The sequence below is a fragment of the Phodopus roborovskii genome, unplaced genomic scaffold (genome assembly GCF_943737965.1).
Source record: "Phodopus roborovskii unplaced genomic scaffold, PHOROB, whole genome shotgun sequence".
Lineage (NCBI taxonomy): Eukaryota > Metazoa > Chordata > Mammalia > Rodentia > Cricetidae > Phodopus > Phodopus roborovskii.
Genome location: NW_026126571.1, coordinates 20,047,621 through 20,191,799, shown reverse-complemented (window position 1 = coordinate 20,191,799; position 144,179 = coordinate 20,047,621). Strand labels below are relative to the sequence as shown.

General features: G+C 41.7%; 2 protein-coding genes across 4 annotated transcripts in view; one reads left to right on the top strand and one right to left on the bottom strand.

Annotated features, from left to right (window-relative positions):
* The first annotated feature begins 35,523 nt into the window (after window positions 1-35,523).
* Znrf2 (zinc and ring finger 2) lies at window positions 35,524-104,550 on the top strand. The gene is made up of 5 exons (XM_051203272.1): window positions 35,524-35,989; window positions 73,994-74,089; window positions 88,638-88,743; window positions 95,822-95,901; window positions 99,508-104,550. Exons 1-4 carry the CDS (start codon window positions 35,524-35,526, stop codon window positions 95,877-95,879), a joined length of 726 nt encoding a protein of 241 aa, XP_051059229.1. The 3' UTR covers window positions 95,880-95,901; window positions 99,508-104,550.
* A 32,092-nt stretch (window positions 104,551-136,642) lies between these two features.
* Window positions 136,643-144,179, bottom strand: part of Nod1 (nucleotide binding oligomerization domain containing 1) — a 25,692-nt gene continuing 18,155 nt past the window's right edge. For all 3 annotated transcript variants that reach the window (XM_051202804.1, XM_051202805.1, XM_051202807.1), the window contains 2 exons: window positions 139,902-139,985; window positions 136,643-137,722 (listed from right to left, as the gene is read on the bottom strand). In XM_051202804.1, the coding sequence (XP_051058761.1) occupies window positions 137,650-137,722; window positions 139,902-139,985 (157 nt within the window). In that variant the 3' untranslated portion in view covers window positions 136,643-137,649. The remainder of the gene's footprint in view (window positions 137,723-139,901; window positions 139,986-144,179) is intronic.

The window sequence follows — 144,179 nt, the reverse complement described above, 5'->3', positions numbered from 1 at the left end:
TGAAGCCTGGCTCTGCTCTTCTGAGAGAGATCTCAGCTTTTACTGCTGACTCTTGCAGGGAGGGGCTAGTGAATCTGGTCAGTTTCAGGGACTTCCTGAAGCTATTTTGTTTACCTTCTTGCTTAAGAAGCTTCCTGCAGGATGACATGTTGCAATCTAGGAGGAAACTGTTGTACAACAGGGCTTCAGCACAGCCAGGGGATACCATGTAGCTATGGCACCATGCAGTGCTCTGGCTTGAACCCAGGCTTCCTGCATGCTAGGCAAGCTTTCTACTACTAGGATACATACCGAGCCTCCAGTTTGCACTTTTAAGTAGGCTGGGAGGAGGGCTCTTGCCTAGAAGATGGCATCAGATGCTAAAGAGGAAGGGAAGGAGGGAAGTAATGGTGCCAACATACAGGGAAGACTGTTGCAAGCAGAGGAAACAGATATGTTCAAGTAACGGCAAGGGAGCTGGGCATGGTGGCTCTAGGCCTTGCCTTTCTCCCTGTTCCCTCGGCTAGAGCCTTGTTCATCATGCTTGAGCTGGCCAGAGTCCCTTTAAAAACAGATGGCAGAGTTGTTCCATGACCTGTGCACGCACACATACACACGTGCTCACACAAACAAGATTTTAGATGCACATGTTATTTATTATATATAGCATTGTGGTGGTTTGAAGGAAAATGGCCCCCCAAAGGGAGTAGCACTAATGGGAGGTGTGGCCTTGTTGAAGTAGGTGTGGCCTTGTTGAAGTAGGTGTGGCCTTGTTGAAGTAGGTGTGGCCTTGTTGAAGTAGGTGTGGCCTTGTTGGAGAAAGTATGTCACTGTGGGGACAGGCTTTGAGGTCTCATGTATGCTCGCTATTCCTTCCCACCTTCCTTCCTCCCTTCCTTCCTTTATTTCAAGCAGGGATTCTATGTGGGTAGCCCCAGCTGTGCTGGAACTTTCTCTGTGTAGACCAGATTGGCCTCTAATTCAGAGATCTGCCTCTGCCTCACTAGTGCCGGGACTACGGGGTACACCACCACTGTCTGCTGATTTTCTGGTTTTAAATTGTACAGCCTACATCGGACTTTGAGTTAAGAAGACAAATGACAAGCGTTTCCTATGAGAAAACCACCATAGACAACTGTCTAAGTGTGTTTCTTTCATAGACAGTGTACATAGACGGTGGAGGCATGCTAATTAGATAGAATCCCTATTTCTGGACAGTCTAGACACTAAGAGGCAAAAAAAAGTAAGAAAAAAAGAAATACCCAATCTTATAATTATTTGCAAGAATTAAAACCAGGTGTAGAATTTCTGAGAGTTCATGGTCAGCTTTAACCACATAATGAGTCGCACAAAGATCAAGCCGCCAAAGTAATAAAATTATGATAATAATAATAATAATATTTTTAAAAGAATTATTAGAAACAATATGGAGCCATCAGTAGAAATCATTTTCTGTCATCCCCAGTGAGGAGAACCTCAGGAGTTAACTTGCTCACTAACAGCCAAAAGGAAGGGAAACATTTGGGAGCCCCATGATTAAAAATGGAGACCTAAAACCTTTGTTCCTCTATCCTTCTGCTGCCCCTGAAGAAGGCAGATGCTATAAACCAAAGACTTGCTACTGAAACAACCTTGGGTGTCTGGTTAACTTTTTCACATTTAAAGAAATTATACAGGGTCACATATGCCCATTTTCACCCAGTTGTATAATATACTTTGATCATATCCCCCTATACCCATTTCTCTTTCCCATTCTGTGTGTGTGTGTGTGTGTGTGTGTGTGTGTGTGTGTGTGAGTGTGCACACTGATGTATAGGTCAGAGGTCAATTTTAGGCAGCTTCTTCACCTTATTTTTTTGAGACAAGGTATCACTGAGCTTGAAATTTAACAATTTGGCTAAAATGGCTAGCCAGCAACTTCTGGGGAATCTTTCTGTCTCCACTTTCATAGTGCTGGGATTACACACACACACACACACACACACACACACACACACACTGCTGTGGAATATTATTTTAAGATGTATTACATTTGTTTATGTTGTGGAACATCTGTTTAACGGCGCAAAGATGTGTTGCATTCTTTTATGTTGCATTTGTTTAACTGTGAAGCTGTGTTACTTTGCCTGTCTAAAACAGCCGACTGATCTAATAAAGAGCTGAAGGGCCAATAGTGAGGCAGGAGAGAGAAATAAGTGGGACTGCCAGGCAGAGAGAATAAATAGGAGGAGAAGCCTAGGCTTGAGAGAGAAAGAGTGAGGAGTGAGAGACAGAGAGCAGGACTCCAGTGGTCAGCCACCCAGCCACCCAGCCCAGCTTTGGAGTAAAGAAAGACACAGAGAATAAAGTAAGATGTATAAAATAAAGAAAGGTAAAAAGCCCAGAGGCAAAATGTAAAGATTGGCTAGAAATAAGTCAAACTAAGGCTGGGCATTCATAGTAAGAACGAGTCTGCATGTATTTATTTGGGAGTTGGATGACAGGCCCTCAAAGAGTTAACAAACAAACAAACAAACAAAAAAATCAGCTCACATGGCATTTTTACTCTGGTGCTAGGAATTCAACGTAAGTGCACAGCAACCACTTTACCCATCAGCCTCCCTTTCAGACTCCTCGTGGGTTCTTTATCTTCCTTTACATTGCTGGTTCTACTGCAACTCCGCACTGATTAGTGATAACATTTTAATAAGGAAAGAACCTAAGAGTTTGTTGGGGGCAGTTATGGTAATGAAGGTCCTCAAAGCTTTGAGAAGCCCCTAGGGACCAGTGGACGACTGAGGTTGTGGAAGGCTGGATTTGGAGCAATGATGTTATGTGAGAAAATGTGCCCAAACCATTTGAGGTACACGACAGGTCCAACGTGGGAGTGTGGCTGGAAGAGGCAGGGATGATTGCTTGAGTTCATCCAAAAGGAGATGAGAATAATTTTTCCTTTGAGTTCAAAATATCTCCCTCACAGCTTTCAGTACATGGATCTTTATAAGTATGTCTAAATGTAACAAGATTGCTTCATAGTGAGCCCCTTCCACATTGCCATGGAAACAGCACAGTGCTCATATGACAGGTGTGAGCATGTATATGCACACACAGCATGCTAATATATTCTCATGTCTTTCACGCTTTCCCCTTCTGGTGGTTCTTTATGCTTCTAAAAATTATATGCTTGAGATAAAAAAAAATTGCTAACTCCTATTGTGCAATTGTTGCCTATAATCTCTCTTTTCATTTGACTTCAGGAGTTATTGACTGGGTACTTTTCTTCAGCATAGTCATTCCAGGTGCAAATCATCTGTTGTCACTCCTTTGGGTGATTCCAGTTTTTCTCCTATCCCTTAAGTGAACAGAGTCTCAATACCTATAGCTCAATTTTTAGAATATTACTTATTTATTATTTATACAGTGTTCTGTCTGCATGCATGTAGGCTGCCATGTGATTACTAGGATTGAACTCAGGTCCTTGGGAAGAATAAATAACCAGTGCTCCCAATCCCTGAGCTATCTGTCAAGTTTAAAAGGAACCAGAGGCTAGGGGTATCAGCCCAGCATGCATGAGGCCTTGGAGTCTACATCCAGCACTGCCAAAGTAAACAAATAAATCCAATTTTAGATTCCATTTGATTCCTTTGGTAGGCATAACGACATAGTTTATGTACTTCATGTCCTTAAATATTCTTAATCTGAAATATCGCTTTCAAGTGAAAAGATGGCAGTTTCTTGAGAGTGTTGATAAATCACAAGCTCATGAATCTATGCAAATTTGAGAAGAAACTAAAGGAAACTCATGCAGATAAAACACAGATTTCAACAAATAATTCCTGGGCACCTACTATTTGGCCATTGCCCTTGAGAACTGATTTTACATGCCTGCAGAAGGTTGTGATTGCTGTTAAGGTGTTCCAGAGCCTAAGACTCAGGGAGCCAGTTTAGGAGTTCACCACCATCAGCACTGAGCTTTACCTCTGCTGTAATATGTGAGCAACTTGGACCAGATGGTCTCCCTGGTCCCTTCAACCCCAAGATGCCAGGGTTGCATTCCTGCTTCATCACCAGGTTCAGCTGATGTGGGATTAGGGAGCCTTAGTTAAATACCACCTTCCTGGAAGTGACTCAGCCACTTCTGAGTGTGGTCTGATACCCAACCAGAGTCTTCAGCCCCGTGTCATCAGCCTCTACCAAATGCCTTGACACTCAAGGTCCATGCCATGTCCCCATCTGCCTTTTTTCCATTTGTCCTTGGTCACTCTTAGACAGACCAGTCAACTTGGTATGGTCCTTAATGCCAAATTACCTAGGGGCTGCACCTGCCAAACTCAAGACTATTTGCTACTTAGCCCAGCCCAGACTGGCCTTGAACTTCAGATTCCCTTGCCTCAGCTTTCCCACTAGTGGGTGTGTACCACAATACACAGCTTTCAAAGTAACATTCTTGAATTGTAAAGTTACATTTTTGGAGCTTCCAATCCTCCTTTTTGTTGCCTACCACTACCCTTCCTGCACTTTGCCTTTGCCTCAAGGGCAATTCCTGGAACTCACCAGCTCAGGACAGGATCCATCTGAGCGGATGGCTTGTGGTGCTGCTACCACCAGGAAGATCTTCCCCTCACCACTCTCCTTCCCCTTACTCAGTCCTCTGCTACTTGCTGTCTTCCACATCTTACCAGAAAGCACACGTCTTCTGATTGTCTTCTATCCACCTCCCCGAGGAGATTATACACTTCCTGAGGACATCATGTCACAGTATATCCAGTGCCCAGCTTGCAATAGGGGCTCAGGGAATTACTACTAAACTAATGAAGAAAGGCGCTGTCCTAACCCAAACACAAGAGTGAGAACAGCAACCCCACTGCCCCTGATGGTAGAGAGAATTGCGTTATGCTTTCTTTTTTTAAGACTGCTTCTCCTATGTAGCTCAGGCTGATCATAAGTTCAAGGAAGTCCTCCTGTCTCAGTTTCTCAAGTATGCATCACTTTGCCCAGCTGGGAAGTAGGTTTTTTTTTTTTTTTTTTTTTTTTTTTTTAAACAAATAAAACTTCTCTCTCCTGGCTACTTATAATGCTCATATGACTTTAAATTTGATGTTTAAATCTAGTACACAAAGGGATAGGGTTTGTTTTTGGTTTTGATTTTTTTTGAATTTTCATGCACACATATCATTGTACTATGTTCTCGCTCACTCCCCTCCCTCATTTCCTTCTCTCATTCCCACCCCCCTGCTTCTGGCCCCTTTCCTCGCTCTACATTGTCCCCCTCCTGCTTTTATGTTACATGTGCTCCATTACCCTCTCTTCCCGCCTCCTAAGAGTATTCCCTCCCCTCTCATGGCCTTCTCTTTCCAATACAAACAGGAAGACAGGCAGACAGACAGACAGACAGACACAGTGCACATTATGAAAAAAATGCGGTATTTGGCTTTCGAATCTGACTTATATCACTTAGCGTAATTGTCTTCAGATCCACTGATTCCCCCCCCCCAATATCATGATTCTATTTTCTTCATGGGTGAAGACTTCTGTTGTGTATATGTGCCACATTTTCTTCATCCACTTTTCTGCAGATGGACATGCAGTTTGTCTCTATTTCTGGGCTTTTGTGAACAGTGCAGAAATAAGCGTGGATGTGCCAGTTACCTCCATGCTGGGTTGACCTAGAGCAGGCACATACCCAGGAAGGGTATAGTCGAGTCACGTGGCCATCCAACTTTAGTTCCATGTGTATTGGGGTATATTCCTTTGTCCTATGTGAAGATGTGTCACTGTGATTGGTGTGGGACCTCTGGATAGAGAGCTCTGGGAAGAATTAAAAAGGGAGTCGCCAGCCAGATACAGAGGGAGCAAGGCAAGTAGGAGGAGTGGTAAAAGCCTCAAGTCATGTGGCAACAAGTAGATGAATAAAAACAGGTTAACTTAAGCTATAAGAGCTAGTGAGACTAGCCTAAGCTATAGGCTTTTTATGTTATGATAATATTACATATTATAATATGCTATGAAATTGTGCTTCATAATTAATAAGTCTGTGTGTCATTTTTCTGTGAACTGATGACCCAAAGAAAACTAGTGCTACACATGTGACTTTTGAAGGACAGATGCCGGCAGCAGGAAACCTTGCTGTTCCTAACTAAATGGCTTGACAGAATTGTTGGTTAGCAGTAGGGCTTTGACTCACTATGAATCTCTCTTTACATGAATTAAGTCATTGTACTTTGCACGTTAGTGACAGTAGTCCTGAGAATATGAAACCCAATGGTTGAGATAGTAAAAAAATTTTTTTCTTTTTCTTTTCATGAATAAAATTCTAAATTCTGCTTGGAAACGGTGAGCTGAAGGACAGCCCTGTGGTTTCCAGATCTTCTGTGACCTGCTTTTGTCAGTCAATGATTAACTGACTTTGGTTAGCAGAGATAGTGCAAAGCTTTGGAAATTTACCTGGCTTTTGGCAGTAGGACTCCGGTCTTGATCGAGGGAGTCCATCCTGTGTGCCTAAGTAAATAGATGGGGTTTCCATATCCATGGCTGAACTAAGTCCTCTTGGGAGCTGTATGATATTGGAAACATTGTGGCTATTTAACATAGGAAGTCAGACACTGGATCAGGATCCCCAGAGGTCAACCAGAAAGTTCATGTTTGAACTAAGGTTCATGGTCTTTTAGCTGTATTAGACTGGTTCTCAAACTGCAATGCATGAATACTTTCTGCTGCCAGGAGAAAGCCATTTGGGGTGGCATTTTAATATTTGTCATTAAGATAGAGCCTTACTGTGTATTCCCCGTTAGATTTGAATTTGTGACCCTCCTGTCTCCTCCTCCTAGGTACTAGGGTTGTGGGTTTGTGTCACCATGCCCAGTGGGAGCTGGCTACTCCTGATGCTAACAAGGAAACCCTGGAAGGCTTCAGAGCATGGGGTTGCCCTAGAAGAATTCTAGGCTGAGTGGGACTTAGACCTAGGACCATCTGCTCAGTTTGTAAAGTCCTAAGGGACACTAGGGACCAATCTATGAGTCACATCATGCCCCCAAGTTCCTTGGTATCATTTACCATGAATTATTTTGCCATCTATGGGGATCAACCATATTGACTGGATGGGAAAGACAGAAACAAATGAATCATTTGTCCTGCAGGTCTATACCTACTAAATAACCTGGTGTACAGTGATGTGTGGGCCAGTGTTTATTTCTATGTGTTATACCTGCTTTCTGAGACTAAATTCTACTGTGAAGGTGACTAAGAAAGGTCAATGCCAGAATGTTCAAGACTTCACTATTAGGACACAAGGGGCTAAAGAAATGGTCCAGGGGCTATCACTTATTGTTCTTGCAGAGCTGGGTTCAGTTCCCAGCATCCACATGATGGCTCACAAGCATCCATAGCTACAGTTTCAGGGGATCCAGTGGTTTCATGGACACCAAGCACACACATGGTGCACATTCATGCCTGCAGGCAAACCCCTCCTACACATATAATAAATAAAGAAGTCTTAAAAAAGAAATCAGTTTAGGGGTATAACTGAAGTCAGGGTTATAACAAATAATCAGAGAGACTTGTACAGGCAAAAAGACCCATGGAGTGCACACTGGAAAAAAAGTCCCCTTTTACAGATAATACGACACATGAAGTCCACATTACACATAACTACTTCTTGCCAGATGGAGGCATTCTCTTTATTATTTTCCTTCCCAACCGACAGAGGTAAGAGCATTTTTGTTTGTTTGTTTTTTGACCCTGTATGCTAGGAGGGAGCTGTAGAGGTCTCCAAATAGCCATTCCTTTTCATAGATGTATTAACATAAAATGGGCCACAGAAGAAAATCCTCAGCTGTGGGGGGATCTAGACAGATCCAAGGGAATGATGATAACCAAAGGATCCTAAAGGGCCCCCTCTCCTGCCCTGATGCCCTTGTAAATGCTCTCTACGGGCAAGGAGTGTGTCATGAACCTAGACACAGCAGTCTCCAGATGGTTCTGTTTTTATCAACTGTACAAGTCAGCAGATCTTTCAAATGCTACCTGAAAATGCCTCCTGTCTGGCTGGCTGCCACACTTCTCTAAGGGAAGGCACACCATGCATGGGCAGAGCTGTCTATGGCTGCCTATGGACAGAAACATATTCTGGGGGACCACCCAACGCTAAATATACTGAACATCATTACTGATGTAACCAGAGCTGCCCAGGCGAGCTTTCCATGGAGAAACATGAAAAGCAGAGGGTGTGAGGATGCTGTGGGGATGGAGATCTGGAGCTGAGGTCAAGTGGCAGAGGGAAGAATAATGGCTCTAGCTAAAACTGTTTACTGTGGTGTCTCCAACAGATTGGGGGAACTCCAACTAATGGTAGTCAAGTATCAGTTGGAGAATCACATCCGAAGGATGGTGTGTGGTCATACTGTGGTCGATTACTGATTTTGCTAACTGCTCAGGAATGGGTATATGTAGCACGTGTGTCAGTCCTGCTCATGTTGGCATGCGATTGTATGTTAAACTGTGAACATTTACTGATCTTTCCTTTAAAAAAAGGCAGCCTTTGCCACCTTCTCATGAACACACACAGGTATCTGCCTGCTGCTCAGGTAAGACTTATTGGAGTTTGAGCAAAAATTTCCAAGGTATCTCAGCTAATGAGCAGTAAACTCCACTTAACATATGTCTCCAAACTCTATAAATGGAAATCCCTACAAATTGGCTTTCTCTTTTCCTTTGCAACAGATGTTCAACACATCAGGCTCCCCCATGCCTTAGCACCAACTGCCACTCTCAGATCTCCCAGAGCTGATCACGGGCTAGGGTAGCATCTATGACATCTGCCACTTGGCCTCTCACAGGAGGCACAGTCGGGGGATATGAATTATGACTGTGTAGCCACCAACAATTCTGTCACAACCAACTCTTCAGAAGCACTGTATCCTAATACTGTTTTCAGTTATACCCTACTGGGTGAAACACAGTACAGATAGCTCATTCACTGCTTCTTTATTGTTACAATTTTATAAAATCAACATTTTCTTTAAATATTGAAAAGTCTTGTGTTCAGAGACCCTCCCTCTTAGTGTGCTTTGGCTGCCCTGATGAAGTGCCCTAGATTGAGTAACTTCAACAACAGGTATTTTCTTCTCAAAGTTCTGGAAGCCAAGGTAAGCTCAAGGTACCTGCTGGCGTGTTGTGTCAGGGGCTGGCTTCCTGGTCTGAAGATAGTCTCGGTACTGTGACCTCACGGTGTAGGAGATACTGCTCCTTCCTTACCTTAACAAAGACAGTAGTCCCATCAAGAGCCCTACCCTGTGATCTCATCTAAACTGATCTGCTGCCCAGAGACCCACCCTCAAATAGACTCACATTGGGGGTTATAGCATCAGTATACACATCCCACAGTGTTTCCATATCTGTAAGGGGTATTTCTGAGACATCTTATTGCCACTTACCTCAAGCTGCCTTAAATTCAAGATCCTCGTGTCTCAGCCACCCAAGAGCTGGGATTTTAGGTCTGAGATTTTGTTTGCAAACAAACTTCCTAACACTGAAGAGTTTTGATGTGCCTTTTGATCTGAGTTTGTGCTTGGAGGAGGCAACTGGTGGTACAGGGAGAACAGAATTTTAAAAACCTTGAGATTTAGAAAGGGCATGGCACACATACTGGTAGTCTCAGCAGTTAGGAGGCAGAGGAAGGAGGACCTTGGTTTGAGGCCAGTCTGTGCTCCTTAGTGAGAGCATCTCAAACAGATTTTTAACCTTTTTTCAGGTTTGAAGGGAGCAGTGGGTGATTGAGTTACTATTACTAATAGCAGAGAGATGCCCCAGTGAACTGTGTGGGTGAACACAGGATCCAGCAACGGGATGGGAATTGGACTGTTTAGGCTGTTTCCTGAGAAGTGAATCAACAGTTCTGCTTGTTGAGCTGTTGATACAATGCTGAACCTCAAAGTGTGAGGATTTCAATGCATCGCTCTCCCATGTAGGAGCGCCATGACCTTGAGCTAGTTGTTCAGTCTCTCTAAGCTTCAGTTGTGTCCCTTCTAAAGAAAGAAAAATAATCATTTGCTGTGGAATGGAATATTTGTTTAATTATATAAAGATGTATTACATTTGTTTATGTTGCAGAATAATTGTTTAACTATGTAAAGATGTGTTGCTGTTTTACCTTGCCTGCCTAAGCCATCTGAAGGGTCTAACAAAGAGCTGGATGGTCAGTAGTCAGGCAGGAGAGGAATAGGCAGGATTGGTGGGCAGAGAGAAAAGGGGCCAGCCAGCTGAGGGTCAGCCAGACAGACATGGAGCAAGCAGGAAAGCAGGATGGATGGTAGGTAGATGAGGTAAACAAGCCTCAGGGCAGCACATAGATTAATAGAAATGGATTAATTTAAGTACTTTAAAAAAGCTAGCTAGACAGAAGCCTAAGCTATGGCCCAGAATTCATAATTAATAAGTCTCTATGTCATGATCTAGGGGCTGGTGGTCCAAGAGAAAGCCTGTTATAATCACTCCTTTTTTATTATGCTCACTGAGCAAGACATCCCATGAGAACGCATGCAGAGTACTTCAGGAATCTGTCAAGATCATGCTAAGTTCTCAGTGCTTATAATAGCACGCGACAAGGATGTAACACTAAGAAACAGAGTCCTTCCCTCTTTGCTGACATCAGTTAACAATCACAGCAATCAACACTTTACTATACCAGGCCCTTGATGCGCATCAATCTGCATCCCTCTGTGGGCAGCAGCAGCAGCAGCAGCAGCAGCAGCAGGAGCATCAACCCTAAGTTATAACGGAGGAAACACACTCACAAAGATTAAGTAACTTGCCTAGAATCACAAAGCAAATGACCAAGAGGACCAGGAGGCGAACATCTGCAGTTTAGTACTTGTCTGCAGAGCCAGTGTGCTGAAGTTATCATGATACTAGGCTGTAGGGTTAAGACCTTGGGTGGAAGTAATGGACGGTCCCAGTAATTCACTAGGATTCCCCATGTCTGAGTGCCTTTGAATGTCCTTGATTTGAAGCCTATAGTTGTGTTGCATATTTAAAACATAATACTGCAGAATATGTGGTGTATTCAGGGACCAGAACTCAGTGGATGTACATTTGAGGCTAAACTGTGCTACATAGGGAAACTGCCCCTCCCCCTCAGAAACAAAAACAAAAGCCTACAGTTACTTTCATACATTTACTCGATGCTCAAATGGTACAAAAATCAAAAACGAAAGGCAAAATTATCTCAAGTCTCTTCTTGCTCCATCATTCAACCATTTAGTTCACTCCAAGATCTGTACAAGCAGACACTAAAGGCTGGGGTAGAATTATCAACTGCATGACCTGGTGTTACAAATGGCCTCTGTGTGAAGACTGAAGACACTGGGTCCTGGTGTATCTAATAGTCACATGGCTACTAGGCTAACGAAGCAGGGACTCCAGTGGCCAAACAAGAATACATGCTTTACAGAATATTTTTTACAGAGCAGGAAATTAATGAGCAACAAATAGCAACAATAACAACCCTGGGGACAGGTGATCATTTAATTTCCATAGTTAACACTTTAAATCAGCTTGAGGTATCCATGGATTTTGCATACAGCCAAGTGCAATTATTAAGTAGAGGGAGGGTTAGAGAGCATGTGTGTGTGACAGTAGACTAGAGAAGGTCAGAGGCCAGTTTGCATGCCTTGCTTCTCCCAGGAATGCAATTCTGGCCTTCAGACTTAGTGATGAGCTCCTTTTACCTGCTAAGCTATCTAACCAGTCCCCCAGACAAGTGTTTGGTTGGTTGGTTTGCATCCATGTTGAATATTCACAGGGTTTTCTTCTTGTCAGTGTTCCCTAGACAATACAGTTTAACAATGGTTTATACAGAATTTGCATTGTACTAGGGATCATCAACTGTCTAGAGATGGCTTAAAGCATCAGAGGAGATTAGAGTTGTAGCTCAGGTGGAGTGCTTTATTTGCATATGTGAGGTCTTGGCTTCAATGTCTGGCAGTACAAAGAATACACACATAAAATCAAAGTAAATATGAACAAGCAGAGTGGGCTCTATCCAAAGACCAGGCAATTTGTTACTATAATTAAATGTCCTTAAAGTAACCAAACACTGGGGAGACATAAGTTGTTTGAAGGAATCAAATTTGAGTCAAAGGTGGCTGTGACAAATATAGACAGACCACATAGGAGAATTCATGACACACAAGGATTCTATAGGAGAAGAATGGGTTGATTGAAAAGCTTAGTGAGGGGCAGGCCCTCGTCATGGGGAGCATTTCTTTTCCTCCTCAGTGGCTGTATCACTGAAGTAGACTTCGAACCTCCTGCAGCTGGTTAACTAAAACCTGGTGGAGGGCTTCTGCATACCAAAATGGGTTAGGGATGACTGGTGGCAAAGGGCAGAGGTAGCAAAGGATAGTTCAAAAGTTCCCCAACAATAATTTTATATAAGGCAACTTCACATGGACTTTGGAATCTGGAGGCAATTCCAGAACCAACTCCCCAAGGGACAACTTGATGTAATTTTAGATGTCCATGTTTCAGCCAAAAATCATAGGGCATTAAAAGAAAAAAAAAAAAAAAAAAAAAAAAAAAAAAGATAGGGTTGGGAAAGTAGCTTAGTCCATAATGGACTTGCCATACAAGCAGAAGGACCTTAGTTTGTTTGAAGACCCAGACCCAGAAAAAATAAACAAACAAGATGAGTGTAACAGTGTATATGTAATCACAGAGCTGGGATGGTAGAGAACATTTAGCAGCCAGTCTAGTCAATCCACAAGCTGCTGGTTCAGTGAGAGTCTCTACCTCAAAACACAAAGAGAGATCAATTGAGGAAGATACCGGTATAAATTTCTAACCTCCACAGATGCATACATGTGGGGGGGGAGGGGGGAATGCTATGACAGACAGAGGAGATGGCAATTAATGAAACAGAACTGTGAAGAAGTCAAGAACTATGTGACTAAATAGAGCGAATTCTATGACTCAGACTGATACACACCTTAAAACATATTCACTGGGCCTGGCAGTGCAAGACTCGAGTGGCAGTCCTCGCCACTCGAGAAACTGAGGCAGGAGAATCACAAGATCAAGACTGGTCTGGGCTGCAAAGAAAGTTCAAGATAAACCTTGGCAACTTAAGTGAAAATCTCAAAAGAGGGCTGGCATTGAGTCTAGTGGTAGAACACTTGCCTAGCCAGGCTAGCACAGAGTGTGGGGATTAGGTTACACCTCAAAGGGGCCTTCGGGCCTCCGGTCTGGGCTTATGCACAGTCTGCACAAAGGTGGTTTTCTACTTTCCCAGGAATAGACAGCAGCTTTGTAAAGTGCCTTTAAAGATCTGTAACTCTTCTCCAAGTGTTTGGTCAGTCTCTCCTTTCATGGCTGCTGTGTCCTATTTCAAGGCACTCTTTTAAATTAAACATTACTTTCAGATATTTCCAACAAATCTCCCTGGAGAAAAGGAGTTTTTACTGGGTGATTACAAAATCAAGTGAAATAAAGACTGTGTTTCCATTGAGTTGTTGGAAGGGCTACCAGACAAGCCCTTATGGTTGACCAGGAGAGAGACTTTGAATGTCTTCTCACCACTGAGTTATGTACTGGGGCCTTCTATGGCTACCCAAGATCTGGGAGAGCTGGATAATTGGCCAGAGGCAGATAAGCTCACCGCTCTTTGTAGCGAGAGAGCTATGCCGCCAGTGTAGACTGACACACTCATGCCTTTCCAGCGTCAGGATCCACTGAGTATCACTAGCAAGCTACATGAGTAAAACCAGCTTTACTTCACAAAATACTTCTGGCTTGAAATGCACTCATAACTTTGATGATTCCAAGTTCTTTATCTATCCCAATCTTACTGATACCTATGACACTCAAGTCATACATACCATCACACAATTATATACAGGTTAGAGAAAGGCTGAAAGAATGAGGCTATTGGCTCAAAAGAGACATGGCAGATCCAATGCAAAGAGACAACATAGAGACTCAACACAGCTTCAAGAGGAAAAGTTATTTGGCTTAGAGGTTGCGATCTGTCATTGAGGGACATCAAGGCAGGAATTCAGTGCAGGAATTGAAGTAGAGACCATGGAAGAAATGAGGATCACTGCTTACTGGCTTGCTTCTCGGGGTTTGTTATTGTTTGTGTACAGCTAAGTCCTACCTGCCTAAGAGTGGCACCGCCCACTGTAGACTAGGCCCTCCTAGATCAATCATTAGTAATTAAGAAAATTGGCCTCATAGACATGGCCACAAGTCAGTCCCCTCTGAGCAATTCCCTCTTCCCAGATTCGTCAAGTTGACAACCAAAATCATCCATCACACCCAGCATTTCACATGGGTTTAGAAGATGTTATTCACAAGGCAAGAGGTTTACTAAATGACCCTGCTGCTCAGCATTTGTTTTGTTTTTGAGACACTGTCTAGTTTGGCAAGAGGTCTGTGTTAGTGCAAGCAGTCTACAAGGACCAGGATGATGGGTCTTTACAAGATCATTGCTGGAACGCCTGGAGAATGGAAGTACATCAGCCCACCTTGTGCTCTTAAGACCAAATAACTGAGAGGCTGAGCACTCAGATTGATCTTGCTTATGCACCTGGCAGCTGGAGGCTGTAAACAGTATGATGCTGGCATCCTGGCAAGATGGTCCTGCAGTATCACAGGATGGTGGGGGAGTGGGGGGAAGGCAGCAGGCTGCAGGACAAGGGTTTGGGCTGCCTGGGGAAGGGCAGGCTTGCTCTTTTCCTAGCAACTTGCTTCCGAGAGAGCTGACCCACTCCTACCAATCCTCACAATTTAACCCCCACACAATGAACCCCTGTGACCTAGTCACTTCCCACTTAGCTGAGCTCTGTTGTTCTTTTATTTATTCTTTAGTCTTTGGGGCTCTTTTCTCTTTTGGGGTCCCACCACCCAGCTCCCAAATAAATCATACCTGGAGGCTTATTAATACTTACAAATGCCTGGACTTAGCTTGGCTTGTTTCTCGCCAGCTTTTCTTGACTTATCTCGACTACCTTTTGCCCCAGGGTCTTTTCCTTTCCTTACTTCTGCATATCTTACTTTCACTCTTGCTCTGTGGCTGGCTGTGTGGCTGGCCCCTGACATCCTCCTCTTCTTGTTCTACCTTACCCTCCTTCTTTTCCAGATTCCTCTTTCTGTTTATACTCTATGCCTGCCAGCTTCGCCTAACCGAACTCCTGCCTTGCTATTGCCTCTTCAGCACTTTATTAGAATATCAGGTGTTTTAGACAGGCAAAGAATCACAGCTTCGCAGAGTTAAACAAAAGCAGCATAAACACAAGCAACACATCTTTACATCATCAAATAGATATTCTAGAGCATAAACAAATGTAACACACCTTAAAATAATACTCTACAACAGAACTCTCGCAGGTTAATACCTTAGTGCTGGGAAATAGGCTTGTAGCCCGGGAACCTTGGTGAGACCGACCCTACTAACCTGCAGGACCTCAGAAGCAAGGCTCGCATTGCACTTGCTTTTAGGAAGTGGCTCCTTTCTGTAGGTTCTGAAGAAACCAAGTCAATCATTTGGAAACTTTTGCAGGGAAGCATAAATAGTCATCGTGTCAACCTCTTTTTATTAGTTCTTTTCATACAATATGTACTGCTCATACTTCTCCCTTTCCCCTACTCCTTGCAAAGATCCTCTTCACCTCGCACCCACTCAGCTCCACACCCTTTCTTCCTCTCCTTAAAAAATGAAATTTAAATAAAAAAGAAACCAAGAGCACTCTCTCACACACACACAAGCAAAAAAAAAAAAAAAAAAAAAAAAAAAAAAAGGAAACTCACAAAACAGAAACCAAAATATGCAAGCAAAAAAACCAAGCAAGGCCAGTCAATTAAGGTCATTGGAGACAAGAAGTTTACAGAACTACCATTGAGCTCATTTTGTGCTGGGCTCCTACTGCTTGACATGTAGCCTGAAGTACGAACAATATCCCTAATGAGAATCCATTGGAGAAAACTAAGTTTTTTCTTTTGCAAGCTGGTATCAGTTGCAGGTAAGTTCTTGGCTGAGGGTCAGATTCTGTGGCCACTTCCCCTTTCCAGCACTGGGACTTCATCTAGCTTGAACCTGTGCATGCCCTGTGACTTTGTATGTGTAGCAGTCGGCTGGTAGCATGCAGAGCACTTTCCAGTACCATAAATGCTAGTCAGTGGAGGTGAATGCCCTGTTTAGGTACCAGCCCAACTTAGCCATGTTCAATGAGTTATGTATGTAGTCTTCAGACTTACTATCAGCTTATGGAGAAGACAATAGCCTGGAACTATTGGAGGTTTCCTTGGTGTCCTCTTGGGCATCTCCTGTAGTAGGTGTTTTCTTTGGGGCAACCAACCAGCTCCTAAATCCTGACACAGAGACTTATTATTAGTTTTAAATCTGTTTCTCTTTATCTATGATTTGCTTTGGGATTTTTACTTCTCTCTCTCTCTCTCTCTCTCTCTCTTCTTTCTTTCTGTCCTACTTTCCTGCTCCTTCTGTCTGTCTGTCTGGCATATTTCCCCCTTCCCCATCTCTTTTTCTCTCTCTCCATATAATCCTCTCACTCCAATCTATCTCCATCTTTTCATAACAATATACAACATTTCCCCTTGCTTAGGAAATCCTCTTCTCCCACCTAGTCCCTTACTAGGTATCTAACCTCTGTCATACATACTAGCACTCATTGAAGGTTTAAAAGCTAATATCCGCAAATAAGAAAGAAAAAACATACAGCATTTGTCTTTTTTGAGTCTGGGTTGCCTCGCTCATGACGATGGTTTCTAGCCCCATCCATTTACCTGCAAATTCCATAATGTTTTTAGCAGCTGAATGACATTCAATTGTACAATGGTGATACATTGTCACTATTCTTTTTTCAAGTAATGACCATTGAGGCTGTTTCCAATTTCTGGATATTATGAACAAATGTGGGTGAGGCCTCTGAGTATGTGCCTGTGGTAGTTTGAATGTAATTGGCCCCATACTTTCATAGGAAGTGGCACTATTAGGAGATGTGGCTATGCTAGAGTGGATATGGCCTTGTTGGAGGAAGTGTGTCACTTTGGGGATAGGCTTTGAGGTTTCCTGTGCTCGGGATACTGCCCCGTGTCTCAGTTGGCTTCCTGTCACCTATAAGATATAGGATTCTCAGCTACTTCTCCAGCTCTATGTCTGCCTGCACACTGTCACGCTCCCAGACTGAACCTCTGAAACTGTAAGCAAGCTACCCCAGTTATGTTTTCATTTATACGAGTTGTCATGGTCGTGGTGTTTCTTCAATGTAATAAAAGCCCTAACTGAGACAGTGCTCAAGAGTGATACAGCTGGATCTTGAGGTGGATTGATTCCCAGCTTTCTGAGGAACACTGATTTCCATAGTGGCTCTACAAGTTTTCACTCTCACCAGCAATGGCTAAGTGTTCCCCTTAATCTTCATCCTTGCCAGCATGAGCAGCCATTTGTTTTATGGATCTTGGCCATTCCCATTTGTATTAGATGAAACCTCAAAAAGCTTTAATTTGCACTTCCCTGGTGACTAAGGATGTTGAACATTTCTTTAAGGGGTTCTCAGCCATTTGTCTTTCATCTTTTAGAGCTCTCTGTTTAGGTCTGTATCCCATTTTAAATTTTGGTTGTTTGTTTTCTTGGTGTCAAGTTTTTTTTTTTAGTTCTTCATAAATCTGTCTGGTCTAGGACTTTTTTGAACGGAATATTTTTTAATTACAGCTTCTACTTCACCAGGGCTTATGAGTCTGATTAAATTTTATATCTGACCTTGATATAACTTTTATATATATATATATCCATTTATATTTTTTCCAATTAGGTGGAATGCAGGTTGATTCTCTGGCTTTCCTGGTGTTTGTTGTAATGTCTCCATTTATTATCATTATTAAATGGGTCTGTTCTTTCTGTATTTTTATTAATTTGGATGAGGGTTTGTTTGTCAATCTTGTTAATATTCTCAAAGCACAAAATCTTTTTTTCATTGATTCTTTTGTTTGTCTCTATTCAGTTTATGTCAGCCCTGAGTTTGATTAATTCTTGTTGTTTACTCGTTTTGGGTATCATTTCTTCGTGTTGCACTAGAGCTGTCAGGTGTGCCTTTAAATTGCAAATGTGGCCAGGTGGTGATGATGGAGGTGTTGCTGTGCACCTGTAACCCCAGCACTAGGGAGGCAGAGGCAGATGGATCCCTGAGTTTGAGGCCTACAGAGGTAGTTCCAGGACAGGCTCCAAAGCTACACAGAGAAACCCTGTCTTGAAAAACAAACAAACAAATAAATATATAAGATCTCTCCTATGTGTTCTTATATATGCATACTAAGTAATTTACATATATAGATATGTATATGCATGTTTATGTATATGCACTTAGTACTACGAACTTGCCTCTTAGAACCGCCTTCATTGTGTCCCACAGGTTTGAGTATGTTGTATTTTCATTTTCATTCAATTCTTAAAAATATTTAAATTTCCTGCTTGATTTCTGTCTTAACTCATTTTTCATTCACTAGGAAGTTGTTCAGTTTCCGTAAATCTGTAAAGTTTCTTTTGTCTCTGCTATTGTTGATAGCCAGCTTTAATCCATGGTGACCAGACAGAATGCAGGGGGCTGTCTATCGGTGAGACTGGGGTACTGAAGTCACCCACTGTATTGGTCAGGTTTCTCTAGAGAAATTCCAACATATGTATGGAACTTATGAGATGGCTTGCAGGTTTTGATTGCATTATTTCAACAATGGCTGTCTCCTGATAATGAAGAGTCTAAGAATCTAGAAGTTGTTCAGCCCACAAGGCTAGATTTTCAGCTGGTCTTCAGTAAATGCCAGAATCTTGAAGTAGGATCTAATACTAGTGAAGGAATGAACTTCTCAGGGAGAGTGAGGGTAAAAAAGCAAAGAGGAAGCATCTCATTTCTTTCCTGTCATTCATACAGGTTGCTACAAGAAGGTGTGACCCAGACATAGAAGATCAAGTAACATATAAAAGTACACTTACTAGAATAGCACCTGACTTCTCAATGGAGACCCTGAAGGCCAGCAGGGCCTGGATGGATGTTCTACAAACTCTAAGAGATCACAGATGCATACCCAAAGTACTATACCCAGCAAAACTATCAATCACAATTGCCAGAGAAGGAAAATATTTCATGATAAAACCAAATTTAAGGTGGATCTTCATGCCTCAAAAGGTCTGAATTTAGCATCTTAAGTCTTCCCACTTCAAAAGATTTGATGAAGAAAATTTCTCACCTCAGGAGGCAGAGACAGGCAGATCTCTGCGAATTTGAGGCCAACCTGGTCCACAGAGCTAGTTCCAGGACAGGCTCCAAAGCAATACATAGAAACCCTGTCTTTAAAAAAACCACACACACACACACACACACACACACACACACACACACACACACACACACAAGAAAGAAAGAAAGAAAGAAAGAAAGAAAAGAAAAGAAAATTCCTCACATGTGCACCTAGCTTCTTACGCTTTAGTTAATTCCAGATGAAGTCAAGCTGACAACCCAAAGTAACAATCACACCCACTATCATGGTGTAAGGACCAATATTCAATTTTAGTTATAGTAATATTTCTTTTATTAGCTTTGTGGTCCTTGTGTTTGGTGCATAAATGCTAAGAACTGCAATATCCTCTTGGTGGATTTTTCCTTTGATGAGTATGTAATCTCTTTCCATACCCCTTTTGATTATATTTAGTTTGAAGTCTATGTCCTCAGATATTAAAATGGCTAAACTTGCTTGTCACTTGAGTCCATTTGCTTGGAAAACCTTTTTCTATCCTTTTATACTGTGTGTGTGCAAAAGGTGTGCTTTCTATCCTTTAAGATGACATGCAAAAGAAAGATGGAAACTCTTTTTAAAAATCCAATCTGTTAGTCTGTGTCTTTTTATAGAGAGTTATCAAGGCGCAGAAGCAGTGTTTATTGATTCTTGTTATTTTATTGTTGTTGGGTGGACTTTGACCCACTTTTGATTTATTGTTAGGGGATTATTTGTTCCTTGAGTCTTTTGGGTGTGGTTGGCCTCTTCTTACTGAAGTTTTCCTTCTAGTGCCTCCTGAAGAGCTGAATTGGTAGCTAGCTATTGCTTAAATTTGGGAGACTCCCCCCCCCCTCTGGCAACTGTGATTGACAGTTTTTCTGAATGAGCTGGTATCTGTGATCTCTTAGTGTTTGTAGAATATCCACTTAGGCCCTTCTGGCTCTTAGGACCTCCATTGAGAGGCAGGTGTTATTCTAATAAGATTACTTATATACATTACTTGATCTTTGCCCCTTGAAGCTTTTAAAATTCTTTCTTTGCTCTGTACATTTAGTGTCTTGATTATTATATGTAATGGGGAATTCCTTTTCTGGTCCTGTCTATTTGTTTCGTATGCTTCTTGTTCCTTGATAGGCACCTCCATTCTAGGTTAGGGAAATTTTCTTCTACAGTTTTGTTAAAAATATTTCCTGTGCCTCTGACCTGGGTTTCTTCTCCTTCCTCTAGTCCTATTCTTCATAGATTTAGTCTTTTCATTGTGTTCAAGATTTCCTGGGTGTTTTGTGCCTTTTTTTTTTTATGTAACATTTTCTTTGACGGAGGTATCTATTTCTTCTACTTTGTCTTCAATACCTGAGATTCTTCTCTTTCGTGTCTTTTTTAACTTGTTGGTGAGGCTTGCCTCTGAGGTTTTCTTTTGACATCCTAAATTTTTCACTGTCATTTTAAACTTTGGTTTTTCATTTTAATTTCAGTTAATGATTTTGTTTGCTAAACTCTACTTTCGTGTCTTGAATTGTTTCATTATTTCATCCTACTGTTTCTTTATCTTTTCAGTCTTCATTAAGAAATTTATTCATACTGGGCAGTGGTGGCATACATCCTTAAATATATTCTTAATTGCTATTTTTAAGTCCTTGTCTTGTGCTTCAGCTATCTTGTATTTTCAGGGCCTGCTGTAGTAGGGTTACTGGGCTCTGGTGGAGGCAATTTTGGCGGTTTGTGTTTTTGCACTGGGTTCTAGGCATCTGGATGACTGAGGTGTTCATGGACGTTGATATTTGGTCTTGCCTTTGCTGGGTGGATGTTCCGTTCTTTGGTTGCTTTTGCTCTCTCAGGATCTTAGGCAAGTGTGCTAACTGTGGGGTTCCTGGTAGGGTACTTATGCAGGTTGGTGGGTGGGATAGGAACAGAGATGGGCTATGGAGTAAAGGGTGTGAGGGGCTGTGAGAAAGAGTGAGGGGAATCAGTCCACACTGAGAGGCAGTGGAGATGTGGTGTAGGAGGGACTCCTGACGCAGGCTCAAGTAGGATAAAAAATATTTCTGGGGAGACAGAGATGACAGGGCTGGGGTATCCCTGGGTCTGTACCGTGGCGGAGTCGCCAGTGAGTGGAGCTGGCGTGGGAGGAAAGGTACCTGCAAGCAGGTCAGGCTGGAAGGGTTGTAATGAAGGACAGGGAGGATGTGAAGATCGTCTACCTGAGTCCCAGTGAGGCCACTGGGATTTCCTAGTAAAAAAGTGTTTCTGATCTGATTATTGACACCAGCTGATACAAAGGAATGGAGATGGGCTGGGGGGGGCGCATCTGAGAGGGTTCATAGAAGAGAGTTAAGCTGGGTCTGCAGAGTCCCCTGGATTTAACATTCTTTTTCCCTTCCTTCCTTCCTTCCTTCCTTCCTCCCTCCCTCCCTCTTTCCCTTCCTTCCTTTTCTTTTTCATGGCAGGGTTTCACTGTGTAGTTCTGGCTTTCTTAGAACTCACTTTGTAGTCCAGACTAGCTTCAAACTCACAAAGACCCACCTGTCTCAGCCTCCTGAGCGTTGGGATTCAGTGTATGCCACGATACCTTGCTGTGTAAAATTCTTTTAATTGATCTTTCAGAACGTATAATAGCAACAAGAGAGCGCTCGCAACATTAATATGCAGAAAGCATTATATATTTGTGGTGTTTGAATGAGATGGCCCTCATAGGCTCATATGTTTGAATACCTGCTCCCCAGGTGGTGGAACTATATAGGAAGGGTTAGGAGGTATGACCCTGTTGCCAGAGGTGTGGATGTCACTGTGGGCCAGCTTGCTTTGAGGTTTTAAAAGACTTGTGCTGCTTCTGGCTAGCTCCCTCTGCTTCCTGATTACTCTCATCTGCTGCTTAGCATCACGCCTTTCTGCCTGCCACCATGCTCCCCACCATAACAGGAATGGACTCCTGTTCCTCTGAACTGAAAGTCACAAATACACTTTTCCTTCCACAAGTTGCTTCGGTGGTGTTTTATCACAGCAACAGAAAAGCAATGAGTGCAAGATTCAAGTGTTTTAATTGGACCACTGTCAGGTTGTATGTGATAGCAAATCAAGACATCCGGATTGAGGGCTTGAAACGACTTCCCACTGGCCCGGGAATAGTGACTCTGAAAAGTGCTTCAGGTTGAGCCCTCGGAACTGTAAAAGAGACCCGAGGGACCTGGGGCAGATTCTGCTGCCTTAAATTTCTGACTGTGTGCTCATACAAGACAAAAGCAAACAGCATGAGCAAAATGAAGTGGAGAAAGCATGCATCTCCATTGAGCTTTGGAAACTGCCTCCCCTGGGTATCGTTGTGGCCCTCTGAAAAGACTTAATTGCCATCTCTCACACATGCCCCTGCTGCAGGCTCTTACCTCTGCCACCTGGGGAAAGAGTGACACATGGCCTCCTCTGCCTGGTTTTGCCTGGTTTTGCCGCTCGCCAGCATTCACTGTTCTGCACCCTTTGGCTGCCTTTGACAGTGCTGAATGAATGAACTTCATTCCTAAAACGCCCTTCTGCCATTGCCTTCTGGGAATACTCCCTCTTAGTTGAACTCCTATAATGCTGAAGTCCTCCTACACTTCTGAATGTTCTCCCTTCTCCAGTGGTGATTTCTGCACCATCTGTCCAGCAGCAGCTGGCCTAATCTGTGTCTCTGGTCTCCGCTGATGACCCTAGTTCTGACCCCTGCCCCCCAGTTCTGAGTTTCATGCTTGTGATTATAACTGCCTACTGATACCAGCATGGATATTTAGCAGTATCTCTAATCAAACATGCCCCAAATTGCATAAATTGTTTCCCACGAGAGCGGTTTCTCCTCTTTTCTTTCCAGCCTGGAGATACTGAGTGGTCATTTGATATCTGTAGTGGTGTGAATGATAATGACCCCACAGGCTCATATATTTGAATACTTCATCTCCACTTGGTGGAACTGTTTGGGAAGGGTTATTAGATGTGGTCTATGTTGGAGGAATTGTGTCACTGAGTGTGTGCTTTGATGTCTCACAGGCCCACACTATCCCCAGTTACACACACTTTCTCTGCTTCGTGCTTATGGATCAGATGTAAGCCCTCAGCTACTGCTCAAGAGCCTTGCCTGCCCACCCCTACCAGGCTCCTCACAATGGTGGTAGTGAACTCACCCTCTGCAACTATAAGACCCTTTCCCCAATAATCTCTTCTACAGTTTACATAAAGCGTGGTGTCTCTTCACAGCAAGAGAAAAGTAGCTAAGAAACTATCCCACTCCAGTCTACCTCCATGTTCACTCAATCCTGCTGCTGACAGAGCCATTTCCTGTATATTCTTCCCCTCCATTACCGGCCTTCTTAGCTACCTCTGGGACAGTGGGCATCCCTACTCCCTTTATAACTGAAAATGATGCCAGAATCCCCTCTATAAAACATAGATCTGTTCAGGGGCTGCTCTTGGAAGTCTCCAAAAACCCATGGTCCCTTCTGACCTTTGATGCATTTTTCTGTGAGATGCCTTATTCTGGCAGGCATACCCATTCATCCTCCATAGTGGCCTGTGTAAATGATGAATTATGTGGTTGTGCTGGTTGCTTTTGTCAATGTGACACAAACCTAGACATAATTGGAGAAGAGAAGCTTGAAATAAGATGATTTCCCCCATTAGATTACCTGGAGACAAGTTGCTAATTGCAACTGATGTGGGTCCAGTTCACTGCAGGTAGGGCCACCTCTGGGCAGATGGCCCTGTGTGATCTGAGACATCAGGCCATGCAAACCACGAGGAACAAACTGGTAAGCAGCCTTTCCCCATGGCTTCGGCTCCAGTTCCCACTTCTTGATTCCTGCCTGTCCTTACCTTAACTCCTTTCAGAGATGGAGTCCAACCTGAGCACTGCAAGCCAAAATAGATATTTTTTTTCTCCCCCAGGCTGCTTTTGGTCATGGCCTTTATCTCAATAATAAAAACCCAGGGCAGTGGTCATCCTCTCCTGGCTGGCAGGGTACAATCCAAAGACTGACTTGTCAAGTTGACTCCAGCTCCATGTTTATCCTCTCTGCCACCCTCACGGTCCACACTGCTCCCTCATCCTCAAGGCTTTCTGCCATTCCCCACTTGTCAAAGTCCAGCAGCCCCTCTTCTGGGGAACAGCAGCCCCCATGCATCTGTATGGAGGCTCGAACCCCTCTCCCCCGGGGTCCTGTAGCAGTTTGTCCAAACCTCTGTCACATCTCCCAGTGTGAATCTGGCACAACACCTGGCACACTGCATGTCCTCAAAGCGTTTTTGAAAGAGGGGCTTGAAGGAAGCAGGAAGTCAAGATTGTGTTCAGCTGGCTCTGATTAGAACTAAATGCTTTTCTCTTCCATGTGGAATTTGCTTGAGAAAATCTAACATGTCAGAGCCAAATCTATTTCTTCTTCATCTGTGAACTAATAAGGTGAATAACTGCTGCCGCCCAAACCTGCCCACGTGAACTCAATGGAGTATAAAATCAAACCCTGATGTTGGAATGGAGCATGCTAAAGTAAGAATGAGGTACCTGTTCCACCCCTTGTCATCTGTCTTCACAGCCCAGGCCTGTGTGGAGTGAAAGAGACAGAAGATCCTGGGACCTGACAGATGGCCAGATACAGCTGTTGTTTGCTTGCTTCCTTCCCTTGTTCCTCTTGAATGTGTCAGCTGCAAGTTGTATAAGCACCGCTGCCTGGGTGATGGGCAAACGATGGCTATATCGTAAGTACCAAGTACAGCACTGTCTCAAGCTGGGCATCCAAGAGGCAACCTGACACCCAGTCTGCTTGAGGAATCAAGGCAGATTGTTTGGAGGACGCTAGGCTGGATGGCAGGTTAAAGGACAAAGAGGCACTCTTAGACCTGTCCAGGGAGACGCTGAACGATTGGGCTAAAGAAAGAATTCTATGTTCATTAAATAAAGTTGTTAGAGTCATGGCGGCACAAACCTGTAGTCACAGAATGCAGGAGGTTGATGCAGGAGGGTCACAGACCACAGACTAGTTTGAGCAACAAAGTGAGATCCATAGTGAGAACTCAGAATTTGGAGCTGTAAGGCATTATAGAGATCATCTTATGCCTCCGGAGGGCTGGGGAGGTATCTCAGGGGCAAAACGTTTGCCTAACATGACCTTGGGTTCAATCCCAACAAACTCATGAACTCACAACTGTCAGGAATCTTCAAACTTCTGCAGATTCTAATTCACATTGGGAGAAATATTCTGTCTTGAAATATATACTATTTATGGAACAATATCTCTATCAAATATCCTCACAGTACTTTTTATACTGTCGAGTGTTTCAAAACTATTCTTTTTCATTAGCACACATACACAGAGTACCATATATATATGTATATATATATATATATATATATATATATATATATACTGACCATGCACACACACAATAAAGATATAGAGAGTACCGTGTGTGTGTGTGTGTGTATCAGTCATGCACACACACATAGAGAAAGAGAAGTCACACCATATATAATATATATATACATATATATATATATTATATATATATATATATATACTGGTCATGCTTGACCTGATGTTTTTCCTAAATCACTAATGGGTGTAACTTTTAGTTTGAAAGAATTTGACCTCTCTCCTTTGATTTACTGATTTGTTTGTTTGTTTGTTTGTTTGTTTTTCCTTTCTGGAACCAGTGACCCAAGATAATAAGATGACTAGGCCTAGAAGAGCAAAGAGACATTTAAATTCTAGATTGAAGGATTGGTGTTAGAGATAAAGAATCTGTATGCTGTGTCCGTGGTTTACACATATGATCCTAACACTTGGGAAGCTGAGGCAGGAGGATTAGTAGAAGAATGAGGCCCGCTAGGGCTACATAGCAAAGTTCTGTCTCAAAACACAGACTCCATTGATCACTGGGTAATTTTGGACTTGCCTTTAACTGAAGTCCCTCTGTTTAGGAAGGTACAGCACAGTCCTGGAGGGAGGACAAGATGGAGAATTAATAAGAGAGGGAGGGATTCAGGGCATTTCTAGCTCCATTAAAGCAGGCTGGATGCCTGGACACTTCTGAGTGAGAATTCTTAGCTTGGCTTGGGTATGGGTGACGCTGCCTGTGGGGAGGAAAAGGCCTGTTAGAACTGTACGGTTTTGGTCTGACAGGGACTCCCAACCATTCTGCTAAGCTAACCCTTTTGGGAGCCACTGTTGCAGCTGAGAAGTTGCATGGGGCTCTGGCTGATGGGGTGCAGCCTAATACTGCAGCATGTTACAGTAAAGGAAACCAAAGGCAGGGAATATCGGCCTCCTGAATAACAGCTTCCTATTGTATTTAATAAGTCAGTATACATTAGAAAATGGTTTAGAAAATAATATTAGATTGTCAGTATTTCTTTGTCCCAAATAAGGGAACACTTAAATAGGGAGGAGGAGAAAGAAGTGGTTGTGTATGGGGGGGATCACCAACACCCCCACCCAATCTATTGCCAATCATGAAACTAGAAAAGATGTCATCTTGGATGAAAGATAATTTCAAACACTGACTACATATAGCTTTTCATATATCACCACTACTATGTCGTCCTCATTTCTCTGTGAACACACTTCATTACAGATGCGCTGGTGTGTAAACCAGACCCTGGAATTACTGTCCAGATAGATATAAACTCCTTCCTGGGGCTATTCACCCTCAAATGAGGAAATCTGGATGCTTTATGCTTTGCTTGATGTGAAGAATAATTATTAAGTCGTAAAAATAAAACATTAAGTGGTTTGGAAAATCACATACAAGTCATTAGTCAGATTATACTAAATATGAAAAACAAGACAGCTCCTATTATCTAGTTTATCAAGCCATTGCCGTTTGTCTGCTAATTACTACCATTCTAGAATTGGTTACTAAAGGCAGTAGATACTGCAGAAGGACACTGGAGGCAGTGGCCCGGCTCCCCCAAATCCTTTCTTTCTCTGAAGGCCCTATGTGTCAAGCTACAGCCATTGTATGCACGCTAGGGCTTTGTGTTTTATTTAGTTAGCTTTGAGGTGGTGGTGGTGGGGTGTCTCTCTGCTGTCAGCAATGACCTTGAGCTCCAGCCTCAGCCTCAGCCCTGTCAGCAGCTGGCATCACAGATGCATTCTACCATTTCTAGCTTCTATTTGACTTCGCTAGGTATAGAACCTGTTTCTCTGTGAGCTCCAAAAAGACACTTGTGCCACCGAAATGTATGAGTTATTATCAGAAAAGAATACAGTTGCATTTAATACAGTATAAAATGGAATCCCAATTGTAGCTGTCATTCTCATAACCACTACTGGTCTTACCAATCATTATGATTTTGGGAGTTGGGTGGGAGGGAGAGTATGAAGAAACAGAAAGATGTGTTAGTCTGCATCTGTTACAATCAACTTGAGAAACTGGGTAGATGCACATCTAAACCTTTTTTTGAAACTCTATCTTTTACCAAAAATATTCCAGATGTCATCTGATGCCTTCTTGCGAATTCAATGCATCACCGTTAGATTTTTTTTTTTTTTTTTTTTTTTTTTTTTTTTTTTGCCAGCTATAAGAAATCAAAGACACCATTTTGAAACCTTCCCACCTGCTGTTTGCACAGGTCAAGTCTGATGCTGCTTCCTAAATGGCATTTGGGTTTGTCCTTTTCTCCAGTTTTACAGAAGCAACCATATTCTGGAAGTGTTTGTACTTCTCCCCTACATTCTTGACAGTCAAAACTGATTCAGACTGGCTGAGGAGCTGCCTTACTGGTTAAGCCTTTACCTTGACAAGTGTGAGGACCAAAGGTCCATGTAAATGCTGGGTGGGCTCAGTGGACCACCTTTAATTCCAGCCTGGAAGGCTGAGACAGAGCCTCCTAAGAACCCCACAGGAAGCTGCCAAATGAGACCAGCCATGTTAGTGAGCTCTGGGTTTGACTGAAAGACCCCATTCCTGACACCAATTTTGGGCCTCTGCATATATGCAAACATATATGCAACCACATAAGTGTTCCCACACATTTGCAAATACACACACACACACACACACACACACACACAGTTTTTTTTAGAAGTAAAATCTTTAGCTTTAAAATATGCAGAAAAAGTGATGGCTTTGTAAGTCCTGTGGATTGCCCTACACCTATGCAACACTGACAGTGCTAAGTGTATTCAGTGAGTTAAACACACACACACACACACACACACACACACACACACACAAAGTTGGGAGGGAAGTGTCAAACATGGGAAGTTAGAGGGGAGAGAGTTGGGAGTGGATTTGATCAAAACACATACTTGTATTTAAGATTGTCCAACACATTTTTAAGTTTTAAATTTAAAGAGATAGGACTTTCATACAGTCAGTCCTTGCACAGAAGCACACTAACACAGGAAAGGGAGATCTGCCTCAGCCAAAGCAGAAGAAGGCTGTTCAACACTGAGTCTACATCCAGAGCAGACCTCTGGTCCCACAGGAGATGCCTGGAGGGAGGGATACATAGATGCCAACAGTTTGTCCTGAAGCCCTTGGCAGTGCAACTCTGTATCACTAGATGTCAGTGTGGATTTTTCCAGCCATCACATTGTCACCTTTGCATGTAGCAGACAGTAGTACTTAGGACCTTTCCTCAACCCAGGGCTGGCTTCAGAACCGCATTTCACCAAGCATTTTGTCTATTCTAAGAGTTTGATTTTTCAGCATCTTTAAAAATGCAAACAGACACTCTGAATTAAAGGTTGCTCTTTTAAACACCGCAATTTTCTATTCTCAATGCTTGCATTAGGAAGGCAGCCTGTAAGGACTCCCCAAAGCAGGTAATGGAAAGTTCCACTTAGGGTTTTTAAAGTAGCAAGGTAAGTCATGACGTGTAGGCCCAGCCTCAGGAAGCCACAGCATCCTACCCTGCCATCATTGTTCACAAAGGAGGCTGTGGGTATGAGCAGGAAGCTGCCACAAAGTGTTTATGATCAACCACAGGAGGTACAGTGGCCTTGTTTACCAGTTTGGGGGGGTTCAGCTGTCCTTAGTTTTTTCAGAGACAGTTTGTATTCAGGAGATTTCTATAACCTAGAGGAAAAGTCACTGAACTAGTTTGCTGTCCCTGACACAGACATCTCAGGAACTGGGTAGCTTAGACCAGAGCAAACTCACAGCTTCTGAAGGTTCCTGGGTTCAAATCAAGGTGCAGGCAGAGAGCTGTTTGCTCCCAGATCCCTGAAGATCCATCTCCATGCCTTTTTGGCAGCTCTTAGGAGCCACTGCATTCCTTGGCTTGCTTCTCAGCCCCTACCCCCACCCCTCTCTGTCTCCAAAGCCAACAATGATCAGTCTCTGTCCCCCCTGCAGGAGCCAGTAGAACCTAGGGACTTCATGTGAGCTAGGTAAACATTCTTGCTTCTAAGCTACATGCCCAACCTTCAAATAAAACAAAACAAAACAACACCTCACAGCTTTCTAGTTTGAAGCACCAGCTCACTGACTAGCGCAGGCCAGGTTTGAACTTGTGATCCTCTTGTCTCAGCCTCTATAGCAGCTGGGATTACAGATATGTGCTGGCAAGCTTGGGTCTGTCTTGTCTTTCTTGACATCACTCTGCCCTGCCTCTCCAGTCTGCCTCTTATGCTTATGAAGAAAGTGGGCCAACCCAGGTCATTCAGTATAAACTTGCTATCTCAAGACCCTTCTACCTGCAAAGGCCATCTTGCCATATAAGGAATGAATATATGGAGAATTGTGGGCTGCTGCTGGTGGTGGTGGGGCATATATCTAGCATAGTAATTAATTTAAAAACAACATACGATGCAATTCCCAGTGCCATTGAGTAGTGCTTTTTTTTTTTTTTTTAATATGGCAGACTGTATCACAAAATTATAAGGCCTGAATTGGCTTAGCTCACAGAATATCAATAATGAAAAAAATTGTTATACCTCTTATTAATATTCAGCCGGGCTGCACTAACTGTACTGGCCCCAGTGACCCCTGCTTCCAGGATGACATGCACCCACAGCGCTGAGGCCTGTGCTGGGGTGACAAACTCAGACAGGCCTCTGCACATCCCATCCACAGTCAACAAACGGGCTGGGTATCACTCAGCAGGGGACTGATGGTGTAGAATGTTCTGGTTTCAGCCTTTCAACACAGCAAACAACAATATGAACACCCAGCTTAAACCCACTCACTGCATACAAAGCCTGCTTCCTTTTGTCCCTGTATAGCTGAGCTCAGTTCCTCTTCCCAGGTGATCTTTACCTACACATTCACACCCAGTACTGGTTCAGGTCCTCTCCCCAAGTGTTCTTCCCCTCCTGTTCACACCCTGCACTGGCCAGAAAAACGCATGCACCCTCTCCTCCTCTTCCTTCTTTCAGCCTTCAGAGCCCCCTACTCCAGTTTCTGCTCTTGCCTGTGTGCCTGCATCAGCTCCTAAAGGGTGTACTTTCTTGTCTCCCATCACTCCATTCTCCAAAATGCTGCCCGAGGCAACCTATCCTTTCAAAAATCTAAATATGACCATGCTACACTGCCTAGGCCAGCAGTCCTCTTTTGCCTTTTGGATCCTTGCCCAGCAGGCCAAGCCAGCTGGACTCTGTCCCAGCCCACTCTTCCAGCTGGTTCTCAGACTTCTGTGTCTCCTCCTCTTCATTTCAGCAAGTGAAATGCTTGTAGTTCTTCGGATACTCAAACCTCTCCTTTGCTTCATCCAGGCTCCTGCAGCCTAGGATATCTACAGATGTGTGTAAGGCAACTGTCTCAAGATTTGGGATTGCATCTTTGTTCTTCGCCTAACTTCTGTCCCATCCTTTGGCTCCAGTGTGCCATTACTCGGTACTTGAACCATCTCTTTCTGTCTAGGCATGGTGGCTGCAGGCCATACGGTTTTGAGAGCAGGGTTCTTGGTTAACTTTGTGTCTCTAGTGCTAACATTATACATGTGGAGGCAATGCCGGTTAAGAATGAAGACATCCTCCATAGGGGTCCAGATGTTTCTGTGTACCAGGGATGAGCCTGCTTAGGGCTGTGTTCCAAAACCTATTGGTTCAGACTTGGATCCCTAGAGTTCAGCCAAAGAGCATCTGGCTTCTGGGAAGCAGAGGGTGTGGTAGGTTGACCAGTAGCTCTCACCACCCAGTTTGCCTTCTTATTCCCAGCAAAAGGTAACCCTGCATTTCTGACCTTAATTTTTCCCAACTCCCTAACTTGGGGCCAAGATCATTCAGATATTACCCCAAGGGAACTGACTACTTAAAATATAGACTTCTTTGGCAGTAAAACATAGAAGGCGGCAAACTTGGCATGGCATTAACAGCTAGCTAAGTCAGGGGTAATCTAGGGTGTCCATTCATTATTGCTGCCCACCGTTATGATCCACATCAGGCTCTGAAAGCCTCCTAGCTGCAAACTGTCTCAGAGCTCTGGAGAAGCATTCATTGCAGAGAGTTAAAAGATGCAGTAAGCTAGAGCCCCTGTACTTAGGAGATAATTCATGCCTAAAACACAGGGCTTGCCTCTACTGAGGCTTTTGGCTACCCTTGAGGGAGGAGGTGGTACAGGGCAGTGTCTTATGCTACTTTTTAATCATTCATGCATTACCACAGGGATTTGTGAAAGTGGTAGGAGACTAGATGGTGCATATGCACTGGAGGAAAGAACACATGCATTATGTAGCAGAGAGCTACTTCTTTTTCCCTCCAATTTCCTTTCCACTTCTTAGTCTGGGAAATCCCCTTGGCACTGAGCCCACGACATTCTTTCCACTTAAGTTTTTTATCTTTGCAACAGTATGGCCCCAGTAAAGCCTCTTACAATACTATGGAATCTAAGAGGTTTCCTTAGAATACAGGAAAAACATCATAGGCTATGCTTGTTTTGTGCTAAGGAGTTTGAAATAAAGGGTGTGCATATGTATGCTTGTTCATATATGTGTGCATATGTCTGTGCATACATGTGGAAACCAGAGATCAATCTTGGCTGTCATTCCTTAGAATCGAGCCCTCCACATTATTTATTTATTTAGGGCCAGGGGTCTCTTTACTGAGTCCTAGAGCTCCCTGATTAGGGTAGGATGGCTGTGAGCCACAGGAATTCTCCTATGTCCATCTCCTTGGATCTAGGATCACAAGTCACACTACCATGCATATCTTTTTACACAGCACTGGAATCTGTACAGGCTGAACTCTGGTCCACATGTTTATGTGGCAGAGTGTATAGACTAAGCTCAAGAGGTCTGTTTTGTTAATTAAAAGATTGTTTGCAAGCCAAAGTGAATTGAAAGTAGAATATAATACATATATTTAATCTCTTATTAATAACTTTATACTAGTTTGATAAGTAAAAATCAAATCATTTTTTATAAGCACAATGCTGACATTGTGTCTCAGCTGTTTTCAGAAAAGAAAGTGATTCTAAAATCCATGTTAAATATAACACAGGGTTCTGCTTACCAGCTCATTAACATGAAGCATTTCTTGAAGCCTATTTAGGACACCAAAGACTGTTCAAAGTTTTAACTACCCTATGAAATAAAGAAAAGTTCATAAAAACATTTAAATATCGAATATTTTAAATAAACCTCTGGTCTTTCTGTATATGGTTATCCAGTGAAGACATTATGGCGATGTGTATACAGTAATGACTACTAATCAATTATTAATGATTCTTTAAGTGTTAACAATGTAGTTCAGGTGTACACAAGAGTGAAATCAAGTCCACCAAGTTTTAGCATATTCTAAACTGTACAGTGTCACAATCTGCTACAGACAATATGCATAGTATTATTCCATGATAGGTAGAACAACGAATTTCAAAATACTTTCAAGCAGACATTGGATCTTTTGAGAGTCCCAGCTACTCCGAGACTGGTACTATGATCATGGACACTACACATTTTACAGGAAACAGGTTTAGCTGGGGCAGGAGCCTTGGCTTGCTCCCAGTTCCAAAGCCAGCATTAAGTAGAAGCAAGGCCTATCCCTGATTTGAATGTACTTACTCTGTGGCGTGTGCTCATAACCCTGTCCTGATTGGCTCCTGCCCGTTGCTTCTCACTGAAGAACCAATGGAGGCACGCAGAAGGAAGAACTCGGTTACTAAAGAAATGTGAAGCTGCAGATCTTTTATTGCTTGGCAATAAAACACAGTCATGAGGGTTTCTATTTGGAGAGAGACGAGAAGGCCAAAGAAAGAAGAGGACCACAGAAAGAACAGAGAAGAGCCCCTCCATACTGGTGCCGTCAAAGAGTAATAGTGTAAGCTCAGGAGTGACTTTGGAGAATCATTTTAGGACCCATGACGTGGCTTAAGCAAGTAAAGGCACTAAACCAGAACCCACATGGTGGAAAGAAAGAACTAACTCCTGCAAGTGTGCCTCTGTCACGCAAGTATGTCATACAAATGCCATAGCACCAGTGCACCACATACAATGTAAAAACATTTTTCTTTAAAAAGAATCATTTTAGCATGGTTGGAAAATATGAATACACTCATTCACTGAAAAGCACTATACTGGCGAGTGTCTAATAAAAAGTTTAATACCATGAGCAGAGTATGAAGGGGTTATTACACAGCATTGTCTTTAGGCCTGGGAATGGGGTGGCTGGTAACGTGCAGGGAAAGACATTTAACTAAATGATGACTTAACACAGGATATTTTATATAAAAGCTCAGAATAGCTACACACACACACACACACACACACACACACACACACACACACACACACACTTCTTGTTGTTCCTCCCTTCCTCCTCCCTCTTTTCTTCTTTTTATTGAGAATGGTTTTTTGCTGTTTCTCAGGCTGACCTTGAATTCTAAGGCTCCAGTGTATCAATCTGTCCAGAAGCTGGGAGCTACAAGCAAGTCTGCTCATAGGGTTTCATTTCTCTTTTTTAAAAACCCAATTTGAGGTTGAAGCGATGGCTCAGGGGTTAAGAACCTGGCTGCTTTTGCAGAGGAACTGGGTTTGATTCCCAGCACCCTACGAGGCGGCTAACTAACCACAATTCCAGTTCTAAATGCCCTCTTCCCATCTCCACGATGGGCACCCGGCACACCTCTGGCAAACATACATACAACCAAAACATTTACACACACACACACACACACACACACACACACACACACTCAGTTTCCATACCTTTTAAAAGAATGACTAAAATCACTACGTGAGTAACCCACTGCAAACACAAAAGGGGAAAAGACGTGACAACGCATTCATTTCTGCAGTTTGTACAAACCCACTTGCTGTTTTTCCACACAGACAATGCTTCAGGCATCCTCCAAATGGGAGGGTCAGAACCGGCCGGCCCAAGCAGCACACACAGGAAGGCACTGAGGATTCTGTTAAATTCCATTTAGAGAAACCACAAGATTTTAAAGCTGCCATTGCCCTGGAGATTTAATTCAAACATTAAGGGCAAGGAAGCTAAAATCCAAAAAGGTAAAATGATTTACAGTTTGCATAAATTGGCTCAGCGTCGGGGCTGAAGGCCGGGTTTCAGGGAGCAGATAGTCTCTGCACCTCAGCTTTTGCTCTATTCTTGAAGGTCAAGCTGGATTATCATTCCTTCTTCCAATTTTGTGCTCCCCACCCTAGGATAACTTAGATCAAGTTGGCTTCAGCCTCCCTGTTTTGTTCTGTCCTTTGCCCTGTACCTTTTTTTTTGTTGTTGTTTGTTTGTTTTAAATCGTCCTCATTGCTGAGACTGAACTGTTTGTTTAATCAGTGTACACAAAATCACGCTCCAGACACAGGGCACCGCCACGAATGCCCCAGCCAGGAAAAGGTGCACTTGTTCTTATCCAGCGTCCACAGGCCACGTGCGGGAGGAGGGGCCGCCTTCTGATTGGTGCCCCGTGCATGGCCTGGAGGGCGGGGCCACCGGTCTGTCCATCACCACGAGCTGGGCGGGGCAAACCCGGCTTGGGGCCGAGCAGGCCGGCGGGACCCAATCTGTACGCTGCGCCTCAGCTGGGCCGCGGCTTCCCCTGTGCGGGCCGCAAGGCGACGGTTGCTGTGGGGCGCGCGCCGCCCGTTCCTCTTTCCCGTTGCGAGCGGCAGGCGCGCAGGGAGGCGGCCCCCAGTCCAGCCGGGCACCTCCCACTCTCCGAGCCGCCGGGGAGCCGGAGGATGGCGGCGGTGGCGGCGGCCGCCCGGGAGGAGGCGGTGCGGAGGCCGCGGAGCGCGGCAGCGAGCGGTAGCGGCCCGTCGCGGCGGCCCGGCAGCGACCGCGTCCGCACGGCCACCTGAGCACCAGCCGCGAGCTGCGTCCCGCCCGCCTCGCCCGCTCGCTCGCGGCCCGGGGCGGCGCGGACATGGGCGCCAAGCAGAGCGGCCCCGCCGCCAACGGCCGCACCCGCGCCTACTCGGGCTCGGACCTGCCCTCCGGCAGCGGCGGCGGCGGCGGGGCGGACGGCGCTCGGGCGGCCCGGTTCGCGGCCCCGGTGCCCGGCGCGCAGCAGCCCAGCGCCTCGGCCGGCGCGGCGGCAGCGGCGGCAGCAGCCTCGGCCCCGACAGCGCCCCGCAGCCGCTCGCTCGGAGGGGCGGTGGGTAGCGCGGCGGGCGGCCGCGCGGCGCAGTCGGCCTTCAGCATCCCCGGCGGCGGCGGTGGCGGCGGCGGCGGTGGCCCGTACGGCTCGCAGGACTCGGTGCACAGTAGCCCGGAGGACGGCGGCGGCGGCGGCGCTAGGGACCGGGACCGGCCAGCGGGCGGGGGCCCTGGAGGGCCGCGCCTGGTGATCGGCTCGCTACCGGCCCACCTTTCCCCGCACTTGTTTGGAGGTACGGTCCCCTGCCCCGGCCGCAGCTCCCCAGCTGGGGGGGGGGGCGCTCCCCAGCCCTCCCTCCGCCCCCGCCACGAGGTGAATGGAAAGAGAATTGTTCTAAAACAAACTGACGAAACAGCCTCGTGGTTTGTAGTTTTTAGCACCAGGAAGTTAAGGGGTGAACGGTGGTGGGGTGTAGTTCTCTGCTCGGGAGCTGAAGGGCGAGCAATTTTAAAGGCCCAAAGCCAGAAGGGACTCACGTGGGTGTTTGTTTGGAAAAAATAAAAGGAAGTTAATCTCTCCTTTGGATCGACTCCTAACAAAGGTGCAATCCTTGAGCGTCTGTAAATAGCTCTGCGTACATGTTATTTGGGAGTAGGTGTTAACGCAAGGTGTTGCATTACCCCCCATTCCCCGCCCCCAGGAAACTGCTACTTTACATGTGGCTGATGGCAATACTGCTTAGTTTGAAGCTGAGTGTGGAAATGTTCAAAAACAGTTATTTAAGTTACAGTTATTACAACTCTGCCTACAGAGGCAGTAAAATTGGTCAGGGTCTTTTGAAGAGTGGACTAGAGTTAAGGAAAAATTTAGAGGTCACAGATGTGCTTTCCTGCTGTTTGAAACAGGAGAAAAGTTGCACTTAATTGTGAAAACGTGAACCTAGACCGCACATCCCCGCCTCCTTGCGTTATGTGTCCGGCAGTATACATTCATACTTGAGCACAGAATGATGCAGACTTCATCCCTTCTGTTGTTTTAAGTACCTTTTGATTCATCTGTTTGTACATGTAAGACAATCGGTTAAGTGGAGTGGTCACTGATCTGTGTTCTAGAGCAGTCAGACTTTAGTGTTAGTTCATAAGAATGTCATGCTTAGTTTCCACCATCTTAATGATATTTTGCTCGTTTGGTATGAAAGCACTTAGCTTTTAGCTGCTACTACTACCACTATTATTATTGTTATTATTATTTTGTTTTATCGAGACAGGGTTTCTCTGTGTAGTAGCCCTGGTTGCCCTGGAACTCACTCTGTAGACCAGGCTGGCCTTGAACTCACAGAGCTCCACTTGCCTCTGCCTCCCAAGTGCTGGGATTTAAGGCCCTTTATTATTTTTTAAAGTGCTTGTTTGTTTGTTTGTGAGGTTCTGGGACTCTAAGTTAATTGAGCTTGTTAGGCAAGCTCTTTACCACTGAACTGAATACGTTGCCTGTCACTTAACTAACTTGTTTATGGTAAGTCTTGCAGTGCCAATAATTAATTATAACAATGTTTCCTAAAATTGAGGCATCTTAAAATAAATCTTGGTTTTGGAGAAAAGAACTAATCATGTCCTTACTTAATTTGAGGCACTGTACTTTGCTGAGAATTGGAGAGTAACGCTACATTTTAAGAATACACATCTTTTTAAAATGAAGTTTTCATTAAGCAGTTATAATCATCAAGAGTAGGGACAAGAAAAGGGAATAGAAATTCTCCTTAAGTTAATATTTAATGTCCTGACTATCACTTTGATTCAGTTTCTCCCAGGGCTGATGATTGCTGTTGACAAGAGTCAGTGTACCTCTGTATTTTGTTAAAGTAACTAACTGTCCAGAGCTGGGCAGATAGCTGGCCTTCCTGCTATGAATTCCTAATAAAGTGGAAAGACCTATTTGCCAAGAGTTGAAATCTAAGCTTTTTTTTTTTTTTTAACTTAATTCTTAGGTTTGTTCAGCTAGTATGTAGTCCTTTAGTAGTCCTATTTAGTTAGGAAGATGGTGGTTTGGTAGCAGGACCGTTCGAGGAGCCTGGGGTAGGTTTTCACATCCCGATCTCTTTTGAGGTTGAGTGCTAGGAAGTCGTAAGTCACCAATTGTGTGGAATGATTTTAACTTTTTCCTTCAGTTCATTATAAGCCATTATAGATATGTATCATTCTTGAGACATTTGAGAAAAATAGTCACTCAGTTTTCTGTGTTTCCTGGTGCATGTGAGAAACTTAGTTGGCAAAGGCCTAAGGGGATCAGAAATGACCTGTTCTCATGTGAAAGGAAGGAAAAGTGCAGGGACTTTGAAATCCTTGTTGAGAGAAACAATGGAGTTTGTCCTTAGTGGCTTTGCCTAGTGAGACTTGTCCCAGTATGTCAGTGAGCAGGGTCATGAGAAGTCATTCTGAGGTGGAGGGAGCTAGACGTGGTTCTTTATATTGATTTTATTTTTATTATGTTTCCTACCAGTGTGTTTATTCAGTTACAGTTGTTAAAGGTTGGACACATGCAATGATTCAGTTTTGAATCATTAGGGGTACATAATGGACTCCATCTGCAAATTAAGAAAAAAGCATTTCTAAATTAATGGAAAGTACTTATTGTAGCTATATAAAGCATTGATGTTTGTATGTTTCCTAACAAGAAAATAGGGATGTAAAAATACTCAGATAACATTCCTTTGTAGACTTTCAATGTTATGTATTGAAAGAAAATCTGAACTATTGTTCTTTAAATTGCTTTAGGAGTGTGGCAAGTAGATTTGTAGTTGCTCTATCGCAATGAGTTGCCAAATTGAATGAGCTTTTCTGTGGTGGCTTTTGAGTTTTGCTTTCTTTGGGATGTATATTTTGGCTGCACACTTTTCTTTTTCTTTTTATTTATTTTTCTTTTTCTTTCTTTCTTTTTTTTTTTTTTTTTTTAAGTTTTTCAAGACAGTTTCTCTGTAGACCAGGCTGGCCTGTGTACATTCTCATTTCTCTCTAGAGAATTAAATAACTAGACGGGAAATGAATAACTCAGATATTTCAGCTTGTAGGCATTGAGTTGTCAGTGAGATCACGATATGGTTAGAATCTGGATGGAGTTCTTAGAGGAAGTAGGGCTTGTTTGTTTGTATATATGGTGAACAAGTTCTCTCTTGATTACTGATAATATTCTGGTCCCATTTGTTTTAAAACTGGTCTCCAAGGGCATCATCTAACATTTGAAAGCCCTGGTATCTTAGAGAGGATTTGTTTGACTTTCCTTTATGCCTGCATTTCCTCACGAAGTCACTGATGGTCATACAAGCTGTCAGTAGAAGTGGTAAAATAGCCTTCCCTGATGCAGCTGTCAAAAGAGGTGAATTAGACTCTTAAAATAACCCCCAATGAATGAGGATTATGAACTTCAGTAATGTATCTGTGTGTCTGGTAGTGAGATTGTGAAGTGAATTAACTTAAGACATCGAACCAACAGTTCTCTGCTGCTTAATTGTCTTGAGCTTGTTTGGGTGTGGCTTGCCTGTGAGTAAGTACTTCAGTAGCCTGTAATTCAGGTGTCTCCTGTTACATTGAAAAAGCGTGGGCCATCATTTCAAATTGAGTATGTTAAATAAGGTTTGTATTCCTAGGAAGGTTTATTTAAATTTTCAGCCCAAATGTGAGGTTTTATGGAGTTGTTTTCAGTTATCACAATAGGTGCCAAGAATGCTTGAATTTGGGAAATTACAGTTAATCTGCTCTACATTCTTGCACTTTCTTTTCTACAGTTGAGGATTTCTTTCTTTTCTACAGTTGATGATGTTCTTGGGGAGGGGCAGAAGAGATGCTTGCTGCTGTGTAGGGGAAGCCATACTTGTGGCTACCACTCCTGCCATCACTTCCAAGGGACTTGGATGGTTAATGTTTCTCACTTGTGTGCTCATCTATCTTTAAAGACCACAGGTGATGCCTTGTGTTGCCTTCGAAGTGTGGCCTCTGTTCTGGACCATCCTGCTTTGGGAACGGTTAATCTTGAGGTTGGAGGAGGAGTGGGATGAGTTGCTCAGGTCGGCTCTTTGAGAACTGCATAACTGGGCTGGTGAGCTCTCTGTTGTGTGCTAGCACCAGTAAGCCTGCCCTACTCCCTTCTGCTTGGTTGCTTTGCCTGTTGACCAGTAAGTAGTTCTTATTGCTGGCTGTCCACCTGTCTCCTACTCATCTTGTGCGTAATTATATGGAGAATTGCCTTAATGTTCTACTTATCAGATTCACACTATACATGCAATTCAGGATATTGGTAAATAGGCTAAGAGAAAAGTGCAGGAACTGTTTTAGTAACAAAGTAACTAAGATTTACTTTCCCATGAAAATATTCCTAAGCATTTTTAAATGGCAGTTTACATTTTTGTAGGTTCTGAACTGTTTGACATCGATGTGTTTAGACATTGGGGAAACGGTTGTACGTTGTGTGAATAAGCAGTTCAGAAAAAAAAAAACTTGTGTGTTGTAGTATTTGTTTTCTGTGCTGCTCTTTAATAGCATGTTACAAATAGCTGTGTGCTGTAGTACACATTTGTCAGTGTTGTGGGTCAAGAGTCTGGGCACAGCTCAGTGGGCTGGGGTGTTGGTAGAGGCATTGCCACTAATGCTTGTTCTCACCTGAGGAGGAGGATCTGCACAAACTCTCTCAGATGGGTTGTCATAATTCATTTCCTTATTCCACTCCTCCCTCCTAATTCTTAGTATGGAGTCAATATACTGAATAAATGGGTTTTGTTGTGGCATTTTCTTTCTTTGTTTTTCCTTTTTTTGGTTGTTTGTTTTTTTTTTTTTTTTTTTTTTTGTTTTTGTTTTTTTGTTTTTGTTTTTTTTTGCAACAGAGTTTCTCTGTGTGGCCCTGGCTGTCCTGGAACTTGCTCTGTATACCAGGCTGGCCTTGAACTCAGAGAGAGCTGCTTGCCTCTGCCTCCCAAGTGCTGGGATTAAAGGCCTGCACCACCACCGACCAGCTTGTGAGGTTTTCATACATTTATACTGTGTGCTTTGGTCATATTCACTCCACCATTAACCCCTTTTGTTTCCTTATCCTTCTTCTTCCCAAGTAGTTTCTCTTTTAGTTTCATTCTCTTTTTAAACCTAGATTTCAAAAACATGAAGTATTTGTGTTTGAGTCTGATTTTCCACTTAACAACACTTTCCATTTCTGTCCATCTTTCTGCAAAGGACATGTCATTTTAAAAGATTTTATTTTCTGTATGTGTTTTTACTGCATGTATGTATATGTACCACACTTGTGCTTGCTGCATAAGGAATTGAAAAGCTGTCAGATCCCCTGAAATTCAAAGTTGTGAGCCAGATGTTGTAAGCTACCAAACCATGTGGAACAAGTGTTCTTAACCACTGACTCATCTCTCCAGCTCCTTAATTTCATCCTTTATGACCGAATAGAACTCCACTGTTAGTGCATATACCACATTTTATTCATTTGTTGAAGGAGACCTAGACCAATTTTATAACATAGTAATTTTGAACAGTGTCACTGTGAACATGTATGTTCAGATATCTCTGTTATTACTGACTTAGATTTGTTCCAATATATTCCCAAGAGTAGTGTTGCTGGCTCATTGGTAGTTCTATTTTTAGTTTTCTGAAGAGCTGTCCTACTGATTTCCATAGTGGCTTGTTAGCTTTGGTGCCATCTTGTGTGTAATTATATGGAGGCCACATCTGTTCCATCTTAGGCTCAGCTCATAGCCTTTGCCACTTTTCCTTGGTTAGATGATGCATATAGGCCTGGTCCACACTCAGAGGGGAAGGTTTAAACCCTAGAAAGTGGGAGTCAAAGGTGGTCACCCTAAAATTTATTTACCACATTGAGTATAGGATTAGGTTGATCTGGTTAACATATAACTTAATTTAAATAAACCTCTTTTTTATTTACTCTCTAAACGCTGTGGTTATTTATGTGGCAGGTGTAATATTAGTGGTCTTGACTGCTAGTTCCTTTAAGAGCAGTGCATGTAGTGTCAAGGGTAAAACATGAGGCTGCTCTTGCATAGTTCTTCCTGGACTCAGAGAAGAATTACTGGTGGCTGTTGTGTGCCACGTAACAAGTCTCATAATAGGACTTTAAGCAAAGTATATTGGGGAGAATGCCTCAGAGAGGAAGGAATATATGAATTGTTTCTGAAGGATAGAGAATTTTGGGTTAGGGAAGGCATATAAAACACTACAGAAGCTTGAAGTTTGGTAGGGTATGTTTGGATTGTGGAGTCGGAGGAATGAATGATGAGCATAGTAAGCTAAGAGTAGAGCATTGGACTGGTTGTTAAAGTATGGTGAGGTTGTGGGGTAGGGACCTGTCTATGGTTTCTCTTTCAGATGGGGCTTTAGGAATGCCCTGGTGACATTCCAGCAGAAATTGAGATGAGCAAGCCTTGAGACTGGGACAGAGCACACTTAAGTCCAGGAACAGAAGCTAGAAAGGCCCTGAAGTGTGGCTGTTCTGTATCCTGGTAACCCAGGTAGTTGGAGTCCAGAAGGCTGTAGAAGAGAGCAAAGATGTGGGTTGGGTGAGCACAAGAGTGGAAATACCTTGTGGTGATGCTCTAGATTCTTGTTGGCTTTGCTCTAAAGAGTGGTGCAGAGGTCTGGAATGGTTTTGAACAGAGAACTGGTGGAAACTGCTGGGGTTTAAAAGATGACTGTGGCCCTTGTGTAGGAGTAGAAAAAAGTCCAAGTTAAAGATTACTATAGACTAGGAGTATCATCACAGGTAGTAAGAGGTGGCATGATTCAGATGGTTTTTTAAAAATAGAGCCAAGGTGATGTAGAGGAGAAAGAAACAAGGATTTTTTTTTTTTTTTTAAATAGTCAAGTGCTTAAGTTTGTAGCTTGTGCTGTTATACAGCACATATTGTTAACATCCTGCCAAACCAAACTTCACATTTCTCCTGTTCTTGGAAATTCATTGGAGATGGAATTACTAGAACTCAAGATCTGCATTTGGTCAAGGTGTATATAAATGCAGAATATTAAACACATCTTGAATATGTTTTTCAAAATAATAAAGCTATGAAATATATGTGAAGCTAAGTGTAATAATTCAAGTTCTGCTGTAATCAATCCTTACTGTAACTTGAATAATTATGATTAGCCTTAACAGTTTACTAATTTATCTTATTTGTGTATATATAAACAGAGTGGGGCATAAATACAATATTGGGTTACTACATGTCATTTGTTCCTTAATGTCCCTGATTTGAACAATACATTCTGTTTTTATTGATTTTTGTTTCACTAGCTTTATTCTTGTCTTTATTGCTTTCTTCCTCATTTTAGAGTTAAATTTGTTTTTGTGGCCGCTTTATTTTTCACATATTTTCTAGTGCTAAAAACATAATTAGTCTTTAATTACTCTTAGTACATCTAACCCCCTCCCATAGCTTTTGGATGCTTCATAGTTTCTTTGTCACACACTCATTGTTTTTTTTTTAAAAAAAAAAAAAACTCTTGAGGAATACTTTTCTTAGCTACGTAGTTTGCCAGTTTGCATCTGGGAGCTATTTTAAAGTGTTGCTTTAACATTTGTAGATGGCAGATTTATCATTGTTTTGGTACCTTTTTGTTAACAGAAGTAACACTATATAGTGTTACCTAGAATTGGGTTGCATTGTGGTTAGAAAATCTTAAGAGCCTGTAAATGGTAGAAACGTAGCTCAAAATAGCAATAACCAGAAAAAAAAAAATCATCTGTTTAGGGTGGGTTCCAATCTACCTTCTTATCTAATCTGTGCCTCAACACCTTTTTTTCCCCATTACCATTTGTGTGTATGTGTGTGGGGTCATGTGCATGTTGGGTGTTGGATGGCTCTCTTGATTGCTTTTCCACTATATTGTGTGTGAGGTATGCCTGCATAGCAGGGTGGATGGGTACCTTGCGTATATGTGAGTATGCATACAAATGGAAGCTAGAGGTTGACATTGGGTGTCTTTCTCTGTCACTGTCCACTGTTATTTGAATGTGGAGCTTTCTGTTTCTATTGTACTAACTGGCCAGCACTCCAGAGTTTGCCTATAAGCACTGGGCTAACAGAAGTATATCTGACAGTTCTGTGTGCTAGAGAGCTGGACTCACACCATCCTCCCAGCTTATTTTTAGAGGCAGTTTTTCACTGGACCTGGAGCTCACCAGTTGGCTAGACTGGCTGCCAGCAAGCTCTAGGGATCTAGACTCAAGTTTTCATGTTTGTGCAACAGCCACTGTATTGACTGACCTATCATCTCTCTAGTTCCTACTTTTTATGTGTTTTAAATTTCTTCAAAATTCTCTTCAAACTATTGAATTATGCTTCATAGAGTGCTTACTGTGCCAGGCTTGTGGTAAAAACTTTCTAAACATTGATTGATTTCCTAAGATGTATTATATTTTAAAACAAGATTATTGGTCACCAAAACTGTGGTTATATTTAAAGCTACAAGAATGTATTGCTCTACAAAAAGGCAGTGTGTTGTTTGTAAATATGTTACCTTGACTTTTTGAACAATGAAAGTAGATATTTGAGCTCTACAGATGACACGGTCGTAGAGTTACCTTAGAAGGAAAGTAAAATACATTATGCTTACCACTTGTTTTTTGTTTTCTAACCATTTGAATTTGTCACTGAATATTCTTAGGCTATCTGGACATGTGAGTGTTTTGAGAGTGGCAAGGAGATGCTTCTTACCAGTCCTTCAAGTTTGTGGTTCTGTAGCATAGAACATGAAAGACTGAGTTTGGATCTCTGGCTGCACACATGGGCAAATGCTCCACCGCTGAGTACATTCTGGCCCAAGCATAGCATCGGAGTCATGAGGTCGTGCACTCAGGCAGCTGGAACAGCCTGACATTCAGTAATGCTTCTCCCCAGGGTTACAGGTTTTCATTGTTACTAACACATGTGATGGATTTAGTTTTATTCATTGTGTAGCATATGTGGTAGGCTCTCTCAGTTCATTGATTGCTTTTGTTTTTCAAGACAGGATTTCTCTGTGCATCTTTGGAATCTGTCCTGGAACTCACAGAAATCGGATTACCTGTGCCTCCAAGTGTTGGGAATCATATATATATATATAACTATGTATATATATATATAGTTATATATATAACTATATATATATATATAGTGTTCATGTATGTGTGTGTGTGTGTGTGTGTTTGCACATGCTAGTGTGCACCATGGCTAGAGTGTGGAGGTTAGGGGATTACTTTGTGGTGGATCTCTCCTTTCATCAGCATGGGACCCAGGGATTAAACTCAGGTTGTCAAGTTTGGTGACAGGGCTTACATGCTGAGCCATCTCTATACCCATATCCCTGCTATTTGTTCTTTTTTGGGGGAGGGGTTCTGAAAAAAAAATATAACTTGTGTTTTGACTTTTATGTCTTTAATTTTTAATTGATTTTAATTTTTTTGTTGTGAGATATGGTGTTTTTCTTTGAGGCTACCAATGATGTACTTACATTGTGTTTATATATGTATATTTTATATAAATATGTATGATACATGTGTATATGCCTTCTCCCTTCATGATTATTTAGTTTCTAGTTTTTTCTGTTTAGTTCTTTTAGTCTTTTGGGGTGTTTTCCTCAAATGTTTGGTGATTTTGACTGGTCATGTCAACACTAAATTGGTATATTTGTATGTTAATTGGAAGCTTTCTGTACTTTCAGTCATCTTATGAGCCCTAAGGAAAGGTAGGTTTTTTTTGGGGGGGGGCTTGGTCATATTTTCCAGAAATGGATTTTCTTAAATGTAAGAAGGTCATCACCACCTCCCATCCCCCCCATCCCCGGCCAACTGTAAAGACAGCATCTAAACTGGCCAAACTTGTAATTAATACTCTTGTCTGAGCCTCCTGGGTGCTGGAATTACAAGTGTGTGCTGCCATGCCTAGCTTTGAAGACTTTAAAAAAAAATTTTTTTTTTTAAAGATAGGTTTATTTTATGTGTATGTTTGTTTGTGTCTAGGTGACTATATGCAAGTGGGTGGTGGGTGTGTAGGTGTGTGCAATCCCTCAGAGCTGTGTCCCTCATGATCTGAGTAGGTGCTCTTAACCCCAGAGCTCTCCCTAGCTGTGGAAGGCATATTTTATATATGTTTTAAAGAGTTACCTTTAATTTTATGTGTCTGAATGGCTTGCTTGCATGAATGAAAGTGTACTGCATGCATGCCTGGTGCCTGCTGAAGCCAGAGGAGAGTTTTGGATCCCTTGGAACTGGAGTTGGGGGAGGCTGTGGATTTCCTGCACCAAACCCAAGGTCCTCTGCAACAGCAGTAAGCCATATCTCCAGCCTCAAGACAACTTTTTTATCCCAGTTACAGGAGTTGAGTGAGAAAGATTTGGAGTCTTTAAAAAAGACTGTTACTTTTGTTCAGATTCGGTATCAGAGTTATCTCTGTTTTTGGCTCTTCTGTTGTCTAGTCCAGAAAGACACCTCTGAACACAAAACCCCCAATAGGATTGGGGTTTCCTGGCCATTCAAAGACAGGGAAAACACCTGGGGCAGCTAACAGCTTTTTGCCTGGCCCAGCAGCCACCGTTGCCCTTTGGGCCTGCCTTCGCTCCAGCAAGGCCAAGTGTGGTGTAACTCAGGTTGGGTTTCTGTTTTTCTAATTTTATATGAGAATTACTCATTTATATGCTTTCCAAAGACTGGGCACTTTTTTTTTCATTGTGTCATTACATTCATTTTATAATTCTATGTATTTTATTCCTTGGGCTGTTGAGATGGGTAAGAGCACTTGCCAAACCTGATACCAGAGTTTGGGTCCCAGAGCCCACAGGTAGAAGGAGAGAACTGTCAGAGAGCTCACTCTCTGCTCTCCTCCCTCCAGACTGTAAGCAAGGCCACAATTAAATTCTTTCTTTTATGAGTTGTCTTGCTCATGGTGTCTCTTCACAGCAATACAATGTTTAATTGGCAAGAATGCCGTCATACTGTTGTAAAACCTGCTTTTCTGTTTCAAGTGTTTAGGGGATTTTCTGTGAGAGAACATATAAACCCAACTCTTGTTTTTAGCTAGTGTGTGTTTATATTTCCACGATACTAATGCACTGTAGTTCTAGCTTTTGTGGTGTTACAGATCAAATAGGACCTTGCTTAAGCTAGTCAAGAGTTCTACTGCTGAGCTCCTGGCTCTTTCCAGTGTTTAGTAAGTATCACTGAATGTCATTACACTTGCACAAACTTCCCTACTGTGGATACTATTTTGACAGCAGTAGGTCTAATATAGTGTGGTACTAATCAAGATTGTCATTAGGCTCAGATATAAGGGCAACGTCTCAAAAAAGTTGCACACATACGCAGGCTATGCTTCAGGGCTTCCCAGAACTTCTACAAGGCCTCCCATCTGACTACAGACTTTGGGGAAAGGCCATGACCTCTCAGGGTTTTGTTTTTGATTATTTTCCAGTACTGGCCTTGAGTCCAAGGTCTCCTGCATGCTAGGCAAGTGCTCCACCACTGGGCTGGAGCCCCAGCTCTCCTTTCTGTTTGTGATAAGAGATCACTAAGTTGCCTAGGCCTCAGACTTGTGATCCTCCAGTTCCAGCTCCCAGAGTAGCCCATGCCACCACACCAAACTTCTGGGGTTTAGTAAGTCACTATTGTGACTTACTTAGCTAGAAGCTCAGGAGAACACTCCAGTTATCATTGCAGCTTTATTATAAAGGTCAGAGCTAAATGGAGCCCTCTATGGGGCAAGATCCCTCAGAGCTAGAAACAGAGTTGGCCTCGCTCCCTTCCCTGTGAGATCCTGCTGCTGTGGGATCTATCAGGCTGTGGCTCCAGCGGCTCCAGCGTTGCTCATGTTCTGTGTTCATGAACCAGAGAGTTCTTCCAAGTGTTGTAGCCATACTACTTTTTTGGATTTCATTATGTCAACATGATTAAGTGGAACTTTGCCAGCTGACTCTAAGCTGGCTGCACCCAGCCTCCGTGGAGTTTGGGGTTGACTGATCACTCCATCCTCCAATCTAAGGAATTCTTTCTAGCTCCCATTCTGAATGTGAATGTCTCTTCAGCATAAAGCCACGTGTGATCCAATCACTTGGGCAACTGGGGCGGGGGGGGGGGCAGACAAGTTCTTTGTTATACAACAGTTACCAAGAAATAAGTTTTTCTAGTTGAACAGAGTGCACATTGTAATTTTTCAGTAGACATCGACCTCCCTAAAAGCACACTAATTCATGCTGTGCACTAGTACAATTCTGCTAACTTTGCTGTTAGATGTTTTTCTTCTTTTTAGGTAACATCTACTTTTCCTCTGTTTTGCTGATAACTTTTTCACTTGCTTTTTTTTTCACTACAAGTAAAAATGAGCAATTTCCATGTGCTTATTGTTAGCCATGTGTATTCGTTTTTGATTTGCTTGTTCATTAGCTTTGCCCATTTTTTAGCAGATGTGTTTATATTGCTTTGTGATTCATTATATAATGCAAATATATAGTGTTTTTTTGTGTATACATATTTTTAACTATTTTTTCTTGTACCCCATTGGCTTATAAAATAAGGTTTTATGAATGAGACTCACTGCATTGGTCTTTAATGATACAGGATTATGAATTTAAATTAAATTGACATTTATAAATCTGTTCTTATAATTGAAGAAGAAAATATCTTCACTTTTTTTCCCTCATCCCCTTTTTCTTAGACAGGGGCTCACTGAATAACAAGTAGCCTTAGCTGGCCTGGAACTTGATGTGTAGACCAGCTTGGCTTGATGTCATGGAGGTTTGTTTGTTTGGCTATTCTGGGGAAGGCTTTTATTTTTTGTTTTGTTTCCTTATTTACTACAACTTCGGATGTATAATGTTGAATTTCATAGAAACTTAAATTATATGGAGCTAGTATGTCTCATTTTTTGGACATTTGTGTTGAAGAGTGAGGAAGAGTTGAAAAGCAAGAAGAGAATTTGTGGTATTGTGTGAGAAATCAAAGCTAATAAACTACCATAATCTGTGGCTAGTATTTCTATAAGTAGCTATATAGTATAGTGTATTTTGTATAGAAATATATGTTAAAAGACTGAATTCTTACCAATAAAACTGGTAGTTGAGGGCTGGAGAGATAGCCCAGCGGTTAAGTATGGGTTCTTTTCTTGCAGATGACCTGTGTACAGCTCCCAGCACCTACATGGGGTGGCTCACAGCTGCACATAATTCCAGTCCACAAGTAGTTGTGCTCACCTGCACATACCCACACACAGAGTTAATAAAAATATAAAATCTGTCAATTCCTAATGAATTTTCTACACATTAAAAGACAAATATTTTGGTATAAAGCTGAGATATATGTAGTAGAAAGACCTTCAGTAACACTACTAGCAGGATTTTGTTTTCATGACTCTGTTTCATAATACCTTAATCTGTTTTTATGAGTATTGTTTATATCTGTAGATACTTCAGTTATCAAATGATATGAGATTAAAGCTTTTTTTAAGAGTAATTTAAGTAAATTTTACTATTAAACATCAAGGCCCTTTATATAAAATCTAAGTTTTTTTGTTTTGTTTTGTTTTTTTTTTTAAGATTTTATCTGAAACAGCATTATTATTTTAACTTCGGCACAGTGGCTGATGCCTTAATTTACCATTTCAGCCAGCAATTGTGATCCCACAGTTACTGGTCTTCTGCCACCCAGGCTGCAGCGTGGAGGGTGTTTCGCTCCCACAGACAATGTCTCTTGCTGCTGCTAAAGGTAGCTTTAACTAAATTTCTGTTGTTTTATTGATACCTAAGACTCAGGATTCAAAGGCTGGGGTGAAAACCTGCTAGCTCCGGGAGGCTGGGCCACACACAACTAGCTGACCTTTTCTCCTAGCTGGCGTCACCCAAAGAAGTAGTGTTCTACTCCCTGGAACAAAACAGCTGCCACACCTCTCCCTACTACTTGTGGTGTCCCCAGCTCTCCCTGATGCCCTGTGGTGCTCTGTGATTACTTTCTGTCATCTAGTCATGGCCCCCTGAACCAACCTTAGTTTTATCTGATGCAAATGCAAACTTGGAGTTCACAATGTGATTGAATGTCCTCCATCACACACTGGGGCAAAAAAGAATGTATATTTTGATTTTAACCTGAACAATCCAAAGCAGACTTGTCATCTTAGTTTTATTCATATTAAATAAAATGCTCAATTTGTATCTGATTATTAAAAAGGTTTTTTTAGAGTACCGTGACTATGTAGAACTTCATGGGCCATGAAATGTGATATACAATATTTTGTGATTTACACTGACTTTTAATAGAATAGGTAGTTTTCATCAGATTTTAAAAGGGAATCTATGGCCCTAACTTGATTTACAACATGGATCTAAGATTAATTTTGTTGCTAATTATTGTTTTTAACTTTGGCATTGAATGTGCAAGAGTCCCGAAGAAGCTGTGCAGTGGAAGGCAGAAGGCAGAAGACAGCCTTGGTGTTGGTCCTGGCCTCCACTTTGTTTGCCTCAGGGTCTCATTTGCGGCTGCAGATAGCAGGCTGGCTTGCAGAGATTGAGATTCTCGTGTCCTCCTCTGTGCTCTGTAGGAGCTGAGACACAGGCTCTGGGGCTCTGAACTCACATCCACACCTGTGCAGCAAGTCTCTACCTGCTGAGTCATCTCTTAGTCTTGTCATATTCTGATGTCTTTATGTGATTTTATATTTGAAAAGTTATCGTTTCTAAGTGCTAGATTGGCAGTAGCACACAATCTGTATTTATAGAGCTTCATGATTGTCAAATTTTCTTGTAAACTTTATTTTAAAACTTTCTAAATGCTTTCTTCCTGAACATTTTCTACTTTTATTGGGTCTGCTGAGCTCTATAGTACACAAGCCACTGGAGCTTTTGTTTTTCAAGGGAGGGTTCATGCTCATACAAAGATTCTACATGTAAGATTTGAAGAGTTTGATACATACACTGTATCATGAATGCGTCATTCACACTGGGAGTCATTTTTCTGCCCTTCTGAGAGGCTTCTTAATACTTCCTGTTTTTGTTACCATAAACTAGTCATACGACATGTCCTCACTGATTTTTGTCTACATGGGAAGTAGAACGGTTAGGATGGAGTCGTTGGGAATGGCCGTGAACCTCCTTTCCTTCTCGATACACTGTGACATTGTACTGTGGTTTGTGGACCCAAGGAGAATTCTCGGGGTGATAGACACTTAGACGGGTCTATGGATTTCTGTTGTAAGAGAGCAGTCAAATCTCACAACTGATGATAGACACTTAGACGGGTCTATGGATTTCTGTTGTAAGAGAGCAATCAAATCTCACATTCAGTTGTTTCCATTTCAGCCGTTCTTTAGTTTCCAGTTATTGGTTAAAGTTTAGGTTTTCATTAAATTTTTAGATAATTCACTGCAACAGCGGGATATAGTGGTTGGCTTGCTTTCAGATTGTAGACCACCACAAATGCAAGGTTCAGGGAACTTTATCTTTAGGATCGCTGTTTCAAAGTGTGAGAAATTCCACTTGTTGAAGGAATATGGAGGCAACATAGAGAACAAAGATTTGCATGCTAGGCATTTATGGTTTTAGTTTGATCTCTTCTTAAAAATCAGGTATAGGTGGGTTTTTTTGTAGTCTTTTTTTGTATTTGTATAGGAGTTGATGAAATATAAACGAATCAAGTATAATGTTTTGTGTTTAATTCAGCTGGTTTGAAACAACAGCTAGGACTAAAGGAGGCTTCAGCCTTATATGAGAAGAAGCAGAAAAGGCAGCTTTAGAGCCTGTGAGGGTAGGGCTAGTGCCTGATGGGAGCAGTGGCTGGGGTGGGAAGGGTGCTCTGCAAAGGCTAGCATGGGTCTTGGCTTCAGGGAATCCTTGTTTTGTGACAGGGTCTTGCTGATTAGCTCTGCCTGGCCTAGAACTCACCAGGCCAGCCTCAAACTTGGAGCAGTCCTGCTTCTGTCTGCCTCCTAAATGGGCCACCATGTGCTACTTGTATTCATTTTTGACGTAACTACTTTTTAAAACATAAGGAGCATCATTCTACTTTGAAGTCAGTCTCAATTTTGTGAGTTTCTGTTCCCTATGTGGCCTGTTTTTAAAATTCCATGTCCTTGTTTTGGTTGTTGTAATGACCTAGTGCCATCAGAATTCTTGTGGAGCAGTTCCAGAAGGTGGTGGGATGCACTGTGTGCCTGCTGGGAAAGTGTCCCTGTGGGCAGTGTGCCCGAAGGACACTTGTGCAACTGGGTCTCTGCTACTTGTCAGGAAGGGGAGGGCGAGTTTCACCTCCTTTTTCTTGAAAGCAGAGCTAGTTCTGTCCCCTTTGTTCCTCAGTGGGAGGAAAGTAGTTTTCCTTGCTTAAGAGTTGAAGTCCTAGAACAGCGGTTCTCAACCTGTAGGTTGTGACCCCCTTAGGAATCAAAGGACTCTTTCACAGGGGTCACATATCTGATATCCTGAATATCAGTGTTTGCACAATTACTATTACAAAGTAGCAACGAAAGTAATTTATTGTTGGAGCAGTTGCTTCTAGAACTGTTTATACTCACATCTGCTGTGTCTGATTCCATCTGTGTGCCCTGAACTCTATGGAAGGAAGGCACCACCAAAAACAGTCTGTAGCAGACTGGCCTCTTAAAATTTTCTGGAAAAATGAATTCTGTAGCCACACACATCTGTAGCTTACTAAAGTTCTTCAGTAAAGAAATCTAGTTATTTTAAGCCACTATTTCCCAAATTAATTCTATAGTTATTTTATATTTACTTATTTATTTAATTCTGTGACTCTCAAACTCTCATGATGGTGGAGAATCAGAGCTGGGCTCCATTCCCAGTTGCTGTTTGAGTAGATTTGGGGTGCACTGAGAGTTTGCATTTCTGACAAGTTTGCTTTTACCTCATGTTCCCTTGAACTGTGATAGACCATCTTACTATTTTCCTGCTTAAAGAAGGTACCTGTGATGTTGATGAACAAGAATAGCTCCCTGTAAACTCTTATATTTGAACACTGGTCCCCATTTGGTGGAACTGTTTGGGAAGGATTGGGAGGTGGGATCTTGTTGGAGGGGGTGGGGTCTTGTTGGAGGGGGTGGGGTCTTGTTGGAGGGGATGGGTGGGGTCTTGTGTGTCATTGGAGGTGGACTTGTAGGTTTCAAAAGATTATTCCCAGGTACTCTCTCTGCTTCCTGTTGTTGGTTCAACATGTTAATCTGTCAGCTACTGCTGCATTGCCATACCTGCCTGCTGCCATGCTCCCCATCATGATGGTCATGGACTCCAGCCCTCTGCACCTGTGAGCCCCCATATTAAATGCTTTCTTTTATAACTTGCTTTGGTCATGGTGTTTTGTTACAGCAATAGAATAGTAACTGAGATAGTACCTTAAAATTTGGAAAGCTAGGCGTAGCCACATAGGCCTGTAATCAGAGAACTGGACAGGCTTGGACAGGAGGATTAAGTTCAAAGCCAACCTGGGTTGATGCATTTCAAGACCCTGACTCATAAACACAAAAATGGGAAATAATTGTTTTTTTTTTTTTTCTTTTTTTAATGTACAGGGCCTAGGGCAAGTGGTTTTAATTAACATAATTCCCCTAGGTAGCATTATTTTCCTTTTGACTAGTCTTTGCTAGCCCTGTAACCTTCATTTTAGTTCCTCTTTCTGTAGAAGTGATGAAACCTGTTTGGAAAAGCTTGTAGTTAAGGATTGAATGATGATTCCCCACAGTATAGGATGCATCACATGACAGTTCCACCTTTAATAATCAAATGGCAAGTCGGGGTCAGATGGCATTCTTAAGTTAGAGACTCAGCAGAAATATGGACTCTCAGGCCATACTCGAGACTCACTGCTCCAAGTCTGCACTGGAGAGATTCGTGTGTACATTGCCTTGGGAAGAGCACCAATGTAGCTTACATATTGGGGAAAAAGCAACTCATGGTTAGAGCAGTCTGTAACTCACTTTGATCCCTTTTATAAACTGGCTGGCTTCCCATGTCTATATTGAATGTTGTCCATTAGAATAGGTACTATTTATTCTAGAACCCAAAATACATTGACAGTGTCTTTCTTGGTGTTACTAACTATAAAACAGTACATGCTAGTTAAGTCTTGAAATAATGCATAAAGGTGAAAAGTGCCTGAAAGATAAATTACCAGTAAAACTGTGACAACTCTTTAGTATATTGTAATCATGAAATACTTCAGAAAAACAAGTTCCATCATTTTGGCCAAATTTAAGCAAGTTTTTACTTAAATTTTAAATACTAACCAAGATGGAATTTGGTCAGGACCACTATCTGGAAACTTGTGTTGGCAGGGTTTATATTGACCAAACCCATAGGTCACTGTACTTTCCCATGAGGCTTTGTTGTTATTTTCTAAGAACTATAACTCCCAGAACCCCAGGAAGTTAACCTGGTCCTTTGGCAAGTAGAGCTTACAGGTCAATTTAGGGTCTAACAATCTCTCTCTGTCTCTCCCCCCTCTCTCGCCTCCTCTCTCCTCTCCCCCCCCTCCTCCCCACCTGCCAGATGCTTGCTTGGTCATTGTGCAGTGTGCAGATGGATTTAATAATTACAAATACATAGAGCAATTTTGTGGTCCTTATTTTCCAGAAATGGGATTGTGTTGTAGACTCTCATCAGTATCTTATTTGTTTCACTTTATCTATTCCAAGTTCACTTAAAGCCTTTTGCTTACTTTATGTGCATATGTTTGTGCTGCTTTGTTTGTATGTGTAACACATGCAGTCAGTACTCTCTCAGAGGTTAGATTTGGAGTTATAGACAATTGTGAGCCACCCAGTGTCCTCTACTAGAGCACAAATGTTCCTAGTGGTATCTTCAGCCCTTTAAGTTCATTTTTAATAACTGCATGATATTCTATGGGGATGGACACATTTAACAATTTTTTATTGGTGGTCAGTTGTTCACATACTGTTGGCTAACATCTCTATAGGACTTCTGGATAGGACAGTTTTTGGAGTTGCTCATATTACAAAATAGATTTTGCATATAGGAAAGATATATCAATCTGTCCACTGATAGACAGATAATGAAATGAACCCTCAAATAGCAGCTAACATTCCTTTGGTGTGTTTCCTGTGCTCCTGTGGTAAGCACAGTTTTCCTGAAGTTTATAGTTTCATTGCTCACTGGTGCATCCCAGCACAGACATCCGCCAGGAGACTTTGGTTTTAAATGCAGTGTCCCTGTTACCTTTAAGTAGTTTGATCATTTTCATATTGATATGTTGCATTGAGTGAATGTGCCACAGTTGGTAGTTGACCAAGTTTTGCATTATAAATAGTGCTGTGGGAACATTTAGAGACATGGTTTTGGGGGTGTGTGTGCTCCCTAGTAGTCATTTTCACATTTTAAATTCTCAAAGTAAGTTTTAATCCTACCCTTTTGGGCTGGGCTTGTGGTCAGCGATAGATGCCTGCATTCAGTCCACAGCCCTGAGTCAAGGCAACAAAACCCAACTGCTTTGCACTGTTCACATTCCATTTTTTGTCATAATCGAACATTTCAGTAGATAAAATTTTAGGTCAATTACAAATACTGATCTTTAAGAAGTATCCTTTTAAATGTATCCAACTATAAATATAAATATTACTTATCTACATGATTTCATGTATTTTAAATTTCATTAAGTTTTTCATTGTCATCAGGTTCCACATAGTAAACATTAATTGCTACTTTAGTAATAGTACACAGTTAAGTAAAAGTAAAATTGAAATTGTTCAAAATTTAAGGATTTTTTGGAGATGGCTTTCTTTACAAAATGGGAAAAGAGCAAATGGAATGGGAACTGGATGGGACCTGGATCACTTCCTTGCTCTTAAGCCAGGTACGAAGAAAGCCTATATAAGATGTATGATTTTTAATTGGTAGCCTGAAGTTTTTAGATCCTCCCCGCTGTAATATGCCCCTTTATGTTATGGAATTAATATATTAATTTACAATGCTATTAGCAGTGAATAAGCTACCCAGCCATTCATTCCATACTTTCATTGTATTTTTGCTTTTGTTAAGTTTTCTAATCTTTTAGTGGTATTCTAACTAGCTTTCTGTTACTGTAATACAAAACTAACCGAAAGCAACTTGGGCAGAAAAGGGTTTATTTGGATTTCCAGGTTACAGTCCATCCTTGAAGTCAGGTCAAGAACTCAAGGCAGGGGCTTGAAGAACCACAGAGGGGTACAGCCTGAATAGCACCCAGGACCACTTGCCCAAGGGTGGCACCGTCCACAGTGGGTTTGACCTGCCCACATCAATTCACAGTCAAGACAGTGTCCCACAGACACGCTCGTAGCCCAGCCTGGTGGAGGCAGTCCCCCGTGCTCGTAGCCCAGTCTGATGGAAGCAGTCCCCCATGCTCGTAGCCCAGCCTGGTGGAGGCAGTCCCCCATGCTCGTAGCCCAGCCTGGTGGAGGCAGTCCCCCAGTTGAAATTCCCTTATATAATGCTGAAGCTAACTGAACAGTGGAAAGGTATGCTATTTCATATTCATATTTCTTCTCCTTCTTTTCTCTCTGAACATTATTTCATAATGTATCCTAGACTGGCTTTGAACCTATGATCCTCCTGTCTGAGCTTCTTGAGCCTGTTTTAAATGCTTAACATCATGGCTGGTTGATTATAGTTTTTTTTTTTCCATGATTCCATGTTCTTCTTTCAAAGGCCCATGTCATGCTTACTTTTCTGCTAGATTATTAGTATTTTACTGAGTGATTCACATGTTTCTGAATGCAGTCTGTGGTCTTTTTTGTTACGACGTTCCAAATATCTCTGAGTTTAATTTGTTTTTCAAAGGAAAAATAAACACAAAGCTTCAGAAAAACAGTATTACAAAACCCCTATCACATTCAACATTCATGAATAATAGTTAGTTACCTATTCCAACCCTCACCTCACCCCCAAACAAGTCCCAGACGTGCCATTTCCAATATGGACATAGTCATTTATTTAATGTTAGTTGCCTTTCCCTGCTCTTTAGATGTCTGCCTTCTCCTCAGTCTTTGTGACTAAAATGAAAGCATGGCACTTTCGCCTTTCATGTGCAGACTTTACTCTCCTGGGATTGCATTGTATAAGATGCAAGGTAGAGTTTAATCTTTTTAAAACTTTGTCGGCATTTGGTTTTTGTGTTGTTGTTACACAGGGTTCTCTGTGTAACAGTCCTGTCTGTCCTGGAATTCACTTTGTAGACCAGGCTAGCCTCAGACTCACTGAGATCTGCCTGCCTGTGCCTCCCAAGTGCTGGGATTCAAGTTAAGCACCACCACCGCCTGGCCTTTGTCTGCATTTGTTTACCCATTTGTCCTAGCTCATTTGTCAATCATCTGCAGTGCTGCCTTTTCATGAAATAAATGTCTTCTTTTTCTGAAGCTCTTGGCAATTGGAGCACTTGACTTCAGTGGTTCTGGCAGTGTGTAACCTATAGACCAGCAGGGTCAGCATCACCTGGCTGTTAATGCAGATTATTGTCCCCACACACTGCAAACATTGTAGGACAGGACAGTGTCAGCATCACCTGGGTTGTGGTAACAATGAAGGCAAAACCCTTTGAGTGCAAAGCAGAAAGACTGTTGCTTTCTCTGACTCTGTTTCCATCTTGTTTTCTGGCCAGTGAATGTGTTACAGCACTTGCCAGCTCATTTGAGATTCTTGATTTGTTGTTTTGTTTTTTATTAAATTTTGGTTATTGAATTAGTTTTTATCAGAAGGATAGGTGCAGGTCCTTATTCCACTATATTTCATATTAAACTTAGGTGAAATCTTTTTAAGAGATTGAGGACAATTACAAAGTTGTTTCTTGCAAACTCAAAAGTATAGGAAGATGAGGGAAATAAGCAAAAGGCATCCATTGTCAATGTCCCCAGAGCTCTTCATTACAGGTGAGCTAGCACACTTGTACAGCTTTTATGTGGATGTTGGGGATCCAGACTCCTGGCTTCATGCCTTATCCACTGAGTAGCCAGCCTAGCCTTTAATCTTTGGTCCTTCAGCTTCTACCTATCCAAGTGCTGGGATTACTAGTGTGCACGCCTCCCCGACTCTTATTTGTGTTTCAAACAAGTAAGTATATAAAACATCTAACCTGAATGTAACTTTGTATAGCCATTTTAGCTTATTTCATTTTGACTATGACCTGATATGAGGATTTTGGATTACTTTGGTTTGGTTTTAAGAAGCAGGGTATTACAATCCAGTTGCAATATAACGGAGGCTTGTCTTGAGCTCCTAATCCCCCTGTTTCTGCTTGCTAAGTGCCAAATTGCAGGCACTTGACACATTTTGGATTTTGAAGTAAGGATGCTCAGTTTGTATCTGTTCTTGGGGTGTTTGTCACTGTGTGTGTGTTGTGGGGATACTGTATGAAAATGTAGTACTGTACTACCTGTCTCCTCGAGGCTGTACAGCAACTGTTTGGCTGGCAGCTCTTACTCCAATGCATTAGAGCAGCTGGTCAGTATCTACCAGAATATTAGTATAGCACCTTGGTTTCTAGATATCATTTATCTACCATGCCAGCAAATGTGCTTAGGCAATTCCATGATAATGTGAAACTATTTTAATTTTCCTCAAATATTTCAAAAGATACTTAAAATTAGAGGGGATACATCTTGTTTCATTTTTGCTAATTTCTTCCAGTCTTTTGTACTGTTAATGGAACCTAGGGCTTTTAGCATGATGGCAAGTGCTTAACCACTGAGCTTTGTGTATCTCTAGCCCTTGGTCTTTTGAGACAGTGTCTCATTCTGTGCGTAGGCTCACTTTGAAATTGAAATGTTCCTGCCACTGTCTCCCACATGCAGGAATTAGGAGTGTGCACTACTACAATACCTAATCTTTATACCTTTGTTGTTGTTGTTCATGCTGGGGATTGAACTCATTGACTGTTAATAACATGCTAGTTAAGTCTTCTATCCACAGCTCCTTAGTCTTTAAAACATTTGTTATTTAAAGGAATCTTTGAAAAAAAATCTTTCTTTACAACAAATATCCACTCACAATTTACCTTTCTTATAAATCATTAGAGTTCATTGTAACAAGAAGGAATATACTTTTTTAAAAATATGGACATATTGTACGTGTGCTTTAAATGATTTGAACTTTGTAAGCCTCTGTCATCTCAGTAATAATAATAGTAAAGTTAGACAAAATAGAGTAGCATTTAGCAAAATGTTTGGCTCGAAGTGAAATCTCTTTCAAATGATAGCTAACATCCTTATTATCAAATGTGTTATTCTCTGTCAACAGTTTGCTTTAAGTACCATGTGTGAAAGGTGGCAAGGAGTTAGAGGCTCAGTGTAACAAAAGTTCCTGGAGCAGTCTTCTGCAGCATGAGATACAGACACATGAATGGATTAAGAATTGTGACCATTCACTTTATTTTTCAGGATAGTGGTTGGTTATCAACCACACCAGTAAATAATAAAGCTATTTGTTTTGCTCAGTGAAATGTTGAACAGCCCTTTGAGCTGTGTGAATCCATTGTGGATAGTGTTGACTTTCCTGAAATACAGGACATAGAAGTGAGGCAACAAGATGCTGCTTGGTTCCTTTGAGTATCATGGTTGCACATACTTTGTTAGGACAACCAACCGGCTTTCCTTTCCAAATCTGTTACCTGGGATAACTAAGCTGTATTTCCAAACAAGTGAAGTTAGGACTCAGAAGTAAAGAGGGGTACTGCTTCTTCTCTGTCTTACAGAAATCAGGCTGCCTGCCTCATAGTCTTTATTTTCTATGTTATTTTGGGTGCCTAAATTTGATGCTATTGAGCTGTCACTTTTTTATCTTTAGTATTGATTGGGTTTTCCCTCTTTTTTTCTACTCTGCTACCCCTAGTCCTTCTGGAACCAGTAGTGTAATGGTGAGTATTTAAATAAAACTTACAAAGTTTTTGACCTGGTGAGGATTTTTTTTTACCCTCACACATCTTGGTGAAAACTTTGTAGACTGCAGCTGGTCTCTGTGGTTTTGCAGGTTTCATTGTTGCCTTGTTTGTGTGTAGGCCGATCAAACTTGTTTTAAGGTATCCTGTCCTTGCATGCTTTGTCAGATGGCATCCATTGTTTGTGTGCCATAGTATGTTTTTCTTGGAGCTTGCATTTTTTTGTGTTTCTGTTGGGGGGGCGTCAGTCGGTGAGGGCTGGGAAAGGCTGTACTGGCGCCCTCACTATTTTTTGCTGCAGTCTAGGTCTCTGTTGAGTGGGTGATGGAAAGCAGAATAGCCATTGGCTTTTTGAGCTTAAGATTCAGTCTAAGTCTGCTAACCATACTTTCGTTTTGTTCTGGTTTTGTTTTTTTGTTTTGTTTTGTTTTTGAGACAGGGTTTCCCTGTGTAATCCTGGCTGTTTTGGAACTGGCTCTGTAGACCAGGCTGTCCTCAAACTCAGAAATACACCTGCCTCTGAGTGCTGGGATTAAAGGCGTGTGTCCCCTCTCCTTGTGACTAGTGATACTTTTTGAAAGTCATTGACTCTGGTATATTCTCTGTCAAATTCTATGTTGTGTTATAACTACCTCAGATGTCAAGATATCAATCAGGTGCTGTTCAATATTTTTTAAAGGTACATACACGTGTTTAGGACTTAGACCATAGTATGCAGCTTGTTACACAGTTACCTCAGAACTTGATAAAATAAAAATTTATGTTTACAACCAGGTCAGATCTTTTAAATTTATTATTATGATATATAATTGGAAAGAAATTAAGAGTACTAGGTTTGACTAGAGTACTAAACTTTTAAGTAGTGAATTTTGGGAAAGAACTTTGATAGAATTCTGTCATCAAACAAAATGTCTAGTTTTGGTGAAATATACTTAAGCAAAATTAGTAAAAGAATACAGTTACACACCAAATACCCAGATGTCACTGTGTACAGATGGAGACTACCCATACCTAGACATGCTCACCCGTGCCATCTGATATCAAGCTCCATTTTTTCTTAGCATTATTGTAAGCCTTGCTTCATGATCATCATGTCTTTGCCTTCGTCTTTCATTATTTGTGTATTTCTGAGTAACATTGGCCAACTGAGTGCAAATGCAGATATACTCCTGTTTTGGATTTTGCTTCTTTCCCCCCAATATTACATTTATAAGACTTATTTATATTGAATATAGCTTTCATAGAGTCTATACTATTCCCTTATATGAATATACCAGAATTTATTTTCTAAGAAAAAAAAGAAAAACTTTAATGAGTACTAAGAAAACAAACATGACCCAGTAAACTATGAAACAAGAATGCTTGTCATCAGGTGCTTTTTACATTTACAATTTCTTTCCATGGTTGTTTTTCATTGTTTGTTTTTAAACACCACTTCTGGTCATTGGAATTAATCAGACAGTGTTTTGGGATGATGAAAATACCAGATTTTACCAGATCATTTAATAATTGGGCATTTGTCTCATTTGCTATTAAGAAAACTATTCATGGGTTCCTATTTTGTTAGCATGTATTGTGGTGCATGCATGCATATACTTTAGGACAGACAATATCACTCAGGGTATCTTCATCATTTTAGAAATGCAGATTCATTGCCCCTCCCCCCACCTTCAGTCCAAGTCTCTGTGGATAAGTCCAGGAAATTAAGGTAGGCTCTCAGAATGCATCTCCACACAGTAAAACTTGGGAAACTGCCGCCCTGGGACACCTATCTAGAATTGGATCTCTGAGCTACAGCTGTGTGCACTTGAAGATTGGAGATTTAATTTTCCATGAAGGTTGTATCAAATTCACTTAGGTTTGGGGGTGCTTGGGCCCCTGTACCTCTGCAACCTGTAATGGGAATTAATTTTAAACTTGGAATTTTGTAAATAAAATTTGAATGGTTTGAGTTCATTTTTAACTGCAGTTGAATTTTGATTTTTTTCAGATTTCCTGAAACAACTTACTTATATTTACTGAGGACTTTCCAGAAGTATTATAAGAAAAGCTCTCAAACATGCTGAAGTATGTTTGAGTATACTTCATGTCATGCATACCCTGAGGTTCATTGTATTGTCTTACATTTGCTTCATTGCTTACCTTTGAGTTGTTTCAAGCCAGTTTTCTGATATGATGTCATTTCACCCTGCATGCTCAAACATGGATATCTAAAACAATGAGCCATTTTTAGTATGTAAAGATGATGTCTTACATACTAAGGGGGAATTTTTACCTTGAGTTAGCATAAGAACATCCTAACATATATGAAAATTCTGAAACAATGATACAGTTTCTATTGTTTGAATACTTAAAGCTAGAGGCTTTGAATTAAAATTATTCTTTCAAAAAGTTTTGCCCTTAATAAATTTGGTTAGTCATATGATCAAACTGAATGTTGTCTGTTTCATCAACAGTGAGAATTCTAGGCTTCTTGAAATAATTAAATAAGGTAATTACCTTTGCAACCTTGTTATAAAGGAAGTATATTCTTATTTTGGGCCACCCCCACAATTCTTTTAAGAACAATAAAGTGTTTCAGTGCTTCTGTAGTTTAGAGAACAAAATGGTACCCTTTTCGGAGAAGCAGTTCCTGGAAAGCCCAGACAGATGCCCTTCAAACCTGCTGCTGGCTTGCTTTTCAATTGTTCATAGAGTCACTGTTTAGAGAACCCATGGAGTGGGTAGTTAGGGGTTTGTTTTCATTCACCATGGGGTCATTGAGAGAGGGGGAGGGAAAAAGGGGGGGAGAAAGAAAGAAGAGAGGAGGGAGAGACTCTTATAATAGGGTGTCAAAAATTATGTTATTAAGCAATTCAGATTGTTAGTAATTTTCTTGAATTTACAGTGGTTGAATTAAATACTAAGTCACATTGGCTACAAAATGGCTATCATAGTGTATATATGTTTAACATGTAAATGTGTTGGGCTGGAGAAATGGCTCAACAGTTAAGAGCACTGGTTGCTCTTCCGGAGAACCCTAGTTCAATTCGCAGTAACCACTCACAGCTCACAACTGTCTGTACCTTCAGTTCCAGGGGATCTGATACCCTCACACAGACATACAGGCAGGCAAATCACTAATACACATAAAATAAAAATAAAATCATTTAAAAATACATAAATGTGGATATGGTTGAAGGAGAAATGAACAGAGTTGAAAAGGAGTAAATGGACAAAGGAAGTCTTTGTACAATGGGTTAAAGCGTGTGTGTGTGTGTGTGTGTGTGTGTGTGTGTGTGTGTGTGTGTGTGTGTGATACAGGGGAGAGAATAGAACAATTAGTGGGTGAGGAGAGCAGGCACAGGTAGCAGATACCGGTTGTAGTGGTAGTTGGGTGGATAGCAGACGCCTGTAGTCGTAGTCCAGCGGACAATTATGGCTAAATTTAGGGTGGTGGTGGCTGTCAGGAGAAGTGGTTAGGTTTGACGTGCTTAGGAGGTCAGGCCCATCATGGTGAAGAGGTGCTTGCTTGAGCAAGGACAGTGGCCATGGAAAGCACATGTGTCACAGGCCTGTTACACTCCTTGCCCTCTACTCTTCCTGAGACTGGGGAACCTTTTGGTCACATTCACTCACTGATAACTTAGAGTCATGTCATAAGCAAGCCTTTTTTGAAGGGATTTTCCTGGTTTCCCCTTTGGAAACAGATACTCTGAGCAGTTAATAATTTCTACGAGGAGGAACAGACTTGCAAGAGAGTGCTACAGAGCAAGTGTTCTAGGTGATCTCCTCTCTCTGTGATAAGTGAGGCATAGAAATGAATAAATGAAAGAGGAAAATTACCAGTATGTACTGAAGTGGAGATTTCCTATAGTTTTAATGTGTTACATTATTCTGATGATTTTTACATTGTATTAAACCATTTACAAATGTAAAGGTTGCCCTTGACATAATTGTTGTACAAAACCAAGTTGTTATTCCAAGTGCATTTCCCTTACAAGAAATTTTGAGGTAGAAAGAGTAAGGGGACTGAGATGCTGATTCCATTCATCCCTAAGGGTCATATGTTTGGTGCCCCAAGAGGCCAAACCATATACAAACAAGGAGCCACCAGCCAGCACAGAAGGGGAAGTCCCAGAAGAGCAGTGTCTCTAGGAAGGTAATTAACATATTACTAACTTGTAGTAGCTTCCAGAGGTCAGGCCTCATGGGACAGAAGCTAACAGGTTTTGTCAGACTTAAGTACATACATGTTAGGAAGTGGGGTTGGGGATTCTGATAGTGGTGATAACCCTCTGAGAATATACGTAAAGGTGTCCTATGTTGTTTCCATTTTGATAAAGACATGATTCATACTGCAAGCATTTATCAAAAGAATGTTTGCCTCATTATGTTGCTTTCTGAAGACCTCATGTTCCTGTAGGTGAGTGGGATATGAAATCATTTAGTACATGGCCATTAGCTATTGTCCACCAAGTAACTAGTTAACATTTACATTAAGAAAGTATAAATAAGGCTTGGAATTTCTCTGTGCGCCCCTGCAATGTCTATCTTCCTGCCTTCCTCCTGCTTGCTAGAAATGTATGTTGTATTTTGTTGCTTCTGATTCAGGATGTGTCTTGATTCTGTACAGCATGTTAAAATCTCCATCTTGGGGGAGGGAATGTATGATGAACAGTGCATGGTATTTAAAATGTCAGTAGCTGTCCAAAACTGCTTTTGTTAATGTGAACACTACATTGTCTCTCAGTCTGGGCCAGATGGAAGGGTATTGTGGAGAGAGTGCCCGTTTGTTAATTCAGTAATACTGAACCTCTTGCTTTGGTGTAGCTTTATGAAGAAAATGGGTATTTTGCTGTAAAACACAAAATATGCTTTTAAATCATTGTCTTAATTAGAATTACTTAATATTTTATATTTGAAGTCTTTTTGGTTTTTCTAGACAGGGTTTGTCTGTGGAGTTTTGTAGACCAGTCTTGAACTCACAGGGATCTACCTGCCTTTGCCTCTTGAGTGTTGGGATTAAAGGCATGAGCCACATTGCACAGCATTGTATTTGAAGTCTTAAGGACATTTGCTTGGTTGGTTTAAATAAGACTGTAATTGTGCCTCCGCTTCTTGATAAAATTTAAGTCTATTGAATTTATTAGCTGGTCACATTATGTTAAAAGCAGTAGAGTTTATTTTTTATATTTTTAAAAGACTTAAAATTTGGGATACTTTCAGCAGACTCTTCAGCAGATTTTTTTTTGTAATAGCCAAAAGATGGGAAGACAACAAATATTTGATAGGGATATGATAGTTATGGGAGTTTTTCAGACAGAAACTAAAACAGGCGAGAACACTTCCAGGCCAGTTTTCTGTACTCAGGTTGATATCTGAGTCTGGACTTTATGTCTGTGCTCACATACTTCCTGAAACTGAAAGGAATTGGCAGTTTTTATGTTTAGAAGCAAATTATTCGGAGACATTAAGCTTTAAAAAATGGAGAGATTTAGCCATGGCTGGTACAGATTTAGCGTTGTTTAGGCCAAAGAGTATAGTGATGGCAGTGGTTAGTATTCTGTCTAGTAATTACATTAATCCTATACATGGTCTGACTTCTGTCTCTGTCATGTGACCTCTTTTGCATATGTTCTTGTTGTCTTAGTTCTCTGACAGAAAAGCATGTGGCTGAGAACATTTTAAAGAAAAGGAAAGTTTTGTTTAGCCAGAAGTTAGGAGAAATGGAAATCCAAGACTATGCAGCCCCATCTGTCTGGCCCTGTTGAAGGTCTCATGGTGGATGTGGCACAGTGGGAGGAGCCTGTCCTATATAGAAGACATCCAAGGCAAGGCACAATACAGGTCGAGAAACAGTTAGGTGACTATTAGAAGTGAGGTTGAGGAAAGTGAAAGAATTGTATGTTAAAATAATATGAATTGTAAATAAGCAAAGGGCAGATGTTTTCACAGTCTTATCTAAGATTGTAAGTGTATCACATGTAAGAATTGAAGCATGTATTGTATGTGCTTTACTTTATGACTTAAACAATGGCTGTAGAACATCATTTTACAGAAGGAATTACTGGTGTTCAAATGTTTAATCTTCCTCATTCCTCAGTAGTTTCTCAAATACATGAAGTACCTTTGTGAAAATGTCTAGAATTTGATTCCACTATGGCTTTTTTCTTTTTTAATTTGTGGTACGTACTTCATGCTCTCAACCTCAGCCATTCATTTTGTTTGTTTTGTTTTTTAAGTTTTACCATTCTACAAGGAATATCACCTCTTCTTGAAAACAGTTGTAAAATAGACCCCTGTGATGGTAGCATGCTTCTATGTAAAGTTTTGTAAAGTACTGGTTGATTTTGTTTAGAAGAGATAAGTGGACTGGGAAGTGTAATAGCTTCCTATTTGTCTTAGTTAGGACTGCTATTGCTATGATGAAGCACCATGGTCAAAAGGGTTTATTTCACTCACAGCTCCCTGGCGTCAAACTCCATGAGAGCAGAAACTCAGCAAGGGCAGGAGCTGATGCAGACAGGCTTGCTCAGCTTGCTTTCTTGGAGAACCAAGAGCCACACGACAGGGGTAGCACCGTGCTCAATGGGCTGATCACTCCCCATCAATTACTAATAAAGACAATTCCCTACAGGCTTTTCTATAGCCAGATTCTATGGAGGCATTTTCTTAATTGGAGTTCCCCCTTCAGATGACTTTAGCTGTGCCCAGGTGACAGGAAACTGCAGCACACTGTTTCTAGCCCTAGTGGTGAGTAGTTTTCTGACTCGGTGAGAATTCTTAGCTCACTGTCTTGAGTAGGACCCCTGTGCATTCTCAGAACCTTGAGCCATGCAGTGGGAGTGACTGAGGGGCAGCACTGAGAGCATGAGGTGCACAGTAGAAAGCCAGAGAATGTCCCGTCACTGCTTTGTTCTCAGGAAGGAGGACTGTCTGGGTTTCCATATTTGTTAAGCTGAACAGAAAACTCTGGAAGACTTGTTTTTAAGAAGTGATTGCAAGACATTTAGTGAATCAGGATCCTCAAATCTAAACAACCAGCAGTTCTTGGGATGACCTTTCACTCTGATATTTGAATGCTACTACTGTGTGTCAAAAAGTAGTATTAATGCCATTTGGACTATGCAAAATAGGTCACCTAAACTTTGCTTTATTCATTTCCTGTTTCCATTATCCTCAACAGTAATGGTTTATAAAAACTGCCTGAAGAAGGATGAACAAAGAATTGCTACACATAGACAGACAATAGAAAGCATTGACTTTTTTTTCCCCCTGTGATGCAGTCTTATCCACTGACATGCATTATGTGTGCTCTTCCAGGGCTGCTTTGGACAATTCATTAGAGAATCTCATCTTTAGACAGGTAAAGCAATTGCTGAACGAGGTTAAAATGTAACAAGTGACCTGGTTTTGCAATGTATTTTGCTACATGGTGGAGTTGGCTTTCACTGGACTGCCATTTTCATTTTGTTAGACATTTGAGCAGTTTCCAGAGCTGAGGATTTCATTTGCTGTTTTCTCCTTTGGCCTCTTGAGCCTCCTTTTCCCTGGTAGTTATACCTGTTAGAAAACTGGTAGTTTATTTAGAAAGAAAATAGGTAATCTGCATTGTGTCCTGGCGTTTAAGTTATTTATTAGCTTAGATTTTTGAGAGAATTTTTTCTTAGCAGATAATCCTACACATGACTACCACTAATCAATCTTGCTAGCAGCTGAAACAGCTGTCTTCTCAAGTTAGACTTCAAAACTTTGGCCGAACATCATGTATTACTGTCATAAGACAGGAATTGATTCATTTTTCTTATTGGTGTGCTTGAAACAATGTTTCCTTTTAAATAGATTTGGGAAAGCATGAGGTTTAGGGCTTGAGTGTTTGCAGTTATGATTAGCAGTGATTAGAGAGTTGTTTGGCATCCAGTTGTGCTGCTCTTACCTTTGTAGAACACAAGCCACCTTGAGTTAGGATCTACGTGAAGAGGAGGTAGGGATAGAGTGTGCATATAACTTCTCCCTCACGGATGGTGTCAGACTTAAGAGCTATATAGAAGTAGTGATGATAGAAAGAATGAGTGTATAGAGTCCAATGGAGGACATTTGGGCTTTCAACTCTTTAAAGATTACATGGTAAAATTCGATCTGAACTTGAAGTAAAGGAAACAGGTTTTTAACAAATACAAGAAAACAAAGCATGTTTATTTGAGCAAAACCACAGAGGTGTCATAGTGTTTTCTTGGATGAAAAGATATAAAATTGTTTCGCTAAACTTGTATTAGGATAGTAATAATGGGAAATAGTATGAAAAGCCACGTACAGAGACAGATGGCGTGTGTGCCTTAATGATGATGCACACCAGGAGCCAAGATGCAGCAAGCCAGAAGCAGAGCCTAGTTCTGCCACTTTAGGGTTCCTTTCCAGTTGGACCTATGTTCTCTTTAAGTGAGCAGTTGAAGTCGGCAAATTTCTAGGCTCCTTTTATTATTTATAGCTCCATTATTGAAGGTGGGAGCAGACAACTGCCATATTTGGTGATCTGGTTTAGTAAATAGATACTACTTTGTTAAAAGTCTTAAACACATTTGTCTGTCATTAGTTTGTTCCACTGTTTTTTATATTCAGTTCATATACACTTGGATAAGTTTAAACCTATCTACTAGTTCTTTCTAGAAACTACTAGCCAGTTAAAGTATTAAAAGGTTAAAATACAAGGACCTGCAAGTCTGCATCAGTGCCATCCACACAGCCAGCCTAACGTTGGACCTAGCTGCCTTTCTTTCCCTGCCAATCTGGACTCTGGTGTGCGGAGGAAAGTTTCTCCTCCATTGTCTTGGTGAGCAGGACTTCCTACAGTTAATCAAGTTGAATGTTGGTAATTTACTGCAGTTGTAGAATAATGCATTTATGAATAAATCTTACAGGTTTACTAGAGACTAGGACTTTCCATCACTGATAAAAGGATTTACTTTCTTTTGCTGGAGGCCCTAGAGTTGACTTCTGACAGCACATATAGTAAGAACAGGAGCTGGGTACTTACCTTCTCTGTCATTTTGCAATAAGCTCTGACTTGATTGTTTTTGTTTTGGGGAAGGAGGAATCTCACAGTTATTTGTCCTGCTGATAGCACATTCAGGCTAAGTAAGGTTGATCATCGTTCTGTTTTACTTATGATTGGTTGGTTTCTAGGTGGAAATAGTGTACACATTCTGATTAAAAGTGTGGTTAGGCTTTGAGAAAGAAAAAAAGTCTTTTTATCTTAGTCATAACCCATGAACATACACTAGGTACCTGTATGATGTTTATGTTTTTATTGTATACACAGTTTAATTGATAAAGCAGACATGTCACATTTATTCTTCATAGGAGTGTGAATTTTATATTTAGGGAATGCCGTGAATATTGAACAGAAGAACAGCCACTGCTTGTTGAGTACCGTACTGTGCTTCAGGTATTTTTTATAGTCTCTTGAGTCCAATGTGTACCTAGCATTGTCAACATTTCCATCATCGTAGCTTGTAAGTACAGTCAGTATTTGTACCCAGGCACAAATATTTTGGGGCTTCAAAATTGTTTTATTAGAATACTGAGCTAATAAGTTAAATATATAATAAATTCTCTCCTTGCTCTGCTGGGATACTGAAAAGTCCAGGAAAAGTACAAAGAGAGGCATGGTTAAGTTTACTGTGGAGAAGGAATATTTTAAGAAAGATTACTGTAGGAAGGTAACACCTTATCAAGAGTTTGGTGACACTATTCAGTAGTTGTGGTAGAAGATGGGAATGACATTTGGAAGTGGAGTTATGTATATGTATTTGACCATCACTTGCTTGATCATTCTTGGATTTTTGTACCTTCATCTCTTGGGTCCAGAGTCTTTGAATATTTGAAGATATATATTTACTGAATCTCATTTTTTCTTCTAAGAGTTTTGAAATTACTCCCATACATCTCAATAGCTATCTTAGTCTGTGAATAATTTCTAGACCTCCCTGTTTCCACTTAACATTTCCAGCCTCACAATTTCTTCTAGGCAACATGATTTTCATCAAAGACTTCCCTTCACGTTTCATGGGTGTTCTTCACTCCCCTGATGTCATGGAGTGCATGCTCTGGGAACTTGTTGAAAATAGTGAAGGTTTTGATGCCTTGCTTATCTGAAACAAAAGCTTTGTATTGAAGCATGGAGGGCTGTAGATGTGTCTTCAGTGAAGCCCCCCCTTTAGAACTTTGGAATTACTTAACTGTTTGACTTGTCTCCTAGATTCCAGCTTTGTTGAAAAGGCTAATGCCGTTCAGGTTCTGAAAATTAGTTAACCTATTTCTCTCCAAAAGAAAAGGGCCTCAATTTTAGATATTTTACTTTGACTTTCTTTTTCTTTTTGGACATTTTAATTTTTTAAAGTTTCTTGCCTTTTTAGTTTCACGGTAATATTCTTTGACATGGCTACCTGTTTTCATTTATTTCTGCATTCATTCATTCTGAATACTGACTAACTACAGTTTGGGAACATATATTGCATTTTCTCTTTCCTCAGTTCTGCAGATTTCTTCAATTGGATAATAAAGCACCTGAGCTGACTTCCTTGAGATTTGGTCCTACTTCCTGGTAGCCTGGAAAGGCTGTGTAGAGTTGTGGTGGAGGACTCTGGATCCAGAAGGGCTGTTGGAATCCTAGCTGTAGCCATGTTCTTAGCCCATCTGTTTTTATCTTTAAAATATATTCAAATTAGCTAATTTTCTCATATATAGTGAATACTATTATTATTAATTGGTAATAGTATTACCTTAAATAAGATCCCAACTTTCTACGTGAATTCTTGATTTCTGTAATTTTTTTCTAAAAGTGTGTGTGTGAGTGTATGTCTGAGTGAGTGAGTGAGTGAGTGAGTGAGTGATATGTATTTGAGTCACATTATGCTGTGGTGTGTGTAGAGGTCCAAGGACAGCTCCACGAGGTCTGTTCTTTCCTTAGACTGTTTGGCCTTAACCTGCTGAGTCATCTGGCCAATCCTAATGCCTTTCTTCATTTTCCTGTCACAGTTTTCTAGCCTTTCATTTCTTGTTTCATGGATGAAGTGTCATCTTGAATTATAACTGTGGGGGGGGTCTTTAACATGTAAGGTGGGAATTAAAGCAAGTAACTAGTGACAACCTACATGAATCAAAATCTTAAAATATTTAGGGCAGGGGTGAGGATTTGAACTGTTCAAGTTTCCTTCTGTTTTCTGGATTGACATTTGTATTATTTTGAAGTCTATTGCATGTTAAAGACTCTTTCTAAATTCCTCATGATTATATTCAAATTATATTTGACAGGAGTATACATAAGTCTATCTTGTTCTCTGTATATCACACCAAGGAGTGCTTGGTGCTGTTTAGAAATTTTGCCCATTTAGAAAACTACAGTATCTGACTTTATTTATTTATTTATTTATTTATTTATTTATTTTGGCTTTTTGGTAGATAATACAAATTTTGTTTGCCATCTTTCGGATTTGCTTCTGGTGTATTTATCTTTTAAGAAGTCCCCCCCCCCACTTATATTTCATTGTGCCTCAATAGAAAGGTCTCTTAAGAACCCTGATTAACTGTTTCATGTGTAAGATAGGGCTAACAGTAGATAAGAACCCCTGATGTTTGGTTTTTCTTAGTAGGTATATATAGGTAGAGACTGTGAAGAGGGTTCTTTTTCATTGTGACATTTTTCTTTATTCTTATTCTCTTCTTCTTTCACTGTCCTATTTGGTCTTGTGTTGTTGTAACAACACCATGACCAAAAGCAGCTTGGGGAGGTAAGGGTTTATTTCATCTCATAAGTTATAGTCCATCATTGAAGGAAGCCAAGGTAGAAAGTCAAAAGCAGGAGTTTGAAGTAGGAACCTCAGAGAAATGCCCAGTGATGATACCACCCCACAGTGGTCTAGACCTTTCTGCATCAATGAGCAGTTAAGAAAATGTGTCACAGACATGGGACAGGCCAGTCTGATGTGGGCAATTTTCAGTTGAGGTTCCTCTTAACAGGTGACTCTAGGTTGACAGGTGAAGCTAACTATGACTCCACTGCCTGGTAGAAATTCTGAAACAACCCCCCCCCCCCATTCTGGTATCAGTCGCTAAGCATTTTATTAAAAAAAAAAAAAAAATGTAGATCAGACAATATCCTGGGCTTGCTGGCAACACTTCCTGCTGAGATGTGATGTGAAGCACTGTTTCTCCAAGAAGCTCTTTCTTGGAGCAACTCGAGTGACTCACAGAAACCTCAGGTTTTCAAATGTTATTTGGTGCTGTATGCCATAAATTGGAACCTGAAGATTTGTATTTAGTCCTTGTAGCAATAAAATTTAGCCTCATGTATTACTATTATTAGGAAACTCATGGAAGGTCCTTGTCATCCATCTTGGCCTTTGAGAATTATGAATTGAGGCTTTGCTACCTTAACAGCACTTAGAACATTGTTTTAGTAGTCCTGTCAACTCCTTACTCTTTTGCTGCTGACTTATATCAAGTTCCTTCATTTCTCCTTTTTGAAGTTTATTTTTCTCAGTTTAGTGAGTTTTGAGAAGTGGAGAGAAACAAGTACAAAGTGCTCTTAACTGCTGAGCTATCTCTTCAGCCCCAATAAATAAGGGAAACAGAATCCCTGAATGAATAGCATGGGAACTCTTTCCCCCTGACTTTATATTAGTTGTGTATTAACTGTGATGCTAGTCTAACTCATCAGGTTGCCTGTGACTTTGATCTCATAGTTGAGAGAAGATAGTTCCTGTAAGAACATGCACATCATAGAAGCAGGTGTAGAATGTCTCTTTAGTTATTGGTTACTTGTCTCTCAGGGTGCTTCTACTTCTGTCTACACATCTGCTCTAGGACCTCCTGGAGGCTTCCTTTCCTGTATTTGCCTTGGTTTCTGTCTTCTCAATTCAGCTTACATCTGAGTCCCCATGAACATTCCAGACTGTACCTTTGTAAGTGAGGTAAAAAACATTCTCCCATTTAGTATGCTGGTTTGATTTTGGAAAAGCACTTCAGGCAAATATTAGTCCACATTGAATATTTCATGAAAGAATTTAGCATTTAAGTATCAGAATTGGCTGCGAGTGCTTCTTGGTTTGTTTTTCTTTTTAATTTGCATTAGGTCTTAGTGTGGTGTGGCAGAAAGGTCAATTTACTAGTCAGTTCATCATTACTGTAATGAAGTACCCAAGCATGGCTGATTTCATAAGGCTGCTTTAGCTCACATTTCTGGAGACTTATGGACTTGGCACTGGCATTAATCTGGCACTGATAAAGGCCTCATGGTGATTGGTACCACAGTGGCAGGATATGGAGGTGAGAGATTGCTTTGCCAGACAAGAAGTCAGGGAGCCAGTAAAGGCTCAGGCTGTGACTTGCATTAACAACTTAGTTTTGGAAAAATTTCTCTAGAGTTGATAACCACTTTTTTTTTTTTTTTTTTTTTTTTTTTTTTTAGCACATGTCCTCAGTGACCTAAAAACTACATACTGGAACCCAGTCTAGGGATTACATTTCAAGCAAATTGGTGATGAAGCTTTGAGCATAGGAGCTTTGAGGTATAAGGGAAAACCATCTCCAGGTATAGCGACTAATTAATATAAACTTCAGGAGTCTTAGATGATAGACCTGCTTTGCTGTTCTCGAAGTTTTTGTGTTCTTTATCAGTGTGTGTTTAAAATACTGGTTTAGGTGGAATAATTCTAAGGACTGTCATAGTTACTTTCCTATTGATATGAAGAGACACCATGATGAAGGCAACATAGAGAAGACAGTTTATTGGGGCTTACAGTTTCAGAGGGTGAGTCCATTGACTGTGGTGGGAAGCAGGACAGAAATAAGCAGGCATGGTGCTGGAACAGTAGCCAAAACCTTACATGCTGAGGCCACAACCTCCAAGCAGAGAACTTGCTAGGAATGGCACGGGCTTTTGAAACCTTAAAGCCCACTCCCAGTGACACACCTTCTCCAACAAGACCACACCACTACTCCTTCCCAAACAGTTCAACCAATTGGGAAACATTTTTATTCAAATCACCACTGGTACTGTGTAGCTATAAAGAATATGACTGCTGGTGTATTGGATTGGGAAAGATAATTTTTATAAAGATGATCAGTAATAGAAAGCTATTTTAACATGAAATCATCTCTCTAGAGAGAGTGTTGTGTATTTTTAAAACTCAGAAATGAGGGTAACCCAGGTAATTGAATAGATAAGGGCATTTATTATGATGGAGCTCACTCTTCTCATTTAACTTGATTATTAAGATAACGGGACAATCTTCATACACTGATTTAAGTCATATTAACTTTTCGTCACAAACTTTAAGTCTAATATTGAAGTTTGGTATTTTATGACTTTCAAAAACTATAGTTTGATATTCAGGATAGTTAAATAACCTGGGTTTCCTTTATGTTTTAGGATTTAAGTGCCCGGTATGCTCAAAATTTGTACCCTCAGATGAAATGGATTTGCATCTGGTGATGTGTTTAACAAAGCCAAGAATAACCTATAATGGTAAGTTTGGTGCCTTAAAATCACATTGTAATTTAGTATTATCATAAATAATGTGAATTTCATGACTGTAGCAAAATTTAAGTGCCAGGGAAGAACTCAAATTCTCATCGTGTTAAAAATCTGTTAAGTTATATCTCTTAATAAGTGATAAGTAATTATCATGTCTTTTCTAGAGATAATTTTTGTGTTGTTGTGGTGATAGGGCACATCAAATACCCTGGAAAATTTCATTGGAACACAGGGGAGAGTGGGGATGAAAAAGACAAATGGTGTTAGCATGAAAATAGTCTTGGCTTTGTTCAGTGAATAGGATGGCTAAGACTCCCTTACTTCCCTTCTCCAGAAGATTTTTGGATTTACACTTGAGAACTCCTGTGCCTGAATAAAATCTAAAGAAAAAGTAATTAATTTGTTTCTGACTTTGTTCAGAAAAAAATTGTGCTTAAGGATATATAAAAGTGAAGAATCAGAGAGATTTTTTTCAGTGGTTAAGAACACTTGCTGCTTTTGCAGAGGACCTGGGTGCAATTCCCAGCACCCACATGGTAGCTTACAACTCTGTAACTTCAGTTCCAGGGGCCCTGACACCCTCTTCTGGCCTCTGTGGACACTGAACACATGTGGTACACAGAGACACATGCAGGCAGAGCACCCACACACATAAACATAAATAACTCTTAAGCATATCTGTAATAAATGATACATTGTCAGCAGTGGGGATAAAGTTTATTCACAGATACAGTAGATAAACAACTAATGGGAGAAAACAAATGTAGTAAGTGGAGACTGAGGCTTTGCTGTCACCATTATCTGTCTCTGAACCCACAGATACATTTCATTCTTGTGCTAACTGGCCATTGCTTTAGGTCTGGTATGTTGGACCAGGGTATTCTCTCCTGACCTTAGTAATACAGTCTTCGGTGTCAAAAAAAAAAAAAAAAAAAAAAAACAAGTAGAATAATTTTGAGAATTAAAGATCAAATAATTCCTCCTAGCTGATAGAAACTTCAGGGATTTTGTGGTGTCTGCCTATAAATAACTTTAGCATAGCCAAGACTGCAGCCACCCTGGGCTAGTTACATAGTAAGACCCTGTCTCTGGATGCAAAGAAATAAGTAAATAGAGGAACTTAGCTCATACCTAAATGCCATTAAGGGGGGAAAAGGGGGGGGGGGGAAATCTAAGGCTTAGATATAAAGTGAGTAATAAGAATACTAGTAATTGGCAAATTCTGTTGAAAGACTAAGTTTAGCAACTATACAGTTACTGTGCTAAGTACTATGGTCCAATAAATAAGACAGGTAGAGCTTACGGCCTTTCAAGAGTCAATGAGATGAATATATGCTTGGGATGACTTTCCATGTGGTTTAGGATGGTAGTGTGTCTAGCCTCAGCCTCACAGTGGTGAAAAAGCATTTCTTTCCATTCATTTACCAATGTATAAATGAATAACAAATGTATTGTTTGTGTCCTAACCGTTTTACCTTATGAAATTGTCTTTACATAATCTAGTTGAAATTCAGTTACTTAAAATTCTCATTCAAGTTCAGAATTTGAGATTAAAAGTGGGTAGTTTTGTTTCTGTACTTGCTCCATTGTTCTGCCATTACAGTTCATAATTATGAGATATATATATATATATGTATATATATATATAGTGTGTGTGCATATATGTATATTTGTGTGTGTATATATATATATATCTTTTGCCTTTAACGTTAACCTGGCTTTTAAAAAATTGCAGCTACATTTCATTGAATTAAAAAGCATAATGTACATTTGCACATATTCTGTAATTTAATTTTTTTATATCTAGAACACTATGTAAATGTTCTGATATTTGACAGCTTTTCATTTCCTAGTTTAGCTGTTTTAAGTTACTAAACTTGTCTACTTAGTTGTCCCAAAGTGTAACTAAATAACAGCGGGCTCTTGTCTTGGTGAGTACTAATAAGCCAGTGAGTACAACTTGAAGACAAAGACAAACTATAAGAGAGGTTTATAGTTAGCAGTAAGGAGTGCACTGGATTTTTACCAAAGCAATGTCCTCTTGTGGTGTGAGGTCGTCAGGGCAGACTGTTGAGTGCTCTAAGGAGCAGGTTGACACTAGGTGCCCTGGATGAGTCAGAGTGACTGGCCTTGCAAGTCCTCTAAATTTTCCTGTAGTTTTAACTGAAAAACAAAACAAAACCCCAAACAAAGCCACTTGAAAGGGATATTAGCAGTTTTGTTTTGTTTTGTTTTTAAGCAGCCTTCTCCTCAGGTGTTAAGAGTATGCCCCAATGCCTCCTATGTAGCTTGAATTTTAATTGGTTAATAATAAAAACTTGGTGTCAGATATCAGAGAAGCAGAGCAGCTGGCCACTAGAGAGTTCTGCCTCTGCCAATGTCAGACCAAAGGGGCAATCCTGTCCTCAGACTGCATCCTCAGACTGTACCTCCTTGGTGCTGGGATTAAAGGAGTGTCCCTCCAAGTGATGGAATCATTTTCCTTGAGCACTGATTTTAGACTGGATCAATTTTATGTAGCCTAGGGTGACCTTGAAGTAGCAGAGATCACTGTCTTGCCTCTGTCAACCAAGTGCTGTGCCTCACACGTGTGGCTAGCTCTGTACTCTGATCCATAGGCAAGCTTTATTAGATCATAAAATATCACCACACTCCTGTACAACTCTCTCTCTCTCTCTCTCCTCCCTCCCCCCCCCCACTTTCTCTGCTCTGCTAGGAAAGTTAAAGCCCTTCTGAAAAATAACTAGGCCCAGGTCTGTCTATTAAACATTTACAGCAAGAAGCAAAAAATTTTATGAATTTTGTATATTCTTTAATTTTAAAACTAGCTTATGGACTGTGGTGACACACAAGTGAAAGAAGCGATCTTTGGCTGCACATCAGGTGGCACATTGTGGCACATCGGTAAACATTGTGGCACATTGGTAAACTTCCTCTATGTCTTGGGTGTGGGGATTCTAATTATGTTAAGACAAGCCCCAGAATACCACTTACCACACTGGTGGTGAGTCTGATTGGCGATGGTTTTTTTTAATGCCTGAGCAAAGCATCTGTTATGTTATCATGAAGTTTAGAGCAGGTGGATCAGAGACTCTGAGGCTGAATTTTTTCCGTCCCGTGACTCTAGTTTTGTGTTTGAATTCCTAAGTGTTGAACCCAATTCTACTAGATTGAGCCTCTAAATCCTGTTAATGCATAAACAAGAGTTCTCATTCTGTATGATATACTTAGTAAGTTGTGCAGGCTTCCAGAGGTAGCTAGACCTGAAAAATTTAAATTTATTTGTGAAATATATATTAACTATCTACAAAAATTCACAATTTGAATAGTCAGGCTTATTTTCAGACAGCTGTATTTATAGAGGAACTCTGAGAGAGGGTGAGTTCCAGGCATTTGATTGTAAACTAATGACTCAGCTTGAGATTCATCATCCCACCGAGATGCTTCTATTAAGGAACCTGTCTGTCTGCATTTGTTTGGGTTGTGGAGAACCTTAGTATCCTTAGTATGTCGGTTTATTTCTGTGTTGGGGTTAAGATGCTGGTTTTCAGTGACTGTGATAAAAATATCCAAGCAGCCAGCTTAATAGGAGATTGATTTGACCCCTGCTTTAGGTCATGATTCTAATTGGTCTCGGTGCTTTGGCTCTGGGGAGATAGCAGTGTGTAACAAAGGACGTGTACTCCTATGTCTTGGTAGCCAGAAAGTAGAGTGCAAGAGAAGGTGTAGCAGTGACTGTTAGGCTCTTCAGGAATGAACCTATGACAACTGCCTGCTAACAGCCATAACACCACAGCTTGGGGACCACGCACTGGCACACAGCCAATGGACACTTCAGAACCAGATCGCTTGGTGGGCGTGGAAGTGTCCTCTGAAAGTGAATTGTTACCAAGCACTGTGTGCTTATCTTTGTCTTTCTGAATCACTTGTAACTTTATTGTAGGATAACCATGACACTGTGGGGCATGAGGCCTTTTCTAACTTAGCAATAACCAACTGAATGGATGCTTGCTTTGAACTTGAGTAATGTGTGTGTCATTTTCATCTTTTTAAAACAAAAAGCAGCTTAATTTATTAAGTGTATTTTTTAACAATCTGTAGCCTAGACTGCTTCAAATTTACAAACTTCTTGCCTTGGCTTCTGCAAGTGATGAGATTCTGGGCTTCTTTTTTGCTTGTTGTTAAGATTTCTAATGGTCTAATTCAGTTGTGTTATGTTGTGTTGATTTCTAATATTGATGGATTTTTACATCTTTGATCACAGAATATTTAAAAAACACTGCTAATTGAGATTACACACAGCCAAAGATTAAGAACTGGAGATTTTTCCTTTGCTCTGAAGTCTATAATTCAGGAAGTTCTGCTGTCTCATCAGCTACATTACCCATTCTTAAAGACTGCTAACAGGTTCATCAGTCCAGTCATAGTTACCACTTCCTCCATGTATTCTGGGAATTTTGTTTGAAAATAATCCTTTTCTGTACCTAAGTGTGGTGAAGCAGTTGGGTAATGACAGTACCCTACAGGGGTGCAGGCCAGCCTGGGCTACATGAGACCCTTCTTCAACTACCCAAAATTATAAGTAATGATATTTTCCTCTAAATTTTATATTTCATTAGTATCACATTTCCTATGCTGTTTTCTCAAATTTTTTACTCTTTATATCTTTGGTTATATTTTTATTTTCATTATGTGTTTTTTGTACTTTAAGCAAGTTAAAATATTTAATTGATATTTTCAAAGAAGATAATAGTTTTAAATAAAGCTAAAATTTGTTAATGCTAAGTACTGAATATTTTTATTCTTTATATTTTAATAATAAACATTTTAAAAATAAATTTTTATATCTTTATCAATTTAATATGCTTTATTCCTTTTGCTAATTTTAAAGGTAATTTTGGTAGAGAGATATAGTGGGAAGTGATTTTGATTTTTGATGTTACAGAGTGCTGTCCATACACTCTGGTTTTAAATTCATTGATTAATTGTGGTTAAGTAGATCATTGCTTTCTGTAAATAATGATTATAAGCTGTCATAGTTTTAAGAGTCACCCAGGAAGAGAGAACCCATTGAAGAATCACCTTGTTGAGGTTAATCTAGGGCCTGTCTCTGGGGCGTGTTCTTAATCGCTAATTGACACAGTGGGCTGAGCCCATTGTGGGTGGTGCCATCAACCTGTGCTGAATTGAAAGTAGCTAAGGAACTAGCTATTCAGAGCCCCTAACCGCTTTGTTTCCCAGCACCCACATGGCAGCTCATAACCCTCCGTAACTCCAGTTCCGGGGGTTCATGGCCCTCTCCTGACCTCTTTGGGCAGCAGGCACATGCATGGTCCACAGACATAAATGCAGGCAAAACACTCATATACATAAAAACAACAGACATACTTGCAGGCAAAACATTCATGTGCATAAAGACAGATTTTCCAAAGAGTAGCTAAGCATGAGCCTGCGAACAGGACAGCGAGTGTCATGTCTCTTTAGTCTGCACTTCCTTTCCTGCTTGATTTTGAGTCCTGACTTGTCTCAGTGGCAGGTTGTTACCTGAAAGTATAATCCAAAGAAACACTTTTACCCCTGAGTTTCTCTAGAAGTGTATCACAACTACAAGCAACTAGAGCATAGGTGAAGTGTGTCTTCCTGTGGAGTGAAGAGGATCTGCGGTTTTGGTGTTGTGTGCTTGAGATAGGCTCTCACTGCATAGCCCTGGGGACCCCTGGCTGGCTGGCTTGTTACTTGCTGTGTAGACCATGTGGTTTTCCTACTCAAGTCTGCCAGCCTCTGTCTGTCTCGGTAGGGATTAAAGACCTGTGCCATCACACCTGGCTACTTCAGCTTATTAATACATAAATTTAGTTGGTTGTATTACGGAAATATTTAATGGCTTTCCTAAGAGGGCATTGATTGATCTGCATACATCTGACAGATTTAGAAATTTTACTAAATCCCCCACTGTAACTGGTTTTACCAATTTTTCTTAGATTTAAAGTCTCTTCAGTTGTGTTGGTAATAATATAGTCTAGAGGAAATTTCTGTAGTTTTATGTATTTTGTGTATGTGTACATGTTCATATATGTGCAGGTGTCTTTACATGTGTATGCATGCATATAGAGGCTAAAAGTTATGTTCTCTTCTATTATTTGATCTCTGTCTCACCTTTTGAGATAGGGACTTAATGTAACTCATCAGTTCATCTAGACTAACTGACCATAGAGCTTCAGGTATCAGCTGTCTCCACCTCGCCAACTCTGGGGTTACAGATACATGCCACCAGGCCCTGCTTTTATGTGGGTGTTAAAACCCAAACTCAAGTCATTATGCTTGTACACTGAGCACTTTGCTCGCTGAGCCATCTCCTAGCCTTTAGCTCTGTATATTTCATAGCTATTTTATTTGCACAAATATGCAGTTTATTTGAGCATTCCTTTTTGTATTAGAATGTTTTAAAGACAGGTCTCCTGTAGCTGAAGGTGGACTTAAATTCACTGTGTAGTTAGGCCTGGACTTGAACACCCCCTTCCACTCCCCAATGTACCTTGAGGCTGATCTCTTGAGATTGCCAGTTACACATAGTTGTGTTTGAATCTTTTGTGTTATGTTTTTGGTTTATTGTGTGTGAGTGTTTGCCTGCATATTAGTGTGTACCACATGCATTCCTGGTGCCCATGGAGGTCAGAAGATGGCATCGTCAGTGGTATGAGCCACCATGTATGTGCTGGGAACTGCATCCAGGTCATCTTCAAGAGCAAGTGCTCTCAACTGCTCTAGTCTCCCGTGCTGTATTTTCACTGTGTCTCATATAAGGCTTTAGCCATGTTCTGTTTTAATGACATTATTTGATGGTGATGATGATTTTGCATTACTATGGACCACAACCCAGTTTGTGTATACCAAGCAAGTGCTCTACCCCAGTCATCTGATGTTATTTTGGTTTATACTTTTCAACCTGTAAATGCTTTGTTTATCATCTTTACCTTGCCATAACTAGTTAACCTGCCAGCAGTTGTGTGAACTCTGATAGAACATGTACACCTCTGATTTGGACTCAGAATCAAAGGATTCTGTTACTTATGAAATAGGAGCAGCCAGAAAAGAAAAGCCTTGGGTCTGTCCTGAAGCCTTGACTCCCACAGCTTGAAAGCTGTGCCTCTTGCTTGAGGCACATCTTCCCTTAGCTCTGGAACTGACACTTTCTCCCTGCTGTTCTGATGCCCTTGAAAAGAGCCCCGAGGGTACAGAAATACCAGTTTAGAACCCAGAGAGAATGGCCTTCCAAATGTGGTGTCTTCAATTGTTTTTGCCTGCCATCTTTGTCCTTAACTCCTTTTTAGAATTAACTTTTCTTTTTGAATGGGTATTTTGCATGATTACAATGCAGAGACAGAAAATAACCCAGTGAAGTCTTCTCTCGCCTTAGCAAGCCCCAGTCCTCTCCAGAGGTGCTTGAATTTCTTACACTCCTTCCAGCAGAGAGAGATTATTTGTATGTCTATTTTGTTGTTTTTGTTTTTACAGCGTTGAGCACAAAATTCAGGGGAATGTTCTCTACTTCTAATCTATGTCCCTATTCATGTTTATGCAAACATATTCATGTGTTCTTTCTATATATACTTTACATGACCATTCTGTACAAAATTCTGAACTTTTATACCTTATATGTCTTGTAGTCCTGCTCAGTCAAAGTTGTATGTATTTTGTATTCCTGATAATGATCGTACATTGTAGTCCTGGAGGAGTTAGTGATCTTTTCTGGATTTGTTTTCTCTTCCATTGCTGTATTTCTACATGTATAAGAACATACATACACTCAGTTTTTTTAAAATTACATTAAATACCCTTTCTAAATATATGGTTCTCTTCAGCTTGAGAATCTCACACACTTAAGGTTGTGTAAAATTTTTTTTGCTGAGTGTGTGTGTGTGTGTGTGTGTGTGTGTGTGTGTGTGTGTTGTTAGTAATGGTATAGACCATTAATCATCTTGGCATCACCTGCCCCATGCCATGTACAGTACTAGATAGTCAAATATTAGTGTTGTCTCGCCACTGCATTATGAGGGTAGCTGCCACCCCTAAATGTTACTAAGTAAACTGGAAGTTAAGAATCTAACCTGGAGCTTTACATGTAAGCCATACACACGAGGCACTTTTTCTTATGGGTTTGGGGTTGGGTTTTTTGTTTGTTTCTGTATTCAAACTTATTGCCTTTTTGAGCCTTCCTACATTATAACTTTATGAATTATTCTAATTTTAAAAGCTTAATATGTTAAGCTTGAAAATTATGTAATTATCGATTTTGTTTTTTTTAGTAACTGTCCCCACTCCCTTTAGTGATTCAAAACAAATGACCCTGAATCTTAGTTAAAAGCAGTTTGTTCTAGTGTTATTTTACATATTCAACAGGTTATGTTTTTTGTTTTTTGGTTTTTTTGTTTTGTTTTGTTTTTTGTTTTTTATACAAGTAGAGTGCTATTTAGGGCAATAGCAAATAATTGTGATGTATGTGTGTTTGTCTGTTTGTGTGAAAGAAAAGGGGTATAGATTGAAAGTTTGGGAGATTCCGAAGTAATTCCACAGTATGCTAATTCCTTAAGTGGCTTGTAGAGCTTTTGACAGACTATAAGAAACTTAACTTTATTCGGTATTTTGTTTTGAGTTTGCTTTTAGGTCACCTTGGGAATGGAAATGTGATTTGGAAACCCTCAGTTCATCCCTTCTGTCCCATTTTCCCACTCCAGATCCACGTCCATTTTATTTTGGTCACATTTTCTTGGAGGAGATGTGAAGTTTGAATTTCCAATATTTCCAGGCATATAATTTATAATTATTAAAAATTTGGCTTTTAACTAGTATTTAGTGTGCTTTTGAGTCTTATGAACTACATTATTGTGCAGCCCAGGCTGACCTCTATAATCCTGCATGTGTAGCCCAGGCTGGCCTCTGTAACCCTGCATGCGGAGCCATCACTGGAAGCTAAGGAGTTGTTCATATTTTCAGAATGTGTGTAACAGTACAGTTGATTAATAGAATCAATTCTTAGTTATATTTACACAAAAGAAAACATGCACATGCTGACTTTGGTGGCATCAAGGCAGAGAAGTTAATAATGCCAAGGTGATCCAAAAGAGTTCTGAAAGGAATAAGAACCAACACACACACCAGGGATTTCCAGTGTAAGGCACACTAATAAAGGTTGATAGCATACATTTATTGATATATGTAACTTAAAATCAGCATTGCTTTGTTAAATATCATTTGTAAGCTGTGTTACTCTATTTGAATAAAACAACAGCTTCTGGATCTGAAATGTCAAACATTACCATTAACTTCTTTTAAACTAATTAAGAGTTAATATCTTAAAAATATTAATAAGAGAGCCCCCACTTCATTATTTGAGTAATTGCTTTTTACTAATATTGTGACTTTTTTTTAATTCTTGATTTTTCTAGGGACTATTTCACATTTCAGCTGCTTTTGTTTTCTTCTGCTATCATTGAGGGTTCAAGGAAGCGTAAACCTTCAGGTAAAATGCCTGACCAGTGATAGCGCTCGGCATCGTGCTGGCTGGAAAGATGAACTCCTGTTTGGATGCTTGTCGGGAAGGGACTGTGCTGATTTAGACTTGTGCATGGAGTCCTTGCTGCCTGACACTCGGCCTTGGTTTTGTTTTGGCTTTTGGAGATTTTTGGCTGTCTGCTTTTCTTCATGTTGTCTTAATCCACAATAACTATATGGATATGTGCTTGGACCTGCTAAATATTTTAATTTTGCATAGTTGGCTGCTTGAATTGTAAGTAATCTCTTTGGACAATGCAAACTGAAAGAGCTTGAGAAGCTGTCAGTGAAATATCAATTTACAAAAGTTTATAATTAAGCTTTGAAATGTATGTTCATTAGCTATTATATATTTTGAGGTTTGCTATTTTACCACAAGTAAAGCTGAAAATTCAAGAGCTGATTCCATTCTGTATGTGGCCACTGTAGCTAGCACAGATAATACTGTTTCTTTTATAGTAAACCCTGTTGTTGGCCAGGATTGCTCTAAGCTGTTAAAGCAGTGCAGTCTGAGTGACTTTGTACTGCCACCTTCATAATGTATGATTGACTCCTAATGGTGAAGTGGTACCAGCGGCTGGAGAGGGGCAGTCCGTAGTTAAAGGAGCCCTGCTCTTACAGAAGACCTCCATATCAGGCAGTTCACAACTGCCTGTGACTCCAGCTCTGCGGATCCAACACCTCTGACCTGAGGGCACTAGCATGCACAGAATTCCAAAATAATGAAACTGAAAAAAAAAAAAGGAGTGCTTTCTAAATATGTGGTCCTCTCTAGCTTGAGAATTTCATACACTTAGTGATCTAAAACTGTTCATTTGTGTCACTATTTATGCTCCTTTAATTTGAAAGGTTTTAAAAATGAAGAGAAATTATTCCTTAGAGAAAAATTCATGCAACAGGCAAAAACCTACTAAATTAGCTATCCTAAATCCAAGTTTGGTCCTAGAACTAATTTAGTGCTTCTGTTAAGTTACTTCCTTGAGCTTTTTTGTTCGTGTAAATGCAGATAACAATCTATATTGCATAAGACTAACATAAAATCAAGTAAGTACAAAAGCATGTAATAAAGTGCCAGTTTGTATTGCCTTATGTGAATGGAACCACAGTATATGCAGTATTGGGCACAGTCATCTACATGCTGTTGTTCTAGTCTGGCCGTAGGAATAGGTGTATAAATAAAGATGGCTAGGTCAGGAGTATCTCAGATCAACCGTTCAACATGGATTTCTCTGACAACTGGCAGATCAGGATGAGGATGAAAAAGAATAGGATGCTAATTGGCTTTGTTTTTTGAAGATGTCCATAAAGTACTGCCTACTAATAACACAGATTTCATATAATGTTTTGTAATTTATGAAGTATTTTATATAATTTTTAGGAGTATAACTAATGTTTTGAGTACATTTCCTATGTTAATACAAAGGACAAGTAATAGGATGTTTCAGAGGTTGACTTAGTCAAATTACTAGCAAAATGGAAATCTGTATTAAGTTGTCAGTTTTCAACTTTTTAATTTAGTTTTGTTATTGAGACAGGACCTCACTCTATGTAGTCCAGACTATTCTCAAACTCACTGTTGTAGACCAGGTTGGCCTTGAACTCATGGAGAAACTCTTGCCTCTGCCTCCCAAGTGCTGGGAATAGAAGCATGTGCCACCATGCCCAACCCATTAATTTTTCTGGGTGGTCTCATCCCCCTCCCCCATTTCTCACTGTATACCCTAGTTGTCTTTGAATAACTTCCTCCCATCTTAGCCTCTTGAGTGTGGTTAGAAGACTGTCCACCATGTCCAACTGGACTTCAGATCTCGTGCAATTCCTACTTCACCCTGCTGGCCCTGCCCCACCTCTACTTCAGTGATCAATCCCTTTCTGCAGCGGGTGTACTGTAAAATGCAGAGAAGTTCAGGTGTCTGTTTATGTGTTGAGATAGAATGTAGCCCCCAAGGGATTCTGGCTTCCACCTCTTGTTAAAAGTCATTGTCTTAATTGTCCCTTTCCCTCTCCCTTATCTGGATGTGAAATTAATACTTAGATTGTAAGGGGCCAGAGATGTAGAATGGTACCAGTTCCTTTCTTAACTACTCCCAATGTGTTAGGTTGGTGATGGACACTTTGAAAAAATGCAGTTCAGTTTTCACATTGCACGGTGATTTTTTTTTTTTTTTTAAACTGTAACAATGGTTTTGGGTAGGCTTTGAAGGGGGGGGCTTTAAATTTTGAAAATCTGAGCATTTTTTTTCCCTCGACGGTGATTATGGGGTTTTATTTTAAGAATGAACATAACTTAGTTGCTTACCAAATTACATTTGAGCATTGAATAGCTGGCATGTTAACATTGGCTTTTAATTGTCTGATAGTCTTACAGGAAGCTATTTCCAGCCCAGGTTGACCTTTGACTGTAGGTTCATGTCTGGAGTGTTTATGTGTGGGTATGTTTGTCTTGATACTGCAAGTACAGTTGCCATTGTACTGGAGCTGAATAGAATTAAAGATCAAAATAACTGGCTTTAATATAGCCTTTGGAATTAAGATACTATCTGAGCATTCATACTTGCACCCATCAAGTTAAAACAGTATTACATAGAATTCTTAAAATGTAATTCTTGCCGGGCGTTGGTGGCTCACACCTTTAGTCTCAGTACTTGGAAGGCATAGGCAGGCGGATCTCTGTGAGTTGGAGGCCAGCCTGGTCTACAGAGCGAGTTCCAGGCCAGGCTCCAAAGCAATACAGAGAAACCCTGTCTCAAAAAATAATAATAACAATTCGTATTCTTAATTCGTACAGTCTTAAAATATAATTTTATAGATTGGATTTGCCATTATTGTGTTTTGTAGGTAAAATAAAATACTATTTTTAAATAGAAGTTTTAATTAGATGTTTAAGTTTTAATAAATACTAAAATTATCATAGCAAAGTCTTTTTAAAATAGTTATTATAAAGAAATGAGACTTGGTTATAGGTTGGCCTTGAAATGTTAGAAGTCAGTTATTTTTCTTTGAACCATATATTCAGAGCATGTTAAAGTTCTACATATTTCTATTTCATGTTGAAGAAGCTATTATGTGGAGTTACAGGAAAATGGTTCTCAAATGTTCATCTCATTCATCCTATTTTGTGATGAGACTTGAGAGTTATTTCCTACGGAAGTCTGGGTGTATTGTCAGTGATCTAGGAGAGACTGTTACGTTTTAAGATGAATGTGTGCTGCAGTTTTGTTTGCTTTTAATTGCTTCTTTTGAGACAAGGTCTCTGTATGACACAGCCTAACCTTGAACTTGCCGTCTTCCTGCCTAAGCTTTCTGTGTGCTAGAATCATGTGTTATCAGTTATTGGGGGGTATGTTTTTCTTACTTGGGTTATATAAAACCAATCATAATTATTTATGGGTTGCATAAAAATAGTGCTTCATTTTTAAAGTTTATTAGAAAATTTATTTGCAGGTTTGTGTCTTTGTGAATAAAATCTATATGGTAGGAATATACTTTTTTTTTTTTTTTTTTTTTTTTTTTTTTTTTTTTAGGATTACAAACTTTTACAAAGTGTTTTTTCTGTTTGGCAGTGCTGGGGATGAAGCCCGTCATCTTTTTTTCTCCCTGCTGGCTGTTTGTTCAGTGCTTTACTGTGAATTGGGTCCTTAAATGATGGGCTGGACACTAAGACTTTACTGGAGATAAAGGAGGGGCAAGGGAAGAATGCTCTACTGCAGGGAGCAAACAGGGAAAGGGAAAGGCTTGGGTCCAGCAGGGTTGCCCATAGTGCCCCTCGGGGTCAGCAGAAAAACAGTGGAGTGCAACTTGAGGGAGGTGGTGTGACACTGGCTTTTTTCCTCCCTGCATTAGTTGCTTTTCATGATGCAGTAGCTTATGAGCACCGATACCTTTTTATTCACGGAAGTTGTTCATTACCAGGCTTTTCTGTGGACCAAAATAGACTTTTCCCTCCATTTGCTGTCTCAGAATGAATCATTGAGAGGGAGCCACACTATTCCCTGCAGGTTTTTTTTTTTTTTTTTTTTTTTTTTTTTGTATTCTGCAGTGATGGCATGATTTTCAGCATTTTTAAAGGGCACAAAGGATTTCTAACTAACGTGCTAGTTCAAGCAGGGTTAAAATTGAACATTAAACTGGGTATAGTGTCATATACCTTTGTTCTCAGCACTCAGGAACAAAAGAATTTGAAGCCAGCTTCATGTACATAATGAATGTGGGTCATCCAGGGCTGCATACTAAGACCCTATCTCAAAAATAAATGGAGAGACAGATAAAAAATAACATTGAGACAATTTAAATTACAACCTCAGAACCCATTAAAGGAATATCTGCTTTGTAGTAAGGGGTTTTCCTTGGGGTATTTTAAACACCATATAGTTTCCAAGATACCTCACTCAGTACTGTCTGGCAGCCCTCTTGGATCACCTTCTGCGGTTGGTGTGGTATTGTCATTGGGAAGGGCTGTGAAGAGTTTCCTCCTGTGCCAGTCTCTGAAACACTCAAGTTTCTTAGTCATTTTCAGAATTTATACAAGAGCACTGATATCCTTCTGCATTTTATTTTATTTTTGAGATAAGCAACTTTTTTTTAGCAGTTTCCTGTTTGGGGTGATTTTTATTTCTTTTAATTAAAAAAACTTACGGTGTTTATTCGTGCCTTTTCAGCCATAGTACACTAAACTTTTTTTGAACTGTCCTGAATACTACTAATATTGATACACACCAGAAAGAATATTGACTTCAAATTACACATGTCTGAGTTGTTGACTTTTTTTGGATCAGAATCTTGTAGTCGGTCCTTGCTTCCTCTTATGCCTCAGTGAAATGGGAATGTAAGGCACTGCCCGGAAGCAGATTGATGTGATGGGCTTCATTCAGTGTGAACAGTACTTTGAGTACAGGTGCGGCGTTTTATATCGTTGTGCAGGTGTAGTAAACTATTCTCTGGTGGCTTTGGTTTTCACCTTGTACTGAATTCAGTTTTTTCTTCACAGAGGATGTGCTAAGTAAAGATACTGGGGAATGTGCAATATGCCTTGAAGAATTGCAGCAGGGAGACACCATAGCACGACTGCCTTGCCTGTGTATATATCATAAAGGGTAAGTTTAATATTACTTTAAGTTGTTATTAAAGCAACGTGATTCTTCTCTTCATTTCAAACATTGTAGTTAAAGCTAAAAAGTTTCTTCATTCAAACTCTTCTGCTCAATTTAGAATCTCAATAACACCCCACCAACCTCCCCTTCTCCCCCTTGCTCAGAACAGACATCTGTTGTATCTAAAAGACTGCCATTTTTACAGCACTTAGTGTGGTGCAGGTGTTTTCAGCTAGGTCAGCCAGTGGTCTGTGTAAGCCCAGCAGCCACTCCACACTACAGCTGGGAAAGGAGACAGTAGCAAGTTTCTTTCTCCATGACTCTTTCTAACAAACTGCAAGCTGAGAGTTCAGCAGATTGGGAATTCCAGGAGATTGACTCCAATTCCCATCTGGTCTTTTATACATTCTTTTTGCTTTCAGAATAATACAGAACAATTTTTCATTTAAAAAGCAAAGGTAGGCATGGTAGGGCACTTCTTTAATCACAGCACTCAGGCAGAAGCAGGTGGATCTCTGAATCCTGGACAGCCTGGTCTACACAGTGAGTTCCAGGGCTTGTAGAGAGACCCTGTTGCAAAAACAACCACTATTTAAGGTAGCAGCCACATAAAGACTAGAAAATTGGGGACTGGAGAGTTGGCTCAGGGGTTAGGTGCACACACTGGTCAGCTCAGTTCCCAGCATCTATGTCAAGCAGTTCACAACCACCTGTAACTCTGCAGTTTAGGGGGAGGTATAGACAGCAGGGTCCAGAACCTCTGGCCTTGGAGAACACAGCACTCAAATTCACATATCTACACATATACACACAATTAAGAGATAATAAAATACATTCAAATTTTAAAAAAAGAATAGGAAATTGTAGCATTCAAATCAAGGGAAAAATGTGTAATTTTACTTAAAAATGGAGGGAAGCAAAAATAGAAATCAGAATAAATAATTCTAAATAAGGAGACAAAAAATAAATCCAAACATACCAGTAATTATATGTGTAAGGATAAACTGAAAGTAGGTAAAATATTAGAATATGATATTGATAAGCAACATGCTTTAAAGGTACGGACAAATACAGAATTAAATGGGTAGAGAACTATATCCAGGCAATAATAACTAAACTGATGGTATGTACCAACATCACACAGAGTAACATCAAAGGAATCATTACTTAGAATAGAATTCCTGAAAACTCTTGATGATCTGTGTTAACATAAAAATTGTTAGAAGAAACTGATAGCTGTGTTATCATAATGGAAAGTTTTTAACTTTTCCTGACTAAATAAGCAAAGTAAATGGTCATGATACAGAAAAATTGAGCCATTTCAGCTTGCCAAGTTTTGATTTTGTTTGTTTTTGCAGATAAAATCTAACTGCATGGCCCAGGATAGCTTCAAAAGTCCCATGTAGCTTAGGTTAGGCTTCCCTCACACTTGCTCCTCCCTCAGGCTCCTGAGAACAGGTATTTGAATGTACTCCTGTGCCTGGCTCCCAGCTTCCCAGTCTCTTTTCATTTCTTGGTACTGGAGTGAGAGTTTAGGGCCTTGCAAGGACTAAGCCATTCTTTACCACTAAGCTGCATCCCCAGCCCTGTGGTGTTACGAGCAGGTTTGACAGTGGGTTCTGCCAAGCAGAGAATAAGATGGAAAACAGCAGACAAGGACTGTGAGCAAAGGAAACTTAAATTGCAAAAATCCAGATTTAACAATGCCTGTCTAAAATTGTGTCTCACGCTAGGGATAAGCTCAGTGGAAAACCACTTGCTTTAGGTCCTGAAGCCAACTACCAGTAACACATACATACACAGAATAAACAAACAAATGACCAAATAGGATCAGATCTATAAGATGAGACTATTAACTCAGTAAATGAGGAAGCTCTAAGGAAAAGTCTGTGTGTGTTCATTGACCTTCAAAGCAAAAATCTCAGGCTACAGAATAGGTGACTTATTAGAACTGAGCCAGTGAGATGGATCAACAGGTAAAGGCAGTTGCCGTCAAGCCTGACAACTCAAGCTTGTTCCTCCAGACCCACATGGCAGGAAGAGAGAACCAGCTCCCAGATGCTGTCCTCTTTCTCCACATGCACACCAGGGCAGCTGCATACATGCACATACATGGATGGATGGATGGATGGATGGACAGACAGAAAGATAGGGATTAAAAGTCATTAAAATAAAATAAATGAGAGTTTATTGGGTTGCCAGATAGGTGATATACATGTGGAAATTGATATCTTCATGTCCCATAAAGAAAAATGATGTAGATTTTTTTCTTTAAATAGCAGCAAAGGCTACAAAAGCAATAATGTATTAGGGATAACTTCTAGAAAAGATATATGAGACGCTCCTTTAAAAAATTTAAAACTAATGAAACATAGGGAGGGTCTCTAAGATTAATATACATGTAAAGCATATTGTGTATAGAAAAACTCATTATTATAGAAATTTTATACACACACACACACACACTAATTAGCCTATATAGTTAATGTGATCCCTATCCAATCTAGTTTCTTGTAACTGTATACAGTGTACAGTGTTTTACTTTTGAAGAATAATCCTGTTAGGATATATGCCCTAAGAGATACAGAAATTAAACAGTACAGATAGACCACAGCAGGGACGGGACATAAGGACATGGATGGAGGCTGCAGTCAGTCAGCCCTTCCACTAATTAATTTACTATGTGATTTTAAATGGGTTTTAATTTTCTTGTCTCTGAATGTTTAAGGTAAGGGCAATAGTACAAACTTCATATAGTTGTGAGAACTTAAATGTTAAATTTTGGGAAAAGTTAAAAAAAAAAAAAAAAAAGCTTTGACTCTTAGGTCGTGTTACAGTGTCATAGGCCGAGCAAGCTGTTGATGAGTGGTGCTGGGATCAATTGGTTATTGATAAGGAAAACCAGTTGAATCATTTTTTGTAGTTTGAAATAAAAATTGTAGGTTGTCTCCACAATACCTGTGAAAGTAGGGGAAAATAGGAATATTGTTTTGATTTGGTAAGAAATTTTCTTTTGCTTAAGATATTCCATTTATCCCTCTACCTCCCCAAAATAAGCTTAAGGATGCTCAAAGATGGCTCAGCAGCTAAAAGTTGTTCTGTTCTTGTCAAGAGGACCTGAGCTCAGCTCCCAGGTTTCACATGGTGGCGCAAGCATCCTGTATATCCACTTCCAGAGGATTTGACAACTTAGAAGATTGATAACACTGACTGTTAAAAATTATAGCATATTTGCATTTGAGATTAAAAACTAGACTTTGTAATGGAAATGGCTTTTAACATGACAAAAGTTTTGTTTGAAATAACACACTGTCCTTTGGTTAGCTGCTGTGGCAGATAGAAGCATGATGGTGTAATGACATGGTAATACTATGTGATACCATGTCCATGTGATATCTTTTATAGCACCATAAGTGCTACTTTGTACAGCTGCAGATGAGAGCACACTTGAATACAACCATGCAGTAATGAAGTGTTGAAGGGCACTCATCTCCCATGGCCCTGCTTGGATCCCATCAGGCTATGTGTTTCAAAAGAGCCCAGGTCACAGTTCTCAGTTTTATGTGCCTTGGCTTTTGTTTTCATGGCCTATCAGTCTGGGTTCTTCTTTAATTATATATGACAATGAACTCATTACATTTCAAAAGTACAATATTTATTAGAAATGAACGTGTCTTTTTGGTAACAAATTATACTGTGTGGTCTGCCTTTAATCTGACTTTTACCATCAAACCTTGTTACTTTGAGTTTATAATTTTTGTAGAAAGGTTTATTAAAAAACACTATACAGTGCCAGGCATGGAAGTATCTACCAGTAATTCCAGTATTTAGGAGGCTGAAGCAGAAAGATCTCAAAGTTGTGATCAGCATAGCAAGTCCATGTTTAAGATCCCTGACCTCAACCCAAATATATATCATAATTGAGATACCTACTAGTAGCTTCTTGAAAATCTGTAAGAAAAAAAAAAACTATAGAACATTAAAAAATAAAAAACAAGAAAATAATTGTGGCTGGTGATAATAGTTCAGTGCGTAAAAGTGCTCACCCCCAAGCCTGACAACCAGAGTTTGCCCAGGATCCTCAGGTGGAAGGAAAGAAGTTGCTCCCCAGGGCTCTGGCCACCACATGGTCACCAAAGCACACATACACCAAAGCCCATAAATGAATAAATTTTGATGAAAGGTTTTTGACAGTGGAAAATTGTTAGTAATCAATTCAGTAAAGAGGCATGTACCATAGTTACAGTGTATATGCCACCAGTCAGTCCCATATACCATAGTTACAGTGTATATGCCACCAGTCAGTCCCATATACCATAGTTACAGTGTATATGCCACCAGTCAGTCCCATGTACCATAGTTACTGTGTATATGCCACCAGTCAGTCCCATATACCATAGTTACAGTGTGTATGCCACCAGTGAGTCGCATAAACCATAGTTACAGTATATATGCATTCAGTCAGTCGAATATACCATAGTTACAGTGTATATGCCACCAGTCAGTCGCATATACCATAGTTACAGTGTATATGTCATCAGTCAGTCAGTCTACTCTCAAGTCTGTGCTGCAGAAAAGTCTAGAGAAAGCAGCTACTGCCCAAAATTAAGACCAAGAGCAAAGAAGGCATCTCAACCAGGGTGTGACCCAGTGCTGAGAACATCTTGCTGTGGCTTTCTACAAAACCAGCTCAAACTAAGTAGTGAGAAGATTAATTTATAATTTTCATGGCCTTTCAGAGACTTCATAGATAACTGTGTCTATAATCAAAGAATAAATAAGTAGATTGTGATATACTCTTTGTCATTATTTATTTTGAAATAATATCTCATGAAGTCTTCTAGGCTGACCTTAAACCTAAAAATCTTACTGCCTCAGCACCCAAGCAGCTTGGATTATATAGGCTTGTGCCATCAAATTCATGTGCTCTACTTACACAGTGGGATACAAATTTAAAAGCACTTATGAAGATGGCAAATAAGGCATAATATTTATGGTAGCACTAATTTGAAACATGGGGCAGTATTATATGTTTTTTTAGAGTTAGGTGGTAAGAAAATGCCTGAGAATAAAAAGTACTAAATTCAGAATACTGATTTCCGTTTGGAACTGTTGGAAACGGGTATCAGAGTCTAAAAACCAATGAGGTAGTTTACAGTAGAAACTATGTGAGTTGATATTAGTTTACAAGGAATGGGATTGGGAGAGTTATTTACTGCCTTTGATGAGCCCAGATTACATGGTCATAAAGTAAGAAGCTGTCTTTTAGACTGCACAAGTACTATTCAGAGGCACTATGAGTGTAACCACAGCTGGAGGGTTTGGTGTTTGGTTTATTTTTATTTATTTATTTATTTATTTATTTATTTATTTATTTCTTGAGATGGGATTTCTCTGTGTAACAGCTCTGGCTGTCCTGGAACTCACTTTGTAGATCAGGCTGGCCTTGAACTCACAGTCGATCTGCCTGCCTGTGCCTTGAAAGTGCTGGATTTAAAGGCATAGTTGTACCACCACTGCCCTAGGCATTTTGTTTTAAGATGTACTTTTGCAGATGGGAGTTTTTTTTTTTGGTTTTGTTTTGTTTTGTTTTGTTTTGTTTTGTTTTTTTTAGGGTGCAGTAGTATAGACCAGACTGAAAACATGTGGTAACCGCAGTGGGGTGTGATATTTAGAATAAAGATTATAGTGGTATCAGGAGTTGCTTTAGTTGCTTGGAAGACATGACTGTTGAGGTAGTTTTACCTCTTTTCTATTACTTTCACCCATGGAGCCACCTTGTTGGGGTATAAGAATAGCATCTCTTCATTTATACCTTCAGCAGTACTAACTAACCTGGATTTATGAACATGCAGGTATTAATATGTGCCACCAATAAGAACTCTGAGCAGTTTGAATCCTGCCTTAGTGACTCATACGCTGCTGGCCGAGTTACTGGTCCTTTGAAGACATTGATGTTATCATTTGCCACAGCTCTGTGAAATTGAGACAGTGGGGGAACAGTGTGTACATTTTTTTGCACAATGAGGAAATGTGTTATATTGTGCTGACATGGAACAGCCGTTACATGTCACTACTGAGAGTGCACGAAATGGGACTGAGAAGCTGGATTCTGTTGTTAAGCTAATGAATTTAAATAATGACTGCATTGGACAGTGCAGATCTATATTAGGAATAATTATAGGTTGCGAAGATAGCTCAGTGAAGTGCTTACCTTGCAAGAATGAGGCCCTGGGTTCAATCCTCGGAACACACATATATTAAAGTTGGTGTGGTGACAAGTACTTAATAATCTAAGTACTATGTGCTATGGAGGTGGAGATGGCTGGGTCCCTGGGACTCACTGGACAGCTATCCTCACTAACATGATGAGTGAGTCCAGGCTAGTGACAGGCCCTGTTTTGTTTGGGGTTTTGGGGGGTGGTATTTAAAAGGTGGGCAGCACTTAGGGAATGACCTCCAAGGTTGTGTCTGGCTTCCACATGTATGCACACATACATATACAGGCATGCACATACATATACATACACAAACACAATGAAAGGATAATTACATGTACCCTGTACATAATTTCTAGTAAGATCGTGAATACTCTATAAATTCAAATAGATTAGATCTGTGTATATATGGACTGCAGAGCAGATTGGGATGGAAGGTTCAATAATAGCATATAAACATGGAATTTTTAACTGTTATGTAATATTGTCAAGAAATAAAATTTTGAACCTTTTTTTAATTATGTTGATAGGCAAGCTGAACAGCCCTGTATGTAACATTTGAAAAGGAAATGGTTTTGTAATTCTTTTGAATATTAATGAAATCGTAGTTCTTTAAGGGAATAGTTAACTCTTTTTAAATGTGAAAATGTGTCATAATATAATTGTTGGAGGATTTCCCCGTTAATAATGTAAAATAACTGAAGTATAATTAACATCTTTTACTGTATTTGTCAGGTGTGATCATTAAAAATACTGATCTTTTTTCCCCTCTAAAGGCACTAAAGTAGTAGATGTTTTTATTATGGCTGTTAGAATATCATTATACATAGGATTTATACTTTTCTGGTTTTGTTCTTTTCTAGCTGCATAGATGAATGGTTTGAAGTAAATAGATCTTGTCCAGAGCACCCTTCAGATTAAGCATCAGATTCCTGTATTATGGGTAATTGTCTCTTTTTAATTGATTTATAAAATACTATTTTGAATTACTATTTCATCTTCAGATTTTTCAACTTTTTTAATGTGTGTGTGCACATGTGTGAATGCATACATGAGAGTGCCCGCTGTGTATGATCATACACAAACCTTGGTATGTGTGTGGAGATCAGAGGACGGTTCTGCCCTTCTACACATGTGGTCCATTAATTGAGCTCAGGTTCTGAATCCATTCCCTTTGCTGCTGAGCTGTCTCTTTTACCTGTCCATTTTCTTACTGAGGTACATTGCTCTATTTCAGCTCTGTGTTTTCTAGGTATTTTGTAAGACTACTATATAAAAACTCACATTTAAAGATATACTAAGGAGGCTAAGAGTCTTGCTCAGTGTTTAAATGCACATTACTGTCACAAGCCCTGGGCTTAATTTCCAGCACCAAAAATCACTCCCATAACAACTGCAATAAAACAAAATAAAAATAAAAAGATTAAAAGCAGCTGTTCTTGATACTTGAATAGAGAGTTAGGTATTAAGTAACTATAATACTCTTGGTACATATGTCTAATTAATTATAGTTTAATACTAGGAGGAAACAAATAAACAGTAAGGTACATGTCATGACATTTTCCAAGAAGAATTCTTTCAGGGTCAGAGAGGTTAAGTCCCATGACTTGTATCACACTCATCAAAGTGTCTATTGTATATGCACAACTTTTTTATGTCATTTGCATCTGAGTCAAGTGGTTTAAAGAAAGAAGGCTGAGGGCATGCCTGCAAAGCATGAAGGCCTGAGTTCACATCCCAGAACCCATGTGAAAAGCTGGGCAGGTGGTCCACACTGAAATCCCAGTGCTGGGAGCAGAGGTGGGAGGGTCCCTGGAGCTTCCTGGCCAGCTAGTCTACCCTAGTTGGCAACCTCCAGATTTAGTGTGGGGCCATGTATCAAAAAATAAGGCGGAAAGCAATCGAAGAATTTATTGAATCTTGGAATGCTTCAGAGAACTGAGAGACTCCATGATCAAGGTGAGAACACTTATAGCCATCAGACTTGCTGAACAGCTGTTACTAGAAGTTGGGAGTGTTGTTCTGGGGTCTTGTTCTTTGCTGTCCTTGCATAATTTCTTGTGCTTTTAGGCCAGCAAGGTGCTCATTGTGTGTGTCAACTTGATATAAACTAAGGTCAACAGAGAGGAGGGGGAACCTCAGTTGAGAAAATGCCTCTAGAAGATTAGGTTATAGGCAAGCCTGTAGGGCAGTTTCTTAATTAGTGATTGATGTGAGAGGTCCCATTCCATTGTGGGTGGTATGCCATCCCTGTCCTGCTGGTCCTGGGTTTTATAAGAAAGCAGGCTGAGCAAACTAGTAAGCAGCACCTCTACGTGGCTTCTGCATCAGCTCCTGCTTCCAGGTTCCTGCCCTGCTTGAGTTCATTACCTGACTTCCTTTGATGATGAACAGTGATGTGGAGGTATGAGCCAAACTATTTCTTCCCCAACTCCAATTTGCCCCCCCCCCCTTTTCGGTTTTTCAAGACGGGATTTCTCTGTATTGTTTTGGAGCCTGTCCCGGAACTCACTCTGTAGACCAGGCTGGCCTCGAACTCACAGAGATCCACCTGCCTCTGCCTACTGAGAGCTGGGATTAAAGGCATATATCGCGGTTAAATAAGGATCAGGGTAAACAAATAGGCCGAATAGATGTTTATTCAGGGAGAAATAACTTACAACCTAGACAGATGAACACCAGGAAATTCTTCCCGATCCTCTCCTGCCCGAGTCAAGCCAGCAAGAGAGCTTCTTCCGGCTCTCCCTCCGACTTCCTTCCACAGGTCACTTCCGCCCATGTCTCCACCCCCCCCAATGGGCGTGGTCAGTGCCACAGAAGGACTATCTCACTACAGGCATAAGCCACCAACACCCTTCTTTCCAACCTGCTTTTGATCTTGGTGTTTCACCATGGCAATGATAGTCATAACCAGAACAATGGGTAAAAGTGCCTCTCACGAAGCCTGATAACCTGGATTCTATCCCTGGTACCCACATAGCAGAAGGAGAGAACCAATTCCCACTAGTGACTTTCACCCATTTGCCTGGCTCCACAGACAATAAATAAATAGTGTAATTAATATCTCTAGCTCTTTAGCCTAGACGTTGGGTGTTTGCCTCATTGGTGAGGGTAATGTTAATAGATTCCAAAGTGAGAGCTGCAGCTGGGTACATGCTAGAGCAAAGCAAGGGCACTGAGAGGCCGCCGCCTGGGAACTTAGGACCTGAAGCACAAATGGGGCAGAGCAGTGGAATGTAGTGAGGTTGTATCCAGGCATGCGCATCTGTGTTTTTATTTCAGTATTAGAAAGGTAGAGATTTTGTTGTTGTTTTATGGTGTTGGAAATCAAGCCCATGGTCTTGTACATGCCAGCAATTTACCCTGAGGTACATCCACAGACCCAGTAAAAGTTTCCTTTTGACATTGTTGTTTCAGAACTTGAACTTAAGTTCTGTTCTGGCTAGGTGATGCTCTGCTACTGAGCTGTATCCCTGACCTGAAAACATTTTCTGGATTGCAAGGATTCTTTGAAATACTGTCAAGTGTTGCCCTTTCTGGGTCAACACAGTTAGGAAAATTACTGAAGCATTTTAAAAGTAATACTGAAAACCAGTGCTAATAAAGTTTTGCTGAGTATGGTGGCAAAAGTTCTGGGTCATTCCAAAGTGCATCCCAGAATCTTTCATCTGCAGATAAACATGCTCCTTTAAGTCTGCACTGGTGCAGTCAGGGTAACTTAAGGAAGTGCCTGAAATGGTTGATGAGGAACAAAATCTTTGCTCAGAGTTTTACATAGAGTGTCTTTGATGATCTTTCTTCAGGTGTCCTTGAATAGCAGAAGAGTGGCCATTGGCCCTCAAAGGCTCTGTTGCTGCTGTAATGGAGATCAGGAACACTAAGACCACAGCAGACCTAGTTTTTTCTTTCATGGTCTCATCACTAAACTTTATTCTTTGATGTCACAGTGAGCTCATGGGATTTTGGAACACATCCCCTCTCATAGTTACCAGCATATCTCTGTTAACCTCAGACAACATCTCTGTTATCTTAACATCTTAGTCCATTATTTTTAGGGGTGTTTCTGCACATGTCACCTGAGCTTTGAGATGAACGTATGTGGGATAGCTTGATCTTTCTACATAGCTACCTGCAGAAATCCAAACCAACGGAGTCTATTTTTCCAAAAGCTAATTACTAACCCAAAATAGAGACATGAATATGCACAGTCTTGATTAATTATGAAGTTGCTTCCTGCTTTTTTTGGGGGGGGAGTTAATTTTAAGTTTGAGAGGGTGTGTATATACCTGCTCATATGTGTACTTAAGCACTTAGTGTGGAAAAGGAATGACTTAAGTTTTGCTGATTTCTTAATACTATGTTAAGCTTTAATTGATCATTCTGTTTCTTGATTTGTTCTGCAGAATAATTTTATAAATTTTTGACATAGTGAAAGGGGTGGCATGAAAGGCTTTAGTAATGAAGCACTCTTTATGGGGAATTCAGTGTTGTATTTCTATTTCTGTTACTATTATTGACAATGACTTAGAATACATTTGTTTTTATGCAGGTTTCTTGTCTTTTCAAGATGCTTGAGAAGTCTAGAAGATTTGAAGATCTGTCTCTGGGAAACAAAAATACTGCAGGCTTGCTCAGCCAGGATCTGAGTTCTGTGACACTCAGTAGTCCAGAGATGGTCAGGAACCACAGAACTCAGTGTACCAAACTTGCATATAAGGGACACACAGGGATTTTGAAAATGCTGCACATCCTGTACTAGTCACTGCGTAGATAATACTGATAAACATTTTGTATTCAGACGCCAAAGTTAACTAATTTCAAAGTTGATTTACTTTTTGTTAAGTCTATAGAGCTGCTGTTTTATTGTATTTGTTTTGTTTGTTTGTTTTTAGTTTGGGGACTTTTTATTTTCCCCAACAGAATGTTTCTGCATTCACCTATTCTTAACTTGAAAAGCACCCAATTTAGTTCTTACAAACTCTTCAATGTGAAACCAAGAAGTGTAATCAAAACAGTTATAATACTCTGCGAATGGACAGAGTGTAATCTCAAGTTCTTCCATTTTTTCCCCCATGTGTGAAAAATAGATTTCTGGGTAGGAGAGCTAAAATATGTTAGTGGTTTGAATTAAAGGTTTAATATTATTTTTAAAAATGCCATCCAAAGAGTAAATCAAGTTACATAATTACATTTTAGTTAATTAAATGTAGAACTGTCTACTGAATTGCAGTTTCTGAAATACATTGTTTCTTCTGAAATAAAACTTCGCAATAGCTTGTTAGCAGTGACCATCCTGCAGCTATGCAACTTTGAGAAGTCCAGATTTGCAGGTCTTCGTGCCGGGGCCGCAGTGACTGTCCTAACAGGGATCTTTCCTTCCTTTCGTGTAACTACTTCATTGTACTTTGCATTTCCAGGCAGTTTTCCCATGTTTAGTGAAATGTTTAGCAAGCTGTAAACTTAATACCTTATGAAAAGGGTGAAATAAACTCGTCTGCAGTGGGACTTGTAGTAATTTGAGGGACATTTTATATACTTTTGAAAATCAGAATTTAATTGGGATGCCAGATTTCTAGCAACTTGCATCTTTAGTTTTCCAGATAGTCTGGAAGTTAGCATTTGATAAATGATTTTTAAGCAAATATAAAGATTTTGTTAATTTATAATTTATTGATGTGTTGTTACTGTAATTGAAAATGTTGTGGATACTTTTAAATTCAGTCTTTGTAGAAAGAACTGTATTGAGCAAAATTATGTGAATAAATATTCCCCTAAATACATCTGATGGTTAAGAATACTGGAAGAGAGCTCTCAGGGCTGCAGCAGTGAGTGTCTTTGTAAATCATCATCAGAACATCAACAAGTAGGTTTCTCGTTTGGCTTCCTGGGGAGAATGCTGCTGCCCTGGTCTGGCCCACAATGAGCAGCCCTGCTTCTCTGCTGAGCTGTCCTGAGGTGTTGAAGTGTGTGCTTCTCTGATGCTGCTACTCTGGCCGCTGTCACATTTGTTCCCCAGCCCTGTTGCTTCTGCTTCTACTTTTCTAAGCGGGCAAGGGCAGGAGGGTGGGGGCAGGACATAATGGAAAGAACTTGCATTGCTTTCCTATGGTTGTAGGCCAGATTGTACCTTCCTGCACTTCCTCACTGTAGGCTACCTGTTATGATCCGTAGTTAGCGAGCAGATCCTCAGTGTGAGGGCTGCTAGCATATCTCTGTAGCTGCTCTCCTCGTCCAGTTGTAGGAAGTGACTCTTCCCTCAAGGGGAATTTTCTTACAGTTTTCCTGTTAATATGAAACCTGAATCTGAACCCATTTTACTTCATCCTCTAGTTTGTATGCTTTCCTCTCCCCTCTCATGTCCCCCAGGGAAGAGCTCTTTGGAGTGAAAAACACTTGGCTTTCTACTACTGCTGTATTGTTGTGGTGAGAATTGCTTCTGCTGTCTGCAGAGCAGAGCGCACCCATGGTAATTAATGATTAGGAGCCCCTGGAAGGTGACTGCTTTGTGCCGAGATCAACCTCTTGGGCGCCTGGGCCTGGGTTTGGCGTCCTTTGTTCACACTGCCCCCAGCGCCCCTCGTTGCTCCTGTCTGCGCCTGCTGCCTCCAGCTCCTGTGGTGTTCAGAGCTCAGTCAGCGCTGCCATGCATGCGTGTCAAGGACACTGACGGACTTCGAGCTTGTCTGGACAGTATTTACTGACATCCAGTAAAACAACCCTTATCTTCCCCTCAACTTTTATAAAGTCGGCATTTTTACTTTATGTTCTGTCTGCAATGATTTCCTATAAAGAATAATTTAGAAATAAAAGAATGGAGAGGAGCCCAGATGTTCCAGTTTCTGTTCAAGGTTACTACTATTCTGGGAATGTTCTGTAAGTGATACTTTATATAACATTGCTTACAATATTTATCAGTCTGTATGTAGACACTGAGTAGCATCAGTCATAAAATTATACTAGCTGTTTGAATATTTAGCGGAAACTACTGATAGTAAATACTATGAAGATGAGATAAAAATTGGGATCCTCACTTACCCAGCCAGTCATCACCTTCTAGAATCTTTGTGAATGCTCTTCACAAAGGTCACACGTGTAGAGAAGGAGGTGTTCTCTAGTGCCACTCTGTCCAACTTGAAAATTTTTACTTTAATCTGGCTGTTTATTTCCTTTTGGCCAGGAAATGTAAGAGAAGCCCTGTCCCCTTTAGAAAACCATTCTCTTTCTTTGGCTCCTCTCTAGAGAAATGGACACTGATTTCCAAACTTAGTTATAAAACAGACTGTAAGGTTGTTTTAATAAAATAAGCAGTGGTCTCTGACGTGTGTGTGTGTGTGTGTGTGTGTGTGTGTGTGTGTCTGTGTGTGTGTGTGTGTGTGAGTGTGTGAGTCATGCTGACTGTGGGAGCATATAGCTTTGGGCTCTCTAGGGCACGTCTTCTGCATTCTTAAATGTTACCTACTTACTCTGGTTTTCACTGGTTTAGATACTAGGATGCAGCCCAGAATAACCAAGGACGAGCCTGAGCATAGCTGCAGTACGCAGAATAAGGGTGTTTCCATCCGAGAGCGTTGTCAGAAACAACAGACTTTTCCAGGCCTTACCTCACACTGTGGCTCTGAGTCTGGCTGTGGCGGGCTTTCAGAGCGCTCACATCCCACTGGACATGGTGGCTCATTCCACACTCAGGAAACTGAGTTAGGAGGGTTGCCACGAGGTGCAGGCAGGCCTGGGCTGCAAAGTGAGTTCTAGACTAGCCTGTCTTTTAAAAAAACCAAAAGAGATCATTTTAATATGTTACAGCAAGATATAGGCATATTCCTTTCAGGAAAAGGGATCATGAATTCAATGTAAATAGTCCCTGCTTTTCTGTGCTGACTTGAGTGAGGTAAGGGCTTTTCCCAACAGGAAACTCTCCAAGTCGAGTGTTTGTAGTCTGACTGCTAGCCGCAATATGTATTGGCCACAGGATTAGGGTAGCCTGTGCTTCACACAGGAGATTTCCACCGAAACCAAATCAGCTCGTCAGGAACATACAGTGTCTAGAGGCAAAGACACAACACTGTTGTCAGCCATGCCGTTTGCTGGTTGTGGGTGCTCTGGTGCATTCGGCCATTTTTTCTGTGGGTTTGGTTTGCCCTGGTGTAAACTCACTGATGGAGATGAGACATGAACTGTCCCTTGTTACTCACTGTACAGATACTTTAACTTGACTTTTAAAAATTCTAGCATGTCAGTACTTTGGAGCCAATTCTACTAAATATGTAACTTCTAATATTTTCTTAGCTGTGTGATAGGACTGTAGTTACCTGTTTCGCTGTCTACTTTTTCCTTCCCACATCGCTGAGTCTGAGTGGCTGCTGCTTGCTGTACTCCTGGGACTAACTCACATTCTGAAGTCACTGGTGATAATGTACCCAACTAATACTTTATACCATACTCTGTAAATGTTTTGCTTAAGCTAGGAAATAGACTTTTTTTTTTTAATCAAAGAGTTCTGTCTTAAATGGAAAATAACTGATCGCCTAAGTCTGTTGACTTTCTGTGAGAAATAAAAGGCCTTGAAATGTTAACATTTAGTTTCAGTTTAATATGCACTGTCCTTGTCCTCACTGGTTTGTTATCAGATGTTCAAACTATTTGTAAGTTTTTGATCAGTAGCTGATAATAAGGTAGTAGTTGTTGTTTTATTTTGGTCTCTTTGTTTATGGAGAAGCAAAGAGCAATTAGCATGAACTGAAATCCCCACAAAAAAAAAATGAAGGATGTGATACTGTAGCATATATTAATATTGTTTGTTTCTTAGCTCTGGCCCTGGGCCATGAGGATCTCAAGATTGGACATAAGATGTTACATTCTCCTGTCACTAAGAAGACATTTCTGATTATTAAGTTGGAGTTGAAATGGACCTATCATTTAGTTGTGAAATTTCACAACTGCCTGCCTTTTACTAGCAGTAACTGTGGCATCAGAAATGTTTCCTTCCTTAGCCAAGCAAGTGCACAGCATCTGGTATCTGAGCGCCCAAGAGGCAGAGGCAAGGATCTTGCGCTACACAGTGAGTTTGAGACCAGCCTGAACTACAAAATGAGAGCTTGTCTTGAAGTTTGATTGTAGGCTTGTTAGAGTTCTGTCATACGGTGAAGAGACTGGTCTAGGAAGAAACAACAGGAACATGGACTTGGTGGCGCCGATTAACAGTTTGTTGCATTTCTTTGCAGATGACTTGATTGAAAATGACAGTATTTATACCTCTATTGATTTGTTCCTGGTTTCTGCAACTCTTCTATAATACCTCTTAATTTCTTCTATTAGAAAGTACTAAATTGTTCTTGTTAAATAAGGTCCTGGGAGCATCGATCACAAGAAATAGAGAAAATGTATTAGGAACAGCTTGTATTAGTGTGATCTAAATAGAAAGGGAAGAATTCATCACTGATATTTTAATAAATAAGTTTTCCAAATGATCTTATTAAACTGTCCTGTTACTTAGAAGTAGAAGACAAGAATGCTCTTAAAGGAAGTTGTCATGCCCTACCTTATGTCTTTAAGTTGATGGTGCATTACAATAAAACAAATATTTGAATGCTGAAAAGTTGCCATGCTTTAATTGATGTTATGGCCTCTTTGTTTTATTTATTTATTTTACCCATAATAACAAAGCTAAATCCAAAATTGTCAAAATTTCTCATTAGCTTGTGGTAATGGACAATGATTTCATTTCTGTATTTCCACAACTGTAAGTATAAAGATGAACTTTGAAGTACCTGATGTAAACCTTGTATTGTTAACCAGTGAAATGCAGGTGGACTGCTGTTGGGAAGGACTCAATGGGTATGCAGTCACACTTTGTAGACTTCATTTGTTTCATAGCTTGCCTTAATTTTTGGAAGCAGTTTTTAATATATAAAACCATTGGGTTCTGTAGTGAAGTGATTAAGAAACTACTAGGCTTTGGGGCTGGTTCTCCTGGTCTTAGGCATCTCTGGCCATGTGTTTTATTCTCTGATCTTCTGGTACCAGAGCTCTTGTAGTAAGTAGAAGGTATATGTATTCAAAGTCAGATATATGGTATACATGAATGTTGATTATATTAAACAAAATCATTTATATTCATTTATATGATTTTTGTTAATATGCTTACCATGAAATGTGATAACATCTGAGATCTTAACCTGTATTGAAAGAAGCCATGGCATAACGGAGCATTGTGGGTTCTAATTTCCATTCTCACCATTTACTGAAAGAAAGTGGTATTTGAGCAGCTTTACATTAAGCAGCTTTTGATTCCATGCTATCTTGGAATTAGGAACATAGTAATGAAAGATGGCTGGTATCAAGGAGCCGAATTTAAGTTACCCTTGCACGCTAGGGAGTAATAACCTGTTGCAGACATATTACTATGTAATAATATGACTCAGAAGAGATGGGAGCATAATTAAATCCTGAAGAATAGATGATTCAGAGCTCTGGAGAGTGTGGGTACAGGGATACGTACGATGTGTACAGTAGACAGAAAGTGAGAACCCTTGATGAGTGTCTAGGGAGGCCAGCAAGCGCAGATGGCGTGTATGTCTTAACTGTGGTTAGAGGACTAAGGAAAAAAGACAAGTAAGCTAACATTTCAGATTGGGGAAGGTGAGACTGGAGGCAGAAAGGCCTGTTAGGAAATCTGTAGTAACTCAAGAGATGAGAGAGAGAAAAAGAAGGCAAGGATAGGAAAACCTGGAAACTTAGGAAGAAAAGCTGATTCACCTCAGCAGTCATCTTTGTAGAAAGGGATAAAGAGCTACCAGGACAACTCATTGTAGAGTGAGTGAGTGTGTGTGTGTGTGTGTGTGTGTGTGTGTGTGTGTGTGTTAAAGAGCTACCAGGACAACTCATTGTAGAGTGAGTGAGTGTGTGTGTGTGTGTGTGTGTGTGTGTGTGTGTGTGTGTGTGTTAAAGAGCTACCAGGACAACTCATTGTAGAGTGTGTGTGTGTGTTAAAGAGCTACCAGGACAACTCATTGTAGAGTGTGTGTGTGTGTGTGTGTGTGTGTGTGTGTGTGTGTAAAGGTTGACCCTACCTGGGAAAATCTGATTATGCCAGAAATATCCTAAAGAACCAAAAATAAGAAATTTCTAAATTTCTGTTTGAAAATGAAGTGGGGGACCAACACATGGCAGTTTCTTCAGGGCCACAGTGCCTTAGGGTTGGTAGTGCTGCCAGCACTAACTGCTGTTTAGAGAGTGAAGGGCCCAGAGTTACTTAACTCCAGCTTGGTCAAGTTGGACTTCTCTGGAAGCCCCATTGCCTTAGCTCCTGTTGTTTTGGCCCTTGCTTAATGAGTGCCAAGCTGCACCCTGAAACACTTGAGAGTTTTGTGTTGGGTTCATTTTCCATGCCCTTCCCATTGTACCTGACTTTAAATCTTGACAACAAAAAGTAAAGGTACTAGTTGTGTTGGATTCTTATATATACACATACATCCGTGTGAGCCTGTGGTCATGGTGATAACTGCTCTTTAAGATAGGTTGGGTTCTGCTCTGTAGAAGGATCAGAAGGCTACTGGTTGCTGCTTCATAATCTTTGTTGTTGAACAAAGGACAAAAGGGACTGTTAAAGGCTTTCTTGGAGGAGTAGCAACCTCAGGGTAGCTGCATGGGTCAAGGAGCAGCCTAGTGATGATTTGTCTAACGGTACATCCAAGACACCACAGATTGCTCCAGAATGACTTGGGTTTCCTTCAGAGGACAGGAACTCACAGACCTGTGAAAATAGAAACTTAACATATCCCAGGATGACAAAAGCCCTTGTTTATATATTTTAAATAAAATGCTTTAAAAAAAAAAGTCTGCATTACTTAATGCAAATATAAAACTTAAAATTTGGCAAATAGTGCTTTATTCCTCTAGTAATATTTTCTGTGAGTTCTTGAATTTGCTATTTTATGGGATTCAAGTAGAATATAGCCAAAAAATAACTTCCCAATAAAATAAACTTTGATTTTTCAATATTTCTGATTTATTTGGTCCTTTAGGAGCTGAGTAACCAGGACTTTAACTGAACAGTGGCTGCATAGTGTTAGCTATATCGTGAAACAACTTCAGGAAAATATTCAAGCCCTTGGTAGCTCATTAATGCCTCAGGTGTTTAGTGTTAGGTCAGGTGTGGTGGCTCACATCTGTCTCAGCACTCAGAAAGCAGTTTGAGGTCGCCCTTTCTACATAGGCAGAGACAGCTTGGGCTACACAAGACCCTGTCCCCTAAAAAAAAAAAAAAAAAAAAAAAAAAAAAAAAAGTTGCATTCCAGTGAGACAGAAAAGCTGCCCTGATTCTGTTCCACTCAGATAAACCTTTCTTCCGCTCTCATCCTTCAGGGGAGTGTGTGAAGCTGTGCTGAGAGGAAGTTGATATTTGCTGTTCATAACAAAAAGGTTGGGAATAACATAGTTTAGGAACCATAAGAATAAACTGGGTATGGTGGCACATGCCTATAATTTCAACACTTCAACCCAGGATGGTTGCTGTGAATTTGAGGCTAACTTGGGCTCCATAGTAAATACCAGACCAGCGAAAGCTACATTCCTAGACTACTTAAGTTCAGAAAGCAAACACTTTGAAACACGGTTCTTGAGTAGGCATGGGTTGGTCCTAGGATCTTGGGAGGAACAAGGGAGGAAGGATTGTTGCATAAGACAGTGGTCTCATACATTGTACCAGACCCATATGCTACTAAGAACCAGTGTGAGCACTGCAGATGCCAGGCAGACTTGGTGGCCCAATGGCATGTCCTAATCAAGCTATTTACTTTTCAGAGCAGCTTTACTGAGTTTACGTATAACAGAAGCGCCTATGGAAACAGCATCTAAGGAATTAGAAATGCATCTGCGTGACAGAATGTTGTTATCATCCTCAAAGTTGCCTCCTGTCCCTTGAGTTAGTTCTCTCCATCCATCAACCCAAGCCACCATTGTCCAGTTCATGTTGTGTATTAGATGAAATCAGTATGGTTTTCCTCAACGTGACTGAAAAGCATTACTTGAGACAGTTTCCTTCAGAGAATAGCATTCTGTTACTTGAATATGCTGTTAATCTATTAGTGTGAACCTCAGCTGTTTTTACTTTGTGTTGTTATGAATAAAACGGTTATGAACACTTATATACATTGTGTGGGAACATATAACTTCAATTTTCTTCAATAAATTTTGGTGATAAAATTGCTGAGTCATGTGGTGTTTACATCGTAAGACATTGCCAAGTTGTCACAAAGTTATGTTTCACTTCCCACTAATACCACACCTCATTGGTACACACCTATAATCCGATGTTGAAGAGGTGGAGGCAGGAAGGTTAGGAGTTCAGGGCTAGCCTCAGCTACATACCAGGAGTTCAGGGCCAACCTCAGCTACATACCAGGAGTTCAGGGCCAGCCTCACCAGGTTTAAGGCCCGTGCTTCATGAGGTCCTTTCTCAAAAAAGAAAGAAAGAAGGGAAGAAAGAAAGAAAGAAAGAAAGAAAGAAAAGAAAGAAAGAAACCAGGTGATGGTGGCACACATCTTTAATCCCAGTACTTGGGAGGCAGAGGCAGGCAGATCTCTTGAGTTTGAGGGCAGCCTTGTCTACAAGAGCTAGTTATAGGACAGCCTCCAAAGCAATACAAAAAAACCTGTCTCAACCCCCCCCAAAAAAAGAAAATGATAAAGTGCTTCGATTATCAGTCATTCACCATCCACTCTTCCCCAGCCAGAGAACCCTCTGACCATCATACTCTCTGTAGGTCTGCATTTCTGGTTATCTAGCCCATGTCCATGGACGTCAATATGCTCTTGCATTTGACGTTGTTTACCTTAATCTTCAGCCATGCTTAGTGCAAACAGTTGTCCTTATTTTAGTGAATACTGTAATACATGTGGCTCTGCCACATTTTATCTGTCCACTAATTGGTAGAAACTTTTGTTCCTGCTTTTGTGGATGGCTGTTCTGACGAATACTGGTTTGACCACCTACCCTCATGTCTGTGTGGGCATTTGTTTCCAGTAGGTGCTGAAGAGTGGAATTGCTGGGTCATGTGCATGCAGCTCCCTTCCTCTCTTTTGGTCTCATCCTCCAGACCTCTAGATTCCTGGCTGTACTGCCCTCTGTTCCAAGTGAGTCTCTTGTCCCTGTGCTGATGACCACATTGGTTTTTCCCTGATTTTGTACCTTCTACATCAACACTGTTTCCAACACTGACCTACACCAGAGTTTCTGCCACTTTACTCCCAGTCCATTTGGTACTCCTGGCAGGCTCCACCCTGGTAGACTACTCTGCCCCTGAATCTGCTCTATTGTATACTTTCCATCAGTTTCCAAAGTTTGTCAAGGCTGGGTTAGGGTGTGGTGCTTGTGTGTGTGTAAACCTGTGGTCATTAGGCTGTTCAGTTTTTACTTGATTCAAATTCCTTATAGACTTCAAGGTTGGGGGGCCGTACACATATCTTATTAGGTGATCTGTAAATGCTAGTCTATGGATAGCCTCAATGAAAATGTTCTATTTTAATGTCAGTTTATTAGTGTGTTCTTTTCCTGTCTTCCTGTCTTTTGTCCTAAGAAATTCTCGCTTAATACATAGTCACAGGTTTTTCTCTATAGCTCTTATATTTAGATCTATAATACAGCTGAAATCAGTTGCCTACTGGTGACAATAGCGGTTATGGTTTGTGTTTCTCCATATGACTCTCCAGCTAGTTCTCCCCCCTCCCCCATGTGAACCCGTTTCTTTAGTCCCTGTGGTCTGCTGTCCCCATGCTAATGTGTCACCGTCGTGATTATTGTTGAATTATACTGACTCTAAAGCCATCATGTAGGCATAGAATTACGAATTGTGTTTTCTGTTTGCTCTGTTTTCTTCCAGTTCTTAGTAGATTATTCTAACAGCTCCATACTCTTGATTTAACAGCACCAGGAAAGATGTCACATGCATAAACTTCATTGTCGCAAGTGTGCAGTCCATGTTTTTGGTATATCTACAAAATCATGCAGCTGTTTCCAGCAGATAATTTCATCACTCTAGAAAGAATGTCTGTGTTCTTTAACTCTCACCCCCCACCCTTCCCCTATGCCCCAGGAATTACCAGTGACCTGCTTTCTTTCTGCCTCTGCCTCTGCCTCTGACATTTCGTCAGTGGAATCTGACAGCATGTGGCCTCTTGGACCTTGTTCCTTTCACTTAGCCATCATGTTTTTTAGAGTTCATCTGTATATTGCCATAAATTCTTTATGTCATTTGTGCAGATTAGAAGTTCATCTTATGGGTAGCTTTTTCTTGATATCCTCTGGAGTTTCCACTCTGGCGATTTGGAACAATAATGTTGCCATTCACATTAGTGTGAACACGCCTTAATTCATTTGGGTCTACACCTCAGAATGTGGTAATTTGTTACAAGCAGTTTTCCCCCAGCCTGGACCCACAGCCACACCAGCCCCAAATAACACACAGAGACACTGTATTAGATATAAGGCTGTTGGCCTGTTACTAGCATTTCTTATTGTCTAGCTCTATCTTAAATATTAACCCATTTCTATCAATCTATGTATTTCCACGTGGTCTTGGCTTACCGGATAGAGGGTATGGAGTTCTGCTCTCTCGGTCCTACATGTTAAATCTCCTCCTACCTCCTCCCGAATTCTCCTTGTCTCCTAGTCCCACCTATCTTGCTTTCCTATTGGCCAACACTGCTTTATTCATTAACCAGTAAGAGAAACATATTTACAGAATGACATCTTCCATCAGTAATTCTGTTGAAATGTCTGGAAATGGCCAGGCTTTTTGTTTGCACCATTTCACAATTCTGCAGTTCATGGCCATCCAGCAGCCATGAGGGTGGGGAGTGCTTGACTTTGATTGCCCTTTCCATAGTGATTATGTTGTATCACTGTTTGCCTTTTCCTATGCTTATTGGCCACTTGTGTTTCTAGAGCATTGTTCAGACCCTTTGCTCATTTTAAAGTTAGTTTTCTGTTACTGAGTTTTGCCTACTAGCCTATAGTCAGATGTTGAATTTGCAAGTGGTTTCCACCATCCTTCTATTGCTTCTAACCTTGGCAGCCTTGATTCCCGTGAAGAACGATTTATCTGTTTTCTTCCTTGGTTGCTTGCGCATCAAGTGTATCAAAGAAACCATTGCCTAAGCTAAGTCAGAAAGATTTACACCTGTGTTTTCTCCCAGATTTTTTATAGTTTTGCCTCTTACACTTAGGTCTTCACTATACCTGGTATTCGTTTCTGTGTGTGACGTGAGTTGTGGAAACCTAACTTAATTCTGTGGTGTGTTGACGTCCAAATAACTATGTATTTGTGGTATGCTTTGAGGCTCCAGACCTGGGGCTTTTCTTTGTTTGTTTTTGTTTTTCAAGACAACATCTTACAGTAGCACTGCCTGTCCTGGAACTTGCTCTGTAGACCAGTCTGACCTTGAACTCATAGAGATCTACCTGCCTCTCCCTCCCATGTACTGGGATTAAAGGTGTGTACCACCACCACCTGGCTCGGACTTTTTAGCTATGTATGAAAAGTTAGTTTGTACTTGTGTGTAGTGCCAGTCTGTAAGCATCAATGCACATTTTTGTAGTTACTAAATGACAGTAATAATGCAGGTGGCAGGAGACTCCTTCACTGACACTAAGTTGTTGACAGCTGTCTTGGCTCTCTAGTGTTGTCACAGATACTGGAAGTACCCTCAGATATTACACACGTGGCCTACCACTGAAGTGTGCCATTCTTCAAGCCTGTCCCATGGACCCACTTGTGAATGTTCGTGGTATGTTCTCAGTTAGCACCCCATTAACTGCCTTTGTTAGTGGGCATCACACCTCCAGATCCAGACCCAAAAGCTGCCTGTAATGTTCTCGGCCTTTGTGGTTGTTGTTTTTAAAAGATTTTATACATCTCAAATTACAGGATTTTCTGTTCTCTCCTAGTACTTCTGTGGTTGGTTCATTTTTAAAACTTCCAAATATTTAATCTATCTATAACTTTTAAAACTACATACATTTTTATTGTACACAATACTCAGAAAAAAAATATCTTAAGTGGATTTTTGCTTTGGGGGAAATGAACTACTTAAGCTTTTTGATTCCCACTGAGTCAGGAAACTAACAATCCAAAAATAATTTGAAATCATAAATTAAAAGGGCAATAGGAACTGGGGAGACAATCTAGTTGGTAAAATACTTGCCACACAAGATGAAGGCCTGAGTTCAGATCCCCAGCATACACATAAGAAGGCAGCCATGGCAATCTGTGTCCATGTCTCCAAGTACTGTGGAGGTGGAGACAGGCAAATCCAGACAATCCTGGAGGAATTGGTAACTCCTGGTTCAGTGAGTCACTCCGTCTCTAAATCGTAAGGTGGAGAGTGACTGAATTGACTTCAGGCTTCCATCCACCTGTGCATAAGTTCTGATCACACAGAAGAACCACTCAGGCCCACTTCAACAGATGAAAGTGATGCAGTATTGAACTTTGAGGAGTCATCTGATATGTGATACATAGGTTGACCACAGAGAGACACAATAAGGCTATTATTGAAGCTGTGTAATCCGGCTTTTGATATTCTTGTATCAGGATTTGGTCATAATGAAATGATGTTCTTATTGTGTAGACCGTTGTGCTAAGCAGAATTATTTAATCTTCACAGTAGCCCAGTCCAAAGACTGGAATGAAGACACGGAGAGGTTGAGTGGTTTGCCCCAGCACAGGTCTCTAGAAGCTACTACTGAAGGCAGGCAGGCCTATAATGGTTAGGACTCCTAGCTCCAGAAATGAGAGTGGGGGAGGGGGCACGAAGTGAAAGGTGAAGCCTGGTAAGATCTGAGTCTAGGGAATGTCTAGCACTGGATGTCTTGTTCCCTTTGGTCTTGATGGCAGTTATATGAGTTACTTTTATGTCACTGTAATAAAGCACATGACCAAAGAACTTACAGGGGAAGGGCTTCCTTGGGCTCCATCATATAGGGGAAAGGTGGGCATGGTGGCTGGAGTTGGAAGCTGAAAGTGTGCATTCAGAACCACAGGCAGGGATCAGAGTAAATTGGGAATCCCTGTGCTGGAGGCCCAGCCCAAGTTACATTTCCTCCAATAAAGCCATCTCTGAAACTTACCCAGATAGCACCACCAGCTGGGGACCAATTATTCAAATGCATGAGACTATGGGAGGGGGAATATATTCCAACCAGCACAGCAGTGAACAGTGAGACTTACGATAGCATGCCCATGGAACACAGGAAGCCAAGTTGTCACACAGGGAAAGGGCAGATGTACCCAGGACCTTGGGAACCCTCTCCTTCCAACGGTTGAGTGGAAACTTCTAGGGTCAATGAAGTGAATTTCCTCACTGTTCTAGCAAAATACCTGACCAAAGCATCTGGAGAAAGATACCTTTTGGTTCATGGCTTCAGAAGGTGGCCAAGCAGAGCAGCTTGGAAGGTGCCAGTAGGAGCATAATATAGTTTATGAGAGCAGGCAGGAAGCTAGCAGATATAGACTGTTGGTCTCTTTTCTCCAGTCAGGCTCCAAATCCCCAAAAGTCCCACAGTCTTCCAAAGCAACACTACCAGTTGGTAAGGAATCCACACACATGAGCCTGGTGGGTATGTGTGTGCTTGTGTGCATGCATGCTCGTGTGTGTGTGTGTGTGTGTGTGTGTGTGTGTGTGTGTGTGTGTGTGTATGAGAGAGAGGTCTAAACACCACTGAAAGGGATCAGCCCTTAGGCTGTAGGTCAGTCATCTGGGAGAGTCAGCTGGGTTTTAAGATGAGGTCCAGGGTAAGAAGAACTGAGAGAAGAAAGTGGCATTCTGGGACAGCTGTGTGGGTTTCGGCCCTCTTCCCCCACTCAGTTTTCCAGCTGTTCTTTGTGAAATGTGAAAGAGGTATCAGCAGGCAGAAAAGCAAGAACTTATGGAGGCAAAAACAGAGCTGTTACCAGAGAACAAAAGCTGGCCCAAGTGGGTTCCAGAGTCGTGACTGCTACATGCCAACCCTTCCTGTTTCAGTGGTGCGGGGTAGAGGAGGGTGCTTAGTGGTTCAGATCCCCTGCTGCTCTTGCAACCTGAGTTCCATTCCCAGCACCCCAGCTGCCATCCAACCAGAGTGCCTGACTGAGAGTTTCACATACCTCAGAACTGAGGGACTTGAGGTGTGGCTGTTGTCCCTGTATCTCACTAGGGATGAGGTGATTGGACACACTAAAAGAAAACTAGAGCAGGCCTGCTCCAGAAATGAGAGGTTTGCAACTTACTTCTTTACTTGTGGCCACTAAATAGGTTTTCTCCTACCCCCTGTTCCTTTTTGTTTATTCACTTGTTTTGTTTTGTTTTGTTTTGTTTTTTTCAAGGCAGGGTTTCTCTGTATTGCTTTGGAACCTGTCCTGGCACTCATTCTGTAGGCCAGGCTGGCCTCAAACTCATGGAGATGCCTCTGCCTCTGCCTCTGCCTCTATCTCTGCCTCTACCTCTGCCTCTACCTCGGCCTCCCAAGTGTTGGGATTAAAGTCATGCACCAACACTGCCCAGCTTCTATCCCTTATTCTGATCTTTGGATGTTTGAGAACCCCAAAAAGGAAGAGAAATATGTACACTTAGAGTGAGCCAGGTTACACCAGGGTTGTGTTCAAGAAAGAAAGGGGACTGAGCAGTTGCCACACAAGTATTCTGCACCCCAACCCACAGGAATGAGCTGGGTGTGTCTCCTAGTGCTAGGAAGGCAGACACAAGTGATCCCTGGAGCTTGCTGGTCAGTCAGCCTAGTCTAATAGGAAAGCCAGGCCAGTGAAAGACCCCGACTGAAGATGACAAGGTGGCTTGCTCTTGAGGAATGTGTCCCAAGGTTAACTAGCCTCTGGCCTCTACATACTCAAAGGTACCCATACATATATCCACCACATGCATGCCACACACACAGTGGAGGATGGGGAGGTAATGCTGGTTGAAACATTTCAGAAGAGTTAAATCTGCTCTCTTTAACACTGTGAGGCATTACTGGGCATTAGGCCCTCCTTCTAGGAAGGGGGTTGATTATGTGTCAGTACCGGCTTGCTAATTATCACAGAAAGGAAATGGAGTTCACAAGGTAAATCGTTTTAAGGTAAAGCTAAAGAAAGGTTATTTTGGTGTATGGTTGTCCTAATTTTCTATTGCTATGATAAAATACCATGACCAACCTGGTGGTGGCGGTGGTGTACACCCTTAACTCCAGCACTAGGGAGGCAGAGGCAGTCTCATCTCTGAGTTCCAGGACATCCTAGTCTTCACAGCAAGTTCCAGGACAGCTATGGCTATGAAGAGAAATCCTGACTTGAAAAACAAAATACAAAACAAAAGTAACACCATGACTGTGACAGTTTGAATGTAATTGGTCCCCATATTCTCATAGGGAGTGGCACTATTAGGAGGTGTGGCTTTGTTGGAGTGGGTGTGGCCTTGTTGGAGGAAGTGTGTCATTGTGGGGGTGGGCTTTGAAGTTTCCTATGCTCAGGATCCTGCTCATAGTTTTGTCAACTGTTGCCTGCAGGATGTAAGCTCTCAAGTACTACTCCAGCACATGTCTGCCTGCACACTGCCATGCTCCCCATCATGACATAGTGGATTAAACCTCTGAAACTGTAAGGAAGCCATCCTCGTTGAATGTTTTCCATATAAGAGCTGCCATGGCCATGGTGTCTCTTTATAGCAATAAAAGCTCTAACTAAGACAGTGAGCAAAACCAAGCTGTGTAATAAAGGGTTTACTTCATTTTACACTTCCACATCACAGTCCATCTTTGAGGTTGTCTTAGAGCTTCTGGTGGAGTCACCAGAAGGACAGAGGAGGAGCAAGACATGCAGGAGGACAGGTAAATATCATAAGTTATGTGGCAACACATAGATGAATAGAAATGGGTTAATTTATGTTAAAAAGGGTTAGTGGGACAAGCCTAAGCTATTGACTAAGCTTTCATAATTAACGGTAAGTCTCCATGTGGTGATTTGGGAGCTGGCAGGAGGGACAGAAAATTTCAATTACAATGTAGTGAGACCCTGCGCCCCCTGCAAAAAAAGAACCAAAATATATTTTGCTGCCTGGCCCTCTGTGTAGAATCTCTATCTTTACTAATGTAACATTATCTACGGTCTTCTGATTATTTCTGCTGTATAACAAAGCACCTCAAACCTAGTGACTTCAATGACAGTGCTCATTATTTTATCACCACATTGTACTATGGGCTGGACTGTTCAGGACTGATTGCTCATCTTTGCTCCAAGCACTTTAGTTTGAGCTGGTGATGACAGAGGTTCAGGTTGGAGTTGCCCAAAACTTCACTCTTGTCTGCTGGTTGACGTTGGTGGTCAGTGTGGATCTCACTCAGCTGGAGATCTTTGCTGGAACACCCACTGTGAAGATGAGTGTTAACTGTCTACTTGATAGACTGTAGAATCACTTCTGGGCATGACTCCAGGGAATTAATTTAATTGTGTTAATTGGTGTTTGGAGACCCACCCACTGTGAGCAGCACCATTCCCTGGCTGGGATTCCACACCACATATGCACTACATAGGTGGAGGAAGACTACTGAGCTTCAGCAAGCACTCAGTGCTCTCTGCTTCTGACTGTACCACTCTGTTTCAAGTCCTGCTGCCTTGGTGTCTCTGTCATGATGGACTATAACCCAGACCTGTCAGTCAAATAAATCCTTTCTCCCTTATACCCCTTTGTTGAAGCATTTTATCAGCACAGGGGGAAAAGAAACCAAGACACTTACCAGTACCATGTCTAAGTGGCAGCTTGACTTCCTAACAGCAGGGAATGGGTTCTCAGTGTGATTTTCTGAGAGAATAAGGCAAAAGTGCTTGGATTTTTATGATATCAGCTCACAAGTCTCACACAGTCACTTCCACTCCATCGTGTTCGTGGACAGAACACAAAGGTCTTCTATGTTTAGAGGAAGAAGATAGGCCCAGCACACAGGAAGGGGTATTACAAGGCATGTGAGGTTGGTAGACCAGTTGTCCCTCTTTGGAAAAGACAGTTTAGCATAACTCAAGATTGAAGATGAATTAGCTACAACAGCATGATTTTAGTATTAAAATCATAGCCCCAAAATTCCTAACTTCTCATGTCTCTGGTCTTCTTTCTAAACTTATCTCTGCCTTTCCCCTGGCCTTTACTTCCTTTAATGCTGCCAATTCAGACAGCAGGTTCTACAACTTGCACAGCTGGAGGTGCTACCAAGAGAAATGATGGTTTGCCTCTGTAGAAAACATTTCTTGTGAGAAAGAAATAATAACTGGTTCTCTGTCCCTGTGCCCTCATTCTGTGTGATGGGACAGAAGCTTGAGTACCAGCCATCTAATTAAGTACCTTCCATCTGTAATGACCACCCTCAAGGCTTGTGGTCTCCAGCCCAAGCGGGCAGGTTCATAGATTTTGCGACTCTTTCTGTGATCAGTTCTCCCTGGGCTCTGCTGGGTCTGTGGTGCTTAAAGAAAACACTGCCACGTAGCTCTGCCCTCTTTGGATAAAGGCCACAAGGAGAGACATGTGTCCCAGCAATCAGTACACAGGGAAGAGATAAGGTGGTCTCTTTAGCCCTGTCAAGGTCCTGATTTCTTTGGATTATGCCACTGGCATGAGGCCTCCTTGAGCTGCATGTATACCACAAGAGAAACTTCTGCTGTATGTAAGCTGTTTCATCCTTGGGAGTCTGCTTCTTTCTGTGGCTATTCATTCTTAATTTACCTGGACTACTTTAGTTACCCTTATTGCGGTAGCAGAGTACTCTGAAATTTTAGTGGCTTCAAACCACAGCCAGTCTTAATTAACCCTGATTACATAGGTCAGAAATTTGGGCTCTCTAATATGCTTGTTTGTGCAGCTACAATTAGCAGGTGGATCTCATGGAGTCTAGCTGGGCTGCAGCTCCTTGGTAGGTGCTGGCTGCTGGCTGGACCACGTGCTTCCAGCATGCTTGTCTGAGCTCGTTCTTGTGATAGTGGGCATGTTCCCAGGAGCAAGAGGGAACAAGCCCCATTCTACAGATACTTTCTAAGCTGCTCTGGCTTAGTGCACACCGCTGTTCCATAGCCCTGACTCATTACACAGGCTAGAAGGACACAGGATTTATGGGGGCCATTTCCTGCTACAGTCTGTTGTATATGTGACAAGTAGGCAAAGCAGGCACTTGGTTCACTTTTGTGTAACAGCTGAATTGCATATTCGATTATAAAGTCCAGCTGTGAAGCTGTTTTCATAACCTCCTGAAGCAATTGAAAAATGTTTTTTTTGGGGGGGGTAAAAAAGGTGGCTCTTTGTACAGCCCCAGCCTAGCTTGAATGTTTGATCCTACTTCAGCTTCCTGAATAGCCGGGATGTAGATATGTTCCTCAATGTTCCACTTCTGAATCAACCGTATAAGTGTTAGGCATAATAAAATCTCTATTATTTTCATTACGCTTCAGGTCTGGATATGAGATACTTGCCAGTCATCATGGTTGGAATGTGGCTTTTCTTTCAGGGTTCATGTGTGAAAGGTGGTGATATTGGCAGGCAGTGTGGGGCCTTTAAGATGTGAGGTCACAAGGAGGTCCATAGGCCATGGGGAAACACCCTTGGAAGGAATTAGGGTAGCTCTCTTTGGATCCCTGAGGTAGTTTTCAAAAGAAGGTCATAAAATTGGGTGTGAAGGTTCATGCTTGAGATTCAAAAGTAGAGGCAGGAAAATCCAGAGTTCCAGGTCATTCTCAACTATACAACGAGTGAGCGAGCTTGAGGCCACCCTGGGATACTGAGAGCCTATTAACACACAGGCGAAAAAAAAAAAAAAGCTGGATATTGTCCTTTCAAGTTGCTGTGAAAGAAGCCTGGCCCTCCCCTCTAGACATCCCCAAGTCTTCCTACCATTCCTGTTCCTACCACTAGGACACCACCTTTTAGGAGATCCCCACGGAGCCATGCTGGCATTACTGCCATCACTAGGCCCCAGAAGGGTGAGCCTCGCACACCTTTTATAAAGTTACCCAGATTCGGGTGTTTTGTTTCGTTGATAGAACAATGAAGACTGCTTATTCATTTTTCACTGAATAACTGTAAAAGCCATAATTACATTGTAAGTTTTAATTACTATGCCCAAAAGATTCATGAAACAAATTGCCTCTGGTCTATAATCCCCTTGACCAAGGACAGATAGTTCCTGAAATGCTGAAGGCTATTGTTTATGGGAGATAACAAGCCACAAGTTTTTCATTCCCCTTAACAAGTTTTTTTTTTTTTTTTCTTAATCCATCTGCTCCAGATGTGCTTGATCACATGTGGGCAGGGAAGATTCACAGGTTGGAAGTACTTCAAGATGTATACTTGTCGCTGATTAGGCATTAGTCACAGGGATGCGAGCCTTTAATCCTTACACTTTATGGGGCAGAGAGGCAGGCGAGTCTCTGTGAGTTCAAGGCCAGCCTGGTCTACAGAGCAAGTTCCAGGACTTCACCGAGAAACCGTGTCTGGAAAAAAACAAAAACCAGTCAAATAATGAAAACTTTGATAAGACAATGTTTGACTCAGGTCCATCATATGTGAAGTTGAGGAATATCAAGTTTATTTCTGGAGTATACTAGTGCCATCCTGCCAACTGAATGTTGGCAGATACCAGCTCAGTCATGTTTTAGAAGCCTCTTGTCCCTCAGGCTAGAGGCTGATAAAGTAGTGTAAGAACCAGATAAGGGGCTGGTCTTAACAAACACCCTTACCATCTCCAAAATGTTGCGCTTAGATCATGTAGAATTTTCTGTCAGAAAATGTAGTGGACATATGCTACACTCTGGTGGCTCAGAACCGGGTACCCTTTTCTTTCAGGAGGATCTCTAGAGTCTTCTGGGTGGAAGAGAATGGGACATTTCATCTGTGTATGTCCTGGGAACTGAAGCTCTGAACATCAGCCTTCATGACTGAGTCAATGGTCCTGGCCACACTGCTGCTGTATCTTCTTGCTTAGCTGTGCAGAACTGTCTTAGTTCCTGCCATTTTTAATTCTAGTCATCTCTGCCTCAAGAAGACCCATGTGATACATCTTCCTTTTGCTTAAGATGCCCGGAGAAGGATTCTGCCATTTGCCAATAGAGAAACAAAAAGCACTAGAGAGGTTGATGTTCCAGATGGATTTGGAAGGCTCCTATGTTGAAGGCATGGTCCACAGCACAGCAATGCTCAGAGGTGAGCCTTGTGGAAATGACTGGATCATAAAGTATCTGGCCTCATTAATTGATTAATCCTTTTCTGGATTCATAATGTGACAAGCTATTGGAGAGTGATGGAAACAGCAGGAGGGATTGAGTTGAAAGGTATGGGTCTTGGCTACACCTTGTACCCAAAACCCTTTCCCCTTCCTCTGTCACTGAGGTGAGCAACTGTTCCCCTGATTATTCCCACTGTCTATGTGCCCAGAAACATTCAAGCTCTAGGAAACATGAATTGCAACTGTCAGCCAAAATAAGCCACTCTTCCTGTTAAATTATTTATGTTGGTCCTTTGTCACAGCTATGGAAAGCTAACACAAAAGGACATGAATATTGATGAATATTGATTTGACCTGGTTTCTGCCTTGGCCTACCAAATGAACTTTCTTGGTCTTTTCTTTCCTCTCTTAATTCCTTCCTTCCTTCCTTCCTTTTTTTTTTTTTTTTTTTTTTTTTTTTTTTTTTGTTTTTGTTTTTTGTTTTGTTTTGTTTTTTTGGTTTTTTTTTCTCTTCCAGATAGGGTTTCTCTGTATTGCTTTGGAGCCTGGAACTTGCTTTGTAGACCAGGCTGGCCTCCAACTCACAGAGATCCACCTGCCTCTGCCTCCTGAGTGCTGGGATTAAAGGTGTGCGGCACCACTGCCCAGCTTGGTCAACCAGCTCTTGTTCTGATATATGAATTACCCGACATGAATACTGTCTTAGTTAGGGTTTCTCTTGCTGCAACAAAACGCCATAACCAAAACACAAGTTGCGGAGGAAAGGGATTATTTGGCTTATACTTAGATATTGCTGATCATCATCAAAAGACATTAGTCACTCTCTCTTATGACAGATTTGGTGTATCTGGCCTTACTTACATTGAGGTTGCAGATCCATTTGGAGTTGATTTTTATGCAGAGTGATAATCTATTTGCATTCTTCTACATGCAGACATCCAGTTTGACCAGCATTATTTGTTGAAGATGCTGTCTTTCTTTTTTCCCAGTGTGTTTTTGTTTATTTTTTTTTAATCAGGTATCTATGGGTGTGTTGATTTATTTCTTGGCCTTCAGTTCTATTCCACTGATCAGTGTGTCCAATACCATGCTATTTTTGTTGTTGTTACTATAGCTCTGTGGTAAAATTTGGGATCAAGGACAGAAGCACCTTTAGCAGTTCTTTTATTACTCTGGAGTTTTAGCTATCCTGGGTTTTTTGTATTTTCATTTGAAGCTGGATATTGTCCTTTCAAGTTCTGTGAAGAATTGTATTGGGAATTTTTATGGGGATTGCATTGAATCTGTAGATTGATCTGGGTAGTACAGTCATGTTTACCATATTAATCCTACTGATCCATGAACATGGGAAATCTTTCCATCTTCTGATACGTCTTCAATTTCTTTCTTCAAAGACTTGAAAGCTTTATCATATAAGTCTTTCACGTGCTTGGTTAGCATTACCCCAAGATATTTTTTGAGGCTATTGTGAAAGGTGTTGTTTCCCTGGTTTTCTTTTCAGTATTTTTGTATATAGGATGACATTGATCTTTGTGAGTTCATTTTGTATTCTGCTACTTTGCTAAAAAGTGTTTATCAGCTGTAGAAATTCCCTAGAATTTTTAGGATCACTTATCTATACTGTCTTATCATCTGCAAATAATGATACTCTGACTTCTTCCCTTCCAATTAGTATCCCCTTGATCTCCTTTGGTTGTCTTATTGTTCTAGCTAAGACTTCAAGTACTATTGAATAGGTGTGGAAAGAGTAGATATCTTTGCCTTGTTCCTGATTTTAGTGGAAATGCTTTGAGTTTCTCTCCATTTAAGTTAATGTTGACTTTGGGCTTGCTATAAATCGCCTTTATCGTGTTGTGGTATGTCCCTTGTATCCCTAATGGCTCTAGGGCTTTTATCATGAAGTACTGTTGGATTTTGTTAAAGGCCTTTTCTACATCTAATGAGATGATCATGTTGTTTTTGTCTTTCATTCTGCTTATATAGTGGATTACATTTATTGATTTCAGTATGTTGAACTATGCTGTATCTCTAGGATGAAGCCTACTTGACCATGATGATCATATTGATTTGTTCTTGTTTGCAACTATTTTATTGTGAATCCTTGCATCTATGTTCATAAGAGAAGCTGATCTATAATTCTCTTTCTTTATTGAGTCTTTATGTGGTTTAGGTATCTGGCTAATTGTAGCCTCCCAAAAAGAAATGAGCAATGTTCCTTCTGTTTCTATTTTATGGAATATTTTGAGGAGTATTGGCATTAATTCTTCTTTGAAAGTCTGGTAAAATTCTGTGCCAAAATCATCCGTCCTTAGGCCTTTTGGGGGTTGAAGGGAGACTTTTAATGAATGCTTCTAAAAGAAATATAGGTCTTTTTAATACTTAACTGATCTTGATTTAACTTTGGTAAGTGGTATATATAGAGAAACATACCCATGTCTTTTAGATTTTTCAGTGTGGCACACTACAGGCTTTTGAAGTATGTCCTTATAATTCTCTGGATTTCCTCAGTGTCTGTTGTCATATCCTCTCTTTATACTAGTTTTGTTCATTTGGGTATTCTCTCTCTACATTTTAGTTAATTTGGCTAAAGGCTTGTCAATTTTACTGATTTTCTCAAATAATCAATTCTTTGTTTCATTTTTTCTTTATATTGCTTTTATTTTATTGATTGCAGCCCTGAGTTTGATTATTTCTAGCCATCTACTCATGTTGGGTGTTATTTTTTCTTGTTCTAGGACTTTCAGGCGTGCTGTTAAGTAACTAACATGAGATGTCTCCAATTCCTTTATGTAAACACTTAGTTCTATGAACTTGCCTCTTAGAACTGCCTTCATTGTGTCCCATAAGTTTTGTTTATGTTGTATCTTCATTTTTATTCCATTCTAGAATGGTTTTCTTTCCTAATTTCTGTCTTGACCCATTTTGTTGTTGTTGTTGTTGTTGTTCAGTAGTGAGTTGTTCAGTCTCCATGAGTTTGTAAGCTTTTCTTGTTTTCTGTTGTTGAAGTCCAGCTTTAATGTGTGGGGCTCAGATATGACACAGGGCGTTAGTTCAGTTTTATTGTATCTGTTGAGACTTACTTTGTGTCCAAATTTGAGAAAGTTCCAATAGCTGCTGAGAAGAAGTACAGTCTTTTGTGTGTGGGTGAAATGTTCTATAAACATGTTAGGTTCGTTAGGTATGATGTCACTTAACTTCAGCATTTTCTCTGTTTAGTTTTTGTCTGGATGGCCTGTCTATTGGCAAGTGTCAAGCAGGCAGTGAAGCCACCCACTATCAGTGTGTGAAAGTCATATGTGATCTGAGATATAGTAGTGTTGGGTGCCCTTATGTTTGGTGCACAGATGTTAATAATTGAAATATCCTCTTGAAGGGTTTTTTTTTTCTCTCTTTGATGAGTATGTAGTGTCCTTCCTCATCCCTCTAATTAGTTTAGTTTGAAGTCCACCAGATACTTAAATGGCTACAGCGGTTACATCTTAGGTCTGTATGCTTGGAATATCTTCTATTGTTTTACCCTGAGGTAATGTCTATCCTTGATGTTAAGATCTGTTTCTTGGATGCAACAGAAGGATGGATCCTGTTTCCAAATCCATTGTGTTAGTTTATGTCTTTTTACTGGGAAATTGAGATCACTGAGGTTGAAAGTTATCAATGAGAGATGTCTACTGACCCTGTTAGTTTATTGTGAGGGTATAGGTCTCCCACATGCCTCCCCCACTTCTTTTGACTTGTTGATCTAATATTTACATCTTGTGTTTCTTGGGTGTGCTTATCCTTTTCAGGCTGAAGTGTGCCTTGTAGTTGCCTTCTATAGGGCTGGGCTTGTACATAGATACTGCTTAACTTTTTTTTTAAATCGTGGGATTTGTTTTTTGGTTATTTTCGTCTCTTATAATTGAAAGTCTGGGCTGGTTCCATGGTCTGTTAGACTTTGTAGAACATATGCCCAAGTTCTTCTGGCTTTTAGCATCTCCATTGTGAAAGTCAGATGTTATGGGTCTGTCCTTATATGTTATTTGGCTTTTTTACCTTGCAGCTTTTAGTATTCTTCTTTGTTTTGCATGTTTAGTGCTTTGATTATTATGTGCCATAGGGAATTTCTTTTCTGGTCCAGTATGTTTGGTATTCTCTTGTACCTTCCTTCTTTACATTGTAGAAAGTTTCTTCTATGATTTTGTTGAAAATATTTCCTGTGCCTTTGATCTGGGTTTCTTTCTTCTATTCCTATTATTTATAGATATGGTCCTTTCATAGTGTCCCAGATTTCCTGGATATTGTGTGTGTGTGTGTGTGTGTGTGTGTGTGTGTGTGTGTGTGTGTAATTTTCTTTAAATATAATTCTCTATTCTTTGGGAATTTCACATCATGCACTTATGCACGTCAATTCCACTCATCTCCCACTCCCTCCACATCTTCTGCTCACCCCTATAGCATTCTCCCCTCAAATGAATTAAAAACAAGACACACTCAAAAACTCATCACTTCTCTGTCTTTCCAACAGCTCTCTATTCATCCTGGTGGCATTGGATACTGCAGTGTACCCTTTTGTCCTATCAGCCCCGCCCACAAAATGTTCATTGCAATGAGTCATTGGCCTGATTCAAGGTCTCTGACACACCATCATCACTGGCCCCTCACTGAAACTCCTCTCAGACATCCTGCTGTTTCCCTGAGTCATAGAAATCCTGTGGCCATCGTTTCACAGGACCAGTCCCTATGACTCTAGCAGGTCATAGATGTGGTAGATGATAGGGTGGGTCTGGGTGGTAGCTGAGCTACTACCACTGGCCACTGGGACCATCCGGAACCACAGGACTCCTAGGCTCATGCCATAGAGGCCAACTCTCCTACACCCATTGTGTGGGGTAGGGCCAGATTTCCCAAGTGGGGGTAGAGCCAGCTGCAGTGTCATACAAGAGCCAGGGCCAGCTATCCCAGGGACAGTAAGGGGTGGGGACAGCTCAGCATGGCCCTTTGTTTTCAATATGCAAGGTGTCTATACCCCCCCATGGTAATATGAGCCATGGACATCATCACAGACCCCAGCTGCAGAATGACCATGGACCCAGACATGGCTCTCAGCAGCAGCTCAGACCCAGATGTCACCATGGCCCCGGTGGCAGTACAGGTCACCCAGACCAGTATGACCCTGGGAGTGGCAAGGCCCTCAGACACCAATATGGTCTCAGATGGCTGTTCAGACACTGGGTATCCCCCCCCCCTTCCCACCCTCCAAAGCATGGCAAGATCCAGGCATGGCCCTAGGCAGCAGCCCAGGCCTGGGCAACACCATGGCCCCAGGTGACAGCGCAGGACATCCAGATTGGCATGGCCCTGACAGCACAGCCCCTGGATACCAATATGACCACAGACTCTGGGCATCCATGTGACCTTTGGTGGCACCACAGACCACAAAACTATTTAACATTTCTTTGACTGATGTATCTATTTCTTCTACCTTGTCACCAATGACTGAGAGTCTCTCCTCTTGTAGTCTGTGACGGTTGCCTCTAAGGTTCCTCAATTTTTCATTTCCAGTGTTCCTCAGTTTTGGTTTTCTTTATTGCTTCTGTTTCCACTAGAAAGTCTTGAACTGTTTTCTTCGTTTCATTCCACTGTTTGTGTTTTCATAGATCTCTTCAGTGGATTTATCCATTTCCTCTTTAAGGACCTCTGACATATTCATAAAGCCTATTTTGAAGTCCTTGTCTTGTGTGTTAGCTGCATTGCATTTCTCAGGGCCTGCTGTGGTAGGATTGCTGGGCTGTAGTGGAGACAGATTATTCTGGTTGGGCTGCTTGTAACTCTAATTTCTGGTGTCTGGTCTTGTCTTTGTCGGGTGGGTGTTCCATCTCTTGGTGTCTGTTGCCCTCTCTTGTTCTTAGCAGAGTGTGGTAACTGTGGGTCGCCTGGTAGGGAATATGCTGAGATCCTGTCGGATGTGGCCATGGCCATGGGGTACTCTGGGCAGAAGGTGTTTCTTGGTATTGGAAGATGACAATAAACAATGGGATTGACTAGAACTTGCATTTTGTTCTGAACCTCCGTGTAAAACCTTGATTCTTAGCCAGCGTAGGGGTGAGGTGACATGATGTGTGTGGTAAGGAGACCAACTTGGGTGCCCACAGAGGAGGCACTTTATCCCTAACAGGTCAGGATGGGAGGAACCCAAGAAATAAGGGAAAGTAGAACAGTGGCTCCCATAGGCAAACCTGGCCTCTCACTCTGCCCGTGGGCTGGTTTCAGGAGTCAGGGACCACAGGGAAAATGCTGTGGGGTTGCTGCCCCGTGGACTTTAGAAGACAGCTGCTCCTATGGCAGCCTCTCCCCCTCTATAAGGGTGCCAAAAATAACAAAGGCAAAGCTGTCACGTAGGTCGAGATGATCTTCAGGACAGGTGAATGAAAAGAAAGCATACTTTTAGGCAGACTGTTAGACCCGTGGCCATGGTTTGCTGGATGGAAAAGCGCCCAGTGTATGGAAAGACCCGTGGTGGTGCAGAGGGGCTCCGGGGAGAGAGAGAGCTACCAGGTGTGAGGGAGTGGAGCTCTCTCACTAGGCAGCGGCAGCACCAGGAGACAGGAACAGATGAGACCAAAGAGGCGAGGGGGCAGAGGGAAGCTTAGATGTTGAGTGTGAGCCTTTGGGGCTTAAATGGAAATGCCTCGCATCGAGTGGCTAAATGCGCTGAAGGAAGAAAATGTTCAGGAAGTCAGTTTAGGAGGTTATGGTGACGATGTGGGGAAACACTGGACTGCTTGGTACAGGTAGAAGAATTTGTTTGCCTCTAATGCGTCCTGCTGCGAAATTAATTGCAGACAAAGAATTCCCTTGGCTGGTTGTGTTGGCAGGTGCACGTATTCCTAGCACTCAGGAGGCTGAGGCAGGAGCATCACAAAGTTGAAGCCAGCCTGGTCTGTATACCCCTTCCAAATAAAGAACCAAGCACTTCACAGTAGCAGGAATCAGAGCCCTACAAGCCACCCAGTGAACACCTGATGGGCAGCTGGCCCATCCTATGGTCCTGGGGGCTCAGTAGCCTGTGACCTTGCCAACTACATAAATCTTTGCTGTACCCAGGCTGTTGGGTGATGACCTCGCATGTGAGTCCAGCAGGGCACCTGTGTAGGGGATGGAAGTCAAGGTTCCAGAAATGAGCCTACCCGCTCCCTCCTGTTTATTTCTGTCTCTTCTTCCTCCTCTGGGCTCTCATTTCATTGTGTTAAAAGCAGGAGACTGAGCAGCCGTGCTAGTGAGTGGAAGAAAGAGGTGCTACAAATAGAACTATGCAATGATAGAGGCAACCTACAGCCACAGAGACTAGTGTGGAAAGCCGCTTGTCTGTCTGAACCATACCCTGATCACCTGGATACAAGGCTCTATGTCCCATTCACCTGGACACAAGGCTCCATGCCCTGTTCTCTCGGATACAAGGCTGCTTTACATAAATAAAGAAGACTGTTGCAGATATGGATGTGGGTTTTCTTATCTCTCAGCATTAAGCTTTGCACATGGCCCTCATGTGCCTGGTCTAAAAGCCTCAACTTGGTTGGCTGTTTGAAAGGCTGATGGTGTCTTCTTGGCTGAATACTGAAGGTTGGGGAGGGTCGCCCAGAGCATCTCTGCTTCTGCCTACTCTAATTCCTGATTCCATTGGGGCAGGGCCAGGGGGAAACAGACTGACGAGGTAATGGGAATCACTGTTTCTTCCCCACCCCCTCCGCCACTGTGAGCAGATGTTGGGTAAGAGCTTTATATTAATTTAGTTAACCCACTTGCTCAGATAACCCCGCAAAAGGAGGACATTTTTATGGGAAACTTGGCAACAGAAAAGCTAAGTCATTTGTCCAAGGTCACACACAGCTGCAAGTAGCTCGGAGATTTGAACCCAGACCCTCAGCACTACAGCGATTCACCAAATACTCTTTTCATGTATCTTTACCAGCTCTCTTCATGTGATGCTCTTTCACCTGATGAAGAAGTGGAATTGAAATAGTCTCTTATTTAGCAGATGTTTTGGTTTGGATTTCATGGCTCTGTAGGTAAAAATGCTTGCCAGCAAGTCTGAGGATCTGAGTTTGATACCTGGAACCTACATAAAAAGCCAGAAGCACTTGTGCTCATCTGTAGTCCGGCACCATAAAGTGAGATGTGAATGAAGCGTAGAAATCATCTAGAAGCTTTTCAGCCAGCTGGCCTGAAGAGGGCAGCACAGCAGTAGAAAGAATAGGAGGATGGAGCCAGCTGATCTCCCTATGTGAGTTGTGGCTTGTGCACACCCACACAGGAAAGTGCAAGTGTGAGCATGGGCACACACACACACACACACACACACACACACACACACACACACCAAGTAAATAAGTAACTTAAAATTTCATTTAAAAAAAAAGAGTGGAATAGTGTGACAGTCACCAGCATCCCTGTACAGATGGCTCTTTTGGGTCCCCTTGTGATGAAGTCCCCCCCCCCCCATGTGAACTGCATCTTTGGAGCGCACCTGCTGAATCCTTCAGTCCAGCCTCCTGGCTGGAGGATGGGGATGCAGTTGTTTGCCCTAGCAGTATTCCTATCAGCCTCTATGATGCAGCCCCACTCTGGACAGGTGAGGCTCACCAGCCTGATGCCAGAGTCCTGGGATGCCAGCGCCTTACCTGAAGGAGCAAAGAGGAGGCTTTCTGAAGAAATAGCGGGTGCCAGGCAGACACCCTGTGCCCTTGGAGAAGTCCTTTTCTGCTTGGCCTGCCCGTGGTTATAGGCATGGTGGATCGGTTAGTTGTAAAGTAAATGGAAGACCATGGACTCCACCAGAAGAGAGGGAATTATAAACCAGCCAGGGAGAGGCCTGTTCCCCACTCCAGCTCTACCAATCATAAATTGTGTGCTCTTGGCTCATCACCCTTACCAGCTGATACCAGTTTACTCCCTTGTGGAGTGAGGGGTTGAATCATGTGAGCCTCGAACCCAGAATGGACACCTGCCCGGGTCCCATCCTTACAGTTTGGTTTGCTTCATTGTAGCCATGTCTTTGGCTAACAAGACAACTTGCACAATTGTATCAGTATTCTCACTGTTTGTGGAAACACTTTTACTTCACAGGGCTGTGTGGGGAAGCAGTTCTCACAAGCCTCAATGCTAGGCTTATGCTGGATTTGTTCAGGTCAAGTGAGGGCACACTCAGAGATATGGCATGTTTACACCAAGGGAGAGTCTACTTCCTGCCCACCCCCACTGTTTCATACAGTCCCCCTTAAAACAGGAGCCCTCCTGGGGCTGCTAACTCCTTCTTGTGGCAGCTGTTGCTACCACCAGCAGTCTTCAGACACTCACATTCAGGGCATAGGCAGTCTGGACAGTGTCTAAGCTGAGGGGCAAGGACACAGAGCTTTGCTCTTCCATGGAAACATAATTGGCATTGCATTATACTGTCCTCTGGTTTTCTGTACTTCTAAACCATTTCTCACACCTCTAACTTGGTTGACTAAGAGCTAAAATTTATAACAAGAGCCTTGTTATAATCCCACTCCAGAGAAATTGCTGCTAAGGATTTTAAGTTCTACCAAAACATTGTCTGCTGTCATCACCAGCTCCATAGCCAGTCTGGAAACATGAATCATTGGAGTGTAATTAAGGGAGTTCTCCAATTCGCAGAACACAAATGATAGTGTTAAGGGCATAACAATGTGGGGAAAATGTTTTATTAAAAGAACTGCAGACACAGGGTGTGGTTTCTAGCACCATTAATCCAAGCATTTGGGAGGCAGAAGCAGGCAGATCTCTGTGAGCTCAAGGCTAACCTGGTCTACAGAATGAGTTTCAGGTCAGCCAGAGTTACACAAAAAGAATTTCAGACAAGTACCATGATTGGAACAGAGAAGAGAGGTTCACAGGTCAGTGAGATGATTCAATGGGTAAAGACACTACCCGACAAGCCTGATGACTTGAGTTCAGTTCTTGGTGCCCACATGGTAGAAAGGGATAGCCAACACACCAACGCCTGAAGTTATTTTCTGACCTCCATACATATGCCATGGCATGCATGTACACCACACAAACACACACACACACACACACACTTAAAAATTTAAGATATTCATCCAAGAAAAGAAGATCATTGTAAAAACTAAAGTAGCTATGTTATTATCTTGGTCTGTATAAAGTATACCCCCAAAGGCTCAAGTGCTGAAGACTTAGTTCCAGTTGGCAGATCTATTAACTGAGAGGTGATTGGCTAGTGAGTTGTGGTGAACTTATAGCTTACTTGTAGTTGGGAATGGTGGGCACTGTGGAACACATGCCTTAGATGGATGTGTAGTGCCTCATCCCTAACCTCTGGGTCGTTCTGATCGATGGCTGTGAAGTAAACAACCTCCTCTGTCACACGTGCCTACCACTGGGAGCCTAAAGGCACCTATCTAGCCAACCTTGGTCTGAAACCCCCAAAACCATGAGCCCAAATCTTTCCTTTAATCTGTATTTCTCAGGTATTTGGTCAAAGTAACAGAAAAAGAGCACAATTATATGTGGTATTTTATAATGTTCAACATTATAAGGTCAGTTTTATACAAAACAAGTGTGCGGTGAGTGAAGGGCTCTGGCAAGCCTTGCCCTCCTTCCCATTCCCTCTGCATTGCTACCTTAGATTACATTCCTGAAGCTAGCCACCAAGATCCATTCCCCCAAGGCCACTTCTTCCTCCTGAGGCTGACTACCAAGGTCCACCTATTGAAGTCCAGCAGTCAAAGCCCACTCTGGTTCACCTAATTAACATACCCAATTAAAATCCTATACCTCATCCTAATACTGGGTTTCCCATTTTACCTTTACTAAGTGCCATTTGCCTATGAGCCACGTCTGTCTCCCCTCTATCCAGAGGCAGGCCTTTGTCACCCCTGCCCCCACCCCCCACATGTGAGGAGCATTTTCCCCACCAGCCTGGTTCTACAGCCGCACCAGCCCCAAATAACACACAAGACACTGTATTAGTTATGAAACTGTTGGCTTGTCACTAGCGTTTCTTATTGGCTAGCTCTGTCTTAAATATTAACTCATTTCTATCAGTCTAGTGTTTCCATGTGGTTTTATCTTACTGGAGAGAGAGTCCGGACCTCTTACTCCGCTTGCATCCTTCATTTCGACTCCTCTCTACTACATCTCCCAGAATCCTCCTTGTCTCTTAGTCCCGCCTATCTTGTTTCCCTATATGTCAACAGTGCTTTATTCATTAACCAATAAGGTAAATATTTACAGAATGACATCTCCCATCATCTCATCTTTTCTGTCTAAATAAAAGAAGGGTTTTAACTTTAACATAGTAAAATATATAACAAAAAGTTATCAAATAATAACTATAGTTAACAATATTTAGTCCATTAACATTATCAGGAATGAAAGAAAATGTTCTATCATCTATCCTATCTTTGTGGGTCTAAAGTCTTATATGTAACTTACCTTTAATCCTAACTAAGGAAGACTATAACCATAACTATCTGTCGTCAACTCCATAAAAGACCACAGAAGGATAGTGTGTAACTCTAGAAATGACAGAGACATCTCACTACCTGGACAGTCATCCAAAGTTCTTCTGTAAGTTGTCTCATCCCTCTTCAGCCCCTAGGCCACAGTGTATCTGGCAGACTTCTCAGCAAAGTAGGAAACTTTAACCTGTCCATCTGTATTGGCAGTTTGTCAGTCACCTTTCTCTGTGTCCTGCAGACTGTCTGGCAGACTCTTCCAGGAAGCAGGAACACTATAACACTGTTCATCTTGTCACTTTCCTGTGAGTCCTGCACGTAGTTAAACAGTCTAGACAAGAGCAGTGTCTTGCCCAAATGACTAGTCTTGTCATATTGGAAGCAAACTCCATAATGAGTTTCTCTGATATCCATCTTCCTTTCTGATGGGATTGGTGTTGCCAGGAGCAGTTGTGCCTCACTGTTAAGAAAAACCCTAAACCATTTTAAATGCCATATTCTGTAGGTCTTTGAAAAGTCTGAAGAATATCTATCTACCTCAAATACATCTCTGTATATCTGGAAAACCTAACTAACCTAACTATAAGTTTTGACTACTATAGGTAACTACCTATAATATGTTCTAAATTATACATTACATTTTTAATTGAGCTATAAAAACACAATACTTAAGAGGAGAAATATACTTATCACAAAACTGACCTTAAATTTGTATCAATAATTGAAAATTTATTTTAATACAAAGCATTCATTTCTATACCATAAAATCCCTTTGTAAGCTTTTGTCAAGTTTTAAGTGGAAGTTCTTAGTACAAATACCCCTGCCCTTGTGCCCCCCTTTCCCCCCCCCCCCCGTTTCCTTTTTTATCTCCTGTCTTTGTCTCTTATCCCTGCCCTCTGTCCCCCTCTGGGGGCAAATAAATCTCCTTTGTGCTGAGAATTTGCTCTTGGGGTGTCCTAGGCTTATGTCAGGGTTCCCTACAGGGAGAAAGAGAGCAAACCATTAAAGGGGAACCCTGAGGCATTTTGATACTTATTGACTGAAAACCAGTAGCCAAGTAATTAAGGGAACAAATTTGTTTAACATCCTTATTCTTCCACTCACAGCCTCTTCCTGTGTAGTCTAAATTATCATCCCAAGCCCTTTTAGCACTCTAGAAATCAGCCTGGTGGGTGAGGTGGTCAGTTGATAAGAACAGTATTGGCAGGCCCCCTCCCCCCCCCCCCCACCACTTGGCTCTGTACAGGACATTTTTACCTATCTGTGTGATTGCAACATCTTGGCCTCCTCTAGAGCTAATCACATGCTATTGAAATTCTCTGTAGAGCTGGATAATGGCCCAGGTTTTACCTCTCAGCACCATAGCAAGGTTTTGTTTGTTTTTGTAAATTAGGTAGTTACCAGAAACAGACCGTGTCACATCTGGAAAGGATCTGGAAAGGAACTAAAAGTTGAATGTTCCCTCTTGGTTCAGAAATGTTTAACTTGTTTCACTGTTGCAACTCACGTCCCTCAACTCTGTGGGCCTGGGTGAAGCAGGACATCATGGCAGAGGGGTGGAGTGGAGAGAAGATGCTCTCTTCAGGGTGGTCAGAAAGCAGGTTCCAGGTGTATCTTCCTTGACCTAACTGATTGACCCCGACCCAAGTAAGCTTTATACCTTCTTCCAATAACTCATCGATAAATTAACCCTTTGATGAGGCCAGAGTATCTGTTACACTATTCCTTTCCCAAAGCCCTGGAACTTGGCTATATTGAGGGCCAAGTCGTCAACCCATGAACACTGTGGGAGGGAGGGTATTTCAAAAGGAAGCCACAGCAGAACCTGAAAGGAAGTTGGAACAGTGTTGTGGTTAATTATTTTAAGGTGTGCTACTTGTGTTTATGCTACATTAGCTCTATGAAGCGGCGATTCTTTGCCTGTCTAACACACTTGACTGGTCTAATGAAGAGCGGAACCCCAGCCAGTAATGCAGCAAGAGAAAGGATGGGCAGGGCTGACAGGCAGAGGGAATAAATTGAAAAAGAAATCTGGGAGGAAAGAAAGGGAGGAATGAGAGAATAAGGAAAGAGAGAGAAAGGAAGGGCTAGCCAGATAGCCAGACATAGAATGAGAAGGGAAGAAAAGGAATACAGAAATAAAGGTAAAAGCTTGCAAGAAATACGCCAAGCTAAGGTCTGACAGTCATAATAATAAGTCTCTGTGTGCAATTTATTTGGGAGCTGGGTGGCAGCCCCCCAAAAGAAGAAAGAGTAAAAATCGACAATGGAACAGGACATGGGTCTAGGTCTGCACCATAGTACCAGCCCCTACCCTGCTGTTTCTCTGCTGTGGAGACATGGCCACCAGCTGTGCTCAGCAAGTCCACACGGAAGGGCTGCAGTGCCCTTCCGAGACTCTGCTGTCTTTGTGGGCAAAGCGAGGGTATTCTAGGAAGGGTGATGTCCAGCATTGTTGGGGAGGGGATGGGAGCATGACCATCCTGTTTGACTTTGCTGGGAGGCCCTGTCAGCCTGAGAGAGAGGAAACAAGTGGGAAGCCCACTGGAATGGGAACGGGGAATCAGGCTTGTGGGAACTGGTGCCCATAGACTGGGGACCCTGTGCCGGCACTAAGTACTCTGTGACACCCCCCTTCCTCCTCTCAACAGTTACCCTCCTCAGTTACGACTCTTGGATTCTCGTTTTACAAGGAGGAAATCAAGATTCCAGCGCACAGTCACTAGGCAGACTGTGGCAGAGTGGGGAATGCCATGAAGTTAAGCCTACTCAGGTACATAGTGATTTTACATGGCTTTAAGGTACGTTCCAGGGTGGGGAGACAATTCAGTCATCAAAGTACATATCTTTAAGCATGAGGACCTGAGTTTGACCCCTAGGACGTGTATTAAAAAAATAAAAGAAGAAGAAGAAGCCAGGCATGTTAGCAAGCAGGGATCCCTAGAGGGTCCCTAGAGTTCATTGGCCTCCAGCATAACCTATTCAGTGGGTTCCAGGCCAATGAGAGACCCTGTCTCAAAATCAAGGAGGATAGCACTTCAAGAACAAGTCCTTAGACTTCTATATTCACACATACACACATCTGTACATGTGCACACATATGTACACACACATATAAACACACACCACACACACAAAATACATACATAAATAATATTTTTAAGGTGAGAAACGTTCCAGATCAGCTTGGATACATCATGACCATAGCTGCAAAAGACAAGACAGGGACTGTTTTGTTTTGTTTGTTTGTTTTTTGTTGTTGTTGTTTTCCCTCCTAAATCAGCCAGAGCACCCTGTGGGAATAAACTCTATTCAAATTCGTATAGAAATTTTCCATTGTCATTTATGTTTGGAAGGGAAATAAATGTGGGGGATGAAACCCAGGGCTTTGTGCTTCTTAGGAAAGTCCTTCCATGTCGCCCAGGCTGGCCCTGAACTCATGGTCTTTCCTCTGCCTCTTCAGTCCTAGGATTACAGGGGTGAGCCCCTGGAAGACGCGCTTGTTTTTCCTCGGATTGTGTGGAGCCTCTATCTGCCTGCAGGCTCAAAGCCTCTGCTATAAGCAGGGAGCTGCTTTCCAGTTCTGTTCCAGTTCTGAGAAAGCAGAGCCTGCCTCTCACCACCAGGAGGACTGAAGTAATATAGGCTGGAAACCCAAACCCACACTCATGCCCAGCTGCTCCAGGTCACAATTCTGACAGCCCAACGGGCAAGGAGTAGACTTTAACCCCTCACTTTGACTGTCAGTAAATCCATGCTTTGTCCCCGATAAGTTCTTGTAAGACGAGGAGTGTGCATCCCATTGCACTGAGCTGCAGCTTGCCACTGTCTCCTGTACTTCTGGCTAGGGGAATGTTGCCACCCCTGAGGGTGAGTATTAAGTGAATATTGTGGCCTGTAGTGGGAAGGGGGTGGGAATCCCCACAGTAGTGCTTTTAGGGGAACTACCCTTATGGGGTTGCAGGCCCTCTATTACTCCTCCTAACTTCCTCAACTGCACCCTCCCTTTCAATCCGACACACAAAACCACACAAACTCCAGGACCGACAGATGAAGACGGAGGGTCCCCAGAACTGTCTCTTGCTACCCTTATTGGCTCAGTGCCTCTTGCCACAAGCTCATCTGGCCTTCCACCCAGCAGCGAGCACCTGAAGACGGTAGTAAATCTGGCCTGCAGAACCTGTAACATGAAAAGTAAAAAGGACACAGTGACTGATGTTCAAGCTTCCAGCTGAATATCAGAAAAGCAAAGCAGCCGGCCACTAGCCCTCACCTCTAGCTCAGGCTGAAAGCCCTGATCCATACACACACTCTTCACCCAGGCTCTCCTCAGTGTGGCTGGAGAACGAAATGCCTCTCTGAGACCTTGCCTCTGTCTTATATACTTCCCTAATGTTGGGACTAAAGGCCCGAGCTATAATTCCCTTTTTAGACTGATTCACTCTTGTGTAGATCTGGGTGCCCTTGCTCTGAGAAATCCATCTATCTCTTAATCCTGAGTCCTAGGATTAAAGGTGTGTACCACCACCTCCTAGCTTCTGGCTGCTGGGATTAAAGGTGTATATCACCACTGCCTGATCTCTATAGCTTGAGGCTGACTTTGCTTTTCTGAATCTTCAGTCAAGCTTTAATAAATCATAAACAGTATATCACCACAAGAACCTACTGGGTGTTAGTGATGGTGTGGAATGGGGTCTGCTCCACCCTGACATGCCCATGTGTCCTGACTCAGGAAAGCAGCTCCTGTTTGCATTCAGAGATTGTGCAGAGGGGCCTTGGATGCTGCCTCCACCTTCTTCTTCCTTGGTGGATGGTGGCTAGGAAGAATCAAGTTGGTGACACCGCTGGCTTCTGTTTATCTTCCTTCTATATATCATGACACCCTAGAAGCCCCACTGCAGTGATCCATGCTGAGGCTCAAGGCTCACAGCATTTCTTCCAGGCAGAGCCCCTTCAGAAACCCCCAGACTTAGCCATTAGAGACAGTGAGCATTTTCAATATTTTATTAACAAATGAGGTGGCAAAAGAGCATGTTATCTGGCAACATCCCCAACCATCCTGCCCTGCTGGGCATGCCCACATGCCCACCACAGTGGTTGGTATCTGCCATGCTTTGCTGGTCGAGCTATCAGCCGGCTCCCTGAGTCTGGGCTGTGCTCAGTCCCCCTCCAACACCAAGGGTATGAAGATACTTTCCTGCTCACAGGCAAGGGAGAGTTCTGCTTGGGATCTCAGGACTATCGAGGCAAGCCATGATGCTGTGGAGGATGGGAACTGATCCTCCCTCCTGGGGCAGGTAGAGAAAGGTAAAATCTCAGGGTGGGACCCCAGTACTCTTAAAGCATTGAGTTCCTCAGAGACTGCCTTAGAGGGCAGGGCATCCTCTGAGTCTCATTTGCAGTCAGGGAGAATCCAGAACTGAAACCAAAATCTGTGATGAGTCCTTGACAAGCAGCTCACTGTGGGCCCTTTGATGAGCCCTCTCCAGTGGGCCTACTTCTGTAACCATGGCTGTGAGGGAGAAACAGATGTACAGTGCGGGGTACTGAGGAGAGGAAGGAGGTTTCAAGATACTTGTGTGGTTACCAGGTGTCTTCTTTCTGAAAAGTTGCTGTCAGCTCTGCCCAAGTTTCCCAGCCCTTTCCTGAAGGTGACATTGGTCCCATGAGTCCTTCAGGCAGGCATCTGTGGGAGATGACGTGGGTCTCCTCTGCTTCTCATTCCTTCATCTTCAGACATCGTGTATGTGCAGGGACAGCTCTTCGTATAGAAAATGCCTTGCTGGCTTTGAGTGATGATGGTGGCTCCTAAGATACTCTCCTCCTGCAGAGTCCCCGCCACGGCTCATGGGCTGCCAGTGCGAGCATCTGCAGGGGAGGGCTCCTGACAGTCCCCTTGTTGCAGGCCCTGAATGACGTCCCCTGTCCCTGCTGACTGCACAATGCCATCTGTGACTGAGGAGCAAAGATCCAGTACAGGAATGGCCATCAGAAACAGATGATCCGCTTCTCATATTCAAAGACTTTGGCCTCCTCCGGCTTAATCAAGTTTCCATTGAGACTGGTGAAAAGGAGAAAAGACACATTTTACACAAAGTGTAATAGAGTATTATCCGCCCCTTCCCAGTAAGTGTGTGCCTCATAGAACCCAGAAGTGAAGGAGCACACCCTATCTGTATTATACTTCAATTTAATACCAGCCTTTACTAGCTGCCCTGCTCTATTTACTGGACCTCACCGGGCCCATTAGCAGCCTCTATAAGCCCGAGTTTAATGACATTTCCAAGTTTCATCTTTCTTCTGAGCCTTCAGGCTTCCAGTTCTCTTGACTTCCTCCTCCCGAGGCACTGTGTCCTCTCTCAGGGGGACATCATGGACTCTGGTTTCCCCCATCTCTGGGTACTTGCTACCAGAGTTCTCTGAGTGCCCAGGCCCTTCTTTGGATACAGCAGGGACTTACTGTGTCCCAGTAGCTGTGCTCTGGCCTGACCACATCCTCTTTCTCTTCACACCCTTCACTAGATTTCCCCTGCTTCCAGTGTAAAGGTTAACGTTCACGATCTGACCCCGAGACCTTTCCTGCCTAGGCTCTGCCTACCTCCCCACTTCCTCCTGCCCCCTCCCCCTCCCCCACACCACCTGAGTCTCTGGCACACCAGTTTACTGTGGATTCCTTTGAGACAGTGTGTGTTAACCACTTGAGGGTGTGATGGCAGAAAACAGGGGCGTGGGACAACTTGTCGCATTGCATCTTCGGTCAGGAAGCAGTGACAGATGAGCACTGGCATTCTGCGTGCTCTCTGTCTGTCTGTCATCTATGTGTCTATCTGTCTCTCTTCAGCCTGAGGCCCCACCCAGCACATGGAATGGGTCTTTCCACACCGGTTAACTCAATTGAAACTTTCCCTCATAGGTGATTCTAGATCCTTCCAAACTGACAGTCAGTGTCAGTCACCACACAGGATATGGTAGCCCATTATGTAGCCCAGGCTGGCCTTGATGCTTCTGCGTCAGTCTCCCTGTAGATCAAGCTAGCCTCAAACTCCCATAGAGCTGACTACTGGGGCTAAATGCATATGCCATGATTTCTGGCTATGTGTAGTTCTTGGTGGACACTCTCTCAAACTCTGAGCCTGTGTGTGTGCCCTTCTCCAACATGTAGCACTTTTAGACCCACTCCAGCCTTCCAACTCCCATCCTTCCTTGGTGGCTTAGTCTAAAGTCTCCTCCTTAGCAGGCCTGTCCTGTGTCCAACTGCCTCGTTGCCTTGCCTTGCCTGATCCTGCGGCCTCCATGGTTACACTTGATTATTTCCCCTTCCCTGACCTCGGAGTGAGCCCATGAGTTCACATGTGTTCACCACTGGATTCTCAGCAGCAGCCCCAGGCTGGCATTGCAGCTCATGTTACTCACTGACTGTTGGAGACATAGCGCCAATGCCTGGGAATCTCAGGAGGTAGGCCTGCTCCTAAGGCACTTGTCAGGACCGCCTCACAGAAAGCTGGGCCTTAGCACAACCACCACAGTACCTCTCTATTGGGCTTTGATCTCTGTGATAGCCTTCTTTGTAAGTGTTTTTCTGGGACTGTAAGAGCCACATTCTACAGGATGGTCAACTTGAAAGGCTCCAGAATTACTTAAGAGGCAACATTCTCGAGCCAGCCTTTAAAGAAACTCATCTATGTGCACCCCTCAGGAAAGGTGAGTAAGATAACTCATATTCTCCTGGTACCCTGTCCTTGGTTTAACTTCAAAATAATGCTGGCTGCAGCCCCTGAACTAGACTGTAACTCAGTGGCATTTCCCAGGCAAAGCCGATAACACCCTTCAGGAGCCAAGACTGGGGAGGTCTACAGCTCAGTAGGTCTTGGGGCTTGGAATTCTTCTCCCCACTCACACGGTAGAAAATGATCAATGGTATCTACCCCTGAATTTGGGACTTCAGTTCCTGGTGAGGCTGCTCCATTAGCCTCAGAGAATCCACAATTGGCTCTGTGTCCTCACCAAGAATTGTGTCTGCCCTCTGCCAGCTTCCATGGATCACACTGGGAGGGAACCCCCAGGCCCAGGTTCCAGGACACATTTCTAGAGTACCGGCGAGCTAGGATCCCTCCTCCCCACATTGTGCTCACAGGTAAGAGGGGAGTGGAACGGTACTCCAAGACCCCATAAAGTGGTCACCAGCAGTTACTCAGGGACCCTGGCACCGGGTGCTGTGACATGAGCATGCATGGCCTTACCAAATCTCTGTTATGGTGGAGTTCCCCTGCAGTGCCTCAGCCAGCCGGGCTGTCCCCTTGGCTGTGATATGATTCTGAATAAGCCTGAAAGGAGAGAACACCTGTGTCAACACAGAAGGCTGGGTCCATTCTGGATCCTGTGGGGTCAGGGTTAGGTGGTGACAGCATTCCCATAAGTCCTCATGGGGTGAACGGTGCCTCAGACACAGGAGAACAATGAACAGCCCTGAAAATCTTCAATGTTTGTCTTTTACACAGTGATTGCGATGTATTCAGACTCTCTGTAAACAGATTCTCTCTCTCTCTCTCTCTCTCTCTCTCTCTCTCTCTCTCTCTCTCTCCATTTCCACTTCTCTGTGTGTCCTTCATTGCAGGGATCCCCAGCCCCAAAGGATTGGAGACCACTAATCTGAACACCAAGAACATGCTGTCTGCCATCATCTCCTTCCAGATAGTCAAAGGCAGGGCAGAAAGTAAGGGTTTGGGTATTTAAGCTCAGAAGTTAAAGTAGCTACCAACTTGTCATCAATTCTTTGGGAACCCAAAACCTTATAAGATGGTGACAGTTCCTCCCTAAAGTCAAGAAGAGTGGGCAGGTTCTGCTGTGGCTGTCACTCATGGTACATTGACACAGCTGCAGACAAGACATGATGAACCAAGTCAAGCAAAGTACATGCAAGGCTGGGGAGGTAATCACTGCCTGGAGCCCTGGCCTGAAGGCTGGAGCCCTGACCTGAAGGCTGGAGCCCTGGCTTACATCATGGACTCTGTGCTACAGCCTGGAACCTGGTCGGTAGCCATGCTTTCACCTAACCAGAACGTAAATTCAGAAGGAGGCTAGAATGTGTCTACATTCTTCTACCAGGGACTCTCTTTCACCAGGCTGTGGGCACACGAAGCTACTGCTGACCCCAAGCCTTAGAAATTCTGGATACTAATCTGTGAAGGAGGCCCTGCAGGTGGACAAGGGTTGTGCTAGCAGGATGGATAAGGGCTTAGAGACAGTAGGAGCCAGGCTCCTTACAAAGGCAGCTTAGCAAGGTTGTAGGAGGCTTCTCACATCACCCTGCTGTCTAGCTGCAGAGAACTGCCGAACCTCCTGTGTCTCTAAGTCTCAATGTAAGGTGGAATAACTTGTACAAGATTGCCCTGCATGCTTGGTGTGTGTCATTAAAGGAAAAGAGTGAGCATGGTGAGCAGAGGCACAAAGCTCTCCTCATCATCGTACCCTGAGCTCTAGGCCAGCCTGAACTATAAAATAAGAGCCTGCCTCAAACAAACAAATAGAAAAATAGCAAAATATGTGAGAAGAGATCAAGGAGAAGGAGAAGGAGGAGAAGAAGGAGGAGGAGAAGAAGGAGGAGGAGGAGGAGGAGGAGGAGGAGGAGGAGGAGGAGAAGAAGAAGAAGAAGCACACCTAGTGTACCAGAGACAGCCTTCAGAGCTGGGCACATCTGGCTGCCACAGCCTCACCCTCAGTCAGAACAGCATGGCTGTGCATCTGCTCTCCAGGCCTCTGAGTTCTGCAACCTGAAGGGCCTAGCACCCAGAGGTGGGAACAGGGAAAATCTGAAAATTAAAGAGAAAAGGAAGAGAGGGGGGGAAAAACCTGGCTCTTTTCAGAAATCCACTAAGTGATTCTAAATTCAAATGCAAGGGACTCAGAGTAGTCAAAACTGTCTTGAGAAAGAACGAACTTGATTACAAAAGGACAGTGCAGCCTGTAATCTCAACACTTTGGAGATTGATGCAAGACGGCCCTGAACTTGAGACCAGACTGGTCCATATAAGGATCCTCTGGTAAAAGATAGACACGTAGAATGGCCGGCTAGAATCTGTCTGAACATGTAATCAACTGTTGGACAAGCATGTCATGGCACTTGATGAAGTCTGTGCAGCAGATGCTCCCACACAACTGGATGTCCACATGAAATGATGAAAACAGACTTCTGCCTCACACCATATTCTAAAATGAACTCAAAACGGGGACCTAGGAAGATGACAGGTAAGATGCTCGATGCTCAAGTATGAGGACCGCGTTTAATCCCTGTCACTCCTATAAAGAGAGGTTCTCTAGTCTAGCCAAATAGATGAGCTCTAGGTTTGAGGGAGTATTTTGTCTTAAAAAATAAGGTGGAGAATAATCAAGAAAGACATTGGACTTTGACCTATCACACACACACACACACACACACACACACACACACACACACACCTACCCCAAAATGACTACAACTGTCTACCTAATTTGGGAGGAAAACTAAAGGGAACAACAAAAACTTACATATAAATCTTTGTGACCTTGTGTTAGGCAATATTCCATCAAGTAAAATCCCTCAAACACAAACAGCTACAGAAAAGGTAAGCAAATTGGGCTTCGTCAAAACCAAAAATGTGTATGCCTCAGACATCTCTGCCAGGGAGTGAGAAGTCCAGAGGAAGGAGAAGATGCCTGCAAACCTATGTACAAAGTGCCTCATATACAGAATAAGGTGTTCTTACACATCTTACAGAAGATAATGCTTCAAAGATAGCTGACCGGGAAGAAAGGCGTGGTGATATTTTGTTTATAATCTAACAAATAAAACTTGCCTGGAGATCAGAGTGCAAAGCTAGCCACACTAGTTAGCCATAGAGGCCAGGCAGTGGTGGCACACACCTTTAACCCCAGCACTTGGGAGACAGAGGCCGACTGATCTCTGTGAGTTCAGGGCCACCCTGGGCTACATGAAACTGATCCAGTCTAAAAGAAAAACAGCTCACACCAAGGTGATCCCAGCACTTGGGTTCACACCTTTACTCCAAGCACTGGGGAGTGGAGATAGGAGTGATGTGGCTGGGCAGAGAGGGGGATAAAAGGCGGGAGGAGACAAGAGAGGGCAGTCAGATTTCATAAAGACCGATGCAGTCTAAGCAGTTAAGGCAGTCTGAGGAGCAGTACATTCTGAGGACAGAATCCCCCTTCGGTCTGAGCATTGGTAGAGACGAGAATTCTCTAGTGGCTGGCGGCTTTGCTTCTCTGATCTTCAGCATTACCCCCAATATCTGCCTCTGAGTTTTTATTATGAAGAACAATTAGAATTTGTGCTACCGAGAGGTGTGTGGAAAAAGATGTTCAACATTGTTGGCCCATGAGGAAAATCAAAATCAAAACATTGTCTTGCTAAATGGACATGATGTCAAACTGTCCTCTAAATACTTAGGTTCTTACCCATAGGACAATGCTGCACTCGGCCTTGGTGAGACCCAAACTGTTTGTGGTGGGGGACCCTACATGTAGTAACTGGTTGGGGTGCTAAGAACAAATGACGGCCAAGTGCTCAGCCCTAAATGGGACGTACATACCGTCCCTGTGAGGCTTAGGGAACGTCATGGTCACAGAGAATGTAAGAGCTGCAAGATGGAGAGGGGTGTTGTCTCCTGGACATGACATGGCTGTTGCACCAATGGACTCAGAAACTGTGGCAATCTTCACAAGACCCACACAAGACTGGGCCATCAACATTCCATCATGGATGGGAAAGAGGCCGATAAGACCCTACCTCTCCCAAAGAAGCTCATAGACAGGCAGCTAAGGGTTACAGGGGAATAGAGAGTCACATCCCTCATTGATGCAAACAGTATACCCAACTCAAGTAACCCTCCCCTTATTCTCTTGGCAGCAACTATAATTAAACACAGAGGGACACACACACACACACACACACACACACACACACGCATGCAAGCATGCAAACATATCATGACACAAAAGGAAGAAGATTTAGGAAGAAAAAGTTCTCTGGGAAAGAGAGGATAATTGGCTCTTTTTAAAAAAGAAAGCAAGCAAACAAACAAACCAATAAATGATTTGCTTCAAAAAAGGAGAAGCAGCTTTTGGTGGGGATGGAAGAAAGTGGTCCTTACAATTCTGGCTTGCGTTTTGGAAAGCTGTGTGACATTTCCCCAGAAAGTTAAACATACTCCCTCCCTATGCTATCAGCAAGTCTGTGCTTAAGTACATCCCCAAACAAGATGAAAATGCGCCCTTGCAGAAACATGTGTCTAAATGCTCAGGGGCAGCGTTACTCAGAATAGTTAGGAAGAAGAAATGGCCCAGTATTTATCAAGTGGTGATGAACAAATGTCATATCTCCATTCCCTGGAATCATGTGGCCTTAAGAGGTTAGGTATTGCCAATACATGCCTGCCATGCATGGGTTAACCTTGGGAACTGTGCTAATGAACACAGATAAACAGTCAGACTGAATGTCACCATTTATATGAATGCCACCATGA

Excerpts from the sequence above, each read along its gene's own strand:
- Znrf2 (XM_051203272.1), top strand. The coding sequence starts at position 35,524 with ATGGGCGCCAAGCAGAGCGGCCCCGCCGCCAACGGCCGCACCCGCGCC. Across the intron at positions 35,990-73,993 it reads TTCCCCGCACTTGTTTGGAG|GATTTAAGTGCCCGGTATGC; the intron begins GTACGGTCCCCT and ends TTTATGTTTTAG. Across the intron at positions 88,744-95,821 it reads CTGTGTATATATCATAAAGG|CTGCATAGATGAATGGTTTG; the intron begins GTAAGTTTAATA and ends GTTCTTTTCTAG.